Below are 144179 nucleotides of genomic sequence, written 5' to 3' on the forward strand. Positions count from 1 at the left end.
CATTGTGGGGGGAAAGCCCTCGGTGCGGAGTCCTGTCGGAGCAAGATCTTTGGAGCTCACGAGGCAGCCAAGCCGGGGTGCAGGAGATGGAACTCTCCCGGGTCACGGTCTCCTAGCCGCGGGCCCCTCCAGTCCCCGGTACTTGGCAGCCTTTCCTGGAGCTGGGGCTGGCTCAAGGAGCGCTTCGAGCGGGCGGAGCCGACACATGCAGGACCCGGAGGCCAAGGGCGTCTGGTCTCGGCAAGGCTGGGGAGGCTGCCCGGGGGAGAGGCGCTTAACTTCCTTCGCTCCCACATTCCAACCTCCCTTTCTGGTCTCCTCTGTCAACCAGTCTGCCAGCCGGACGCCGCGCAGCGTTGGGGTCGGGCGGGAGATCCGAACCGGTGAGCCGCACCACCCCTGTGTCCATGCGCCCGCCGGGGACCTGCTTCAGCCTCTAAGCCCCAAGAGGCCTGAGGCACCACACGACGCCGAGACTGGGACGCACCTCCAAAAGCCAGCAGACTGAGAACCCGCGTCCTAGCCGTCGGCGACTTGAGATGGTCAATGAGACGCAGACCGCAGGACTCCGTTTACCTGCCAGCCTCTGAGGCCCCCAGATCTTCGCTTTGGGGGAAAGTCAAGTCCGCACGAGTTTGCCCTGAAGACACGCCACGCCCCCTCCCCAGTCGGGGCCGGGCGGGGCGCCCGGGGGAAACGGCGGCCTCATCCTCGAGCGAAGCAGAAGCGGACTCTGCGCCGGGTCACTCAGCCCTTCAGTGTTCAGAACTCCTAGTGGGGCGGGGACGGCAACGAAAAAGAGGATTTGAAACCGGGAGTCAAGGCGGACGTGGGGAGCTGGCGCTGCAGGGGAGGTCGACGCGGCGGCCCCAGGAGCCGCGTGGCCTGGAGGAGCGCCCGGCGGTCATGGGCCAGCTGACCGCCGGGCGGCGGGGAGCGGGCTGAGCGCCGGGCCGATCCCCCATCTCCCGGGGGAGCTGGGCGACAGTCGGCCCGCGGCCACGGCCGTCCGGCGCGGGGCTGTCCCCGCGGCTCCTGCCATGGCCGGCCGGGGTTGCGGCTGCAGCTGCGGCCTGGGCCACCTGAACGAGGACAACGCGCGCTTCCTGCTGCTCGCCGCGCTCATCGTGCTCTACCTGCTGGGCGGTGCCGCCGTCTTCTCGGCGCTGGAGCTGGCGCACGAACGCCAGGCCAAGCAGCGCTGGGAGGAGCGCCTAGCCAACTTCAGCCGCCGCCACAACCTGAGCCGCGAAGAGCTCCGCGGCTTCCTTCGCCACTACGAGGAGGCCACCGAGGCCGGCATCCGCGTGGACAACGTCCGCCAGCGCTGGGATTTCACCGGCGCCTTCTACTTCGTGGGCACCGTCGTGTCCACCATAGGTAAGTGTGCCCCAAGGAAGGGCGGCCCGGGGGCCGGACTCGCTGGCGTTTTCCTGGCTGTGCGCTTCGAAGTGCAGGACCGCGATTCCCAGCCCTGCCTTCATCCACCTGCGCGCTCAGCCCGGCGGCACAGATGCGAGCTGTTGCCTGACCAACAGGTGGTATTGCCTCCCTGCTTCGCTGAATGAGGTCCACGGGCCAGCTGCATCAGCATCACTTAGCTTGTTACAAATGCAGACTCTCAACCCCTCCCCAAGCCTCTTGAGTCATAATCTGCGTGTTAACAAAAATCCCCAGGGGATCTGAATGAGCCTTAAGTTGGAGACGCTCAGCGCTGGGAGATTTTTCAATCTAGTTAAGGAGACAGAGCTTGAGTTCATGGAACATTAGGGAGAAAGCTTACAAATCTGGACAGGAACCTATAAAGATTTATTGAGTTAGTGCCATGCAAAAAGGCACTGATCTGCACTGGTCTGAGGGAGAGGCACGAGTTTTGAAAAGACTGTCCATGACTTCAAACTTACAGAGAGAAAATCAGATTGAATAGGAGATTGGAAGCAAGGAAGCAAAAGTGCTAATGAGGATGGAAACTGTTTCCTACCAGGAAGGAGGGGGTTGGGGTGAGGAGAAAATTCTGATTGGGATTTAGAGACTAACAGTGCTTTACGCTTTGGAGAAAAAGAGAATTGCATTGAGGGCCCAGTGAGCTCCCTGATCTAAATGAAGCAGAGGAAAGAAGGAAGGCTGGGAAGGTCTCCTGGCTGACTGGAATGGGTAGGGGGCCTTTACTGCTAGACTGAAGAGCTAGAACTTACCTAGAGGCAATTGGGAGCTGTTGAGAGTTTTTGAACAAGAGGGTCATGTGGCTGCCGTCAGTTATGCCGTTATTACCAATAGAAGGAAACAGCCTGGGAGTCTGCACCACACTCCTGAGGACTCCTTGCCTTTAAAGCATAATCCAGTGATAAGGCTGGGGGAAAATGCTATAGAAATTTTGAGGAAAGCAGAGAGCTGAGTGGAGGAAGGGGGCTTTGCAGGGCTACGCAGGAAGGGAGTGGTTCCCAGCTGCTGGAAGGCAGGGGCAGCAGCAGGGCTGGCAGGGTGCGGGGCAGATGCTCTGTGGCTGTGGCCCCTGAACTGCCAGGATTGCTTGTCAGTGAGGCAAGTGACAAGGCGAACTTCCTTGAAGCTCCCACGCAAGGTTGTTTTAGGTAGGCACTCTGCCAGAAGGAGCACAGAGTATAACAGAGCTCAGCCTCGGGCCTGATTAGTCAAGAAAGACTCCCAGGGTTGGTCTCGAAGCCCGGGGCTTCAGCTGGTGAGTAGGAGGCAAGGCAGAGAGGATGAGCGTGATTCCGGACACATGGGCTGTATCTGATGTGCTTCATGCTAAACCGCCCAGCTCAATTGTTTTACCCCATCTGATCCCAGGTCACCCTGCCCATCAGCAGGCCGTTATGACATGACACTAACTGGGTATCTGGTAAGAAAAACTCTCAGCATCCTCCTTGATGACCAGAACACGGGGCCCGGACGGGGATGGAGACAGAGTAATACGCCATGGTTCTCTCCCCCAGCCCACATTCTCCGTTGGACTCTCAGCAGAATTGCCTAAGTCCTCCATTGTGTCACCTCCCATGTCTCAGAAGACAGTTCCAGAATTTCTATGTAGGGAGAACTTGGAGGGAACATCTGAGTGGGAAGTGTTGCTGTGGACCCTCCCTTTAATCTGCTATGCTTGCATAGCTAGTACAGGGTTTTGATTTAGATTACTCATTTGGGGGTGGCTTTGGTGGGAGACTGGGGACTTAAATCCTCCCCTGCCCCCACCGCAAGCCACCCATTTGTACTTCCCATGGACACGAAAGTAGGGAGGGGCAGATTGTGTGTATAGACCGGTAAGCATCAATGCCAGAGGCACCAGGAATGTCATGGCTGGGTGGGCAACTAAGTACACGGGCTTCTGGGGCCCAGAAACAACCGTGTAGCCTGATGGAATCGAAGGAAAGCTGGACCAATAGTCTGGATTTGGAGCTATTCATCCTGCCTGTAACTCGGGCTGGTTTCTTAACATTCTGAGCCCCATCCTTCTCTTTTGAGATCTCCTCAAAGTGCCCACCCTGGTATCTGGCACATCTTAGTTGCTGAGTAAATGTTAGTTCTGTCTCCTTCCCACTCCCTGCCCCTAAGCCTGCTGCTCTTGCAGGGTTCTTGTGAGGGATAATGAGAACATATAAGTGAATCTTCTTTAAAAAGTACAAAGCACTATATAAGTATGAGTTTATTTTTACTTCCTCATTTCTAACATTTCCTTTTAACCTGTGTCATTAATTGCTGATGTAATAACAGCACTGCAACCTTTTATTGGGGTACATATTAGGCACATACTGCAATTATTATGTTAATATGTGATCCAGCTAATTGAATAAATTAATCACACTTAATTTCAATCAACACAATTCACGTGTTTTAGGTGTGATTATCCCTATTTTATAGATGAGGAAACTGAAGCTTTATGTTCTTTGTAAAATAAAGAAGAAAAAACAGTTAAACCATCTGTAATGACCTCCCCTAAAGTTAGCTGTTGTTGACATTTTGGTGCATTTCTTTCTGTCCTTTTTTCCCTGTGCGTATCCACATGTATGCATATACATACGTATTTTTCTGAATTTGGACCATATTCTATAAACCATTTACATCTTGTATTCTAATCGCAGTATTCCATGATAGAATTTTTCTTCTAAAAATGAGTTCCACTATGCTTTATTCTGCAAAGACGTTGAGGTAACAGACAAGAAAACATACAGTAAAATGTACATAAAACTTCAGAACCAGGGAAAAGAAGAACAGAAATGTGGAAAGTAACTGGATCTAGGAAATTGCTAGAGAGGAGTTTTGTCTTAGCTTAAGTTCCCTCAGAAGCAGACCCTGAGCCAAGAGTTTGAGTGCAAGCAGTGTGTTGGCAGGGGTAGGGATACAGGCAGGTGAAGGAAGAAGTGACATGAGGAAGGGAAGCCAGTCAATACAGGGTACACTATTAGGTAAAAAGCAAGTGGGCAACTGATAATTAATTCCAAGTGGAAACTTGAGAACAATGCACAGCTCATGACCCAGAATATCCCAGGCAAGGAACTGGGGTATTCATACACCCACGCCGGTAAGTAATTGGTTAAAAGCTGCTTGGATGGTGCAGGAGGCACAAAAATATAATTCCCAGGTACTTCTGGCCTGATTTTTCATGGGCAGTCCAAGAGCAGCTTTCTGACAAAGATCTAGGCCCTGGTCATTTGAAATGTACCAGACCAATGTACCCAGAAATGGGAAAGGAGATCCGAGGGGTGTGGGCTGAATCTCAACAATGACTACTCAAGTTTTGAATTTGGCTGCATGCTCATGGCAGAGCCATGACCCATATGGGAATTCTTACTAGAAAAAAGGAAGCATAAACCTTTTCCCAATACCTAATCCTCAAAAATACTTTCCTCTTGGGATTTTACATAGGAAGCATTGCATAGGACAGTGGGTGATGCTCGCAAACATGGGTGGACTTTGGAAATGTTATAGTTAGTGAAATAAGCCAGCCCAAGAAAGACATACATAATTCCACTTATATGAGGTACCTAGAATAGGCAGATTTCATAGGGGTGGAAAGTAGACTAGAGGCTATTAGGGGCTAAGGGAAGAACGGAAGGGTTATTATGTAATGGCATTTTTGTTGGGGATGATAACATTTGGGGTGTAGATGGTGGTGGTTGTACAACAATGTGGATGTATTTAATGCCATTGAATTGTACACTTGTGAATGGTTAAAATGACAAATATTATATCTATTTTACCTCAATATAGAAAAAGCAGAATATTAAAACACAACTCAGATGTTGATTCTGAATGAGGCGGGTGATCAGACTTAAGCAAGAATAGATTTGAAGTACTCAGAGGAGTAGGTTGACAGTCTGTCCTGTAAGTGCTCTTCTGTCAGTATCTTTTCTCTCAGATAGGCCTTTGTTAAGCACTTGTTTCTGTGTTTGCCTGTGTATTAATAACTCAGCTTCTGTCCACAAAGGATTTGAGATCATTTGCATATCAATATGGCCAGGGTGGGCTGCAGCCATGGGTGACCCTATAATCTCAGAGGCTTAACACAAGAGTTTACTTCTTACTCACCCAAAGCCCATTCTGGGTGAGGGGCTTCCCCAGGAGACTTGTTCTGTCTTGGGGATATTTTTCATCAACTTGTGCTCCCAGGACTGCCCAGGCATGTGATTTGGCCTGGCCAGAGTGCACATCTGTGTGGTGCTGAACTGGATGTTGTTTTCAGAACTGGTTTTGTTCCTCCTTAGGAAAAAACCTGAGTAAAAGGTCTTTGAAGTCAAATTATATTAAATTCAAAAGATAAAATATTGGGAATCACCATTTTATAGTCTAAAGCTATAACCTGACATCAAAGATGATGAACTGGCATTCAGGAAGAACAGAAACATCCCACAAATGCATTAATGGATGTCCCACATTCATGAATGTCTTACGTGTGTAAAGATTAAATCACACGTTTTACGTTTTACGAAGCATTTGCGCACAAACCTATGAGGTAGGCAGAGAAGTTACTATTACTTCCATTTTGCAGGTAAGGAAACTGAAGTACAGAGAGCATAAATATCATAGGACCATGCAGCTATAAAGTGACAAAGTCAGGATTAGAACCAGGTTTGATTTTGTTACTGTCTATTGATAAAAGAAATACATATTCATTTTTGAAGACTGGAAATACCTGGGAAGCTATAAAAGAGAAACAAAAATCACCCATAATTCTACCATCCAACAAGAATCACTGTTAATATTTTGGTGTATCATATTATATTGAACCTAAAATGTTAAGATTTTATTGAATCTTAGGTGTATCATTATTTTACGTACCATTAAGGCAGAAAAGAATGATGCCAATTAAATTCTGAGCCGCTAGCAATTGTGAAATTATCCTGATTTCAGAGAGATTAAAATGTTGGGAAAAGATACATCTTAAAATCACTGAAAAAATCATATTTTGTACCTGATTGTTTTCCATATAACCATTATGACATGAGCACATTGTTGTAATTTTGTAAAGATGAATCTCATTATAGTTAGAATTTCTTTGATTTATGTTCAAGCTGATTAATTTTAAATATTTATTAAAAATACAGTTCATCTCTGAACCACCTAGTTAATCCTTCCCCCATTTTTCTGTTGGTAGAAGGGAGATACTGTGCCAGTCGCTGTATATGTGCACTTTATATTTTAAGGATTTTAGTGCTTTGCCATATTTCTTCCTTACTTTCCATCCTTTATTGTTTTTTGTTCAATGCTTATTTAGATAAATGTTTTTAATTTCTGTGAATTTTCATACAACAATCTTCTGCTTGTGATTTCTTCCACTGTTTTTGTGCTTAGAAAATCTGTTCCTATCCGTAAGGATCCCATGACAGTGCTTGCCTCTTCTAAATTTATGTTTTATTGAGGTGACATTGGTTTATAGTATTACATAAGTTTCATGTGTATAGCATTATATTTCTTCTCCTGTAAACTCTATCGCGTGCTCACCTCCAAAATGTAGTTTCCATCTGTCCCATACAATCAACCCCTTTACCCACTTAGCCTCTGCCCTGCCTGGCCTCTTCCCTTCTGATCACCACTACTCTGTTCTCTGTATTTACATATTTGTTTTTAATTTGGTTTGTGCATTTATTTTTTGTTTGTTTGTTTTTCATATTCCACATATAAGTAAAATCAAAGAGTATTTGTCTTTCTCTGACTTATCTCATCCATGTTGTCACAAGTGGCAAGATTTCCTCTTTTTATGGCTGAGTAGTAGTCCATTTTGTGTGTGTGTGTGTGTGTGTGTATGTGTGTGTATACATACATATATATACACACACATATATATACACCCCACATTTTCTTTTTCTAGTCATCTGTTGGTGGGCACTGAGGTTGTTTCCATATCTTGGCTATTGTAAATAATGCCACAATGAACATAGGGGTGCGTGTATCTTTTTGAATTGGTGTTTTCATATTCTTTGGATAACCCCTCAGAAGTGGAAAAGGTGGATCATAAGGTAGTTCTATTCTTAAATTATTCTTAAATTTTTGAGGACTCTTCATACTGTTTTCCATCGTGGCTGCCCCAATTTACATCCCCACCAATAGTGCATGAGGGCTCCCTTTCCACCATGTCCTCGCCAATAGTTGTTATTTCTTGCCTTTTTGATAATAGCCAGAATGCCAATTTTTGTTCAGCATTTTTTTCCGCTACTCTGCACTCCCAGGCACAGCAGTAGTTGTTAAAGCACTTTAGCAAATTGTTTCACGTGAACGATGATGGGTGCGTTTTCAGATTGTAGCCAAGGAGCAGCGCCCATCATGGGGGATGAGGGAGCAGAGAGAGTGGCTGATGGGAATTGGCATGCGTTCACTCAAGGTGGGGTGACTGGACCATCTCTTTTGGGGTCTAGCTTCTAAAATTTCATGGGGAAGCTCTCAAACGATCCATTCTGAGAACCCTGGATTTGTTCAGTTGTTTGCTTCCTACTTAGAAAACTTCAGTACGTATCTTGAAACTAGAGGGATTGCAGGCTGTACCTCTTACTGTCCACTGCCCAGCAGTCTCGTGCATGTCCATGAGATGCTCATGCACGCTCTCTGCTTGTTCCATTAGAAGTTCTTGTTTATCTTATGAAACGGGGATTTCCTCTTCTTTTTTCCTAAGTTCCATCCTGTTCTCTCTTCCCTTCCATACCTTTCCCTCTGAAGGAGAGATGGGTTTGGTATGAATGTAACCCAAATAATTCTTGCGCTCCTTGGAGTTCTCAGGGTATACTGTTCCATTCAAAAAAGCATGGTCCCTTAGCCCAAAGTAATGAAAAAATAAATTCTATTTTTGCTGTGTAGCTCTAAAGAACCTTAGAGAGTCTCCAATTTATAAAAGAAAGCTACCTCTCTCCTCCTCTCCAAGTCTCTCATATCTCAGGGAAGTTTTGGAGCCTTTTATCCCTAAACCCTTCCCCAAATCCTCCCCAACTGGCACCCCTCTCAGTCTTTCTGTCCCTCCTGGTTCCCTTTCCCCCATCTCTTTTTACTCTGTATCATCACGATTGACTTAACCTCTCCAACTCCTTGGAACCTTCTCACAATCTGCCTCGTCTCTGTGGTACAGGATAGCCCTGGGAGCTGATCCAGCAAGCCACAGTCCTTTCCTCTGAGGAGGAGAGAAGGAAGGGCAGAGAATGATTTTGATCATCAGTACATTAGTGGCTTTATACCCAAGAACACACTTAGCCTGTAGAGGAGGATATTCCTGTGTTTGGACCCAGAGGCATGCGGTCCTGCCGAGGACAGTGGGGGAAACACAACTCCTCAGGAAACATCTCCATCATTATGCCACTCTCCTTTCACCCTCCAGCCTTCTGCCTCCTTCACTTCAGTTTATCTGAACTGCCAGACATTAGACCACTCTTCTGAAATGCTGCACCCTTAGCACATCCACTGTGTCTTCCTTGGGTCCAAGAGCCATCCTAGAAGCCTCATTACCTGTTCAGGGTTTATTGCTCCCATTCTCTGATCAACCCCCCAGCATCTCTTCTATTGATCACCTCTCCTTGGAAGGAGAATCCTGTGGTCAGTGAACCCAGGATGGGTCAGACCAGGAATGCAAATGAGTGGGACTTGGAGATGTAGGACATCAGAGAACAGTGGAACGTGTGCCCTGGAAAGAGTAGCCCCCAGCACAGGCATTCAGATTCTGACTGTAAACTTATATTGTCCTGGCTAGACAGGTCTGATGACAGCTTGACTCCAGAGTGTGAGTCCCCCAGTTAAAGCTTGGATCACCTGTGAGCCCCGGGCTGCTTTCCTTTTGGTAATGAGAAGGACAAGAAACTCTTCACTCTTCTTGATCAAAAGCAGCATCTTGATTTTTGCAATTCACTTAAGTACCCGTGTGTGCAGGACACTTGATCACCAAGGAGGGTGAACCTAGCATGTTAACTGTCTCATTGTGCACCCACTAATCTCTAAAAGGAGCTGGGGGCAGTTACATTCTCTTAACTCTTCCAATTCACACGACTGCACATCGGTGTTGTAATCCGTAAGTACCTACTACCCTAGTTTTTTTTTTTTCTTTGCTTTTACATTATTTCCTATACACTTTCTCAAGAATTTTATGTGTTCATATTAATGTAGAATAGTTTATTTAACCATCCATAAATTGTTGGATTTGGGGGTTATATGTGGTTTTTTTCTCTTGTGTTTAATAAAAATCATGAGATTTATTGAATGCTTACCATAGGTTAAACCCAGTACACATCTTTATATGTTTAATTCTTGTAACAACCCCATAAGGGTAGGTACTGTTAATATTCTCACGTTAGACCAGGATCCTGAGGCCCAGAGATGCCAGGCAATGTCTGAAGGTGCCCAGTGGAAGTATCTTGCAGCCTCCCTTCAGAGCTTACACTGTGAACCACCATTTCTTTGCCATTTCTTCTTTGGGGTCATTGTGGGAAGAACTGCCAGTTAAAAGAGACCAAACCTCTTTTTTCAGTGATGATGGTCCTTAGGTAACCTGGGGTAATAGAATAAGACAGAGATGGCCCAGTTAGCAGAATCTCAGGATGGTATAAGGTTTGGGTAATGTTCTGCCTACCTCCCAGGAGTTAATGTAAACAGAGCTTATACTGTCCATTGGAATATTTGATGGTCTTCTCAAAGTTGCAACCTCCCCCGACCATCACCATGACAACTAATGTGCCTGCCCCCAAGATTTTACTCTCCAGTTGGACATATTTTGATCCTAGAAGTCACTTCCTGATTCTGCCCATGAGATGAGCTCTTGGAATATTAGCACAGGCTATCTGTATCTTGAGTCCTCCCTCATATTAAGCATCTGATGAAGATCACACTGACATTGATCTTAGAGACCAGCCAGGCAAGTGACTTTCAAACCATGCTCCAAGGACTCCGGGGGTTCTTTGTGGTATCTTAAGGGCTGTCTTGAGGGCCAAGGGGATCCCTCAAGTTCTTATCTCATTATATGTATTTATTTATGTCCAAAATGTTTATCTTAGTCTGCCACCTTTTTGTTGACCATTAAATTTTTTGGAATGTAGAAAAAAATTTTATATACCCAAATACACTCATTCTGAGTGACAATTTTTTTCTATGTTTTTTTCATAAATTTAAGTTCTCTCCATGGTTGAGATAAATATTCTCATCCATTCTCTGTTTAGTTCTAACTCATCTCAATGTTAGTCAAAAAGACTGCTTTTTAAAAGGTTTTGTATGGTTGGCTATATAATTATGCTTTGATTTATTTCTAAAATTATCACATAATGATTTGAGAATGCACATATTCCAGAACTCTCTTTTTTATTTGAGTGTTTCTTTATATCCTGGCATCTGTATATAGCTGAGCTGAGTTTTTCTCTTATGTTATAGAATTTTGGAGCAGGAGGGAAAATTAACCCTCCAAACCTAGTAAACACACCCAAGATAACCTTTTAGCTGTGTGTTTTGGGGTGTTGTACACTCAGTGTTACTGATTTTATCACTTGTATACCTTTTAAAGTTATTCATAATACTTTTGTTTACCTCTTAATTCTTTATGTGCTAACATCTATTTTTAAACTTAGAGGTGATTGAATTCCTGCATGATATTAGCGAATACTTGCTGATTTTTAGATCATATCTCTAGTTGTAGTTTTGGGTAATTTTAAAAAGTGAGCCCCTTAGTGTATTATTACATTTTTATTTTTTAACCAGTTTTAGACTTTTCTCTATGTAGGGGAATTGGCACCTTTAATATTTGGTTTCATTTGTATTATCTTTTTTTATTCTGTATCTCTCTTATTTTTCTATTCACTTTTCAACTCTATACTCTGTATGACAGTAGATTGGGTATCCTTTTTGTCATTTTAAGTGCAGTCAGAATAAAACCTTAACTAAACTACCTGATAATAAAAAAATATATTTCTACCATAATTTTTCATGTTTATAAATAAAACTGAGACTCCTTTCTCTGGATCATACAGTCTTGCATCTTTGGATTCAACCCCATTTTCTCCAACCCCCTTGGCTCCCAGGTTCCTTGTTGTTGTATCTTGTTCTCTGGAAACACTTTTTAAGATTTTATTTTTGCATCTTGGAACCTGTCTTGTATCATCACATCTGTTGACTAATAACGTCACACCATCTCTATAACCTTTTCTAGTGATCTTAAGCACTTTTCTTCATTGGAACCTTCTTCCTCATTTCTGTTCTATCCTCATGCCCCTGGACCTCTGGGCTCTGGTTGATGATTTACTTACCGCCATTGCATTTCTCAAGTCTGGCTTCTGCTTTCAGACAGAAAGTAAATGCCAGATAATTAACCTTCAAGAGAATGACTTTCCTATATAGGCTGAAAATGATGCTCTGTTTAACACTGAGTGGAGAGAGAGAAGAGAAAGGCAGCATTAGCCTCTGTTGCCTGTGTCTTCTGTGCTTTGTGCTCTGCACTTTTTCTCATTTGCGACCATTTTGATTAGCACTTCAGTCTTGAGGTTGTATTGTTCCTTTCTGTTGCCTGTAGTACTGTTTCTTGGTCTCAGATGTTAAAAAGGAAAAAAATGATACGTATAGTATCAGCTACAGATTGTCTTGGGCGATTGTAGCAGAAAACCCCAATAACAACGACTGCATCATGCAGAGGTTTACTGTTCTCACACAGTAAGAGGTGCAGAGGTTTGCAGTTCAGCACTGGTGTAACAGTCCCACGAGGCCACCAGTGCCCCGGCGCTTCTGTCCTTCTGCTCTGGTGGGCTTCGATGGTGGCTCTGTCCCCTTGTGCTCACAAAATAGCTCCTGCAGTTCCAGGCATTGTGACTGCCACCCAGGCAGGAAGAAAGAGGGAAGAGAAAAGACGAAACATTCATGCCAGCTGAGTCACTGCCCTAGAAAGAGAGCTTTCTTGGAAGCTTCAGCTTCCATTTACATTTCATTGGCCTGGAACCATGTCAGATTGCCCTGCCCGCCATCTGCACGGAAGGAAGCTGTCTGCTGACCTGAACACAATTAAGCTTCCTTTACTGAGGCAGAAGAGAAGGACGATGTTGTGAGGCAACAATATTGTGTAGAAAACTAATGGTATATCCTCTGAAAAAATACTGTCTGGGAGTCTTTCCTTCCGAGGTTATTTTGGTAGGTAGCCTATGAACAGTTAATGTCTTGATTAAAGTTTTATCAATCCTGGGAATTTTTCTTCAGATTTTTTTTTTTTTTTTAGCGTAGATCAAATACTTTTTTTTCATTTATTTTTTCTTCTTTTTCTATTGAAGTATAGTCGGTTTACAATGTTGTGTTAATTTCTGGTGTACAGCGTAGTGATTCAGTTACACCTAGATGTATTCCTTTTCATATGCTTTTTCATTGTAAGCTATTACAAGGTATTGAATATAGTTCCCTGTGCTATTCAGTAGGACCTTGTTGTTTATCTATTTTATATAGAGTTGTTAGTATCTGCAAATCCCAAACTCCAAATTTTTCCCTCTACCCCCACTTTTCCCCTAGTAACCACAAGTTTGTTTTCTGTGTCAGGGAGTCTGTTTCTGTTTTGTAAATAAGTTCATGTGTGTCATTTTTTAAGATTCCACATATAAGTGATATCATATGGTAGTTTTCTTTCTTCTTCTGGCTTCATCTTCATCTTCAAGTATTTTCTTAATGTTTGTTTAGACAATCTTTGGGGGGTTTTCTGTTTGTTTATCTTGGCACCCTGATTATTCTCTACTTGGATATTCCTGTTTGGTTTCTTTTTTTTTAAAGCTACCAGGTACTTTTGCTTTGTTTTCATCTGTTTGCTTAATTCCATATTTTGGATTTGAGTCTTCCTTTATCTTTCAGCTCATTAATTCTTTTCTCTATTGTATGATAACTGCTGGCTTTACCAATTCTTTCAGAAGATATTTATTAAGGGCTGACTCTTTGTCAGGACTGGTGTAAACATTGGAAGTTCCTCTTTACTGTGTTCCTTCTGTCTTTATTATTGAATAGTTCTTGATTTATACTTATTTTTTAATATCCACAGAAGTTATTTATTTTATACCTAGAAGTTTGTACCTTTTGACCACCTTCACCCATTTCACCCACCGCCACTCCCCTCCCTTTGGCAACTACCAGTCTCTTCTCTATATTTATGAGTTCAGCAGGTTTTTTTTTTTTTTTCAAGATTCCACATATAGGTGACATCATAGATTTGTCTTTCACTGTCTGACTTATGTCACTTAGCATAATGCCCTCAAGTTCCATCCATGTTGTCACAATGGCAGGATTTCCTTCTCTTTCATGGGTGAGTAATAGTCCATTTTATATATATCCATTTTTTATATATCTTTATCCATTCATCCATCAGTGGACACTTGGGTTGTTTCCATGTCTTGGCTGTTATAAATAGTGCTGCATTGAGCGTGGGATTGCAGCCATCTTTTCAAGTTAGTGTTTTCATTTCCTTTGAATAAATAACCAGAAGTGGAATTGCTGGATCATATGGTAGTTCTATTTTTAACTTTTTGAGGAACCACCATACTGTTTTCTATAATGGCTGCATTTCCATTAAAAAAAATTCCTAAAGTAACATATGCACATTGTAATAGCTTTTCAAATCATTTCAAAGTGTTTAAAGTGAAAAGTCAAAGTCTTCCTTGATCTCCCACCCTACTCCCAGGAGGTAACCTTTGCTTTCTTACACTTACTGGTGGTTCTTTTTTTTTGTAATGGCTTTATTGAGTTATAATTCATATAACATAAAATACACATATTTAAAGTGTATAATTGAATGGGTTTTAGTATATTCACAGAGTTTTGCGACCATCACAGCAATCAGTTTTAGACATTTCATCATCCTCAAAAGGAACCTCATACCCGTTACTAATCACCTCCCCTGTCCCCTCCAGCCCTAGGAAACCACTAATCTGCTTTCTGTTTTTGTCGATTTGCTTATTCTGGCCATTTCATGTAAATGGAATCATACAATATATGGCCTTTTGTGCCTGGCTTCTTTCACTTAGCATAATGTTTTCAAGTCTTCCATATTGTAATAGTATTGATACACCACTTTTTTATTACCAAATAATATTCTATTATATGAGTGTACCACATTTTATCTATCAACTAATGATTTGGTGGACATTTAGGTTGTTTTCGCTTTTCAACTATTATGAATAACTCTACAATGATGAATACATGTACAAGTATGTTTTTACTTATCTTGTGTAAAGGCATAGATTTGGAATTGTTGGATCGTGTAGAAACTCAGTTCTCAACCTTTGGAAGAACTACCAGATCTTTTTCCAAGTAGCTGTATCATTTTACATTCCCACCAACAGTGCACGAGGGTTCCTATTTCTTCACATCCTTGCCAAGACTTTTAATACCTGTCTCTTTGATTATATTCATCCTGTGGATGTGGAGTGTATTTTATTGTGGTTTTGATTTGCACTTCTCTAGTGACAAATGATGTTGAGCATATTTTCATAGGCTTTTTAGTCATTTGTATACCTTCTTGAAAGAAATGTCTATTCAAATCCTTTGCTCATTTGTAAATTGAGTTATTTGTCTTTTTATTATTGAGTTATAAGTGTTCTTTATGTATTTTAGATTCAAGTCCCTTATCAGATATGTAATTTGCAAATATTTCTCCCCTTCCATGGGTTGTCATTTCACTTTCTTCCTGGTGTCCTTTGAAGCACAAGCATTTGATGGAGTCTAATTTATTTGTTTGTCATTGTTGCTTATGCTTTCATTGTCATATCTAAGGAACTGTTGCCTAATCCAGGGTCACAAAGATTCAGACTTACATTTTCTTCTGACAGTTTGGTAGCTTTGCTCTTACACTTAGGTTGTTGATTCATTTTGAGCCAATTTTTGTACATGGTATGAGACATGGGTCCAGCTTAATTCTTTTCTATGCAATATCCAGTTCCAGCACCATTTGTTGAAAAGACTTTTCTTTCCTTCATTGAATAGTTTTGACATGCTTGCCAAAAATCAGTTGACCATAAATGGGAGGGTTAATTTCTCAACTCTCAATTCTATTCCACTGATCTGTATGTCTGTCCTTATACACACTGCCTTGATTGCTGTAGCTTTGTAGTAAATTGTGAAATCAGAAAGTGTGAATCCTCCAACATTGTTCTTCTTTTTCAAGATTATTTTGGCTGTTATGGATCCCTTGAACTTCCATGTGAATTTTAAGATCAGCTTGTCAGTTTCTGCAAGAAGGCTTGTGTTGAATCTGTGGATCAACTTGGGGAATATTGCCATCTTAAAAATACTAAGTGTTATAATCCATGAACATGTGATGTCTTTTCATTTATTTGGATCCTTTAATTTCTTTCAACAATGTTTTGTAGTTTTCACAGCATAAGTTTTACACTTGTTTTCTTAAATTTATTCCTGAGTATATTATTCTCTTCAGTGCTATTGTAAATGAAATTGTTCTCTTAATTTTATTTTGAATTGTTTATTGCAAGTGTATAGAATACAACTGATTTTTGTATATTGATCTTGTATCCTGGGATCTCGCTGCACTTATATATTAGTTCTAATAGTTTTTTTAGTGTATTCCTTAGGATTCTCTTTATATAAGATTATGTGATTATATCATCTATGAATAGAGATAGTTTTAATTTTCTTCCCAATCCGGATGCCTTTTATTTCTTTTATTTTATGCCTGGATAGAACCTCCAGTACAATGTTGAACAGAAGTGGTGAGAGTGGACGTCCTTGCCTTATTCCTGATCTTGAGGAGAAAGTTCCAGTCTTTCACCATGAAGTATGATCTCAGTTCTAGTTTGTTTTGGTAGATGACCTTTATTGGGTTGAGGAATTTCCTTTCTATTCCTAGTTTGTTGAGTGTTTTTATCACAAAGTGTTGGATTTTTGTCAAAATTTTTTCTGCATCTGAAATGATCATATGGTTTCATCCTTTCTGCTATTGATATTAGTGTATTGCATTAATTAATTTTAAGATAGTAAACCAAGGGGGAGGGTGTAGCTCAGTGGTAGCATGCATGAGGTCCTGGGTTCAAACCCCAGCACCTCCATTAAAAAAATAAAGAAATAAGCCTAATTACCTCTCCTTTAAAAATAAGACAGTTTTTTTTTTAAGATATTAAAACAATCATGGATTCCGGGATAAATTCCACTTGGTCATGGTATATAATCCTTTCATATGTTGCATAGCATTTGGTTTGCTAGTATTTTGTTGAGGATTTTTGTATCTATGTTCAAAAGAGATATCTTTCTATTTTTTTCCTTTCTGGTGATATCTTTGTCTTGTTTTGGTGTCAGGATAATACTGGCCTATAGAGTGAGTTGATAAGCGTTCACTGATGGTTCTTACACATCTTTCTAAGGTTGTCCAGGATACACAGCTATGGTAGGGATGACCAGTAACTTAACTGTTCCTCCTATTACAGGACATGTAGGCTGTTTCTAATTATTTGCTAGCATCACAGCTCTATAAAGCATATTTTTAATTTTAATATTTAAACTTTTCATTTAAATATTTGTAGGTACTGTCAAATTTTTGAGAATTTTTAAATTTAAAATTTTCTTAACCAATTTGCAAGAATCTTGTCATTCTCACAGCTGACTTATATTGTATTCTTTCTCTTCCTCGGTACTGTGCTAAATGTTCTAGCTACATACTTTTTAATCTTATACAGTAGTACTATTATTTTCCTCATTCTATTGGTGAGAAAACTGAAGCACAAAGTGTTAAACAGTTTGCCCAAAGTCACACAACTAGTAAGTGTTGGAACTTTCGTTCAAACTTTGTTCAGCTGTGATTTAAATTTTGGAGAGGAAGTTAGCCGCTGAGACAGTCAAAATTCTACTGCAAACAGAAATAAAACCGATGGCTCTAGTTCTGTATTTATTTTTGTCATCAGTGGATTTGTATTTGATGTTAGTGATGACTATTACTTGCAGGTTACTGTTTTGAAGAGCCTGCGCTGGGCTGCCAGGCTATATAAGGAAGACATGTAGATTTTCCACGCCGAGTTTAAGCAGTCTGTTCTCCCTTCTTAATGTCTAAGAACCGCACTCAGAACCCATTTCATATCAAATATAAAATTCATTTTGATTCTGTAAGAATTTGAGTCCCTACTGTGTGCCCAACCTGATAACATGGTCCATGGACAGAGTTCAGGGGTCTGTAAATTTGGATGGGAAAAAAATCCATCTCTATGTTTACTAACCTCTAACTAAACAACCTGTAGCATTTCCTTGAGTAGAGAGTGTAGGCAACAGGGCAGGGGTAGTAGGAACGGTACCTGTAGCTTTGGCACCAGCAGAAATCACAGATACGTTCCTCTCCCTTGACAGCGTGGCACATGCCACCATGGTCATTCCCCCTCATCCTTCAAAATCATAGTAGTTATTAGACTGTTCTTGTCATCTGATGATTTAATAACAACGCACATGTACTATGTCACACACTTGTTTCACAGTTTAACAACTTTATTTTAATAAGGTTGCTTTTGTAATTCTATGTATTTTATTTCATTCATTAAAAAAACAAAACATTCTGAGGCAGACCCATAGGCTTCCCCAGATGCCAAAGGCTCCATGTCACAGAAAACAGGAATTGAGAACCAGACCAAAGTTAGGCTGATTTTGAATGAAGAGGAAAAGGGAAATTGCAACTCTTGTTACTGCTGCTCCTTCTGTGGCTGGGAAGAGCTTGAATGCACTTGTAGCTCTGTCAAAACTGACTTGAAACACTCTTGTTGCTCAATCACTGTGTATAATCTCATCTTTTCCTGATGACTCAGAAGACATTTCAGGATGTTACAGTGTCTTGAGGGTCATTGTTGTAGCATAAATTAACCACACTCCCTCAGAGCAGAGGGGAATTAAGCATTTAGAAATGTCTTGTTTACAGAGGGCACTTTTTATAGGGTCAGAGGCTCAGTTCCAAGCTGCCTCCCTGTGTCCTTACCTCTGTGTTCTCAGCTAATGACGACGTTTCTTTGAATCTTAGCCATCCCTCCTCCCCACCTCCCCTGTGGTTGCACGTACTCTGTGTTGAAAATACTGGTTTGAGAAAATATAGTACTTCTTCATGTTTAATTAATACTATTTCTAATTTCATATTTAAATTAGAAATTGCAATTTTGGCCAAAAGCAGCGTGCTTTATATGGTCCACAGATGAAGATGTGCTGGTAACTGTTTGACAACCAGCTTAAAATAGAAACAAACAAAAAACCTGATTTGTAATGTGTGCCTGTTTCTGTGATGTAAATAGTCCCCAAATGGCTGATTTCAGGCTCTGAGCATGAAGTCACTGAAGGCAAGTGTAAAGACGTACATAATCGTAATCGGCACTTATGAGCCTGTGGCAGCCGGCTCCAGGACTCTCCCGTGGACCACAGGGTGTTTGAGGAAGTTCAAATCAGTTGTCAACTTTTAAAAATGAGATTTGTAGTCAAAGTCTAGATTTCTGATTTCTCTTGGAAAATGGAAAATCTGACTATGCCAGGCCCACATTCCTACATGCCAACTACTCACTGAAGAAGAGCTATGGGTGCTTCCTTTCGGGAATCCACTGGTCCCATCCCACCTAGTCTTGAGTGTCACCTGCCATTCATCACTGTGTGTGACTTCTTTCCTGTCCCCTGGCTTAAGTGCTGAGGCTCCTCCTATCTCTGAGATGTAAGAACCAAGTCATCTTGTCACCTGGCTTTTTATTTAAAAAATTCAGAAAGAGTGGCACAGTTGGGTCCCATATGATATTACTTTTTAGAAATTGCTTCCAGTTTGATCGTGGGGCAGGCAAGTTTCTCCTGAGTGGACACATAGAGATTTTATTCCATTCTTGTTAATTTCTCTCTGGTCGTCCCAAATCAGTAGGCAAAAGAGCTTTTCTTCTTAGGCTATTTAATAAATGAGATTGAACCAGAAAAGCATGAACTTTGTGGCAGGCTCAAGGTTTTCCTATGGGAAATTAAGACCCACTGACTGGAAATGGTGAAAAGCGACAAGTTCAAAGGAAACTCAGTGGAGTAATTAAAAATGTATCAAGCCCTGTTCAGTAGGCGTTGACACAACACAGTAAAAGGCAAAGAGCATCTCTGAGGTCTCGTTGGATACCGTCCATGTTGATTTTGGATATTACCCAAGCGTCTGGGGGAAAGATCATTCTTAAACCTGGGATGCCAACCCCGCCAGAGTGATTGTACCATAAATACCTCATTACTTATGGGTATTAAGGGACCCATAAAGAGTATTAGACACTTTAATACCTTGTTCTTGGGTGGGGTGGAGTGCTTCTGCAGATGATTTAGAATATGAGGTTGAGAAAAGGGCTAAGGGAGAGTCTTGGAGTTTCCAATGCTGAGGAATGAGAAGTCGGTCAGAAAAGCAGTGGTGTTAGGAATTGCACTTTGTGTGTACTTAAACATTGGCAAGAGTGTTATTTGAGAATAAAATCAATTTCATTGTGGGAAAAAGAGCTCCATTTTTAAAATTTAAGTACAGTCAGTTACAATGTGTCAATTTCTGGTGTACAGCACAGTGTCCTAGTCATGTATATACATACATATGTTCGTTTTCATATTCTTTTCCATTAAAGGAGCTCCATTTTTAAAGAACTTTTTGTGAACATTAACCTGGTGAGATGTTTCTAATGACTCCTTTGTAAAATCGCTCTATGTTCTCAGCACCGTGGGTTTGTTTGGGAGGAGACAGGACCCAGTGCTAAATGACACCCATCCCTTCAGGCTCTTCTTTCCAGCAATTTGAATTCAATGAAGAGAGGAGAGGGTTTTTAACTGATGAATGGAGTTTATGAAACACAGATGCAGTGAAGCCACAGTTAAAAAGAAAGAAAAATACTGAGGTTTGCAGGCAGAAGATAAGGAAACGTGGAAGACAAATGTCAAAGGGAGCATTTAAAGTAGCAGGAAAACCTGCTGGTAGTTAAAGAAGGTGGGTAGGATGCAAGATACAGAAGACAAGCTTTTCAGATTTGAGCATTTTCATTTCTTTGTCTTTAAAGAAGCATTGTTATGCTCTGAGGAAGGGCAGGGAGACCAAACAGCCACCATTGGTACCCACTTTGCACCAGATGCTAAATCTCCTCTGGGTACCAAGCAGATACTCCCAATAGGTGCCCCGATTACAATAATTAAATTTGTTGAGCCTGTCAGTGCACCAGGCACTGTGCTAAGCAGTGATTTATGTAATAATCATCCTGTTTGGGTCTTAGAACAACACTCCAAGGTAGATGAAGACGTCTCCATTTCACTGATGAGCAAACTGAGACTGAGGAAACTTGCTCCTCATCCCCCAACCAGCAGAAAGAAGAAGGAGGAGCAGGTCCATCTGGTTTCAAAGCCCACGCTTTTCTAGACTGCTGTGTCGCCTTCATATGCATCACATTGTATTATGAATTAATTAATTAGTTGAGCATAATGCTTCCCCAAAATATGATTGTAGAATTGCTTTGTTCTCCCAGCACAGATGAAAAAAATTCAAAATAATATCAGCAAAGATGGAGTTAGCTCCATTTCCACTTGATTTTATTCTTCCTTGATAGCTTTTTTTTTAATGCAAGCGGTTACCATTGCCCTGATTCCTCTTTGCCACCTCTGCAGTTTCAACAAATCCAGTGAGTCAGGGAGAATGGTGGATGCATCTGATCCTATATTCCAAGGAATCACTGATCCTGCCAGTGTGCCCAGCCTATATTAGATGTGGTGTGAATACTGCTGAAGGGCTGAAGGGCGCCCATGGAGAGCGGACAGTACTGGAGTTGTCCGAGGATTCCTGTCTCCCGTTCGCTTGCAGAGAACCTTATGAGCTATCTCAGTTCTACAGGGTGAGTCCCTCCCATCCCTCCTCCCAGAAGACTTAAAGTTCTCCTTGACCATGCATGGGTGGAGATTTATACCAAATCCTCATCAATGGAACTCTGGAACACAGTCCTAAATCTTTTCTTGATACCTTGCATGCGCTTATTCTATAACTGAATTAGTGCCCGGCATTTGGAAATGCTGATTTACCAGATAATTGGATTGGCTGTATTGGGATTTGTTCTAATGGGGTTTGGTGGATGCTTCTTTCCCCTTCTGGCTTCCTTCTTTCATCACATGAATTCAGTGTTCACTCCCTGGAGAAAGGCGGGGAGTCACCCAGGCACCTCTTAGGTCTTGCTGTCCACATGAGGTCATGAGTCCCATGTCCATCTCATTCACTACTGTGTATCTGCACCTGGCATAGGCCCTCAGTAAATGTTTGTTCAGCACATGAATAAATGGCAGCCACTTTCCATGCGTTTTGACTGTGATGTCCTTGTGCCCCTCCTTCGTCGCCACTGGATGGGAACCAGGCACTCGTAGGACTCCCCAAATGACTGTTTCTTCTGATAGCCACAGTACAGTGATCCAGGTCATAGCTCTGCACAGGTGTCACTCAAATGAATTATCAGTCATGAGACAAGTAAGAAGTGACTTACCTTAATGTTCAATAAGACTGGTTCTATTTCTTGTAATCTGTGGGAGGGAACACTCGAGTGTGGAGTTCTTGCTTTACTTGCTTCCTTTTCCTGTGTCTTGATGAAATCAAGTCCCATCCCAAGTCAGCGAGGAGGCAGGACTCGGTCCAAGCACGTGTGCACCATGGCATCTTCGGGTTTATCTGTCACCTGGGGGACAATGTGCTTCATTATCAAGGATTTTTCTCTAAAATTAAGTTTTTCTCTAGAAGTGCATTTGTCCTTATTTTATTTCTAAGTTAATCATTTTGGTAGAAGCTTTTTAAGTAATTAAATATTTGTATACTGATTTTAATTGTTTATCAAGATTTGTTATAGTATCACAGTGAGAATTTAGCTTTCTAAGCCTAGAAATCACATAGGCAAAGACTGACAGATTTAACTAGTGAACACATAAAACGTCTATGTAAAACAAGATAAAACAATCAACTATAAAAAAATGTTTCTAGCTAATTAAAAGGGTTAATGTCTATTACTGATATAATGAAGTAAAACAGTGACACTCCATCCCTGGGAACAACCTAATATTCCATCAACAGGGAAATGATTAAGCACACTACAGTAACAGGAGTAATACTACCATTTATTGAGTACTTCCCGGGCATTTCACATACATGTTCGTCTCATTCAACCTTCACAGATCCATCCATAACTGGAATACCATGAAGCTATAAGAAGTATGTTTTTGACATGGAAGTTGTTCATAATATATGAAATGGAAAATATGTGATAAAACAATATGGTTCTATTTCTATAAGGAAAAAATATATACATAACCTGATAAGATAAAGAAGATATAAATCCAACAGTGTGATACAGATCACAAAACAGTGGGTGAAGTGATTATAGGATGTAATTTGTTTTCTTTATTTTCCAGTCTGTACAATGAAGAAATTACTTGAGCTCACGGTGAAAAAGAATATGAAAATGAATATATGTATATTCATGTATGACTGAAAAAATTGTGCTGTACACCAGAAATTGACACATTATAAACTGACTATAACTCAATAAAATTTTTTAAAAAAACAAAACAAAACAAAACAAAAACAACAACAAAAAGAGAAGTTATTTTAAAATGTATGCTCGTTGCAGACTCAACTGCTGTTTTGTTTTGTTTTTTAATAGATCACATGTTATCCTACCTCTTCAAGAAGTATATACTGAACATAATTTAAGCCATTTTGGATGTTTGAAGCTTGCCATTATGGGCAAGAAAATCACCCTGTTACTGAGCTGGGAAGGAATTCCATCACTGCCATCAGGGAACCACTGTGGTTAGCATTATTTGTGTTTACATTCATCTGTGACCTCTAGAGTCATCCTTTTTCTCAGATGTCCCTTTGTCCTGGGACAAGTGGCTCTTCCTAATAGAGGTGCACAGCAAAGCCTCCTAGGAAACTTAAAAAAAAAAAAAAAGTATAACTGCCTTGACCACTTGAATGGAGTTTTTGTTTCAGCAAGTCTGAGGTGGGGCCTTGCCGCTCCATTTAAAACAAACCCCAAAGCTTCCTTTTTGCTCTTGAGAGCCCGTGTTATAGTCAGCATATCTTCTGCTGCTGTCATCAGCTGCCTTATTTGTGTGAGGACCCAAGAAAGGCTTCTTTCTTCTGCCAACACATTTGGAACAGTCATTCTCAAACTGTTTCAGATGATGAGATATCTGAATTCTTCCTCCTCCTTGCAGAATACAGTGAAACAGGTGACGTTTAATTCCCTTATAAAAACTAGGAACAGTTTAATTAGCAATAAGTATGTCCATGTATTCTGTACTGTCTTATTTGCTTACAAGTATTAGAACTCATTTTGATTAGCTCAAGACTAAATGTAGAATGTATTGTAAGGATCCAGGGCGGGTAGTTCCTGGAACTGTGGGGGTCGCAAGAGCCCTAAACCAGGAGGTAGAAACCCAGCAGGAATCGTCAGCCATTTTCTCAATCTCTTGTTTTCGCTTTTCTCTTCACACCTGCTTTATTGTTCCCTCTTGCTTTTGACTTCTGCTTTCCGCTTCTCCCTACTCTTGGAGGCAAGGGCCACCCCTGACCCCCAGAATTTGTATCTCCTGAGTTGGAACAACCAGCGGTGACTCCCCTCTGTTTCTTAGTCCCGCCTCTACATTCCTTAGAGAATCTGATTGGCTGTATAAGGGTCACGTGTTTACCCCCTTGTCCAATCAGTTGAATCTTGGGGGTTGGATCAGGCTGGGTAAACATGGCTGCCAAAGCTAGGTCCTCAAGGAAGAAATAATAGGGATTGAAACCCCAAATCTTATTTTAATTTTATTTTACCTCTTAGCATAAACCCCTCTTCCTGTACACCCAGAAGCCTGGCCCAACATAACCAGCCATCTTATCAACAGCCACAGATCATGTTCTCCATCCCCGGTGGGAGAACATTCAAGGTCCTGTGAGCTACCGCAGAGGCTCCCGGTCCCCAGGTATGAGCCCCGCCACCGCTGCCATTTGTGGACCAAGCAATCAGGTTACACCCCCACAACACACCCAGGATACGAGACTGGAAGGAAAACAAGACAAAACCGCAACACAGATTCCCCTTTAGAAAGAGGAATGGGGGCTGGGACCCACCGTGGCGTCACGTTCAGTCATCACCCACTGATGTAAAGCAGATACTGCATTCTGAGCGCCAGGGAGAGAAAGATGAAACCCGGCTCTTTAAAACACAGGTATCAAAACCCACTCTGACTAGCTGAAGCAAACAAGGAGAATCCATCACAAGGATCCAGCTCACTGTCAGCATCCCAGGGCGGACTTGAGTAGATCCTGACAAGGGGATGGCTCAGTCTCCCTCTGCGCTCTCTGCATCTGCTCCACGTTTCTCTGTCTGCTTCTCTCTGACGATCCTTCATAGGCTCTGAAATATGAATCCAGAGGAACTTCACATTCCTACTGCAGGACTCTCCAAGTACCACTGGGGCTACACAGAGTTTGAGGTAGTATATGGAAAACACTGTATTTTCAAATGGGTATTTAAATGGTATTTATTCTAACTTTAATTTATTTAAATGGCACAGACACGTGCAAAACTCTCTGTGATTCTTGCTCTCATTGCTTAGGAGAAAGTTTAGAGTTTTCAAGTGCTGCAATTTATGTAACATTATTAGGTCCATGACCATGCAGGCTAAAGGGCAACATGGCCACATCATGGACCAAGCCCTTCTGGAGATGCTAAAAGCCTCATCAGGATTGCTTTGGGAATGGAATTGGTTCCATTAGGTGGCTTCTCTTGTCATCAAGAAATCCTAGAATCCTTTTCCAAATCTTTAAAAAATAATTTTATATCCATCTTTGAAATTAATAAAAATCACCTATTGTCTCACTAACCAGAGTTATGGCATCCATTTTTACTTCTTTCCAAACACTGTGTGTGTGGTTTTCACCTAGTTGAGATGAAATATTTCTCAAATATGTTAGCCCACTTTCCTGTCTCAGAAAGCAGAGTTTTTGTTTGGGATTCTGCATGGCCTCCCACACTGTTCTGAACAACTTCAGGTAGAGAAGGCATCAGAAATGGACCTCTCTCCACCTTTGTGATCCTCAATAAATAAACATCCTCAATAAATCTCTGATACACCTTGTTTCTTGTTAGTGGCCTTCTTTATCCTGAAGTTACTTATATGAGAAATCTCAGGAAAAACGATGCCCATTAGTTGGGTTTCAGGAAATTGAGCATTGATTTATCCATATGAGTTATTAGAAAGATTGTTTTTGACTTAACAGTTGGCTTTGTATGTATCATCAAGTTTTCTATTTGAGACAACTGGGGGGAAAGTGCTGATTGTTTAGGCAAGTTTTGAGGACTCTGGATGAAAGGCATGTTTATCCCAGAGCAAAGGAAAACCCTTTGTGTGATGGGAGCAGTAAGTCAACTTTTGTGAGAACCTGACCACACAGCAGAAAAGCAGAAAACGGGTGGGCATGATGTTCACAGAATTATTCAGAAGGGTTTGGAACATTTGCTTAAGGGAAAAAGTCCCAGAAGCACATCCTTTCTCCTACCAAACAAACGTACTTTTTCCTTCTAGGGGAGGCAAGCAGTACAAACAGTCCTCAAATTGTGTGTATTTGGCTTTGACATTCAGAATGGTTTCTTCTCCCCCAGCACATTTCCTTCTCTGATAGGTACATACACCTGACTGATTATGCAGCTCTGGAATTTTCTTGAGCTGCTGTTCTATTAGCACATTACCTAAGGCTCAATTTTCTCCTGCCTTTCCCTGTACAACTCAATATTAAAATTAATTTGCTTTTTCTATGTTAGGAAGTACCTTAGGGCTTGGGTAAAGTTTCTTTGGCATTAATGCTGCTTCGGTGTAAATAGTGTAGATGATCTGCCCCTGGATAAATAGGGACTGGCCACAGAAAAAAAAAGAACAAACCTAAAAAGAGCTTCACGTAGGAATCCTGATGCAAGAAAGTGAGTTCACTTTCCATCCTCAAAACTCCCTAATAGGTGCTGTGGCTGCATTTCTGTGGCTTAATTTTTTTGTCATTGGCCCAGTCTCAAACTTCAGTGATGTTTGACTCTAATGAACCCTGAACTGGAAGTAGATTCTGCATAATGAAACTGCACTTAATAAACCACTTTCTAGCTGGTACTGGTGACTCCCAGGCCATAACGCCTTTCTGCTTCCTGGAGACAAAAATTGCCTCCCTCATGGAAGACAAGGCCTAAGCAGCCCCAAGTTTATTAGGCAGGCCTCTAAGTGTGAAGCAGCAGATTGAACAAAGGAAAACAATAACTCCATCCAATTAGCAGTGGTTATTTTTGTAGCTTTGATTGGCACACGTGAAACAGTGGAATGATTTTGAAAAATATTCTGAAGATCTGCCACTTGTAAGATTGTATCTGCATCTCAGGGTTGCTATTTGACTCACTCAGATGCCTTTGCATCCTTTGCCACTCAGTGGGCTGCGGCTTAATTGATGGAGATACCCCTTGCAAGATGCTTCACTCCTCTGTACCTTGGTTTCTCCATCTGTAACGGGGGTGATCATAATAACCGCTCACTGAGTTGTGCTGAGGAGCACAGGAATGACAGCGACAAGGCATTTGGAACCATGCCCACTGTACAGTGGGCACATGATACGTATTAGTTCCAATTACATTTTCTCACTCAGGTCACTCCCAGAGAATGGGTAGGAGACTCTTTTTCTAGAATCTTTATCAGCAGTCCCAGCATGTCTCCATGCTGTCCTGGATCAGTGATCCCAGTGAGGGTGTCTTGTCCTTTGTATGGCAAAACCAGTACTGAGATGAGGGGGCGGGGTCTCATGGTCAGGAATGGCCCACTGAAGTGGGCTCCTCTGCAAATATATGGGTGCTCCATTAATTCTGATTGGAGGTGGAGATGTATGCCAGCGGTATGGTGCTTGTAACCATAGCCGCCAATGTAGAGAAAGTTCGTTGGATGCCAGACGGAGCACATAGCTCTCCATTTACTAGAATATCTTCACTTATGGATGAGAAGGCTGAGGCTTAGAGGTGTTAAGTAAAACTCCTGCATGTGCTCAAATGCCTGGTGGCCAAGGCAGGGTTCAGTCCTGGATGATTGGACTCCAGAATCCATAGTCTCAACCCTGACCTTCCAGAGACACATTGAGAACATTGTCTTCTCTCCTGCCCTGGTCCTGGTTATTGGAATCAGTGGCCTGAATAGTATATTCTCTGCTGGGTCCCCCCATGAAATTCCTCCCCTCATCTATACATCACCCTTGGGAACTGGAGCCTTTCCATGGAGCTTCGAAATCAGTATGGTGTCTTCTGTCGGATATTCACACTATGTTTCCATCTCTCTGTTGGATTGCTGTTTTCCAGTTGAATTGGAAAGCTTTAGTCAACAGCATTAGACATTAGAGTTGGAGGAATTTTGTGTTCCCTAATGCTTTGGGAATTTTAATGGCAACTTGTGTTATTTTATCCAGGAGCTTTTCCCATGAAAAATAATACAGGTATTTTTGGAGATTGAAAAATTCCTGGAAAACTAGGGCACCCTCTCCACCCCAAGGACAGAAAGGTGTCCTTTTCCCTCCCTTGGGCCAGGGAGGTCTATAAGTACAGCTCCTACCTCTGAAGACTTCACCCTTTCCTCTTCCGCTCTCCCTCGCTTGAAGGAAGCACGAATCTTATCCAGAGATTTAAGATCAGCCTCTCACCTTCCTTCAGAGCTGCCCCATCTTTGTCTCTGCACGTTCCTGGCAGGCAGGAGTCAGCTCTTTTGGCCACTTGTTGTCCTCAACTCTTTCTCTCCTGATCTTTCCCCTTTCTGATGACTCACTTCATTCCTCTGCCCAATTTTCCTTCGACATCAGTTTTTTTCGTCTTAGGGGAACCTCCTAGCCTTGTTCCTCCTCTAGGACACGGAGGAAGGAAAGCGTCTCTCAACTCGGCATGCCTTCTTTTCATGCTGTTTGGCCCCTCCCTATGTGCTTCTTGGGTGTCAGGAACTGAGTCATTTTGGGGCTTTCTCTCTATACCGTCTCCTCCCTTAAAGAGGCCTCCCTTTGTAGACACTATTTCAAATCCATTATTCTACAGGTCATTCTTGGATAAACTTCTGGAAGCCTGTCTGAAAACACAAGTTGTCTGAAGCCTGTTGTCTCTCTTGGCACAGCAAGCACCCAGCTGGCAACAAGTCACATTGCCATTGTCACAAAATGTGTTCCCGTGTTTGGGGACTCTGTGACTTGCTTGATAATTCTGGTATCTTTTAAAAAATTTCTTTGAAGCCTTTGTGTGATAATCTGAAGAATTCTGTCAGAATTGTCTCATGAGGGGGATAGCCATCCTCTGTTTCTTTCCCAGGCATTGTGTCCTCACGGGACGATCAGGTTAAGCCCAAGAGAGATGCTGCCCTATTCAGGTCTGGCAAGGAAGGTGGGAGAGTCCCGAGAAACCCCTTCCCTTGTGAGGGGTTGTCTTCTTAAACTTGGGGGTTGACTGTACTCCAGTTCTGTTTTGCTAGTAACAGACAGCAAGGTGGTGGGGTTGAGTCCAGCTGTATTCCTAAGACATTCAGTAATACCGTCTTTTGCCTACACTGGTCTCCTTTCTGTTTCTCAAATCCTCCAGGCTCCTTCCTGCATCAGGCCCCTTTGGACTGACCTTTCCTTTTGTTAGGTCTTCATGAAATAGGGTCATCATCCTTCAGTCTCACCTGGAGATGTGACCCCTTCCCTTACCACCTCTGGGGAAGTAGCCCTCCCCTCATTTATCTCCTCTCCAGCCCTTACCTGAAATGATGGGCGTTAGAGGCAAAAGATGTCACGTGATTTTCATATGCAGGATAAAGCAAGTGGTAGAACCACCGACGTTTGTGAAACGCAATCCCTTATACATTTGCGGGGACACCCTGTGTGTATAGATTAGGTACCAGCCCTGCTGTGGTCCTAGAATATTTTTTTTAAGAGTGATAGCATATTATATTAATGGGTTTAGAATCTCTGGTTTTGAGTCTTTAGCTACAAAATCCATTGCCTTCCCAATCAAGGAAGTTATTTTTTCTTCTCATTTTTCTTTTTTATTTTAAGTATGATTGATTTTTTTAAAAAAAATTTTAATCAAAGTATAGTTAATTTACAATGTGTTAGTTTCTGGTGTATAGCAAAGTGATACAGTTACACACACATATATATATATATATATATATACATTCTTTTTCATATGCTTTTCTATTAGAGCTTATTACAAGATATAGAATATAGTTCCCTGTGCTATACAATAGGATCTTGTTGTTTATCTGTTTTATTTCTTGTCACTTTTTCTCAAAGTCCCTTGAGTCTAATTTCAAACAGACAAGGACAGGCAGAAATTTGTGTCCAAAGAGAGCCAGGAACAAGGGCTTCATTTATTTTGCAATTTGTAATTTCTTTGTCTCCAAGGAAAAGATCCTAGGTTTAAAAAAATCATAATTGAGAGTCCAGCAAAGGTTTGGCACGTCTTTGTGAGGCTGCACAATGTTACAAATCATTACCCAGGGCCTTGGCAAGAGCAGGGGCAGAAAGGAGGTTTTCAGGGTAGATGAGATCTCCAGACAGCTGGGCAGGCTGGGTGGGCAGTGCTGGGGGCAGAAGGCCAGTCCTGGTAGGGGCTGGATTCTTGGGTGTCTGGTTCTACCAATGCAAGTTACCCCAATGACCTTGGGCAGTCCACTCCTCCTCCGGGTTTCAATTTGTTGTCTAAAAAAAACGAGATAGCTCAATTAGGACATTTCTTTTTTGCTCCATCATACTCAACAACTTCCTTTTTATGTCAAAAATTTTCTTATGGTACTGAAATGAAACTTCAATAAATAAAATATTCCTTTACTATCCTGAAACAAAATTTTATAAATAAAATAAGCTGTTGATTACATTTAATTTCAAAAAAGACAGTCTAGTGACTTAATTTTAACATAAAGAAAAAACCAAGGAAACTTTTATAGTAAAATAATCTGTAAATAAATAAATTCTAGGGTCTGATCTGATGACGTAGTCAGATGCTGTACCCGCAGGCCGACAGAGGTGTGCTGAACTACACACAACTGCCCTGCTGTTTGGGATGGGATTATCTGAGATGCTGTGTTAGGATTTTCCAGGGAAATGAAGCCAATAGAGAGAGAGACAGAAATAAGAGGTTTATTATAGGAATTGGCTCCTGTGGTTATGAGCCTGAGAAGTCCCATAATCTGCTGTCTGCAAGCTGGAGAACCAGGAAATCTGGTGGTTTAACTCAGTTGGAGTCCCAAGACTTGAGACCTGGGATTGAGTATTAAGTCCCTATCTGAGTCCAAAGCCTGAGATCCAGGGGCACTGATGTCCAAAGGCAGAAGATGGATGTCTCAGCTCAAGCAGATGGGACAGATTCTCCATTCTCAGCCTTTTTGTTCTGTTCAGGCCTCACCTGATTAGATGACGCGCCCCCGCCTTGGTGAGGGCAATCTTTCCGCAGTCCACTGGTTCAAGTGCTAATCTCTGTCAGAGCCGTGCTGATAGACACACCAAAAATAATGTTTTACCAGCTCTCTGCTCATCCTTTCACCCAGTCAAGTTGGCACATAAAATGAACATCACTTATGGTGAACAACTTCTGATAACACTTAAAATAAATGTTGACTCCTCCCTTAATTTATACAGCGGTTGCATTCCTAGAAATTTCAGTGTATACAGAAATGCTGCCCGCCCCCCAGATGTATGTTTATTTGTAAAACAAGAATTAGGTTCTCGGTTCAGATAAATCCAGGCAGGTTTTCTGTACCCATAAATAGCCAGTGGGATGTTTGAAATTCTGCAAGGTGCAGGATGGTTCTTTAATGTGTTGACTGTCTTATACGTTGCAGGACAACTAGCATTTCTGTCCCCTGACCACGAAGTGCCAGATCATTATGCCAGCCAAACCACCTGCCAAAAACCTATTTCCTAAATGCCCTGTGGGGACAGCACTGCCCTGTTGAGAACTCTGTCTTCAGTGAACCCAGAATGGGCTGCTAAAACTTTGATGTGCATTCATTAGCTGAAGCATCTTACTTAATGCATCTGATTCAGCTGCTCTGAGTTGGACCCAGGATTCTGCATTCCCATCAAGCTTCCAGGTGCCACCGCTGCTGCTGGGCTGGGACCACACTTTGAGTAGCAAGAACCCACAGGACTCCACAGGGCACCTTCGTGCACTGAGGGTCTGTGGATTCAGGGCATGGATCTCCAAAGTGTGGTGTCTTTGAGAACCACCTGCTATCAAATCTCCTGGGTGCTTGTCAAAAATGGACATCCCAGAGCCTCCCCGAGATGTCTTGAATCAGGATCTCCCTGCATCTGCATCTTAATAATTAATTCCCTGAGTGTGTCCTTAAAAGCAATAACATTGAAAAACCCCAAGCACATGGCTAAGCATCTCTGGATCTTGAGGGTCTTTGTGGAACAAAGCCCTGTTTATCCATTCAAGTCTCAGATGCGGCCCAAGTTGAAAAACTGTCCTGGGATATTAGATAAAGGTTAGAAAGTCAATCACTCATCTGAGGTTCTGGAACTCTTCTGTTTCTTCACTAGGTGGTGGTTTCATAGCTGCTCAAGCCATGTACGCGTGTGTACACTTTTTTCTGACTGTAGCTACATCTCACGTACCGGTAAGACCTCTCCTCGGTGGCTTTAGTAGATGTGGTCGATTAGCCCAGGGAAAGCAGGAGAGGAATTGCTGTTTACCACTCAAGCCCAAGTATCCTTTATTTCCCAGCTGTGCCCTTTTTCTGTTGGTTTCACGTATTCTGATCTGCTGGGGGAGAGGGAAGCATGGAAGACACAGTGAAATGTTTGCTTTTATTGACCTGAGACCAAGCAGAGAGCTGTTGACCTGCTCTATTTTGGTAAAGGCCATCCAGGGGCGTCTGGAGATGGGTCGAGTCTCTCTCTGGACGCGGAACGTCCCTCCTCTCCCCTGATGCAGCATCACTGCCCCAGGTGGCTCAGCCTCAGTAAAGCCACTTTCCCTCGGCACTAGCAGGTGGCTACCACGGGAGTGTTGCAGTTAAACCTTCTGACAACACTTTTACCTAAATAAGGCCTCTGATTTCCCGGCTCCACCCTGATCCCAGCAGCCCTCACAGGTGGGTCCCCATGCCATATTCCAGATGCTGAAATAGCCTCCACTCCTCCTTTGGGAGTCTAAAGAGGGGAGGCCAGACATGCAGCAGCCAGCCCACGCTGACCTTGAAAACTCCTGATTCCAAGAAATTGATTCCAAGAACTACGACTTTTCTTTGGCCAAGTCTCTTCCTTGACCCATTTCTGGTGCTTGTGTCTCTGCCCATCCTATTCTTGTCCTGCTTGGCCCTTGTGCCAATCTTCTGCAGCTGGTTGTACAGCTGGCTGCCGTCCCATTTAGCCCCAAGGGTGCCATCTACACTGGGCTAGGCAGTGCTGCCGGAGGCAGGCATTGGAAAATCAAAGCTTCTTCTTTTTTTTCTTTTTTTACTTTAATGAAGCAGGTCATTTGACCCACCACTTGTTCTTGCTCTGCTAGGCCGTGCATGTGATGTGAGTTCAGGCCCCCAGAAGAACTGGATGAACAACACAATAGATTACTTCTAGATAGTGGGGAGTTCCTGCAATACCAGTGAAGAACTGCTCACTTCTGCGATGGTGTAACTAAAAAGTACAAATTATCTGTCTTTATCCAAGTTATCAGTAAATGTTATTAGTAGAAATATCCAATGCAGAAAGAAACTGGCAACAGTTAACACTGCATATAATAAAATGTCACCAGTGAGAAACTCATGAACCCAAACTTATTGGTAAGTTTGAAAAGTGCAACAATTGAACGGGGAAAAATTAGATACGATAGAAAAAAACCCCCACACAAATAAAACATGCATATTTAAAACTGATTTTCCCCCCAATGACGTTTTTCACAGAAATAGAACAAACAATCCTAAAATTTATATGGAACTACAGAAGACCCTCAATAGCCAAAGCAATCTCGAGGAAGATTATATATAATATTATACAAATATTGAACCATTATGTTGTACAGCTAAAAATAATGTATGTCAGTTATACCTCAACTTTTTAAATAAAAATAAAATTGATTTTTTAATCAGAAGAAGAATCGAAATAATCTTGGCACAAACTGGATATGCAAACTTTGACTCAGGAAATTGCAGCTGGTTGAAATGTGGTCAACAAAGAAGACTCAGATTATCAGAAGTCATGGACAGCATTCAGACAGATAAAAGTTAATTGAAGAACAACATATTTTGGATAATATTTTTAGAAAAAAATCCTGTTGAAAAGAAAAATTTAAATGGGAAAAACGTGGTAATAGTTTAACTGCACAGAATGGAAAAATTGTTGAGGGGTTGAGGGGTTAATGTGTTTCATGATGGAATTCACTGAGGAAAATACTTTCTCAATGAAATTTCCTCAGTGTTGGTAAAATTTAGATTAAAATCTACGTATTCCTAAAGACAATGAAAAACCTATTTGAAGGCAAAGCACCGACTGGGTCAAACGGAGTCTTCAAAAATGGTGGGGTCTAAATGAGACATGAAGACTAAACGTCATTTTAGACTGGATCCTGGGACAAAAAAAAAAAAAGGATGTTGGTGGAAAAAATAGTGAAACCCAAATGAAGTGTGGGGTTCAGTGAATAGTAATATACTAGTATCGGTTCTTTAGTTTTGTCTCACAGTAATATAAGATGTTAGTATTAGGGAAAACTAGGTAAGGGGCACAGAAACTTTCTGTGTTATCTTTGCAACTTTTCTGTAAGTCTACAATTACTCCCCAAATATGGTGGGGTCAAAACAGCCTGGACCAGAGGGAAAAACAACCCTAAACTCCCATTGCAGCTCTCCCACGAGCAGTGTGGCTCACTCCCCAGTGGAGTCCTGTGGTCGCCACAGTGATTTATTTCTAGGGAATTGTACCTGAAACCACGCCTGCCCTCAGCATCCGTGAGTACATGGCTAGCCTCTGGCCTCTCCCCATACCTCTCTCCTCAGGTTCTAGACAGCTTTCTACTGCTCATCCTGGAACCGGCTCCCACGGACCTCCCGGTGTGCAGACTCGGTGCTCCAACTTGGCCGCACGTTGAGCCATCTGGGGAGCTTTAACAATTCCAGGTGCCGGTTTGCCACCCCCAGAGATTCTGATTTAAGTGGTCTGGGGCATGGCCTGGGCTTCTAGATTTTGAAAAACCTCCTCAGATAACTCTAGTTGCAGCCAACTTTGAGAACCAGTGGTGTTGCCTCACTCAATCCTGTTGGTCCTTGAAAAGCCTGGCGGAGCCCTGCCTTAACTACAGCAGCCCTTCTCTATCCTCAGGACCGCGGGGGTGTTCCATCCAGCACAGGTGCCTTGTGTGCATAAATTGCACCCATTCAGCTTTCACATATGTCAGTTAGCACCCTGCGGGCAGGAGTTCTGCTGTATATTTCTGTGTGTCTCCACCACCAGGATGTGTGCGCTCTTGATCCTCAGGGTACTCTCGCGAGTCATCCTGAGAGTGAGGAATCAATTGCTGGTTTCTCTTCTGGAGGCAGATGGCCATGACCATCCTGAGAGACTTCATTGTCGGGTGAGCAACAGCCCCATGAGTCGCAGCCCCACAGGGCCCTTTTCCTCTACTGCTAGGTGGCCCTTATCTTTGATGCAGTTGCTGCTGCTCCTCTGATCACCTGCTCAGAGCAGAGACTTTCCGGCGCCCTCCGAGTGTGGCCTGGGCAGAACCTACTCTCTTGTTTGTGCTTAAAGCTGGCGTCAGATCAAAATCACTGTCACACTCTGGTGTCAGGTGGAACTGTGCCTTTGAAATATTGGATCTGGGCTGGGTTGAGGTCCCGTTTCAACCCCTGAATGTCAATATTCCCAAACACAGGGAGGAGTTGTGGGCTTTTTTGTTTGTTTACAATTTTTTTTAAATAATAGCAGTTGATGGACTCTCCCCTAGACCTACTGACTCTGATTCCCTGAAGGGTGACAGCTGGAAATCTGAGTTTTACTAAGTTCCTCAGATGATGCTGGGGGAGCCAGCCCACTGCAGCTGGTTCTTGGGCTCCACTGGGAACTGCATCTCCCCCAAAGCATCAAGGGACTGGTTTGGAACCCAGGGTTCCTAGTGAATATCTCCTGGAATTTACAAAGGTATCATGCCCAAGCCCCAAGCTTGAAGAGTTAGCTTCAGAAGGTTCCAGGTGGTGAACATTTATTTGAGTGCTTTATAAACTCCCCCAGTGATTCAAAGGTGCAGTCCTAATCTGATGCCATGATCAGCAGACTTTTTATATAAAGGGCCAGTGCGTAAATATTTCAGGCTTGCAGTCCATATGTTCTCTGGTACGACGGCCCAACTTCGCCAATGTGGTGTGAAGGCCGGGACGTTACACAAACAATTGTGCACATGCGTGGTTGTGTTCTAGTAACACTTTATTACAAAAAACAGGGAACAGGCTGATTTAGCTCGTGGGCCCTAGTTTGTCCACCCCTGATAGAACCACCTGGGGAGCTTCAAAATGATCTTCTCCCCCAGGGCCAATTAAATCAGATTCTCCGCGGGTGGTGCCCAGGCATTGGTATTTATGAAACCCTCTTCAGGTGAGCTTTCAATCAGCCGGGACTAAGATCTGCAGCTGTAATGCACTGTCACTGCACAAATCATTCTAGCAGTGTCGCCCTGATACAATGATTAGTCTGCTGCCTGAGATTTTTTTATTTGTTTCTTTGTATGCTTGTTTCCCTACTTTTTAAAATTTATTTAAATGGAAGGATTCCAAGCATACGGTTCTATGCTGGCCTGTCCCCCCACCAAAATGTTTTAATGAGACATGACATACATGCAGTCAGGTACATGAATCCGAGGGGCACGGCTTGATGAGTTTTTGCATTTATCGATAAGGCTCTTCTTCGCTTATGTTGTATCCATGTAACCACCACTCAAATCAAAGTATGAGACACTCAGAGCAGCCCTGTTCCCCTTCCCAGCCAGTAGCCTCCTGATGTTTTTTGAAGCCTGCTTTTTAATCTCTATTCTCTTGAAATAGATGTCACTAAGTCACCACGTATTTGGAACTTGCCTTGCCCAGAGATCTTGGCTTTACAGGTGCAAAAGAAAGCATGGGTATGCCTGGCATTCTCTATGCATGTTTCAGTGCCGTGCACACAGCCCTTGGAAGACAAGTTCCACCAGCCCTGATCACCCATGTTCATCAGGGGACAGTGGGGCTTTATGGCAGCAAGCAGGCTGGGTCAGCTCACCACACTTCCATGGATTCTGCTGGAAAGGTAACAACAAGCCCACGTGGGTGTAGACAGCTGTTTCAGCACCGCCGGCAGCACGAGCTTCATGTTCACATACGTTTCCTTGCCCTTCAAGTCCCAGGGAGGCCACAGACAGCAGGCCCAGGTGACTGCGGCTCAGCCACGGGCCTGTCTCCTGACTGAGGAACGCTCGGCGCAGGAGATCGCCAGTCTTATGAGACTGCGGGTGAACGTGCTCACTGTTTCTCCCACAGGGAAACATTAACTTTATTTATTTTTTTAATCGTGATGAAATTCACATGGCAGAAAATTAGGCATTTGAAACCGTACAATTCAGTGGCCTTGAGTATGTTCAAAATGTCACGCCACCACCACTTGTGTCTAGTTCTGAAATATTTTCACCACCCTAAGAGAGAACTCCATGCCTATGAAGAGTCACCCCCAGTCTGCCCATCCTCTCGGCCCCTGGCAACCACCAATATGCTCTGTGGATTTTTCTACCCAGGACATTTCATATAGACTCACTCAGACAATATTGTGACATCTGGTCTGGCTTCTTTCATTTAATGTCGTATTTTCGAGATTCATCCATGTTGTGCTTCATAGTTGATGGACATTTGGGTTGTTGGTTAGTATACATAGTGTGGCTATGAGCATTCGTGTGTAAGTATTTGAGTACTTGTTTTCAATTTTTCAAGTGTAAATCTAGGCGTGGAATTGCTGGGTTGTACGATAATTCTGTGCTTAACTTTATGGATAGCCTCCGTACTGTCTTCCACAGCAGCTGCAACATTTCCTATCCCACCAGAAATGTACAAGGGTTCCAGTTCGTCCATAGCCTCACCAGCCCTTGTTATTTTTCATTTTGTTATGGCCATCCTAGTAGGTATGAACTGGTACCTCGCTGCAGTTTTAACTTGTGCTTCCCTAATAACTGTCGAACATCTTTTCATGTGCTTAATGGCAACTTGTATATCTTTATAGAAATGTCTGTTCAAGTCCTCTACCAATTTTTAATTGCTTTGCCTTTTTGTTGTTGAGTTGTAAGAGTCCTTTATGTATTCTGGATGCAAGACCCTAATCACTGGACCCTTATCATATATATGATTTGCAAATATTTTCTCCCACTTTGCAAGTTGTCTTATGATAATGTCCTCTGATATACCAAATTTTTAATTCGGATGGAGTTCAATATATCTATTTTTTTTTCTTGTGATTTTGGTGTCATACCTAAGACACTATGGCCAAATCCTAGAATGTAGGCAAGTCTGTTCCATGCCTCAGAGCAGTTTTGGAAACATCCTTGAGCACAGATGCTAATACCCTTTGCTCAGAAGATAAGCAGAAACACTGGAATTATCTCACAATAGGCCAACATGCAAAGGCTAAGATGAGAAACAGAGATGGAGAAAGGGCCTTCATACCAGCTTAGGGGCTGGGCCTCCCAGACTGAAAGACTGCTTTCTCTTGGTCTGGTCATATGAGCCAGTCTTCTTTTTCAGTTTAAACTGGCTTGAATTGAGAATCTGTTTCTTACAAGTGACTGAGTCCTGAGCAACATGGTGATGAACAATGGTCATCTTCTGTTCTCTTAAGTTTTCATAAACTCAGTAACAGCAACCAGCTCATAACTGGTGTCAGAGAGGCAGCAAAAATAACCTCCCAACAAACTCCCCTCGCCAGCTCAGTGCCAGACCTGAACTCCCGCCTTTAGGTAAAATGCTTTATAGGACACTGCCTGTCCCAGATGCCCTTCTTACCTAGCCAGGTGGGTTTGGTCACCCCAAGACACCCCTAGATACTGCCCCTTGGTGAGTATTCTCTGTGTCCCTCTGCAGTGGGGCCCTGCCCCCGGCTGTGCTTCCATGCTGAGTTATCTGAGGATCCCCAGAGAAGTCCTATGGAACGTGCCCGTCTGAGCTGGGTGGTCAACCTTGAACTAGGAAGTGGCATCAGCCCTTTGTTTCTATATCCCAAGGCCTAGACATTGATGAGAATACAGTGCTCAATAAGTGTTCATTTTTAAGAAGAATCGCTAATAATAATCATTAGTTTTGTCTCATGCTGATTCATCCAATCCTCACAATAGCCTTAGGAGATGGAGTTCCTCTTTTACATCTGGAGAAACTTGAGGCCTAAGGATATTAGGTTTCCTGTCCTACGTCACAGAGGTCGTAAATGCTAGCGCTGAGATACAAGCCTAACCAGATGGCTCAGTGTCCACACCCTTTTCACAGCCGCCCAAATGGGTGATGGAGTCTGCCTTTTCTTGGCAATGTCCTATCTTCTTTCTTTATTCTGTTTCATTCCTTCTGTTTTTTTTTTTTAATTAAGTGTTGGTATATGTTTTCTTTTTTTTTAAACATTTTTTTATTGATTTATAATCATTTTATAATGTGTCAAATTCCAGTGTTCAGCACAATTTTTCAGTCATACATGGACATATACACACTCATTGTCACATTTTTTTCTCTGTGAGCTACCATAAGATTTTGTGTATATTTCCCTGTGCTATACTATAATCTTGTTTATCTATTCTACAATTTTGAAATCCCAGTCTATCCCTTCCCACCCTCCGCCCCCCTGGCAACCACAAGTCTGTATTCTATGTCTATGAGTCTATTTCTGTCCTGTATTTATGCATTTTTTTGTTTTTGTTTTTATTTTTTAGATTCCACATATGAGCGATCTCATATGGTATTTTTCGTTCTCTTTCTGGCTTACTTCACTTAGAATGACATTCTCCAGGAGCATCCATGTTGCTGCAAATGGTGTTATGTTGTTGGTTTTTATGGCTGAGTAGTATTCCATTGTATAAGTATACCACTTCTTCTTTATCCAGTCACTTGTTGATGGACATTTAGGCTGTTTCCATGTTTTGGCTATTGTAAATAGTGCTGCTATGAACATTGGGGTGCAGGTGTCATCCTGAAGTAGGGTTCCTTCTGGATATAAGCCCAGGAATGGTATTCCTGGGTCACATGGTAAGTCTATTCCTAGACATTATCTGACATACATCTCAAAAATTTTCTCTTAGAAGAAATAAAAGCAAGAATAAACAAATGGGACCTAATGAAACTTACAAGGTTCTGCACAGCAAAGGAAACCATAAGTAAAACAAAAAGACAACCTAAGGAATGGGAGAAAATTTTTGCAAGTGAAACCGACAAAGGCTTGATCTCCAGAATATATAAGCAGCACATATGACTCAATAAGAAAAAAATAAACAACCCAATCCAAAAACAGGCAGAAGACCTAAACAAGCAATTTTCCAAGGAAGACATACAAATGATCAATAGGCATATGAAAAAATGCTCAATATCACTAATTATCAGAGAAATGCAAATCAAAACTACAATGAGGTATCACCTCACACCAGTCAGAATGGCCGTCATTCAAAAGTCCACAAATGACAAATGCTGGAGAGGCTGTGGAGAAAGGGAAACCCTCCTACACTGCTGGTGGGAATGCAGTTTGGTGCAGCCACTGTGGAAAACAGTGTGGAGATTCCTCAGAAGACTTGGTATATGTTTTCTGAGTCAATCAAGAATGCATTGTCTTCCTGCTGTGTGCTCAGAGCCCCCATGCTGGGGATACTTAGACCCTTGGTTTCCATTCTGTTCATCCTTCAAATGGGTGTATGTGCTGTATGTGTGTGCTCACACCACTCCAATGAAGGTAGCCAACTAGTCCCTTCAAAGAGTTTACTTTGAATTTTATCTACTTCCTGCTTTTATATATATATAAAATAATCACTATATATGTATATATTACACTTACAAAAGTAGTCCCATAACAAGCTGTGAATGTGGGTCACTGGAGTCTTGCTTTGTTTTTATGATGGTGGAATTTGCAATATCTGTCTCTAGCCCTGTGGCAGCTTCCAGTCGGAACTTAACTTTTGGGTCCATTAAGAGGTCTCTTCTTACCACCAAACACCACATTTTGGCAACCAGAGTGTGAGGTTCTTGGGCCTGATTAACCGCAGACAATTACCTCTGGCTGGGCAGTGGAGGGAGGAAATGAGTGAGCTGGTGAATAGAGAAGTCTGAGTATTTTTCCCTTGATGTTATGTTGAGATGCTGTGCTGCTGGCTCTGAAGATGGAGGCCGGGGCCATGAGCCAGGGAACGCAAGGAATGCAGCTCTAGACGCCGAAAAAGACGGAGAACTCTTCTCCCCTCATATCCTGTAGAAGGAACCAGCCCTGCCCATACCTTCACTTTAGCTCAGTGAAAACTGTTTTAGACTTCTCACCTCCAGACCTATCAGCGAATAAAGTTGTGTTGTTTTTGAGCTACTAAGTTTGTGCTGATCTGTTACAGCAGCTGAAGGAACCTAATACCTAGTTCAGCTTTCCTCCTAGTAAGCAAAGAATTGGAAACCATGACCACCGTGTCCTCATTCCAGCCCATGGGAAGGGGACCAGGGAAAAGGAGGATGCATATAATTCGGAAGTTGCCATATCAGTCACATCGCAAGGAAACAGAGAAGGGTAGCTTTTTCCTAAGTTGCCATGTGCTAGCTCTTCTAGGAGATTCTATTACTGTAGAGAAGGGGAGGATGAATTCAGAAGGAAAGCAGTGTCTGGCTCAGAGTTTCTGAGGAGGAATGATGGTGGCATTATCCATTTGGAGAAGTGGACTGATGGAGAGAGATGTGGAGTCCTTCAGCAACAGGACATGAAGGGTCGGTGTGGTGTGAGGGGAGGGGGGTCGGTGAGTCAGCACCTGGATTTCTGGCTCTGGGAACTGAGTGGGTGGCTGTGTTGCTCACTGCAGAGGTAGGGACCACTATGAAGAACACACTGCAATGTGTAAAAATAATATACGTGCCTTATCAGAATTGCAGGTTTATGTAAATGTTGACTTTCATCGACAGGTTTCTGTTAACTTAATTAAGGGGAATGTTGTGTTACTGAGATAGGAGAGAAGTTGCTGAAGCAGCACTTGGCAGCTTCCTCCCTTTGCCTCTCTTGAAGCACTGGGACTTCCTTAGGATGCGTTTTACACCCACATCAGGAAAATGTTCTGGGAGGGACGTCATCATGCCAGAGCCATGACATTAGCTAAATGGCATTCGATCATTTGTTTGCATTGTAATGAGACAGCTGAATCCTCAAGCAAAATGGATGGCCTAGGTCCTATTTCTGTTGTTTCCTTTTTTTTTTTTTTTAAATTTTTTACCTTTTTACAAAATTGAAGTATAGTCAGTTACCATGTGTCAATTTCTGGTGTATCTGTTGTTTCTTGTTGTTGTTTTAGATTAACTCTATTTTTTTTGTTTTCCTTCTTGATAAATGTAGTATATTCTCATTATAGAAAAATGTCAGAAACTCCAGAGAAGTAGAAGCAAGGAGGGAAACGACACATAATTCCACCAACTAAGGGCCCCTCTTTATTAGCACCTTGTTGGATTTCCTTTCAACCTTATCCCTATGCATTTTTAACTTATGTCTTCTGCATCTTTTTCTTAAGTAAGCACCATAAGTTTTTTTCACAACTTTGATAGCTTCATAATAATCTATGTTGAGCAGTACTAGATTACATTTTATTTATCTTCTCTTACTGTGCATTTAGATTGTTGCTGATTGTTCCCTGTGTCATATAATGCTGTGAGTACTAACAAATAAGTTATTTCTGTATTTAGCATCTGTTCCTCAGAACTGAGTAACAGAGTGAAATTTCTGGATAATAGGATGTGAATTATGACATTACTTTCCAAAAGGGCTGTACCTATCTATATTTTAAGGATCCTATGTGAAAATGTGGGGTCTTATTTAGAATGTAATATTCACAAACTGGGCCAAGGCACCCAGTAAACAGCAAAATGAAGGAGAAGCTATAAATTAGGAGAGACCAACATTAGAACTAATTTTAAAAATCATGGCAGAGCTAATAGAAGAAAAAATTTGCAAGGAATTGCTCCATGAGTCTCTAGTCATTCTTTTAATACATACCCAGTAAGCCCTCTCATCAAAATCAAAATCACACAGGCTGAGGAAGGATCTTGGTAGATTTTCCATCACACGTTATCTCAGCGGCCTCATGAGGAAGACATGAAGTTTGGTGACTTAGCCCAGGTCACATAGCCAACTAGTTGAGGGGCTAGGACATAAACCCAAGCTTGTGTCTGCTCTGGTTGGATTTATTCAGCTACTGCTATACTCAAAATGCGTGACAAGCATCAGGAGAAGCAGGTGTAAAGACCAGGTCCACCCCAAGGAGCTTGTACTTATTAAGGGAGATCAGAGGCACCAGATGCTTAAAAGCTGTATTTTCTGCTCGGGCTGCTATAACAAAGCACCACAAACTGGGTGGCTTAAATAGATATTTATTTTCGTACAGATCTGGAGACTTGAAGTCTAAGATCAAGGTGTCGGCAGGGTTGATTTCTTCTGGGGCCTCTTTTCCTGGCTTGTAGGTAGCTGTGTCCTCACGTGGTCACCCCTCTGTGAGTGTCTGTGTCCTAATCTCTTCTCATAGGAACACCAGTCATACTAGATTAGAGCCCCACCCTAATGACCTCATCTTAACTTAATTGCCTTTTTAAAGACCCTGTATCCAAATATGGTCATCTTCTGAGATTCTGGGGGTTAGGCCTTCAACATACAGATTTGGGGGGGACAATTCATTCCATAACAAAAGGTTATAGAATCCAAATATTTGCAAGTCCTCGCTTGTGCAATTTGGCTAATCCTAAACCAGTGGCTCTCAACTCCAACTGCACTTTAGAATCACCTGGGGAGTTTTTTTTTTTTTCTCAAACAGATAGCAGTGGCCCCAGAGAGTCTCTCTTGACTGGTCTGTGGAGCACTTGGCAAAGATGTTTTTTAAAAGCTGCTTGCTGATTGGAATGTGTACCGGGAACCATGTGGAACTGAAATTCCAAAGAGACACCTGAGCTGTTTTCATTATCCGAAGTTGTCCTGCTTTCTGTCCAGCCAACACCCAGCTTTTCACGTAGAATAGCTTCTAATCAGCAAAATGTCAGAGCAATGGCTCAGTTTCAAGCCTCTGCTTCATGCACACTTAGCTGTCTCTTTAGTAGGTGGTCATTCGTTGAAGGCCTGTGACACATGAGACAATATGCTGATGTGAGACACTGAGTAATGGCCCCCATGGGTGTTCATGCCCTAATCTCTGGAACCTCGAATTGGGAGATTATTCTGGGTTATCTGTATGAGCTCAGTATAATCACATGAGTTCTTAAGAGCAGAGAACCTTTCCCAGCAAACGTCAGAAAAATATGACATAAGAAGAACACAGAACATAAGGAGAGGCTTGAAGTGTGAGAGGGACTCCATCCACCACTGCTGCCTTTAAGGTGGAGAAAGGGGGACACCAGCCAGGGAATGCAGATGGCCTCAGTGACCTGGGAACCTGGGCAGCTGGGAGCGGCCTTCAGCTCGCAGCCAGCAAGGCAACGGGCCCTCAGTTCTACAACCTCAAGTCGTTGAATTCTATCAGCAACCTGAACGAGCAAGGAAAACATTCTCCCCTAGCAGCTCCAGAAAGGGATGTAAGGAATTCAGCCTTGCAGACCCTTGGTTTTAGCTTGGTGAGACCCAAGTCGTACTTCTGACCTCTAAAACTGTGAGACAATAAGTTCGCATTATTCAAAGCCACCGAATATGTGGTAGCTTGTTACAGCAGCAATAGAAAACTAATACAGCTTAAAGGTGAAAAATAAGACAATTAATAGCACACTCTTACTGCTGTTAGCAACTGAAATTTGCAAAATTCATAAAAGGAGAAATAAATCAAGTTTTTAATAACTCAAGTCTAAGACCCAAGAAATTGTTGAATTCGAGGGCCCTGGGTATATTAGGTGGTGTATAGAGGCCCAAACTCTGCACTTTGTTTTAAGTGTAAACATAACTTTTATAGGCACTGGGAAACTAAAAAATTTGTGTGACTCACTTTGTGATATCTGCTTTACTACAGGGGTCTGAAACCAAACCCAGTATATCTCCGAGGTATGCCTGTATAAATTTATCAAGTCAACACAGTGTGTACCTTAAACTTATACAATGTTATATGTCCAGTATATCTCAGTAATAAATAAATAAATAAAATAAAACAGAAAGAATCAATGCCCTCTACCTAAACAGATACTGGGGAAAAAGATTGCACAGCTGGCCCCTGTCACTGGCTGGTACCAAAGGGACAGGCAACATCCATGGCATGTGTGTGTGTGGCCAGAGAGCCCTAGAGGCTCACTTCAGCATAATGTGGGGCACAGCCAAGTGATTTTCCTTTATTTCTTCCAGTTACATTGAGATACAGTTGACATAAAGCACTGTGTAAGTTTAAGGTGTATGGCATAATGGTTTAACTTAACATCATGAAATGATTACCGCTGTAACTTTAGTGAACATCCATCATCTTACGTAGACACAAAATTAATGAAAGAGAAAAATATTTTTTTCCTTGTGATAAAAACTTCTCTTAACAACTTTTATATGTAGCATACAGCAGTGTTAACTCTATGCATCAGGTTGTACATTACATCCCCAGTATTTATCTTCTAACTGGAAGTTTGTACTTTTGATTACCTTCATCTTCCCCTAGTGCCTAACTCTGGTAACCACAAATCTGATCTCTTTTTCTGTGAGTTTGTTTGTTTTTGAAGTATAATTGACCTACAACACTGTGTTAGTACACATATAGTGATTCCACATTTCTGTACATTTCAAAATGATAAGTCCATGGAGGGAGGGTATAGTTCAGAGGTAGAGGGTGTGTTTAGCATGCATGAAGTCTTGGCTTCAATCTCCAGTACCTCTATTAAAAAAAATAGATGTCACCATACGAAGATATTACATAATGGTTGGCTGTATTCTCTACGTTGTGTATCTCATACACGTGACTCATTTATTTTCTAACTAGAAGCTTGAACCTCTTAATCTCCCTCACCTATTTCTTTCCTCCTCCACCTCCCTCCCCTCTGGCAACCATCTGTTTGTTCTCTGTATCTATGACTCTCTTTCATAAGTTTGTTCATTTGTTTTCTTTTTTAAATTCCACACGTAAGTGAAATCGTACAGTATTTGTCTTTTTGGTCTGACTTATTTCACTTAGCACATTGCCCTCTAGGGCCATCCATATTGTCACAAATGACAAGATTTCATTCTTTTTATGGCTGAGTAGTATTCCATTGCATATGTGTACCATGTCTTCTTTATCCATTCATCCATTGATGGACACTTATGTTGCTACCATGTCCTGACTATTGTAAATAACACTGCAGTGAACATAGAGATGCATATATCTTTTCAAATTAGTGTTTTTGTTATCTTTGGATGTACACCCAGCAGTGGAATTGCTGGATCATGTGGTAGTTCTGTTTTTAGCTTTCTGAGGAACTTCTGTACTGTTTTCCATAGCGGCCGTGCCAATTTACATTCCCACTGACAGTATACAAGGGTTCTCTTTTCTCCACATCCTTTCTAACTACTTGTTATATCTTGTCTTTTTGAGAAAAGTCATTCTAACAGGTGTGACGTGATACCTCATTGTGGTTTTAATTTGCATTTCCCTGATGATTAGGGGTATTTAGCATCTTTTCATGTGCCTATTGGCGGTCTGTATGTCTTCTTTGGAAAAATGTCTGTACAGGTCATCTGCCTATTCTTCAATCAGTTGTTTGTTTTTTTGATGTCAAGTTGTAGGAATTCTTTGTATATTTTGGATATTAAGCTTTCATTGGATGTATCATTTGCAAATATCTTTTCCCATTCAGCAGGCAGCCTTTTAGTTTTGTGGATTGTTTCCTTCACTATGCAAAAACTTTTTAGTTTGATGCAGTCCCGTTTGTTTATTTTTGCTTTTGTTTCCCTTGCCTTAGAAGACATATCCAAAAAAATATTGCCGAGACTGATGTCAAAGAGCATACTGCCTGTGTTTTCTTCTGGAGGTTTTATGATTTCAGGTCCTACATTTTAGTCTTTGATCCATTTTGAGTTGATTTTTGTATATGGTGTGAGAAAGTATTCCAGTCTGATTCTTTTGCAAATAGCTGTCCAGTTTTCCCAACACCGTGTGTTGAAGAGGCTGTCTTTTCCCCATTGCATATTCTTGCCTCCTTTATCATAGATTAATTACCCAAAGAAGTGCAGGTTCATTTCCAGCTCTCTAGTCTGTTCCATTGATCTATGTGTTTCTGTGTGTGTGTGTGTGCAAGTACCATGCTGTTTCGATTACTGTCACTTTGTTGTAGCATAGTTTGAAATCGGAGAGTATGATACCACCAATTTTGTTCTTCTTTCTTGAGACTGTTTTGGCTTTTCAAGATCTTTTGTGTTTCCATACGAATTTTTGAATTATTTTTTCCAGTTCTACGAAAAATGCGATTGGTATTTTGATAGGGATTGCATTGAATCTGTAGATTGCCTTGCATAGTATGGCCATTTTAACATATTAATCCTTCCAGTCCATGAACACAGGATAGCTTTCCATTTATTTGTAACATTTTCATTTTTCTTCATCAGTATTTTATAGTTTTCAGAGTATAGGTCTTTCACCTTCTTACTTAAGTTTATTCCTAGGTATTTTATTTCTTTTGATGCCACTTTAAATGTGTTTGTTTTCTTGCTTTCTCTTTCTGATAGTTCATTTCTAGTGTATAGAAAAGCAACAGATTTTTGTATGTTAATCTTGTATCTTGGAACTTTTACTAAGTTTATTTATTTGTTATAATAGTTTTTTGGTGGGGATTTTAGGATTTTCTATGTGTAGTATCATATCATCTGCAAATAGTGATAGTTTTACTTCTTCCTTTTCAATTTGGATTTTTTAATTTCTTTTTCTTGTCTAATTGCTGTGGCTAGGACTTTCAATATTATGTTGAATAAAAGTGGTGAGGGCAGGCATCTTTGTCTTGTTCTTGATCTTAGAGGGAATGCTTTCAGCTTTTCACCATTGAGTGTGATGTTACCTGTGGGCTTGTCATATACATCGTTTGAGGTATGTTCCCTCTATACCCACTTTGTTGAGAGTTTTTATCATAAATGGATGTTGAATTTTGTTGAAAGCTTTTTCTGCATCTACTGAGATGATCATGTGATTTTTATTCTTCAGTTTGTTGATGTGGTATATTACATTGATTAATTTGAGGATATTGAACAATTCTTGCATCTTAGGGATAAATCCCACTTGATCATGGTGTATGATCCTTTTAATGTATTGTTGAATTCAGTTTGCTAATATTTTTTTGAGGGTTTTTGCATCTATGACCATCAGTGATATTGGGCTATAATTTTTTGTGTGTGTGATATCTTTGGTTTTATATCAGGGTGCTGCCAGCCTCATAGAACGAGTTCAGAAGTATTCCTTCCTCTGAAAGTTTTTGAAATAGTTTGAGAGGGATAGATTTTAACTCTTCTTCAAAAGTTTGGTAGGATTCATCACCAAAGCTGTCTAGTCCTGGACTTTTGCTTGTTTGGAGTTTTTTTTTTAAATTACTGATTCAATTTCATTACTGGTGATGGATCTGTTCATATTTGCTATTTCTTCCTGATTCACTCTTGGGAGAGTGTACATTTCTAGGAATTTGTCCATTTCTTCTAGGTTTTCCATTTTATTGGCATAAATTTTTCCTAGTAATCTCTTATGATCCTTTGTATTTCTGTGGTGTCAGTTGTAACTTTTCATTTCTGATTTTATTGATTTTGGTCCTCTCCTTTTTTTCTTGGTGAGTCTGGCTAAAGGTCTATCAATTTTGTTTATGTTTTCAAAGAACCAGCTCTTAGCTTCATTGGTCTTTTCTATTGTTTCTTTAGTCTCTATTTCATTTATTTCTGTTCTTATCTTTATTATTTATTTTCTTTTAGTATCTTTGAGTTTTGTTTGTTCTTTTTCTATTCTATACCTGTTCCTTTAGATATAAAGTTAGGTTGTTTATTTGAGATTTTTCTTGTTTCCTGAGGTAGGCTTCTATCAGGCTTCTATAAACTTCCCTCTATGCTGCGTCCTGTAGATTTTGGATTGTTTTGTTTTCATTTTCATTTGTTTCCAGGTACTTTTTATTTCTTCTTTGATTTCTTCAGTAACCCATTGGTTGTATAGTAGCATATTGTTTAGTAGCCGTGTGTTTGTGTTTTTTACAGTTTTTTTCTTATAGTTGATTTCTAGCCTCATAGTGTGGTGGTAGGAAAAGATACTTGATATGATTTCAATTTTCTTAAATTTACCAAGCCTATTTTGTGATCCAGCATGTGATCTACCCTGGAGAATATTCCATGCGTGCTTGAAAAGAATGTGTTTTCTACTGATTTTGAAGAGAATGTTCTATATATACATGTCTATTAAGTCCATCTGGTTTAACCCATCAATTAAGGCAAGTGTTTCCTTATTGATTTTCTATCTAGATGATCTGTCCATTGACATAAGTGGGGTATTAAAATCCCCTACTATTATTGTGTTGCTGTTAATTTCTCCCTTTATGTCTGTTAATATTTGCTTTATGTATTTATTGCTCCTATGTTGGGTGTATATATATTTACAATGGTGATATTTTCTTTTAAATTAATTGCCTAAATCTCTGTTTTAATTTCTATGTATTTGGTAGGTTGATTATATTTGCCAATTTTGGAGGAGTGGTCTTATGTAGGAGATGTCCTGTGAGGTCCAGCAGCCACTCCCCTCTGGTCACCAGAGCTAAATGCTTTAGGGGTGCCTTCTATGTGGGCTGTGAGTGCCCTTCTGTTGTGGTTGGCTGATTACTGTGGACAAACTGGTAGGTAGAGGCTGGACCCCACTCTGGTGGGTTGCTAGGCCCTGCCTAGTGTGGTAGGCAGGGCCAGGTCCTGTCTTGGCTAGCTGCATGGCCTGGGGAGTTCTGGTCCTGGGGCCAGCTCACTGGTAAGTAAGGCCAGATAATGAGGTGGCTGGCTGTGGAGTTCTGGGGTGGGTCCCAGGGCTAGTGTTGTCTCACTTGTGGGAGGAGCAGGTCTTGCAGTGGCAGGTCTTGGGTTATTGGATAATAACTGAAATACAAAGTCAATATCCATGCATCCATACTAAAGTATTATGTAATTATATATTATATGATCATATATAATAATATAAGTCAATGATTCAGTAAGTGAATGGGAAAACAGAGGCAAATCTCCCATGAAGAAGAAATCCAAATAATTTGTGTACTTGCTTTGCCCTCAAGGAGGTGAATGGAGCATAATCCCCACTCCTTGTGTGTGTGTGTGCGCACACAGTGACCCCCATCTGAGAACGCAGGATGGAGAAGTCTGGGTGGGAGTGGGGACAGCTCTATAGTGGAGAAACCTGGCAAACTCTCCTTCATCCAGGTGATGAAGGTTTTCGCATCATCTGTGATAAGTCATGTGGATACTGAGTTCCCAAGACAAGATGTGATCTGCCACCCCAAGGGTGTGATATTAGACATATCACCCCAGTCTCATCATAAGACAGCATCAGGGAAGTCCCAACTGAGGGACAGCCTAGAAGACACCTAACTGGTACTCCTCAAAATTCTCTAAGTCACCCATGAGAATGTCTGAGAAAATGTCATAGACCTATGGAGACAGGATGGCACCTATGGAGACATGATGACTAAGTGTAACCTGGGGTGCTGGATGGGATCCTGCAACAGTAAAAAAAGACACTGTATAAAAACAAAGCAAATCTGAATAAAGAATGGACTTGAATAATGATGCATCAATATTGGTTCCTTAACTGGTTCTTATACTGTATTCATAGAAGCTGGTAATAATAGGGGGAAATGGATGTAGGGTGTATGTGAACTCTTGGTACTATCTGGACAGGTTTTCTGTGACTCTAAAACTATTCTAAAATAAAATTTTATTTTTTAAGTGAAAAAATCTTGCACACCTTACAAATATTTCTTCCATAGTACCACATATATTCTGTCGAGTAAGAAGAGCCTTTCTACATTTTTCTGAACGGGAAAAGGAGCATTACGTGTGTGGATCCGGGCACAGCCCCCTGAGCAGTTCTATTTGGGGAAGGGACATTTATTCCTCAGGTAGTTTAAAAGTAAAAGCACTCACCATACTTTATTATGTTTTTGTACACTGCTTTCTCTGCTTCACATACAACTCACTCATCATAGTATATTAAAGCTATTTGATGTTCCAAGAGTATGTTTCATGGAACAGAGTACATTCTGTGACCATTCTGAGTATACTTTGGGGAAATAAGGAAAATATGTATCATAGAAAACAGATGGAGCTTTGGCACTTGTCTGAGTTGAAGGCAAACCTGGCTTGACCGTGGGCCTCTGGGAACACACCTCTAGCCTGTGTCATTTGGAAGAAATTTCCACATTGGGACAGGGAGGCAATTGTAAATCTGTCTGCCCATAGGGAAAAAAATGGGTGCATTACCCTCTAGTCCATCAGAGGAGGAACAGGAAGCATGTATCTCATCTTAAACTATGGACTCAGTGGTACAAGAATTTAAGTACTTTGAGAGGTGGTTAAGTTCTCTGTCTTCAAATGAAACTTGTTTATTCATTCAGGGAAAGACTGACAATTCTCCAAGTAGCAGTTTATCTCCAGTCCCAGGGAAGAGTCAATTGGTGGTTTGAAAAAGTTCTTTTAAATAGTTAGAGCACCTGTAAGCATTTAGTTGTTGACGGTTCAAGGGGCAGACCTCCTAGACCAGCTGTTCTTAATTCCTCTACTCACTGCCTTTCAGCTCATCCTTTGTCACTGACTTCTCACTGCTCGGCACATCAGAAGCTCAAGTGTTCAGTGAATGAATGACTCAGACAAGGCTAGTGGCAGAGAAAGAGCCAACACACAGCACGTTACCATCCTGGAGACGGAGGTTGACAAGGAGGAGGGATGTGTGTGCCCACCTTCTTCATCCTCTGTGGGCTCCTCTGAAGGTAGCAGTCCTTCCAATGTGGTTCCCCTTTGGAGACTTTCTCATCCTTTCTCTTAGCAGAATGCTTTTCCTAAGCATAGTTCTCCTAATCAAACAAGAATAGTGTGTTACTTGGCAGAATTCATCCCCTTCTCCCCCCACCTTTTTAAGTTAGTGTTTGATACATACAGAACACGTATAATACAAACGTAACTTACAAATTCTCCTAATAAGGTGGACACTCACAAACCCACCACTCACCACTCACCGGGACTGTTACCTACACTGTTGCATTTCCCCACCTGTCCCCACTTCCCCTCCCCAAGAAGCGACCATTACCCCAAATTGTGTGGTTATCATTCCCCCAGTTTTCAAAAATTTATACTTTCATCACATGACTATGTAGCCCTAAGCAACATATGGTTTTATTTTTGGCTTTGAGGTTTACAAAAAATGTGTCATACTGATTATAGTTAACTATAACTTTCTCCTTAATCTCAATATTATGTTCCTTAGATTCTTCCATATTATGTAGACCTTCTACCAGTAGTTCATTTATTTTGGGGTCTATGTAGTTTGCTGTCATATGAATATTCCAGTTTACTTCTCCATTCTCCTGACTTGGGGCATTTGAGTTTTTCCAGGTTTTGTGCCATTACAGTCAGTGGCACAGTGACCATTCTTGGTGGATGTCTCCTGATGCATGTTCATATGAGCATTCACTAGTGCAGTAGTTCTCAAGCATGAGCGTACTTCAGAATTCCCTGGAAGACTTGTTAAAACAGATTTCTGGTCCCTGTGCCCAGAGTTTCTGATTCAGTAGGTCTAGGGTGGCGCCAGAGATTTTGCATTTCTAGTAAGTTTTCAAGTGCTGCTCCTGCTGCTGGTCTGGGACCGCACTTTGGGAACCGCCGTCCTAGGGTAAACAGCCAGGGGTGGGATGGCTGGGTTGCGGGCGGTGTACCTGTTATAAGGTAATGCCTCATTGTTTTCCTATGTAGTTGTATCATTTTTGTTCTTATCACAGTATAGAAAAGTTCCATGGAGTCATGTTTTCTCTAATCCTTGGTTTTATTCATGTCCTTTCTCTACATTCAATGTGACTGGTACTGTAGGAAGGGAAAGGACTTATACACTGAGACAAGTATGTTTTACACTTTTTAAAATTGAAGTATAGTTGATTTACAATATTGTGTTAGTTTCAGGTGTATAGCAAAGTGATTCAGTTATACATGTATTTTCAGCGTATTTTCCATTGTAGGATATTACAAGATATTGACTGTTATTCCCTGTGTTATGCAGTAAATCTTTGTTGCTGATTTGTTTTATGTATAGTAGGATACATTTGTTAATCCCATACTCCTATTTTATCCCTCCCCAACTCCCTTTCTTTGATAACCATAAGTTTGTTTTCTATGTCTGTGAGTCTGTTCCTGTTTTGTAAATTAGTTCATTTGTGTCATTTTTTTATATTCCACATTTAAGTGATATCATGTGATGTTGTCTTTCTCTGTCTGATTTGCTTCACTTAGTATGATAATCTCTAGGCCCATCTATGTTGTTGTAAATGGCAATATTTCCTTCTTTTTTATGGCTGAGTAATATTCCATTATATATGTATACCACAGTCTCTTTATCCATTCATTTATTAATGGACACTTAGGTTGCTTCCATGTCTTGGCTATCGTGTTTTACACTTTAAAAAAAGAATACAGAGAGCTTTACACAGTTTGTGTTTCATTGGGTTTAACAAGCAAAAGAATGGACTCTAACAGGTTTGCCAAGGAAAGTAGACAGTGAACAATTCATATAACTTTAACAGAACGCCTTTATGAGAATCAGAGGGAGCTGGATGGCTTAGTCATTTAGGTTCTTTTCAAGCAGCCATAACAAAACTGGAGAAGGTCCTCACACGATAGCTGAAATGATCACAGTCATTTTTGTTTAGTCTCCCATCAGGGTACATACAGTATTGTGGTTTAATCAAAAGGCACTTCATTTTGAGAAGATGAAGACTCAGGAGGGATGTGATTGAAATGTCATGATATTGTGACAGCTCAGATGATCATGGACTGATGTATCATGTGCCAGAACTGGAAGAAGATAGAAGAGGACATTTTTAACACAAATAAGAGGAGACAGGAGATTGCCCCGTGCAGGACATTGAATGATTAACTTGCCCACAAGGGGGCAAAACAGAATATGGTAGAAAGAGTATTAGCTTTCATATACCAGACATGAGTTTGAATTTTAGCTCCTCTAGCCAAGCTCTGGTGTCAGAACAGGTCCAGAGTCCTTGGTCTATCCTGAGCCTCAGTTTCTTCCTCTATAAATCAGAATCAATCCGTGTGCCTCACAGGGCTGTGGAGGTTTACATGAGGTAACAGGAAGTGCCTGGCACATGGTAGGGCCCTCTCCTCTTTTTCAAACAGGTTTTATAAGAACAGTAACTATTGCCATTTTTACATTAGTTTGCTGTTTGCAAATCCCTTTCATATGTCTAATTCCCATAGCACCCAAGAGGATGCTGTGTCCATCATCCTCATTCTGTGCTCATCCACCTTGCCTGCCTCATCTCTGAGGCATTCACCTCTGTAATTACATTCTGCCTTGCTCACCATGCACCGTTCTCAACTTTGAACAGCTGTGCACATGTGCCCTCCTCTCTCCTTCTCTCTCTCGCTCTCTCATCTGAATGTACATATGGATGATGGAGTCATTACAGACGGGACAGATATTTAACCTGATCTCCTTGGCTCAGCAAACAAGCACCAGGATGAGGAAAGCTAACATTGAATACTTCCTCTGCGCCAGACACTTGGCAGGCTTCATCTCATCTAAACTTCATCAAAACCTCTACATCTGGGGTAGATTCAGTTATTAGTCTCATTTGATACATGTCAGAATAGCCACAGACCTCAAAAACATTATGCTAAGCGAACAAAGCCAGTCACAAAAGACCACATATTATATGATTTAATTTATCTGAAATGTTCAGAAAAGGGCAGATCTATCGAGAAAGAAAATAGATTAGTGGTTGCCAGGAGCTCAGGAGATGGACGGAAGTGGGGAATGACTGCCAGTGGGTTTGAGGTTTCTTTATAGGATGACAAAAATGTCCCAAAGTTGATATGGAGTTGGCTGACAACTCTGTAAACAGCCTACATTTTTAAATGAACTGTACACTTTAGGTGAGTTGTATGGTATGTGAATTAAATCTCAGTAAAACTGGTTTTTTAAAAATCTTACTTAAAATAAAAGCAGAACAGTCACAGAGCCATTAGGGAACAGTTAGAGCAGTTAGGCAAGATTATAAATGCCAGCAAATAACAGAGCAGGTTGAGTTCAGGGTTCACACTTGATACTTCTGGGTTCCTCTCTCCCCATTTATCTGCCTGACAAACTCCAGCTGCTCCTTCGAGACTCAGCTCAACTCTACCTCTTTTGCAAGTGTTCCTGCATTTCCAGGCAGCCTCAGGTGCTCCCTCTCCCGGGCCCTCACTGTCCTGAAACACCTCCTCTAGAGCACTTTTCACAGTGTCCTACAAGGCGGGCAACCTGTGTGGTTCCTCAGTATAAACACATATGCGTCTAGAAAGGAGAGATTGGGTCCTTTCTGCTGCATGAGCCCAGGCTCTTGTCGGGCACTGTTTACGTGTGTCCAGTCCTGATGCTGTGGCTGAAATCAAGGGGTGAGGGCCATTCCCTTCCACAAAGCATCCTTTGGCACCGGCATCAAGGAAAACTGAGTGAAAGGACCCCACGTGGGATACTTTTGTGTGCGGTTGGGTTTGATGAGCTTGACTGATGCCTTCTTCACACTAATGAGACCCAGGGGGCCAGTTAATCTCCTTGCAGGTCACTGAGCGTCGCTTTCTTTTCTGTGATTGCAAATTGAACCCTTACCCCAGGCAGCCTTCTTGTAGAGCCCGTGCAGTTGATAAGATAGGTGACTAAGTGAGAATGTGTGTGACTGAGGAACAATACACTATTGCCTCGAAAAAAAAATCCGCAAACTCATGTCCAGGTGGTGGGAATAAACACTATTCCTTATCCACAGAACTGACACTTCCTAGTTTCTGACCTCCATCTTTCTTCCCATGATAGATTTTGGAACATAGCCTTGGAAGATTCATCAGAACCCAGCTGAAATGGAAGGGAATTTTAAGAAAAATTCAATTTCTCCATAAGAGCCAAAGTGTGTGAAATGTTGACATTTGTAGACAGACAGACAGACACACACACACACACACACACACACACACACAAGACCGAAGGGAAACACATCAAGATGTTACCAATAAAGCAGCTCACATTAACTAGTTCTCACGTTGTGCTGAGTTTTTGACGCAGTGAACTCATTCAGTCCTCACCTCTTGTGCTATCATGTCCCCCATTTGGCTGAGGGGAAATCTGAACTGTGAGAGACGTGTTAACCCCCATTTCTGCGTGGCAGGACTGTGAGGGGCTTTTAATGGCTCTTCCGGTTTTTCGATATGTTCTGAATATTCTACAACGAATATGTGTTATTAGGAATGAACTAAATGTTATTTTTTTAAAAAAACAAACCAAACTGGTTCAAAACTGTAGAATAGATAAGCAAGATTATATTGTATAGCACAGGGAAATATACACAAAATGTTATGGTAGCTCACAGAGAAAAAAATGTGACAATGAGTGTGTATATGTCAATGTATGACTGAAAAATTGTGCTGAACACTGGAATTTGACACAACATTGTAAAATGATTATAAATCAATAAAAAATGTTAAAAAAAAAAAACAAAACAAAACAAAAACAAAAAACGCAGCAATTGCTGAGGAGAAAATTCCTTCCCAGATGCCGGGCTGCCCTGCCATGGGTGGGGCTCAAGGTGGCCTATTAATTGCACACGGGACTGATCTGAGGGTTTCTGCCCTGGCCACAAGGCTGACTAGAGCATTTCTTTCAAAGTCATCTGTGAGAACCTGGCATTTCACATTGCTGGATCACGGAGGAATGGGGCCCAGTGGCTCCTTTGGAGGGACTTTGATCTCCATGCAGTGACCTAGGCCTTCTAACAAAAACATGCACGTCTGTGCCTAATCCTTCAACTGGGACTCAATCAAAAAGAAAACAAAGATAAGGATAAAGTGGGTTTCATGAAAGAAAATCCTCCGTGGGCTTGATGACTTCTTGGCAAAGGACGGACGGGAAATGTGCTGCGGGCCAGCATCTCCGCGGCCGCTGGGGCCGGCCTCGCCTGCCCAGGCATGTGGTCAACATTTGTCTCCCTGAGAACCAAGGGAAGGGAGGGGCTGACTTTCACCGACAGCTCGCACTGCTTCGAGGCTGATAAAGGGCGCCACTTACGTGATCTTTCCAGATTTTCAAAACATAAAGATGTGGAGGTTCCATTGTTTTCATTTGATGATCACTGCCCGGTGTCAGGTCTAAGAAGACCTTTCCTACCTTCATTGCCACACGCGGATGGATGACTTCCACCAGCGCGCAGAAGCGCATGGGGGCGAAGACGGACGGCGGCGGCGCCGGTAGGTTGTGGCTCCCAGCGCCACGTGTGGACGTGGGAAGTGTCTGACCTTGTGGGGAGGTCGGGGGGCAGCTGGCTTGCCTGTCAGCAATCGATGGTGAAGATGGCCTCTTCAAGAAAAGGGAGCTTCTTCATTCCGTGTTGAAGTTTTTACTTCTCATGGGGCTTAGGGGCGTGGCGATGTTCCTGGAGGGTTAAAGAAGTTTCCCAAAGTGCCTGCAGAGACTTATCACGGGGAAGGGTCCACATTCCTGGAACCGTGGGGGATGCGGATAAGCTGCTTTCTTTCCCGGAAATAAGCACAGGCCTCCAGGGGTCATCACTCACTGGGCCTGAAGGGAACCCTTTGGGGGTGCCGCAGGCCGGCCGCTGCCCACACACGCCCCCTGCTGGACCTGCGCACCAGGCCTGAGTCAGCCAAGGCCAGGGCAGCGGTGGCGTGGACAGAAAAGCCAAATGGTGCCAGCAGACTGAAACACGTTACCCCAGAGGGAAGGTGACGGTCATGAAAAGTGACCAGAATGTGGAATGAGAGTCGATGGGATGGGGCCAGGCAGACGGCTGAAGGTCAAGGAAGTCGGCGCACATTGGGTGTGTGCCCTCCCTATCGCTGACCTGAGCAGCTCCTCCTTTCCTGCAAAACAGAGTAGATGGAGTCATGGTCCCTGATCTGTTTTGCAGGTCTCCCATTATGCCCATCACAGAGCTTTGCTTCTGTTCTTGTGGTTCCCATGCATCGGGTCACTTCTAAGTGGGAACAGGAAGCTGGACATAGGTGGCTGCTGGGTGAAGTGGGGCATCTGGGGACAGGGAACGTGGAGACTCCTTACCAAGTCCTGAACCCAGAAGGGAGTAGCCTTTAACAAGGACCTTGTAGAAAGCAGAACATAAACTTCTCCCTTAGAGCAGGGACGCAAGCTTACTAATAAATTATAGTTCTTTTTTTTTAATTTTCATAAAACCTGAATTATCTAAGGTTTTCCTGAAAATGAAAGAGTCAATACCAGTGGTGGTCACTATAATAAAAACAGCACACAGCATCATGTAATAAAATGGTCCTTATGCTGCTGTCTCTCCAGCTACATTTTTTGAGTTATTTGAGGGTGGGACTCCTTCACCTCCATCCTCAGAGTCTAGCGGGAATAGATGTTCAGTGAAGGCTCCAGGATGGGCTGGGGGTCAGACTGGAGAGAGAGAGACGGTCCTCCAGTCTCTGCTCCCCTCCAGGGTGAACTGAGGGTGACTTTAGACCCAGTTGGCTTTTATCCAACTTGGGATGATGAAAGGCCACCACCAGGTAGGTTTTTAAAGTTATAAGACTACTTTCATTGGTACCTTTGTGTGTATTTCTCTGGCTCAGACAGACAAAGAAAAATGAAGACTGAAGCAAGAGTCACACAGTAGCACACCAGGCAGGGAAAGTGATTCCTAAGACCAGTTACCCACACATCACCAGGCCACTCAGTGAGTGTTTCTGATTCGTATTTCTTTTCCTGTTTGTACTTATTTAAAAAGAGCCAAAGTAAACACCCCCAAAACACAGCAGACCTTCTTCTGCCTTCGTGGCCTTTGGTTTCCTTTCTGCTTACTGCACTGGGTCACCGGCTACTTAATTCCACTTGCATTTTCCTGCCAGTAACAAAGTATACACTCGATGATGTGACATTTTTCCCCTGACTTTGCTGCACTGTGGCCAGTGATCCTATTCTTAATATGACACATCAGGAACCAAGGCAAGAAAACTATTAATTGTGAAGTTATTCCTAAAAATGGAGGAAATAAATGAGCTGTAAAAATATGAACCATGTAATTGACTCAGCTGCGTGTTTACCACATTAGAACTGCAAGTGCCAGAATTCATTTTCCCACCCAGTGGCTTGGCACATTGGTAATGAGCTGCTTACACACATGATTGTGCTTTTAAAAAGCCTGTAGTTTCTTATAATTAGAGATCGATTTCAGTGTTAGCCTGGCAAGCAGTTTAACTGGTAGTGTGAAGTCAGGATGGGTTCTGCCTCCAAGGAGCTGCTGTCACCGTGGTAGAGCAGAGAGATGTTCCCAGCCTGATTATTTAGCATTTCGCAGCATCTCCTTCTCTGACCTGAGTCATCTGGGGTCATTTCCTTGATAACTGGCACCCATAATGGGAAGTAAAATTAAAAAATTTTTAATTGAAGTATGTACTGTGTTAGTTGCAAGTGTACAGAATGATCCAGTTGTATATATATATTTTTTCCATTATAAGTTACTACAATACTGAATATAGTTCCCTGTGCTATATAGTAAATCCTTATTGCTTATCTACTTTATGTGTAGGAGTTTGTGTCTGTTAATCCCATGCTCCTAATTTATCCCTCCTCTCCTACCTCTCCCCCTTGGTAGCCATAAATTTGTTTTCTATGTCTATGAGTCTGTTTCTGTTTTGTATACAGATTCATTTGTATTACTTTTTAGGTTCTACACGTAAGTGATATAATATTTGTCTTTCTCTGTCTGACTTACTTCACTAAATATAATATTCTCTGGGTCCATCCATGTCACTGCAAATGGCAATATTTCATTATTTTTTATGGCTGAATAATATTCCACTGTGTGTATATATACTTCTATATACACACACCACGTCTTCTTAAGCCTATCATCTGTTGATCACTTAGGTTGTTTTTATGTTTTGGTAAGTAGTGATGCTATGAACATTGGGGTGCATGTGTATTTTTGAAAAAAATTGTTTATATTTACTTACTTGTAAAAGAATCTGATATTCCAAGCAGTTAATTTGACTTTTTATTTACAGTTTTTTAGTCCAATGTATTTTTTCCAAAATAGAAATATTTTTTCCTTTATTATTTCTCAATATATTTATTATGAATGTGATGATAGGCTTGTTTTTAAAAAATTAGACAGTTCAGAAATATATCAACTGTAAAGTCCTATTGTGAATCATACTCATTGAAATAACTACTACCTACTGTTCTATCTATCTATACATACATAATTCATTTTGATTTTCTGGTGGGATCATGTACCTATTGAATTATGTATTTTTTCTTTTCACAAAGTGCTAATGTCTTACAGTTGATAAAATGTGGCAATGTGCTCTGCGTGTCTAGCCCAGCACCTGGCGCACAGTTAGGGCCTGGTAACTAGGGAGATTTACTAAAGTGACATCTGGGGTTGTCTTTGGCTTTCAGATCTCCGTTTTCTATATCCCATGGATAATTGGGAGCTCATATAAAATACCAGAGAACCAAGGCTTACATGAAGGAAGCTAAAAATACAGCCTGTGGGGCTTGACCTGGTATCTCTAAGATGACTGCTCAAAGATGCTATGTACAGCTGTGCGATGTGTGCACTGCATAAGAGGAGTTGAGTGGAGAGCTAAAACCCAGCCTGCATGCACTCCACACCCTGCACGCAGCGGGTGTATCTGCCCTGAGGGGAACCTCTTTCTTATTTTCGCACAAATTCCCACATCAACTAAGTTGCACCCCTTTGGTACATGTAAGAGGTTGCTTCTTAGCGGGTAATTTGCTGTTATGTTGTAGGACATAGCACAGCATTACCCTGAAGAAGATGGTTTGGAACATAGAGCTCCCCTCAATGGGATGCTGCTAACTCCAGCAGGCCTCCCAGAGTGCACTGGGTAATATCTGCATGATGGACTTGCACAGGCAGCCGGGTGTTATACTCGGAGGACCAGGGCTCCTGGACTCTAGACATGCCCTGGAAGAAGGGGAAGTGGGTAGGGAGGGGGAGGAAGAAGCATGTCCAAGCAGGCAGTGTTTAGAAGGCCACAGTGTGATTCCAGACAAGGTCCAACAAGGCCTAAAGAACTGGTTCCATTAATCACACGGTGTGGCTCAGAGGACACTGGAAAGATAAAACCACATGGGATGGTAGTACAGACATCTGCTTGGCCCTGGAGAGAACTCAGAGCAAGCCAGTGAGGTCCACTGTCTCATGGAGCCTTCATTCTGTTATAACAGGTACCTAAGGACATGATCTGAGATGAGGCAAGTGCTGTAAAAAATAAATAAATAAATAAAGCAGACTGAGATGACAGCATGCAGCTGGGCAGAGAGACGGGCTATTTTTCAGGGGAACAAGGGCCTGGGAGGCACCACTGAAGTTGAGACCTGAAGTCAGTGGTGTGAGTGAAGAGCTGGGGAGGGGCACTCCAGGCAGAAAGCGTAGCAGGTACCAAGGTCCTGTGGCAGTCCAGTGTGGCCAAAGCACAGTGAGCTAGGGGGACTGAATAACAAAATGAGTTTGGAGATGAGGTGAGATTTAGAGCATGAGGGGTCCTGGAAGCCATGGTGAGGAGCTGGCGCTGTGTCCTTTTGTGCAGTGGGAGGCCACTGAAGGATTTTAAGCAAGGGGTTGACAAGATCAGAGTTCTGTTTTTAAGCGATTGCTCTTATAATGAAAAATTAACGTTTAACTCTGGGTGCTGGGAGGAACTGGTGTTGTAGGTTGGCAGGAACAGAAGCAGAAATGTCTTTTAGGAACATCTGTAGTGGTCCAGGCGAGCCATGAGGTCTTTAACTGTGGCTGGCTGTGCAGATGGGGAGTAGTCAGATTTGGGACACCAGAAATTCAAGACCCATGGTCTCAGGGAGCCAGGGAGGCTATCATGAGAGCGACAAGGGCAGTGAAGGTCAAGATGGGCCCCCTGAACTTGGGGTGTGAGGTTCGAGGGTGGTTATGATAACACCCCAGAGCCTTTGAGCCATCACATGGGGCTGCTGAATAAGAGCTAGATTCTCCCAGTGCCTGGTCTCACCTACAGAATAAAAGACTTGAGAAAATTGTTTATTTCTTCTGTGCTTGAAGACCTACCCCCGCTAAGAACATTCTGGTTCTTGAAGTCCCATTAAGAAGCAATAAACTTAAACATTTTAAACATACCATAGGACAAAGCAGCCATTTAGATCTGGGGAAGTGGAGCCAAGGATTGGTGCCATTAATTGTTAAACGCTGGTGCAGGGTTGGGACCATGAGTCATCCCTCCCATCCCAAGCCCCTGTCTCCAAAGAAATAAATCTCGTACTAAAACTGGACAAGCACAGAAATAAATTGAAACCCTTTGAAAATCCCACGGGATCCCCTGTAAGATCCTGATGCACCCTCTGAATTATCTGAGGAAGATGAATCATGTCCAGCAGAGTTTGAAGGTTAAGGATATTGGAAAGAAGCTGAAGATAAATGTGCCAGTGACTTTTGTAGGTTTTAGGTACCTTGGTGAGAAATAAAACAGCAAAGGTTCATTCTCTCCCCAGGGCGGTGAATTTTTTATGATCATTCCTCTGGCCATTTTTGGCAGAGCTCTGACACATCCTGGGGAGTAAGTAAGTAACGACAACTTAAAAGCAGCATGTGGTGGAGGCGCTGAACCTCCCGCAGCTCTCAGCCACGTGCCGCTTACTTTAGGGGAAGACATATTTTTCTCAGCAGACCAATTGACTCGCCTACCAAGAGTGAATGAGAAGAAAGACTTCACTCCACCACCCACCATCCCTCTCCCCAGATGGAGATCCTTCTGCACATCTTAGCTTCTCCAGTTTGAAACCAAGAGAGTTGGCCCCTGCTACGAGCCCACCGAGGACACTCCCTCTCAGTTCTTGCCTCTCCTCCAGGAAAGGACTCTAAGATTGTCCACATTCCCAGGAGCATTTTCCCCAAAGCGAACACATACAGGGGCATGGCATCACTTTAAGGCTTAATAGCATAACCAGAGAGCTATTTGCTTTCAACCATAGATTTTGTCTTTTGCAACTTTATTTAAATATAATTGACATACAGTAATCTGCATGTACTTAAGGTGTACCGTTTGATGAGTTTTGACGTATGTGTGCATCCAGGAAACCAGCTAAACAATTAAGATAATGAACATACCCACCATTCCCAAAAGTTTCCTTATGCCCCTTTGTAATCTATCCCTCCCGTCCCCATCCCCAGGGAATACTATTACTCTCTGCCACTGTGAATTAGTTTGCATTTTCAAGAATTGAATATAATTGGAATTATACAGTATGTGCTTTTTTTTTTGAACTGGCTTCCTTCACTCAGCAAAGTCATTTTGAGATTTATCTATATTGTTGCTGTATCAATAATTTGTTCCTTGTTATTGGCTGTGCAATATTTCTAGCATCATTTGTTTTGATTTTAAAAACGTTTTCAGTTCTCAATTGAATTGCCTAGGCACCTTTGTAAAAAATATCAATTGACCGTGTGTGTGTGTTTGTGTATGTGTGTGGTGTGGCTCTTCCTATACTTTCTATTGAGTTTCATTGACCTATTGATCTATCTTTACACTAATACCTCATTGTCTAGATTACTGTAACTATATAACATAACATGTCTTGAAACCAAGTAGTATATGTTTTTGACATGTTCTTTTTTAGAGTTGTTTTGGGCTATTTCAGGTTGTTTGCGTTTCTATATAAATTTTAAAATTAACCTGTCAGTTCCTACCAAAAAAATATTGCTGGCATTTGATTAGGATTGCCTTGAGTCTACAGACCAATTTGGGGAGAACTGACATCTTAACAATATCAAGTCTTCTGATCCATAAACCTGGCATCTCCATTTATTTAGGTCTTCTTTAATTTCTCTCACTAATGTTTTGTAGTTTTCAGTGTACAGGTCTTGCACATCTTTTGTCAAATTTCCCTAAGTGCTTTATATTCTTTATGCTATTGTGAATGGTATTTTAATTCAATCTTTTAATTGTTCTTAGCTGGTATATGGAAATGCAGTTGTTCTATTTGTATCCTGCAGTTTTGCTAAACATATGTTAGTTCTTAATTTTTGCTTTTAGATTCAGTTGGATTTTTTTTAATATAGCGGATCATGTCTCCTGTAAATGAAGACTTCTTACTTTCCTTCTGAGCACTGTTTTAAATGCATCCATAATCTTTAATTTTTCATATTTTGATTTTCATGCCATTCAAAATACTGTCCAATTTCTACTTACTTCTCTGACCCATGGGTTATTTTAAACTATATTGTTTAATTTTAAAATAATTGCGGATTTTGTGCCTATCTTTCTTATTATTTTCTAATTTAAACCCATTGTGGTCCTCAACATAGTTTTAATTATTTGAATGCTTTAAAATTTATTGAGTTTTGTTTCATGGCCAAGAATATTATCTCTATCTATCTTGGTAAAAATTCCATTGCACTTGAAAAGAATGTGTATTCTGCCCTTGCTGGGTTGTGGTGTTTTGTTTTGTTTTGTTTTGTTTTTAATGGAAGTGCTAGGGATTGAACCCAGGACCTCACTCATGCTATAATCACATGCTCCACCGCTGAGCTATACCCCCACCTCCTGATGGTGTTTTCTGCGTTACTTAGTTCTAGGTGGTCAACAGTGTTGTTTGAGTCTTCCATTTCCTTATTGATTTTTCTATATATTGTTCTGTCATTAATTGTGAGACTTGCATTGAGATCTTCAATGATAATCATGGATTTGTTTATTTCTACTTACAGTTCTAGCAGTTTTTGCTTCATGTATTTTGAAGCATTGTTATTAGTTGCATACACATTTAAGGGTTTTATGTCCTCTCCATGAATTGGTCCCTTTATCCATGGTAGAAGATCTCCTTAGAAATGATCCTTTCTCCTCTGGTACTATTCCTTGCTCTAACCCATGCTTTATCTTTAAGAATATAAACACTCCATCTTTCTTTTGCTTAGTGTTATTGTGGGTTATCTTTCCATCCTTTTACTTCTAACCTCTCTGTATCTTTATATTTAAAGTGGCTCTCTTGTAGACAGCTTATAGTTGGATCTTGCTTTTTCCTCCCCCCAATATGAAAACTAGGGCTAATTAAGTGTGTAAACATTTACATTTAATGTGATTATTAGCATGGCTGGATTTGAATCTACTATTTTACAGTTTTTCCTATTTGTTCCATCTATTTTTCTCATTTCTTGCCTTCTTGTGGAGTAACTGAGTATTTTTTATTATTCCACTTCATCTTCTCTGCTGGCTTATTAGCTAAACCTCTCTGATGTGTTATTTTAATGGTTTTTGCATCTATATTCGTAAGTGATATTGTCCAGTAATTTTCTTTTTTTGTGATATCTTTCTCTGGTTTTGGTATCAGGGTGATGGTGGCCTCATAGAATTAGTTTGGAAGTGTTCCTTCCTCTGCAATTTCTTGGAATAGTTTCAGAAGGATAGGTAACTCTTCTCTACATGTTTGGTAGAATTCACCTGTGGAACCGTCTGGTCCTGGAATTTTGTTTGTTGAGAGTTTTTAAATTACTGATTCAATTTCAGTCCTGGTAATTGATTTATTCATATTTTCTATTTCTTCCTGATTCAGTCTTGGCAAATTGTATTTTTCTAAGAAATTGTCCATTTCTTCTTGGTTGTCATTTTTGTTGGCGTATAGTTGCTCACAGTAGCCTCTTATGATCCCTTGTATTCCTGTGGAGTCGGTTGTGACTTCTTTTTCATTTCTGCTTTTATTGATTTGGGCCCTTTCCCTTGTTTTCTTGATGAGTCTGACTAAATGTTTATCAATTTTGTTTATCTTTTCAAAGAACGAGCTTTTAATTTCATTGATCATTTCTATTTTTTTTAGTCTCTATTTCATTTATTTCTTCTCTAATCTTTATTATTTCTTGCCTTCTACTAACTCTAGGATTTGTTTCTTCTTCTTTCTCTAGTTGCTTTAGGTATAAGGTTAGGTTGTTTATTTCAGATTATTGTTTCCTAAGGTAGGTTTGTATCGCTGTAAACTTTCCTCTTAGAACTGCTCTTGCTGTGTCCCAGAGGTTTTGGATCGTCATGTTTTTGTTTTCATTTGTCTCTAAGTGTTTTTTAGATTTCCTCTTTGATTTCTTCAGTGATCCATTGGTTGTTTAGTAGCATATTGTTTAACCTCCACATGGTTGTGGTTTTGCAGGTTTTTTTCTCTTGTCGTTGATTTCTAACCTCATAGCACTGGGGTTGGAAAAGATCCTTGATATGATTTTAGTTTTCTCAAATTTACCAAGGCTTGCTTTGTGGGCCAGCATGTGATCTATTCTGGAGAATGTTCCACATACACTTGAGAAGAATGTGTATTCTGCTGCTTTAGGATGGAATACTCTATAGATATCAATTAAGTCTACCTGTTCTAATGCGTCATTTAAGGCCTGTATTTCTTTATTGATTTTCTGTCTGGATGATCTGTCCATTGATACAAAGTGGGGCATTATTATTATTGTGTTATTGTCAATTTCTTTTTATGTCTGTCTTATATATTGAGGTGTTCCTATGCTGGATGCATATATATTTACAATTATTACATCTTCTTCTTGGGTTGATCCTTTGAGCATTATGTAGTGTCCTTCTTCGTCTCTTGTAACAGTCTTTAAAATCTGTTTTGTCTGATGTAAGTATTGCTACTCCAGCTTTCTTTTGGTTTCTATTTGCATGAAATATCTATTTCCATTCCCTCACTTTCCCTCTCTAGCTCTGAAGTGGGTCTCTTGTAGGCAGCATAAATATGGGTCTTGTTTTTGTATCCATTCAGCCAGTCTATATCTTTTGGTTGGAGTGTTTAACCCATTTACATTTAAGGTAATTATTGATACATATGTTCTTATTGCCATTTTGTTAATTGTTTTGGATTTGTAGGTCTTTTTTTTTCTCTTTTCTCTTTCTGTCCTCTTGTCTTATGGTTTGATGACTATAGAGTTACATTTGGATTCCTTTTGTTTTGCTTTGTTTTGTTTTTTGTATTATAGATTTTTGGTTTGGGTCACCATGAAGTTTTGGTGTAGAAGTCTGTATATGTACATGATTGTTTAATTTCAAATGCATTTTAGATACCCTGCATTTGTACTCTCCTCTTTTCATGATGATTGGTTTTGATATCATATTTTACATCTAATTGTTTTGTGTATCCTTTAACTGCTTATTGTGGATACAGATGATTTTACTACTTTTGTCTTTCAACTTCCTTAATTGTGTGTGGATGATTTCCTGTCTTTACTGTATGTTTCCCTTTACTGATGAGCTTTCCCGTTTTGTAATTTTCTTGTTTTTAGTTGTGGCCTTTTCTTTTCTACCTAGAAAAGTTCCTTTAGCATTTGTTGTAAAACTGGTTTGGTGGTTCTGAATTCTTTTAGCTTTTGCCTATCTGTGAAGTTTTTTATTTCTCTATCAAATTTGAACAAGAGCCTTCCTGAGTGGAGTATTGTTGGTTGTAGGTTTTTCCGTGTCATCACTTTAAATATATCGTACCACTCCCTTCTAGCCTGTAGAGTCTCTGCTGAAAATCAGCTGATGACCCTATGGGAGTTCCCTTGTATGTTATTTGTTGCTTTTCTCTTGCTGATTTTAATATTTTCTCTGTATCTTTAATTTTTGTCAATTTGATTCTATGTGCCTTGATGTGTTCCTCTATGGGTTAATCCTGTATGGGACTCTGTGCTTCCTGGACTTGGGTGACTGTTTCCCTTCCCGAGTTAGGCAAGTTTTCAACTACTATCTCTTCAGATATTTTCCCAAGCCCTTTCTTTCTCTCTTCTCCTTCTGGGACCCCTATAATGCAAATATTAGTGTGCTTGATGTTCTCCCAGAGGTCTCTTAAACTGTCTCCATTTCTCTTCATTCTTTTTTCTTTTTTTTTTTCTGTTCTGTGGTAGTGATTTACATGGCTCTATCTTCTAGATCACTGATCTGTTCTTTTCCCTCATTCAGTCTACTCTTCATTCCTTTTAGTGTATTATTCATTTCAGTTATTGTATTCTTCAGCTCTGTTTTGTTGTTCTTTATATTTTCTGACTCATTGCTAAAAATTTCTCATTTCTTGCTCTGTGCATCTATTCTCCCGAATTCTCTCATTATCTTTATGACCATTATTCTGAACTCTTTCTTGGGTAGATTGCCTGTCTCCAGATCACTTAGTTCTTCTTCTGGGATTTTATCTTTTTCCTTTCTCAGAAACGTATTCCTCTGCTGCCTCATTTTATCTAAATTTCTATTTGTATTTTTATGTATGTGGTAGATTAGTTATGTTTCTCAACCTTGGAGAAATGAGCCTCTGTAGGAGACACCCTATGCATCCCAGCAGTGCACTTCTTTTTTGTCACTTGAGGGCTAAGGGCCAGCTGATTGCAGGGTAGAGCCTGGCCTGCATTTGTGGACTCGTTTTACAGGCTTCAGGATCTTTCCTGCTTCTGGTGTTTGCCCCCTGGTGGATGAGGCTGGCCTAGAGGCTTGTACAGGCTCCTATTAAGTGAAGCAAGTCATACAGAGAAAGACAAATATCATATGATATCACTTATATGTGGAATCTAAAAACAATGATACAAATGAACTTATTTACAAGCCAGAAATAGACTTACAGACTTAAAAAACAAACTGTGGTTACCAAAGGGTAAAGGGGTGTGGGGGAGGGATAAATTAGGAGTTTGGGATTAAGAGATACACACTACTATATATAAAATAGATGAACAACAAGGACCTATTGTATAGCACAGGAAATTATATTCAATAGCTTGTAATAACCCACAATGGAAAAGAATCTGAAAAAGAATATATATATGTATATCTGGATCACTTTGCTGTACACCTGAAACTGATACAACATTGTAAATGAACTATATACTTCAATAAAAAAATTTTTAATATTAAAAAACCCAATTAACAAATGGGCAGAAGTTCTGAATAGACATTTTTCCAAAGAAGATAAACAGATGGCCACCAGACATGTGAAAAGAAGTTCAATATTGCTAATCATCAGAGAAATGCAAATCAAAACTACAATAAAATACTGTCTCACACTTTTTGGCTATCATCAAAAAGTCTACAAATAACAAATGTTGGCAAGGCTGTGGAGAAAAGGGAACCCCTGTACACTGTTGGTGGGAATCAGCCACTATGGAAAACAGTATGGAGTTTCCTCAGAAAACTAGAATAGAACTACCGTATGACCCAGCAAGTCCACTCCTGGGTATATATCCAAAGAAAATGAAAATACTAACTTAAAAGATACATGCACCCCTCCTTGTTCATAGCAGCATTATTTGCAATAGCCAAGAAATGGAACCAACATAAATGTCCATCAACAGATGACTGGATAAAGAAGATGCGATATATATACATGCAGTGGAATATTTCTTGGCCTTTAAAAAGAATGAAGTTTTGCCATTTGCAGCAACTTGGATGGACCTGGAGGGTACTATGCTTAGTGAAATAAATCAGACAGAGAAAGACAAATACTGTATGATATAACTTACATGTAGAATATAAAAAATAAAGCAAAATAATGAATATAACAAAAAGAAACAGACTCACAGATATAGAGAACAAACCAGTGGTTACCAGTGGGAAGGAGGGGGCGGGGGCAAGATAGGAGTAGGGGATTAAGAGGTACAAACGACTATGTATGAAATAAATTAGCTGCAGAGAATATATTGTACAGCACAGGGAACATAGCCAATATTTTATAATAGCTTTAGAGTATAATCTTTATAAGTATTAATTACTATGTTATACACCTGAAACTAATATAATATTGCAAATCAACTATGCTGCAATAAAAGCAATTGCTAAGAAAACAAACTTATAAATATATATATGGTAAAGGGAAAGACTCCATTCACATCATCTACAAAAGCTGTGGAACAGAATTCAGTGTGACAAGATTTGTGATGGATTCATATGAGGAAATTACAAAATTCTACTAAGGCTTATTTTTTAAAGTGTTCTATAAATGGGTAAAGATACATTGTGTTCCTGGTGGAAAACTCAATTTAGTAAGGATGTCATTTCTCTACAAATGAATTTCTACACATAAGGCAACTCCAGTTAAAATCCAGGTATCTTTTCTGGAATTTAACAAAAGGTTTTCAAATCTCATCAGGAAAATTGAACATGAAATAAACTGGGCATTTTTTAATAGAAAAAGGAGGGGGGAGGAGGGGGAGCAGGTAGGAAGAAGAGAGAAGAGTCTTCATGGATGTTTAAAAAGGAGAACTGTTTGAGTTTTGGATACCAGTCCCAGCAAAGACAGATTAATGGAACAAACTACATAATCCAGAAACAAATGTAAGAACGTTGCCTCTGATAAAAATGACTTTTCAAGAGAGTGGAGAAAGAATGGACTGTTTAAAAACAATGCTGGAGAGCCTACACATGTGTCAAAATTGTGTAGAACTTAACACATACACACATAAGTATAAGTTAAGCAGGCGGCATGTAAATACAACACATTGAATCTTATCAGTGTCAACACCCTGTTCATGATATTATACTGTAGTTTTGTGAAATATTAGCATTGGGGAAAACTGGGGAAAGTATAAACACACTCTATTATTTCTTATGGTTGCTTATCAATTAGCAATTATCTCAATAAAAATTTCAATTAAAAAGAGTGCTGAGAAAAGCAAACTAGTACTTTTAAAATGTTACATCCTTACAGTTAAAGAAGAATTAATTATCAAGTTGTTTTAAAATTAAAACTGTAAATGAATACCAGTATATTCTTGGGATAAGGAAGGATTTTTCTCTCTGTGACTCCTAAAGCCAAAAGCCACAAAAGAAGATTGATGGAAACTGGTGGATTTTCCTACATAAAATTTAAAGTTCAGCCTAAAAAAATAAAACATATTTGTAAAAATAGAAGACAGACATAAATTGGGGAAAATATTTCAACATAGGTGAAAAATGACAAGTTCATTTCTTAAAAAATCTATGAAGATCTCTCACAAATCACTAAAAATAAAATAAAATAAAATAAACGTCCTAATTTGGAAAATCAACTAGACATGAATATGAATTCACAAGAGAAGAGAAACCCAAGGTCAACAAACATGTGAGAAATGTCGACAATGAAGGAGAAGCTGATGGAGAAAGAAAGTATAAATTCTGGAAGAAATATTGCTGAAGGAATCTGAGAGGTGATGTCTTCCTTACTGAGAGCGGTTAGCTCAGTGTCCGGCACGTAGTACACGCTCAGTAGACGTTTGTTGAGTGGGTGAGTAAGTGGAGAGGAGAACACAGGCGACCTATCGAGGAGGAGGATTACTTCAGATGAACGTGGGACAGAAGAGAAAGGCAGAGCTGTAGCATCATTCGAAGGAAGAAATGGGCGAATTAGGTAGACTTTGATCATAGAGCCTGTTTCACCAGTAAAACCAGAAATGATGTGAGCAGAAGAAAATCACTTTGTGTCTATTCCTGAAAGCCTCCGGTGAGAGCACACTCAGACAGGAGAGTCCCTGAGATAAGCTTTAGGGTTTAAACCGTTCTCTTCAAGGCCCTGTGTCTGGAGCAGCCGCTTGCTCCTCTTCCCACCCCAAAGCAGTGGGTGACAATGACTTTGCCCTTTTCCATCGCCATGTTTTTGCCACTGAATCTGAACCTGCTCAGCAGAAATGGTGTGACTGACAAGAAGCAAAGCAGATTCAGGGTGAACTTGAATTCTGGTTTGCACCAGGCACCTCAGGCTTGTTCTCTGATTTTTAAGTTCACGTTTCCATTCTTTGAAGTAACTTACCAATGACCCTCACATTTGGGTTAATAGCCCAGGGTTCACAGGAACGGTGTTTGTTCCCTCGGTGGAAAAATCAATTCTAATGAACCAGCCCTTTCTTTCCCCATGACTAGCTAAAACACCGTTTTGTTACAGTATTTTCAAGCAGTTCCTCTGGCAGCTCAGTTAATGTACCGATCGCATTTGTGCCACAAGCGTCATGGTGCTTTCTGAAATGGGTTCTTGCTGGCTTAAGGCAAAAGAAAGTTATAATTGCTTTCTGGAACTAATAATATCAAAATTAAATGTTTTAGGAAAAGGCCCCAACAGAGCCCCCCTCCAAAAAGCAGTTTATTACAGAGCAGTGATTCATTTAGATCCAGCCCAGAAGGTGCCTCTAAAAAGAATGAGGTTTGAGTCTCTAAAGACACTTTTAAAGAAATAGAAGGAACAGAGGGAGGGTGGAAGGGAGGGAGAAAAGGAAGGAAAGAAAAACTTGATTTCCTGTAGAGAGCTTTAATTCCCTAGGGCTACTTTTCATAGCAAACATGAGGATGTTTGCCAGAAGTTTCTAGAAAATTCTAGGTAGTGCAGAGTAGGTGTTGGTACAGTAATAACACACTGTCTTAGCTCGGGCTGCTATAATGAGCACCATGGCCTGGGAGACTAATTAACAACAGAAATTTCTTCCTCTCGGTTCTGGAGGCTGGAATTCCAAGATCAGGGCACCAGCTTGGTTGGGTTCTGGGTGACAGCCCTCCTGTGGGTCTCAGGCTGCCGGCTTCTCCTTGTATCCTCACATGGTGGAGAGCAGAGAGGAGAAACTAGCTGCTCTCTGGTGACTCTTATAAGGGCACTAATCCCATCACCAGGGCCTTCCCCTCATGTCCTCATCTAATCCTATTTGTTTCCCAAAGGTCCCACCCCTAATACATCACATTGAGGGGTTTCAACGTAAGTATTTGGGGAGGACATATTCAGTCCATAACACGTAGGACATTTTATGAGCTTATAGGGAAGCAGTACAGACTGGGGAAGAACATACATCATGATATTATAAGTAACACATTTATTTCTTAGGTCTTAGGTGATCCTTCATTCAGCTTGCCTGGGCGGTGCTTCCTTCATTCTTGTTACATCACACATCTAAGTAAAACCCTAAAAAGTGAGAGGAACACCGATATTCTCTAGGTTTTTGGCTTTCACGCTAGATTTCTGGAAGTCCTAGGGTCCCAAAAGGAGCTAAGAGGCTGCTGCTGTGGGGCGGGGGAGGGGGTTGAGAAGGTGGGCTGGGAGCCACCCCAGGTCAAGCAGGGTACGTGGGTGATAATACTGTTGTATACACCAACTACTAGGGGAACCTTACATCCATCAGCCGCAAGAAATTCAAAAAGGCAGGTAGATTTGTTTGTGCTTTATCCATATATCCATTCAAATAAACACATCATTTTTATAATTCCTCCCAATGTCTTGGAGCCAGATCCTCTCAGTCACGTTGAAGAACAGGCACCTCTCATCAGTCACCCTCTGTGTTGTGCTAACACTCTGCTTAATGGAACCGTTTCTTCATAGTCGGGGGGAGGGCAGTTTTGTTCGCAAGACAACGTAATTATAGGTTCTTGCTTTTAAGGTGTAGTTTCATGACTGAAGAGTTAAGAAGCCCTGGAAGTGGGACACCCACTTGAGATAAGTGAATCAAATGGCTTCCCGCCTTGAAAATGAGGGTAAAGTTAGAAACAATGACGGCGTTTATTCTGTCACACTAGCTAAATGTTTGTGCGGAGGAAAGGAGCTTGAGAACGCATAAAACACAGAGCTAATGCCCCCGACTCAGTGTCTCTCTCAGGAAAATGAAATTTGTAAAATTCCTCTTTGGGAGCTGACGTATTCTGGTTCCCACGAGGCCAATTTTGTTACCTTTGGAGTACAAAACACTGTGTCTTCAAGGAACGCAAATGATTTACAGAATCCTTTTTTTGGTCACACCCCAGTTTTCTGTTTTTATAGTCAGGATATCAGCCATTTATTTTTGCCTTGTGAACTGCATCTTGCTGAAGAGTTTAGAAACGTCCCTTAGTTCAGTTCCCTGGAAAATAGTTGAATCTTTACTGCATGTGATATCACAGTCTTTTGTCAAAGAGGCTTTGCTGATACCAAAATGTGGGAGGAGTCATTACCCTAAAAATAGCGAATTCTAAAAATATTCTTAACTTCAGGAAGGACTCATAACTTCTGAGTCCACAAGAATAACTGGCGGAGCAATAGCTCAGGTGTGCAGTGAAAGTACCTTCAGCCTCCTTGGTGCCTTACAAAATGCTTTAAGTGGGCTGTGGCATCTTTGTAGTTGAGACATGTTATAGGTAGACACTTCCTTCAGGTAGACTTACCTGCCTGGCTTGCAGAAGGGTCGTGGATACCCAAGGTGAGTTCTCCCCAGATTCCTGGGCTGATTGAATATACAGAATGAGCCCAGATTCATGCCCTGCACTCTCGAATCATGGGATGTTAGAGTGTGAAGGTCCTCAGAGTTTATCTGGGCCCCCCGACCCTCACTTTACCAAAGGGACAATCAGAATAAGTTGTGGCCATCGCACACTTAGGCTGTTAATAGTCTGGACTAGAACCCAGGCCTCTAACTAGCTTGCTAAGTGACTTGGAGCAAGTTTCTTAACCTCTAAGTACTTCAGATTTCTCATGTAAGTGAGGAAATGATATTCCTACTTCAGTTGGCATGAGGAGTGAAGGAGTGATTTTGTGCACAGCGCCGAGCACGGTGCCCGGCTCAGAGGGAGTGCCCCGTGCGTATAAACCATTATCATTAGCATCATTCTCTTGACGACACCGTCCTGCCTGCCTCAAGGAGCTGGAATAAACCGCCAAAGACCCAGAGAGGTTCAACACTCGGGCAGGATTCATGAACCAGCAGGTCGTAGAATGAAGGAGGAAGTTCCTAAAATCAATCTATTTCCAGTGTTTTTCTCACCACTAGATGATGCAGTTGTCAATTTTCTAAAAGCAGAAAGTTGTCACCAGTCCTCCCTTGGTCTGTTAAGTCACTGAGCAGTCCTGTCTCAGATGGAAAACTTTAGAACAGTGATTCTCCAGCTCTAGTGTGGTCACTGATCTCAGGCAGAGAACTGCGTCCTGCCCAGAGATGCTGATCAGTAGGTAGGGCTCAGGGCTCTGCAGCTTACAGGCCCCTCAGGTGGTTCTGGTACCACAGTCAAGAAGCACTGCTTAGAACATGCAGCCCAGGCCTTTCCTTCCGTGAGGTGGGCCACCGCGCCGGCAGGTGCTCAGCAGATGCCTGTGTAGAAAGCTTATTCAGAACCAGTGTCCACACTCCCCACCCTCCCTCACACTCCTGCACCTCCCTCCTCCCACCCCGCAATAATCCAAAACCTCATTTTACAAAACCAAACTGTGAACAGCACCCACCCGAAGATGGATTGGTTGGGAAGTACCACTTCCTTCTCTCCATTTGCTTAGTCACCACAGATGATGTAGGAGGTAGAAAGTCCCTGAATACTTTGGAAGTCATTTCAGTCCAGAGGAAGGGGAGTGGCTGTCATCATACCTGCAGCTGGCGTGGCCCCAGAGCTATCCCAGGACTGCTGAAGACAGCTCAAGACAGATGGTATAACGTACCATCTGAAGTGTTTTCTGCATCATATATTAATATACAAAAGAAACAGTGAAAAAAAAAATAACAGTGTTGCCTTTGCCTCTTGGACCCTGGAGGGATCAGTCCTTCACTAGGTTTTGGTGGGGAAATTTGGGAGCCCTAATTGAGAATCTTCCCAGGCAGACATGACTTTTGTTTCCAACCTTCCTGCCCTCTGTGCTCTGACCCCAGTGTGTTTTCCTGAGTGGGGTCTGTAGTCCTTTCATCAGAATTACAATGGGTGTTGGTTTAAATGTAAGTTTTCTGGCCCCATGCAACCTCCTGAATCAGAATCTGGGGGTGAGGCCTGGAAATCCCCAGTTTTTAAGAAGCTCCTCAGTAAATTTTCATGTGTACTCGTGTTCAAGACTTCTGCGCCAGGCGACAGTTTCATCTGATTCACTTCTCAGTTAATTTTCATCTTGTAAATAGGGATGTGAGCACATCTTCCATCCTTCCTGAAGCTTGATAGAAGTTTTCCACCCGTCTTTTATGTCGTCTGCAGGTGACTCAGGAAAGGAGCTGATTTGGTAAACAGCCTGATACAGGCTGTGTTGTTTCTAGTACTTGATCTCCTGGACCAGACTTGATGCTCCTGGAAGGCAGAAAGCATCTTCTAATTACCCTCACCCCACCCATGCTCTTAGCACAGTGTTCAGAAGCTAATAAATACTGAAATGTTGCCTTATTTGATTGTCATATCAACACTTGCCTGCCGGTGGTTCTCTCCTCAACATCTAGAACTGATCCGAGAAGAAGTAAATTTTGATTATGAACACTTAACCCCCATATTTTAAACCTCTGTCTTCAAGCATTTTCTTTAGAAGATTCATAAAACTTTATCCATGCTTTTGAGTGTCTGGGAAGCACAGACGACCTCTCCACCCCCTCACGTACTGTGCACGCCTCTCCTCCCTCACCTCCCTCACCTCCTTGTACGCGTGTCCTAGGTACTCACTTGTCCCAGTTTCTTATCACCCTAAGTTTCTTTTAAGGGACCCTCATCACCACTCTGACACTCCCAAAAGTGTTTTTTTTTTAATTACTAGCGTGCTGCACTTTCTTTCTCTGAAGGGACAGGGTCCAATCTCCTAAACATTTAATATAAGTTGCTAAGACAAGGTTTTACCCATCTGCACATCCAGTAGATAGCAATTCACTTACCTGTCCCTCCAGCTCATTTCCAAATATGCAGGGAAGAGGCAGGACTTGGACGCCAGGACCTGGATAGACTTGAAGGGCCTGCCAAGTCGCGCCCTGGGCGGCTCTTCCCCTGCAGGACTGAGGCTCTGCTGAGCAGTCCTGATTTATTATGTACATGGGAGCCACACGGCACAATGCTGGACCAGGAAGGAGAGCTCACAGAGGCCAGAGAAGCCAGCGTCACATCCCATTGTTCCTTCTTGGTAATTTTCCAGTGGTTGGGCGTGAAGAACAACAACTTCATACTGTATACACAGGGAACTATATTCAATATCTTGTAGTAACTTATGTTTAAAAAGAATATGAAAACAAATATATGTATGTTTCTATATGACTGAAGTATTGTGCTGTACACTAGAAATCGAGACATTGTAAACTGACTATGCTTCAATAAAAATATTTTTTTTAAAAAGGAGGAATGAATAGATGGAGCACAAGGGGTTTTTAGGGCAATGAAATTACTCTGTATGATGCTATAGGTGGTGGCTACATGTCATTATGCATTTGCCAAAGCCCATAGAATGTACAACATCAAGAGTGAGCCCTGATGTAAACTATGGACTTTGGTTGATGATAATGTGCCATGTTGGTTCATCGATTGTACCAAATATGCCGCACTGATGAGGGGTGTTGAGGGTAGGGGACTATATATGTGTGGGTGGGGAGGACTATGTGAGAACTCTCTGTATTTTCTGCTCAATTCTGTTGTGAACCTGAAACTGCTCTAAAAGAATAAAGTCTATTGAAAAAAAAAGTAACGAAAGATATAAAACATAAAGAAAACATTAAGAAAAATTACATCATGCATAGAATCACCACCCTGAAATAACCTGATTAAGAATTTTGTCTCCCTTTATTTTGTTTTCTCTGTGTACACTTGTGGCAGACACTGCCAGGTCCATCTCTTCCTTGGGGGCGCTGGTAAACCCTGATCAGTCTAAGAAGAAATCCATTCCTCTCGCAGATAACAGGTTTGAGAAGTGGGCACGTGACTTGGTGCAGCTTAATGATATCCAAGGGGAATTTTGTGGGGGACTTCTGGGAAGGATTCTCTGCTTTGATAAAGATGGAAGGCAGGAACACAACAGGTTCTGGCTCTGGACATCGATGCGTGAGGAGGTAATTCCTGAAGCTGCTGGCCTGGGGGCTAGCCAACGTGTTGATGGAGCCAGAGCCAGAAGGGTGAAATAGATTGTGTTCCAAAGCCAGCGCCTCAACCATCCCCAGAACTACGCTGTCTCCAGACCTCATGCTCTATGAGATAATATATCCCTTTCATGCTTCAGCCACCCCTGTATACGATTCGCTGTTACAGCCGAAAGCATCTTAACTGCTACTATATACATGTATGTGTGTAGATATATATATCTGCTTAAATGTGTTTTGTAAAGTTTATTCCTTCATCCAACAAATATTTAATGAGGACGTTGCATGTACCAGGCTTGAGTCACTCTGCACAAGCTCTGCTTCTTTCTCTACTCATTAACAGCTCTTTGGATACGTAATTTTAATGGCTTTGTTTTAATGGCTACTTTTATTCAGTCATCGCCCTATTATCTGACATTTAGGTTGCTGAGAATATTCATTATTAAAAGTAAAGACTTTTAAAAGGGTGAATGTCAGTGTGCAGAATTAGTCATACTTCTGATAATTGGGGGGATATATTACTAAAAACAAACAAAAAAAAAAAACAGAAAAAGATATCTTTTTAAGATGTCTGATACATATTCCCAAATTTCTTTCTAAACAGTTTATGCTGATTTGTATGTCCCAAGGCGATGTTTGAGGTTTGCTGTTGTATCTGAGGGCACTCTCCTAATACACAGGGTTTTTTTCCCAAATGTTTCTAGAAAAAAATTGTGATTGAATTCTACAAAACACATTTGGCCAACAAATCTATGGCATAAAAAAAATGGGAAGGGAGACTGTTAACAAATGAAAGAGACTTAAAAGATACATGGCATGAACCTTTTTAGGATCCTGATTCATACAGATGATCTGTAAAATATATATATATTTAAAAGATTTGGACTGCATATTGTTTGGTGTTAAGGAGTCAGTATTAATTTTGTCAGGTGTGATAACGGTATAGTGGTTATGTTAGGAAGATAAAATCCTCAGCTACAGATGCATCATTAATGGATGAAATGGCATGCTGTCTGGGATTTACTTTAAAATACTCAACAAATTAAGGGGATGGGATGGGATAGGAGAAACGTGATTGGCAAAATGTTGACAATTGCTGAAACTGGGAAATGAGTTTACTGTAGTATTCTCTCTACTTTTGTGTATGTTTGAAAAATATAATGCAAAGCTTTTCCATTTTTACCTTGATTTCTAAAAAGAATATGTAGTTGCACCCCATTGTTCATAGCAGCATTATTTACAATCGCCAAGATAGGGGAGCAACCTAAGTGTCCGTCAATGGATGGTTGAATAAAGAAGACGTATATATAAAGAAGACGTATGTATGTATATATACATACATACACACACACACAATGGAATATTACTCAGCCATAAGAGTGAAATGTTGCCATTTGTAGCAACATAGATGGACTTAGAGGGCATTATCTTAAGTAAAATAAGTCAGACAGAAAAAGACAAATATTGTATGATCATTACTTTTATGTGGAACCTAAAAATACAACAAACTAGTGAACAGAACAAAAAAGAAGCAGATTCACAGATACAGAGAACAAACTGGGGGTTACCAGTGGGGACAGAGAAGGGGAGAGGGGCAATATAGGGGTTGGGGATTAAGAGGTACAAACTACTATGTATAAAATAAATAAGCTACAAGGATGTATTGTACAACATGGGGAATATAGCAAATATTTTATAATAACTATAAATGGAATATTACCTTTAAAAATTATGAATTACTATATTGTACATCTGTAATTTGTGTAATATTCATCAACTGTATTTCAAATTAAAAATAAATGAAGAATATATAGTTGGCAGCATGTGCCTGGGGGACGGCAGGCCTGCTTTCCTCTCTTCGTGGTCCAAGTGACGGGCGCTATTGGGGTTGACTGGGACCCTGGCAGTGCCTGGTTGCTTCATTCCTGGTCCCAAGGACACCAGGGAGCCTGGTTTGGTCCCAGGAGCCACCTTAGGGTTTACAGGAACATTAGAACAGTTCTGAAATGGTTCAAGGGAGCTAGACCAAAGAAGACTACCAGGCAAGGTCCCTTTGTCTCCAGGTCAAACTCATGCGTCCTTGGTCCCCAGTCAGCTAACTCAACTGCTCCCAGGCTCAGGAGTTGGACACAATCAGATGACCTCAGGCTTGAGGCCCAGGGAATAAATTGTATATTGAAATGCACCACCTGTGACAGTCGGTTTCATTTGTGTGCCTGTGAAATACAGGGAAACTGGCTGCATGGGGTGTAATGGGTTTTAAAAACTGATTTAATGACTTCATTTATTGGAAGAGGCACATTCAGAAATATGTGTTTTAATAAGTGAAGATTGTAGAGTTTCAGCTTCTGATGTCAGCCAATCCTCTGATTTTGGTACCAGATTTGGCAGCTGCTGCAGTGTGTGTGTCTGTATAAAGCATGGAACATAGACGCTTGGTAAATTCCCCTCCCTCAATTCTTCTTACAAGGTGTACACCTGACAGTGGCTTTCACTCACTTAGTGTCGTCAGGTAGCGAGATCACAGGCCTGGGAGACAGGACTAGGTTCTAATTCTGGCTTTACACCTTTAGGCAAATCACTTAGCTTCCGTAGTCTTCTTTTTCTTATCTGTCAAAAGAGACTAAAGACCACTAATTAATACCCCTCCCCAGCACAGGTAGAGGGCAAGCCTTTGATAATGCCTCCATGAAGGAGGACCCTGATTCTTCTGATTCCCAGTCCAAGGCATCCATAATGCTCAGTATTATGAGGCTCAGAGAAGTGGAGAATTTCTATGAAAAAGCCTCCATTATCGCTGACATACTTTAAAGCTCCGAGAGTAGTAATAGGCATGGAAACACCTCTAACTGCAAACATTAGGAAGCTGTCTCCCTTTGCTTCTCGGAACACCACCACGTGTGCCATCTCCTGTTGTTATTGCTGATTGAAAAAATGGCACTGATCAAGCAAATCCAGTAGGGGATCAGCAGTCACGAATTATCCTTTCTTTCATCAGATGGAGTGTTTCAAAACCAAACCAAAAAGATAGAATCTACAGGTTTTTAAGTCCCTGGAACCTGTGGCAAAATCACTAGAAGTCTTATTCATTGGGAAAAAATCAGCTCATCAAGTTTGTCAGCTGGTGTCAGCAGCGCACCTGTATGTGCCTCAGTCATGCATCCCAAGTGAGGCTGCCTTTGGGACCCTGAGGCCAGGATAACTCCATCGTGCCTTTACTTTGACACCTTGACTCACTACTCCTTGTTTTGTAGACAGCAGTCCATCCTGGATGCTGGGCTCCTGGAGGCCAAGGATCTAGTCCACCTCATCACTGTATGGCCCAGACACCTAGTGCTGGTCCCTGAACTTAACAGATGCTCAATAAATCATTACTCTTACCTTTGGTTGAGAGCTACTTATTACTCCTGCTTCTCTGCACTCCAACAGGAAAATCATTAAGTTCCTTCTGGGATCGGAAAGGGAGATTTTGTAAAAGAAAGCATTTGCCTACTTGAATCTTGTGTTACACAAGGAAGTCCTCCTCTGACTGTTGGCAAGTGCCTCTCCTCACCCCTCCACATATACATCTGTTTTGTTTTTTTTTTTTTTAACATTCCCCTTTTATTTCAGATTTTAAAGTACAGGCACCAGGACCAACAATCTCCAGCTGCCCAAACACCAAATAATTAGACTTCCAAAATCTCTTGATGTCGATACCACGTGAAAAGCAATCGAGCTGCCCTATGTTTGCCACTCACGACAGATGCCTTTTTCTGTATTCACCTGCTATGATTTCTGGTCCTTCCCCATTCTCGTGACTTCTGGAATGTTGTCAGGTCAATAAATGGTCCAGATAAATGTTTCTCCTTTTTCCTGCCTGTTACCTCAATTCTGCTTCCAGTGAAGAGAGCCCCGAATACTCTGCTGGCCTTACAGCTTTGGAGCAAGGATCCTGGCTTTCATTTTTATATCTTCTTAGTGCATAAACATTCACAAGTTCTACTGGTTTCAAGAATTCACTGAGCCAGAGGAGGTGCCCCTGTACCCTTAGCTAATCAGGAACTAATCATTTGATACCTCGGTTACTCCTCCGTATTCTTTGGATTGGGTAGAAATAGTCACAGCTCTCAGCTCAGTCATTAAACTCAGTAAGTTTTTTTTTTTTAATTCTCCACTACTTCAACCACCTCATTTCAATTTGAGCTTAGGGATAAGAATTAAAGATACTAACAAGAGAAAAGACAGCAAAGAGTATCTACTTACATCATGATGAAGTTATCTAATAAATGAAACCTCCACTGCCAAGGGTCACTGAGATCCTGTAATTTTCAAAAGAAAAGTTTCCAGTAAAGAGAGGATGGTCTGACCTTCTACCATTAAGGGATATGACTGTAACTCCTAGTGGAGTTTTTCCCTGGCCGTCCCTCCTTTCTTACCAAATCATTCTGTCCATTCCACTCCATCCCATCCAGCTAAAAAGCAAAATTCAGTATCTTCCTCTAGCCTCTTGTCTAGATGCTGTTAATTTCCTACCCTAATGTAGTAGACCCTTGTATGCTGAGGAAAGAAAATCGAATTTAATTGGAAAACTGAATGGTAACACAGTGTGCACATCCTGGTGTTTGGGAAAGGTGGCCCTTTGGCTCCAGCTGAGGGAGCAGGAGGTCATAATCCCAGAAGCTTGCAAATTCCAAGGTCTGATCTGACCACTTCCCAGGGTGCGCTGAGAGTAACAAAGGAAAGTGCTGGCTTGATGACAAGCAGGGTGTTATCAGGAGAGAGGATAATGAGTGAATCCTAGAGATCCCAAGGTTGGGGCCCCAGTTAGGAAACTGAACTTGATAATAAAGAGAAAAAAGAAACAAGGAGGTTTGGCTTGAATGAAAAAACTGAACCCAGGGAGGCATGAGGAGCACTTATTTTTTTTTGAATGGCGTTTATTTTCAGAGGGACTCGGACGTCCATCCCCGCAAACAGATCAGATTTCTCATGTTTACTAAGTGATTTGCTTAGGAGGAATTCACATCCATCAGGGTGGGCTGAAGCTTCGTGACCCTTGTGAGAAGTCCTGAGTGTATCACTGCTTTTTTTCCATTTTTCATTTTTCTTAGTGACATCCATTGCCTACAATTGGTATTCTTAGCAACACGTCTGTGTGCAGGGGCAGAAAGGTCAAGAAGGTCCAAACTAAATAGCAAGAGACAAAGGCAAGAGAGGCATTTAATATTTTATCAAACAGCACCTCAAATTTCACCCCCAAAGCATGAGTATTTTGTTTAAAAGACGGGAAAATCATGAGCAAATTGTTCATTTCTGCATATGCTGGAATGTGCTGTTTCTCTGCCCGAAATACCACCACCACCACCACCACAACCACATGCGCATGCACATGCGCGCGCGCACACACACACACACACACACACACCCTCCTTGCCTTGTCTGCCTGACTTCTCTTTGCCTTCAGGTCTCCCTGTTTTGTCCTCCTAGCCCCCAAGTCTGAGATGGGTTTCCCTCTTAGCAGCTCCCATAGGACCCTGTACTTCCTCCAGCATGACACTTATCACAAAATACAGTAATCCCCTCACCAGATGACATGCTCCATGAAGGCCAGGACCAGATCTGTCTTTTGGCACAATTCTGAATGGCAGCCAGTAAGTGTTCACAGAATAAAGGAATCCCTATGAGTCTCTATAGGACTTTTCTTTGTATGAGCCTTTGTTTAGTTCTCTGAACAACGTCTGTTAATTATGGTTGTTCAGGTCGTCTGCTGTGCAAGGACATCTAGCAGAATTGGGAAAGGAGGCCGAAAGCCAGCCCGCACTCTCATCAGCGAGCCGTTTCCACTGGCTGCATCCGCCTGGAGGAGGAGGTGCCCTTTTCTGACGTGCACGTGGCACCGTGTGGGCTTTCAGCGGCCCATTTCTGAGCAGCACTCAGTGTCTTCAACAGGAAGTGAGGAGTCTCCCCCTCGTTCCTAGGAAGGCTAAGACAGAGTGCTTTTATGAAACGATTTCTTACTACCCTTGGCCAGCCATCAAAGCCAACTCTGAAGCCATTCACGGCAAAGACCTCCCTCACTCTCCTCTGATTTTTGTCTCCTGCAGGGTTTGGGATGACGACGCCAGTGACAGTGGGCGGAAAAATCTTTCTGATCTTCTACGGCCTCATCGGGTGCTCCAGCACCATCTTGTTCTTCAACCTCTTCCTGGAGCGCCTCATCACCGTCATCGCCTATGTCATGAAATCGTGCCGCCAGCGGCAGCTGCGGAGACGAGGGGCGCTGCCCCAGGAGAAGACCCCGGGGAAGGGAGAGGTGGACAGCTTGGCGGGCTGGAAGCCCTCCGTCTACTACGTCATGCTGATCCTGTGCGTGGCCTCCCTCCTCATCTCGTGCGGCGCGTCCGCCATGTACACCTCCATGGAAGGCTGGAGCTACTTCGATGCGCTCTACTTCTGCTTCGTGGCTTTCAGCACCATCGGCTTCGGGGACCTCGTCAGCAGCCAGAACGCCCAGTACGATAGCCAAGGCCTCTACCGCTTCGCCAACTTCGTCTTCATCCTCATGGGCGTCTGCTGCATCTACTCCTTGTTCAATGTCATCTCCATCCTCATCAAACAGTCCATGAACTGGATGCTGAGGAAGATGGATGGCAGGTGCTGCCCACGATGCCAAAGAAGACTCTTGCAGTCACGGAGGAACGTGGTGATGCCAGGCAGTGTCCAAAACCAGTGCAACATCTCCATAGAAACGGATGGCATCATAGACAGTGACACAGATGGGCGGCGTCTCTCGGGGGAGATGATCTCCATGAAGGACTTCTTGGCAGCCAACAAGGTCTCACTAGCCATCCTGCAGAAGCAGCTGTCTGAGTCGGCCAACGGCTGCCCCCACCAGACCAGCACGCTGTCTCTGGACAATGAATTCTCAGGGGGGGTAGGAGCCTTTGCGATAATGAATAACCGGCTGGCAGAGACAAGTGGGGACAGGTAGAGGCAAGGAGAGAGTGGATGATGAGGGACTGTCACCCAGCTCAGCTCTGTGCCCTGGCTGGGTTCATTCTGGAGCTGTTCCTTCTAGCCTCGAGCTCAGCTTTAGGAATCTCGGCATCTTGTCTCCAATGAACAGCCACTTTCCAGGGCTCTGCAGCCCTGATGCCTTTCTCCTCCTTAGCTTTATTCTTGAAGTCTAAATTCAGTCTTTTGAAAGTGAACCACTAAACTGACTAGACTTCAATACAAATATATACACACACACACACACAAAGCTGAGCTGCAAAGGCAGTCTAAGACCTCACGTTGTTTCTTTGCTCATCTTGCTCCAGGGTTTTAACTGCCTAAGAGAGGGAGGGCTTCCTTAAGCCTTGATTTCCTGCTGCTCTGTTTGTCATTTGGAAATAAAAATCCCGAAGCTCCTAATTTCCCCCTGGAATTCTGAACAGCTGAATTCACTGCTTCTCTTAGTCCCTTCAAAACAGGGGGGTAAATGTTTGAGAACACGACTGGGCTTTCTTTTTGCTGGGCTTCCTTCAGAGCAGAGTCATCTGTGGTGCTGTGGCTAGGGAGACCGTCTGTTCTCCTGATACCTGCGTCTGTTTTTGTTTTTCCTTTCTTTGATTTTTAAGCTCTTAATGCCTGACTAAGGTACCTGTGGGACCTCAGTGTGGTAAGAAAATGAAATTCAGCTTCAGTTCTTTAAAGAATGGCAGGGTGGTGGGGAGACTCACCCTTGTCACTAAAGAATATAGCATCACGTGTTCCCTTTGGTCACAGAGACCATTACATTTTTACCAGGGTTTGCAGCCCATTGCAAAGATGATGACTGACTATTTATTAGAACTGAAAATTAAATAAATCCTTTTATTAACAAAGATTACATGAGTGCTCATTAAGGACATTGAGGGGAGGGTGCCTAATTGAAGAGGCATTTACTGCACTCAGAGGAAAAGGAAATAGGAATTAACCTTTAGGGATGTGAGCAGCATCTTGGATTCTTGGCTGGAGGAACGTTCTTGGCCAGATAATGAAACTTGGCTTCTCTTTTCTAATCCGTTTCTGTTCTGCTTCATGGGATTATAACAAGTCTAATCACATAACCTCCCAAGCAGTTAAAACGTCCGTGCTGGGAACAAGGGCTGTGGTCTTCTTCATCTATGCAGGGGAGAAGATTCTATAAGATAAGATTAGTGTACACACGGCACTTTCAGGAATGATGAGAAAAACCCTGCCCGGTGAAACTGAACTGTTAAGCAGGAAACATCCAGTTGGGAGGACCCTTAGGAACCATCCCATCCAACCCCCTTGTTCTTGACACAAGGAAACAGAGGCACGAAGGGATTGCGCCTCATCTGATCGCTCAGGGCTGCTGGGGTACAGCTAGGAGAGGCACCCACGTCTCCTGGTGATGTCTGGGCTCTCCACCCATGCTCAGAAACCCCTCAACAAACAGCTCCCTCTCCAGGCTGCACTGACTTTTCTTCCAGCTGGCAGACCCAAGTATTTTCTTTAAGATATGAGCAGTGCCCTACAGCCCAGGTGTGGTAAGCAGCAATGCTGGGCTTTGAACTTAGGGCTGTGCGGCTCCAAAGTCAGAGATCTTCAGCCATTACCTTGTAACACTCTTAAAGGGCAGCAGCTTGGAGCTACTGCAAAATCCTTGTTAGGAACCTCCAGTCACAAACCGAGCTCCCCAGGGGCTCTGCCCTGACTAGGCAGTGTGGGGATGTTGGGAGGAGTTGGGTCCCCATCCCTAGGGGATTTCTGGATCTCCCGGTTCCTGGGACAGGGACTGGCACTCAGCAGGTCCTTACTTCTCCAACCTGGGTCACTAGTGACCCTGGAGGTGTGCCAGGAGGCCAAGGAGCATCAATAAAAGCAAGGCTTATCTTCCTAGAGGGTCAGTTTTACTCAATGATTTTTGCAGAGACATGTTATGTCAAAATATATGGCTCTACTTAAGTGAGATCGAAAATTGGCATAAACTTTTAAGATAAACACAAACACCTTTTTGAGCTTGTGATGAGTTTCCTGAATCCTCTCAGAGTCTCAGAGAATGAGTTTGCTCCCTCTGGGTTGGAGATTCCCTGGTGGAAATATTTGCGAACCAGCGTAAGGAGAGAAACGTGCGACGCATTTAGGATGGGTGGGAGTAATGTGCAAAAAAATTGCAAAACTGGGAATCCTTATTTAGTTAAGTCTCTTTATAGTTACCCTGAGGCATGAATCAGTCAACAGGGGGATTTCTAGATAGTCATATTGAAGCCGCAGCTCAAAACCTGGAATCCACAAATCCCCTAATACTGTTACGTGTGTACACATGAGTGTGAGAGGAAACACACACGAGCATATGTGTGCATTTCCCTGGGTAATGAGCGTCATAGTTTTCGTCATGTTTCCAAAGGGGTCCTCACGTCTTCACTGGAGTAAGAACGTTTACTGCTATTTTCTCTTGTCACCTTTGTCCCCACTCGGCATGTCTCTCACCTTCCTGACCAGTTCTTTCTATTCTGTCCTCTCTGAACTGTCACCATGTGGCCTCCCCATCCAAAATCATGTTCTGCTCCCCTGCCAGCTTACTGGCCAAGAAGAGAGTGACCGTTTGTAGAAAGCCTTGAGGTTGACCCAGGTTTCTCTGTTTAGAAACTAAGAGACTCCTTGGAGTGATAAAGGGACCCACTGGCTCAGCGTCATGAAGCATTTGGGCTTCATCTGTGGCTGGGCTGACAGCTGGCTGTCTTATGTTCTCTGTGACACTACGAAGGTGAACTGGCCTTTGATGCAGGGGCCTCAAAGCCAAGACACAAGGGTTTCTCACGTGACCATCATCCCACATGCTTGCATAAGTTTTACCATATCTCCATACTACCTGAAACGGTATCTTAATAGTTTAATCAACTCAGTTTTTAATTCGTTTTGTTTTAAAAAATAAACTTTGTCTCAATACCTAAACGGAAGACTAGTATCACTTACCATAAATAGAAAAAAGTCATTGCAAAAGTCAATAAAATAAAGATAAAATTCTATTATCAAATTCTAGCCAGATCCCTCTATCCTAGGAAAGGCTCTGATCCTGAAATCTTTTCTTTTTTGATTAAAAAGGGAAATTGGCAAGGGGAGGTGTTAAAGACCCAGTGGCCCCAAACAGAGATGTTCTTCATGATGTGGCCAAAAGGACTAGAAGAGAATTGGAAAGGGAATAACTTCCTCACTGTGTGATTCAATGTTAATTCATTCCAAGCCTGAGGGCTCCCAAAATCATCTCATGTTCCACCCAAATCATTGGTGCATATCCCACATCGGGGGCTACATAAAGGTGACAAAGTGCAGCACAGTTTCTGAGGTCATGCCAACCCCCTGATGAAGAACAGTTCTTAGGTTTGAACACCAGCCTTGATAGTTCTTATGTGAGAGAGGGTGGGCAAGTCTCTCAACCTCACTGTGCCCCAGTCCCTCTGAACCAGTGATGTGGGAGTGATAACGTCACATCAAATGAGGTGATGCTCAGGGCAGGGCTCTGTGGTCTCTAAGGAGCTGTGCAGGCAGTGGGCACTTGTGGTCCTCGGGCTGTGGGAGTGGAGGTTGAGGGACATTTCCTCCAACAGTGAAGGATTTCATTCTGTTCTTGCACCTGACACCCAGCACTTGCCGCGCTGCTTCATTAATGGTTCTCAGTTATTAAATGGCATCGCTCTCAGTCCCGGTTTTATATTAAAACCAAAAGACCCCAGTGCCTTTATTTCTGTTCCACTGAGTCCTTTCATTTCAGTATTAGCTGAGCCAAATGAAGGGTGCGACATAGTAAAATGTTACAGGAAACCTGTCATAATATCTTGTATATTGTGCTAGAATTTTATAGTTTTTAAGGCTTATCTATTCACAGGTGGAATATTTTGGCCTGCCTTAGCCATGTTGTGAAGTAGGCAGGGCACTTATCTTCAAACTGCCTTTAATCTCTTCTGAAATAATACAGATAAATAACCACATTTTACATAAACATTAACTGGGGTTGAGACTGGAGTAGATTAGAGAATAAGTGTTAAAAGCACACAGACTGGGTTCTGAATTTTGTCTTTGTCACATTCTGGCTACATGAACATGGGAAAGTTACTTAATGTTTCGGAGCCTAGTTTCCTTCATCAGTAATTGGGAACAGCAGAGCAACCCGCTGGCCCCAGACAGGAGGAAAGGCAGATTTCTGCGGAGGGAGAGGACCCGCAAGTGCTCACTTAGCTGGGGTAGAAGAGTTTAGCCAGAATAATTGGTGAACTGGTGAATGGTGAGTGTGGCTGGTGGGATGTATGAAGCCCCTGAGGGCCACAGAAATTGGGGGAGCCCACGCCCTCTTACAGGCCTTTACACCATGAACCCCACTGAGCACTCAGAAAAGACCAGAAAAAGTGCCAAGAAAGTGTCCATTGTGGTGCAAACCTGGGGGACGGGAATGACAGCCACGTGGGGGGAGAAACTCCACCAGGAGCCTTCTCTCCTGTCCCCGCTGTGGGGCTAAAGCCTTAATGGGGGGCAGGGGTAGGCAACAAAGTCTGCTTTCCTTAGGACAGAGTGAAAACTCACCGCAGCCGGGGAAGGGAATAGCAAAAAAGTCCCTGCTTCTGGGAGAGAGACAGGAATATGTGCTGCAACAAGAGGCACAGCCAGGGGACGGGCAGGAGGACTGAGAAGAGCGTACCCCTGACGCCCAAGGGCACAGCGCCTCCCTGAAACTAAGCCTGAATCCAAGCAACAGAAACACTCCCAACATCCTCCCAACCAAGCTAACGAGCTTCAGATAGCAGGTATCAGCAGCATCCTGCTAAGAAGATCCAGTGTCCAAAATGAGACCCTCTCTGAGAAGGGTGCAGGGAGAAGACTGGAAGTTCAAGATCAAACAGACCTTGCTCTGGCAAACCAAGTTACATCTGAAACACAAGGCATTGCTCCAGGAATGTGAGGCCTGGGGTGCCCTGAGTGTAACCACAGCAACCATGAATCTCAACTCCAGCCCAACTCCTTTCTAGATTAATTCAAACATCCACACTAAGCGTTTATCAGTAGGAAATACATGCTCATCCCCAGGCATAAAAACTCTAATAAACAGTCTCACAGACATAGAAAACAAACTTACAGTTATCAAAGGGGAAAGTGGGGGAGGGATTAATTAGGAGACAACCAAAAAGGGCCTACTGTATAAAACAGGAAACTATATTCAATATCTTATAATAACCTATAATGGAAAGGATGCTGAAAAAAATAGATTTATATATAGATGTATAATTAAATTTCTTTGCTGTACACCTGAATCATTGTATGTAAATCAACTACAGTTCAATTTTTAAAGTGAAAAAAAAACTTCTGTCTTAATCTCCACTAATATACACAAGATATCCAGCTTTCAGCAACAACAGTAAAAGTACGAGGCAGGCAAAAAAATAAAAAAAGAAAACATCTCCCAGAGAAAAAGCAGTCATCAGAACCAGACTCAGATTTGAAACAGATGCTGGAAATATCTGGCAGGGAATTTAAAGTAACTATCATTAGAATGTTAAAGATTCAAGAGGAGTAAGTGGACATCAGGCAAGATGGGATGGGTAATTTCAGTAGGGAGATGGAAACTACAAGACAGAATCAAGTAGAAATGCTAGAAATAAAAAAAAAATGATAGAAACAGAGATGAATATTGCCTTCACCCACCAGCTGACAAAACCAAGAAGAGAATCCATGAACTTTAAGATGGGCCAATAGAAACTGCTCAAAGTAAAACACAAAGGGATGAAAGCGTGAAGAAAAAAAAAAAAAAAGGCCATGACATCCAAGAGCTTTGGGACAATATCAGGTGGGCTGGCTCATGAGTAATTGGCATCCCAGGAGAAAAGAATGAGAACAGAACAGAAGAAATATTTGAAGAAATAATAGCTGACAAGATCCAAGAAGCTCATAGAACACCTAACAAGTTTTATGTATAAACATATACACACACACACACACACACACACACACACACACACACCCACACACCCCACATACACCTAGGCATATCATGTTCAAATTGCAGAAAACAAAAGACAAAAAAACCTTGAAGATAGCTGGGAAAAAAGAACATTATATTCACAAGAACAAGATAAGAATTATAACAGATCTCTCCTCAGAAACCATGCATGCTATAAGACAATAGTATGATATCTTTAAAGTGCTGAAATTTGAAAGAGAACTCCTGTCACTCCAGAATTCTATATCCATCAAAAATCTTTCTAAAGGGAAGGAGAAATAAATACTTTCTCAAGCAAAAACTTAGCAAATTCATTGCCAGCAAACGTACCCTTCAAGAAATGTTTTTTAAAAAGATCTTTAACATTTTAAAACAATGGGAGAGAAGGAACAACTCTTCCAAACAAAAGAATTCTAATTAATAAGTGTAGAAGACATTAGGGAAATAGCGAATTACCATTAGAACACCAAAGTAAAGACAAGACCCACTGATGGTTGCTAAAATTAATGATGTAAAAGTTTAAGCAGAACCAGGATATTTGCAGTCCCAAAGACTCTCCACCAACCACCAGACAATTTAGTCATTACGAAAAGAGAAAGAGTAACTTTACAGTGGAGAATTCTGGCAGACACCACGTTAATCAGGTGAGTGGAATTAACGTCACCAGCGGTACATAACCCACCTTGTGAGCCACCTGAAATGATGCAGTTGCATCTGAGGCATCCTTTGCAATAATTTCAATCTAATCATGAGAAAGCATTAGATAGACCCAAACTGAGGGGCATTCTACCAAATCACTGACAAGTCATCTCAAGCCTGTGAAAGACAAGCCAGATGAACTCACAGATTGGAGGAGACCGAGGAAGAATGACAAAAATACATTCAGTGGATCCTGGAATATAAAATAGATGCTAGTGGACAAACTGGGGGGACATTCAATAAATCCTATAGTCTATAGAATAGTATTATACCAAGGTTAGATTCTCAGTTTTGATGATTGTTTTATGGTTATGTAAGACGTTAAATGAAGAGAAGTTGGATAAAAGATATATAGGAACTCTGCACTATTTTTACAACTTGACTATAAGTCTGAAATTATCTCAAAGGAAAAAGCTAAAAAGAAAACAAACCCAAGACTTTCTCGAGTTTGTGCACAGCCAGCCACAGCTCGGCTGGGCTGTGACTTGAGCCCAGGACACCTGTGATTCCGATTCAATTCTCATGTCCTAAGCAGGTGTGGGCCATCTGGGGAGTGTGGTCCCCGGATTGGCAGTGGCAACAGCACCTGGGAACCTGGAAATGCACATTCTCAGGCCCCAAACCTGACTTAAAGAGTCAGAAACTCTGAAGGGAGGGCCCGGCAGTGTGTATTTTAAGGAGTTTTTCAGACCGTTTTTTGCAATAAAGAATGTTTTCCAGAGCATGAGTTATAAAGGACAGGGAAGACGTCACCCTCTGGGGCCCAGCCAGCATCCCTGTCAGGCTGTATTGCTATTGCCACATCCCAACGCCTCCCAGAAATGAATTTCTTCTGCATCTCAGAGCCATTTCTAATCATCTTGAACTTCCCAGACACCAGAATAACTACTCTGGGAACTATGCTCCCTGTAAGTTATTAGATGAAGGTTAATGATTTAGCGGGCTGCATTTATGCCAAAGATGGTGATTTTTTGTTTGTTTGTCCTCAAGGGATTTTTGAAAAAGTATCACTCCACAGTTGTCCTTAGGTAGAAGATTTCTGTGCATTCCTAGGGCATTTGCTAACTGAATTTTGCTTAGTCTTCCCAGCTGCGGGCCTCAGAATTGAAGTCGTTACAGAATCCCCTGCCAGGGGGCAGGGCAGGGGCATCCAATATGGAACACCTTCCTCAAAATCACCATAATCACTTAGGGAGATTTTTTTAACGCAAATTTTCAGGAACTTTCCCCAGACCTTTTCAATCAGAACCTCCATGGGTGGGGCCAAGGAATCTGCATTTTTAATATGCATCCACCCTCCACATAAAAATCAGTCCTTCAAAATATTGACATTTGAGAACCACTCCTGTGTGGGCTGAGATGGAGGGAAGACAGGGCATAGCCTTGAAGAGGATGCAGGACCTGCCTCAGATTTGGTAAGAAGGATTCATGGACACTTGAGATTGTAAATTACAGCATCGCTTTGTGCAGCCAGTGTGGTTGGGCTTCAGGGAAAATGCCCTGGACAGCGCACTCTCGCTCAGGGGTCTGGGTCTCAGCTCTGGGAGGGGTGAGCGCTCCTCTAAGTGTCTAAGGTCCCCTCAGCCACTCTCCCTCTGCTCCACGGGTGGGTGGTGGCTGCTTTCTGCGGTTGCTGTGTCTGTACCCTAGATTCCTCCTTCCCCCTCTGAGTAGTTAACATCCTTCACCAGGTAACCATTCTTTCTGTTAAATTTTCCCTGTTCAAACTGCCAGTGTGGTTTCCATCTCCCAGTGGACTCTGACTAAATCAGAGAGAAATCCCTGAGGAGAGGGCTCCTCTCCTCTTCCTCATTCAGCCAAATTGTGGAAGCTACTGTCTGTATTTCCAACTCCAGTCTTTCTCCTTCCACCGGACATTCTCTCCTCTCACTGTGCATTCGAATTCTTTGAAAGCTTAGAAAGTATATGATGCCCCATTCCTGTCTCCAGAAATTGGTCTGGGCTGATTCCTGGTCATGAGAATTATTTAGTAGCTTCCATAGTTGGTACAAGAGAGATTTGCATAAAGTACTAAATTTATGCTGGATAACTTACTATATAAATTCTGTGTTTCTATGTATTTTTTATTTTCCCTGAGCTATATTTCGTAAGATTTGTTTTGAAGTTTTTAGCCTGGCTCAGGAGAGAGGTGGTTTTTTGTCCTCATTCGGCCTCGAGAGAAGAGCGTGAGCAGGCGATGCAGACTGTCCATCCCTGGTCTCCTGCAGGGAGGCCACACAACATGCTCTTCGTTGTTGGATCCGTGTGTCAAAACATAATTTTCAAAAAATTAAAATCCTAATTCTCATGCAAATACATAGTGAGAAAAAAAATAGATTTCTTTTTTTAATAGAAGATTTCTTTGACTCAGTGACCAAACAAAAAGGAAACAAAAAAAGAGGGATGACAAACTTGGTTCAAAAGGCAATAGGAGATACATAATACATATGCATATACACACACAGTGAGAGAAAGGATGCTGGAATAAGACTGCTAAATTAGATACAAAATGGGTTAAGTTAACAGATTTATACAGAACACTCCACAAAACAGCAGCAGAACACATATTTTTCTCCAGTGCACATGGAACCATCTCCAGGATACACCAGATGTTAGGCCGCAAAACAAGTCTTAATAGAAAGACTGAAATCATGTGGATTATCTTTTCTAATCACATGGAATGAAACTAGAAATCAATAGCAGAAGGAAAACTGGAAAATTTACACATATGTGGAAATTAAATAACTCTTCTACAACCAGTAAGTAAGAGAAGAAATCATAAGGGAAATCAGAAAATATCTTGAGAAAAATGAAAATAAAGTCACAACATACCAAAACCTATGGAATGCAGCAGAATCAGTGCTAAGAGGAAAATGTATAGCTATAAATAATTACATTAAAAAGAAGAAAGATCTCCAATCCATAACCTGACTTTACACCTTAAGGAATTAGAAAATGGACAAAGTAAACCCAAAGCTATCAGAAAGAAGGAAATAATAAAGTAGAGGTAAATAAAATAGATAATACAACAACAGAAACAATAAACAAAACCAAGAAATAGTTCTTTAAAACAATAAACAAATTTGACAAATGTTTAGCTAGACTGACTAAGAAAAAATAAGAGAAGACTCAAATAACCAAAATAAAAATAAAATTGGTGACATTACTACTGATTTTATAGAAACAAGATTATAAGAGAATACTATGAGCACTTGTATACTGACACATTGGATAACCTGGGTGAAATGTAGAAATGTCTAGAAACAGACAATCTACCAAGACTGAATCACAAAGAAATAGGAAATCTGAATATACCTTTAAAGAGATTGAATCCGTAGTCAAAAACCTCTCAACAAAGAAAAACCCTGGACCAGATGTCTCCACTGGTGGATTCTACTGAACTTTTAAAATAATGCCAATTCCTCTCAAACTCTTCCCAAAAAATGAAGAAGGGGAAACACTTTCTACATTCTATGAGGCTGCATTACCCTGATACCAAAGCCAGACAAGAACATGACAAGAAAAGAAAGGCTAATATCCCTTATGAACATTAATGTGAAAATCCTCAAAAAAAAAAAAAAAAAAACAAACCTACCAAACTGAATTCAACAACATACTGAAAGGGTTATATACTATGACCAAGCGAGAGTTATTCCTGGAATGCAAAGATGAGTCAACATATGAAAATCAATCAATGTACTACACCACATTGACAGAATGAAGAGGGGAAAACACATGATCACCTCAACTGATGCAGAAAAAGTATTTGACAAACTCCAACACCCTTTCATGATAAAATAAAAACACTCAGCAAACTCGGGATAGAAGGAAACTACCTCAACATAATAAAGACCAAATATTAAAAACCCTCAGGTAGGCTCCTACTCAGTGGTGAAGACTAAATGCTTTTCCTCTAAACTCAGGAACGAGACAAGAATGCCCACTTAAGCCACTTCTAGTCAACATAGTAGTGGCAGTTGTAGCCGGAGCAGTCGAACAGGGGGAAGAATCTATGAGTGAAACAGCTAATTAAAAAAGAGGAAAGGGCAGGAAGGAAGGACGGATGGATGGAAGGAAGGAAGAGGAAGGAAAAGAATTATTTCAACCTCAATATTTTTCATTGTTTAACTTTACATGGCTCTTCTGAGAAATATCCCTTGAAAAGAACAAAATTATTGGACTTATTTGAAGTCTAATAATTTCTTGTCAGTTATTTCTCCTATAAAATTCAAGTAAAATTACATGTAATTAGTTTTTTAAATGTCGTATTATAGATTCATCCCATTTTTGCGATAGCTTTTCTTTCTATAGCCGTCTCTTCATCCATTGGTCCATCTATTTATCGATCCATATTCTGATGCCTAAAAAAATGTCTGAAATTTTGTTCAGACATAAATCTGGAAACAAATATACTAAGATGCTAATAGTGATTAATTGAGTTATAATATGGCTGACTTTTAATTGCTTCTTTGTTATCTATTATTTTTAAATCAAGAATTAAATTAAAAATATAAAATAGAATGAGTTCAGTGATATGTAATGAAAAAATCAGACAGATGCCTGATTGTTGGCAAGTTTGTTAATTTCTCTGAATTTCAGCTTCTCTGTCAGTGAAATAGAGTAATTATGCTAACTTTACAGCTTAAAAGATTTAATGTCTGTAAAATGACCAGAGTTCCTGGCTCCCAATAAGCTGTTTAAGGAATGAACTTTGACTCTGTTCTTGACATATTGCTGTCTCCCTCCTTTCTTAAGAGTCGTCCTGACAGCTCTTTTCCAGCTCCCGCGGTGCCTTTTGGACCAGCTGCTCTGCTCTGCGTCTCCTAGTTGGTGCTCCTAAAATAGACATCAGAATGGGTTTTAAATTATTGATTAAATATGAGTTAATAAAGGTGAAAGAGAGTCTAAGCAAGGATGGCTGGCTTTCCTATAGGCTTATGGCATTTTAGGGCCTGATCTGTATGTGGCAGTGTTCATTCAGTCATCCACTCATTTAGCAAACATCGATTGAGTATCTGCCACCTGCCAGGTGCTGCCCTGCCATCAGAGGTCGGATGATGAATAAGGCACAGTCCAGTCTTAAGAGATGCACAGACTTCAGACTTTACTCCACAGTAAAGAACTTGTCGAAAGATTGGTGTCTGATGCTTAGATGGGTACCAGTGTGGATTTCCCTGCCCCTGAATACCTATATAAGATCGGTTCAAAGCTCTCCTCCATCATCCCCAATTCTAGGGGAATTCTAGGGGAGCCATTGCTCTGGTGGTCATCTCTGGCTCTGAGATTCTTAATAGTCTAACTGGTGTTTTTTCTAAATAGATCCTTAAATGCCTTCCTGTGTGAACACACATGTGCTTCCTGTTGTGTGCGCCCCCACAAGTACACAGCCACCATTCTTCTGGCTTCTCCCTCCCTTTTCTCCTTTGTGATGGTTAATTTTATATGTCAGCTTGACTGGGCCACTAGCTGCCCAGATATCTGGTTACACTTCATTTCTGGGTGTGTCTGGAGGGTGTTTCTGGGAGAGCTGAGCATTTGAATCCACAGGCTGAGTAAAGCTGATGGCCCTTCCCAGTGTGAGTGGGCACCAGCCCACCTGTCAAGGGCCCCAGTAGAACCAAAAGGTTGAGGAAGGGTAGATTTGCTCTCTGCCTAACTGCGTGAGCTGGGACACCCATCTTCTCCTGCCCTTGGAGCTCCTAGTTATCAGGTCTCCGAACTATACCACCAGCTTTCCTGGGCCTCCAGCCTGCAGGTGGAGGATCACGAGACTTCTCAGCCTCTGTAATAGCATGACCAGTTCTTCACAATGAATCTCTGTATCTGTATCTCTGTATCTTTATCTTTTTATCTATCACCCATCTATCTCCTATTGGTTCTTCTTCTCTGGAGCGCCCTGACTAACACACCCTCGTGCTTCCCCTTCTCATCCTTCCCTGGATTATTCTGGGGAACTAGCCATTCTTCTCACCATTTATAAAGAATTATAATAGCTCCTTTTCTTCGCTGTCCTTCCCTTTTGAATTGTACCCCTTCAATGTGAAAAGGGCCTATTGTTGAATCTAATAAATATCTCTAACTAGCTTTACAAAGGAGAAGAATTATTTTAACTTCTTGCTGGGAACGATGCCATTATAGAGTGTAATCTAAGATCCTTCTCTGACATGAGGCTGTTGGGGGCGGGAATAACCAGTAGCAATTGTCTGTTTGTTTTTGATTCAAAACAGTTCCTATTTCATATGTTTTACTTTCTTCTTGGATTAGTGGCAGCGGGGGCTGGAGGATTGAATCATAACATGGTTTGAAACCCCATGTGTGAAGCAGACAGACAGCTTCTGGTCGAAAGTTTCAAGGATCTAGTCTCTGTGCTGCGAATGTGAAGACAATTGTTCTTCATCTACAGAAATTGCCTCTTACTCAGAGGCTTTCAGAGAAAAATTTAAGAAACATTCCCCTAATCAGTTCCATTTTCAAAGTCTTACTTAAAAGGACCTTTAATTAGAACCTCCGATTGTTCCATGAATAGACGGTATAATGGATCAGCCAGAGGAAGTGGATGCCACTCACCAGACAGTCAAGTTATCTGATAAGCTTCTGAGTCTACATCATAGTGACAGGCTCATTGCAGGGCAGTTCCCATGGTCGCTTTGAGTCCAATCATTTGGTTGCGTTTCAGCCACTGAGCAACTTATGGCTGCTGCTCCTAAGTAGATGAAGAGATTGACTTGCAGATGTTACAACCTTTTCACCTCTGGACTCCCCACCATCTTACTCAACTTAACCCCTGTGATCCCTCACTTCTCCCATTCTCTTAATTTCCTGATCCTCACTTCAAAAGCCCATGTCTGGTGCCTCCCGTGACCTGACCTGCGCCGATTTGGTCATTTATAATTCTTATGTTTTCTGAGCTAGATGATGGCTCAGAAACTCAGAGAGGAAAGAGAGTTAGCTACCTTCCCCCTCCAGACCTTGCTGCCAGGAAATAATGAAAGCAAGTCTTAGACCAAATTTCACCCTGCATATAGACACTTGTTAAATAACCATTTATTAGCACGCAGGTCCCAAACCAGTTCATGCAGCCTGTTTCGGGAGCTTGGTGAAGTCCCAGCGCCTGTCCTGCTTCTCTGATTACACTCCACATGAAACGTTCATCAGGACAGAAGCACCAACAGCCAGCATCACAACCAGACCTCTCGGTCCTGCATTAGACATGGGACCATTTGGAGACCTGGCTGAGGAGCTGGGCTCAATCATTACCCCTTTCCTTTCTGCACACTTGATCTCTTCTCTGGCTCCCTCTGTGAGGACAGCTAGCACTTACGGAGTTCTTGCTCTGTCCCAGGCACCGTGCTGAGTGCCTTGTGTACGTTATTTTATGCAGTCCCCGTAATCACCGAATGACCTAAAAAGAATCATGATCCTTGTTTTACAACTAAGAAAGTGGAGCCCAGAGGAGGGACTTGTCCAAGGTTATAGAAATTAAAGGTGCCCAAAGTTACAGGAAGGAAGAGGGAGGTCTGGCTGATGCCGAAGCTGTAACCACATAACCACGCACTGCGTTTAACCACTGCACTGGGCTCGAGTCACTCCCAGGGAAACAAACAAATAAGTAAAGAAGACACAAGAGAGGAAAAAATCCCTTTGATTTGCCAGCTGATCTCGCTCCTTCCCTTCAGAGCCACGCTTCCCCAAGCAAGAGGTGAAGCTGCCGCTTCCTCTTCTCGATCCGTCTCCCCTCCCACTGCGGCAGTCAGGCTGTGCCCCCGCCACACACGAGATATGATCACCAGCAGCCTCCATGTTACCAAATCCACTGGATGCTTCAGCCCAGACCTTACCGCCCCCTGGCCTGTCTGACTCTGTGGTCCGTGGCCTCCCTGAAATGGTGTCCTCACTAGCCTGGCTGCTGCTTTTGCTCCTGGTTCCCTGGGCGCCCCTCTTCCAGGTCCCCTCCTCCTTGTCCATCCTGGAAACACTCTCCAGCGTTTGTGCTCACCCACCCCCGTGGCTTTTACTCCTGCCCTGTGGAACTTTGCTTAGACATCCCCCGATGTCACTCACTTGTCCTGCTGGTTGTAGAGAAAAAGACAAAGCAAGTTCCAGCATGTGTAAGGGATGCTTTCTTTACAGATGTTTGTATCCCCGTTATATTTGTAAATACTTCAGTGTGAGAAATGTGGTGGGGGAGGCTGCTGCCCCTACAAGACAATCCAAACCTGTAACAACTGCTCCCGCTTGTCCTAATTAGCATAAGCAATGACAGAGCAGCCTCTGGTTGGTGGAATGACAGCTGAAGTATCAGGACCCACCACATGATTAAGCATGAACACTGGTGAGCCCTTACGATGAGGAAACCTCTGGCAGTCTGATCTGACCACAGCCCTTGCCTGTGAGCCACGTTGTCGCTTAGAGCTTTCATGCATGGTGTAGGTGTGAGTCCCTGAGATGGAGAGAGACAGCTTTTCTGAAATTCCAACCACTTGTGAGACAATCTGGACAGTTTACTGATAAATGTCTGTGTGCTTGGCAGAATCTGGAGTGGGACTTGCTTTCATTGTCACACACACCTGGTGGTGGTCGTGGGGGTCCAGACACAGCTCCTTCCCACCTGCAAACACTAGAAGCTGCCCAGAGTTGTCAACAGAACCTGACGTGCGATGGATTGCAAGACAAGCCTTTGGTTGACAACACTGCCTTTGGATAGGATAGAATCTAAGGTCATAAAAAAAAAATGTCCTCTTAATGGATGTTTTTATTGTAAAATTTTATTTTTTAAATAAATTTTGTATTTTGGAATAATTTTAGATTTACAGAAAAGTTGCAAATATAGCACAGAGTTTCCATATGCCCCTCACCCAGCTTCCCCGAATGTTAACAGCTTACGTAACTGAGGTACAGTTGTCAAAACCAGAAAATTAACACTTAGACATTGCTATAAATGCAACTGTTCTCTGATTTCACGAGTCTTCCCACTGATGCTCTTTTTCTGTCTCAGAATCCCATCCAGGGTCCCACACTGCAAGTGACTGTTGGGTCTCCTGAGTCTCCTCTGGTCTGTGACAGCCTCCCAGTCTTTCCTTGCTTTGCTTTTCATGACCTTGACTGTTTTGAGGAGTACTAGTCAGGTGTTTTGCAGACTGTTCCCCAGTTTGCTTTTGTCTGGTGCTCTCTCACATTGAGACTGGGCTTATGGGTTTAGGGGGTGCGTCGATGTCCAAGGTGACCCCACAACACCCACTGAAGCCCCCTCCACTGAGTAGGTTCCCCAGAGTGCCCTGTAGGGGCCCTAGACTGGGAAGGGAGCCTGAGAGATTGGGAGACAGTGCCTCAGAATTACGTGATGGGGTGGCACCCTGAAGAGCTGTGTCTATTTTGTGGCCAGTGGAAGATCCAGAGCCAGAGGAAGGAAATGATTGTTGGTGAAGGGGATAAGTACACCTGAGGCTGAAGGAGGGAGTGCAGTACAGCTGTGTTTATTGTAAGTAGATGGGCCAAACATAAAGCTGTGTCTCCTGTCCAAAAACGAAGGAAGGAAGGAAAGAAGGGAGGGAGGGAGGGAGGAAGAGGAAGGAAAGAGAAAGAAAGAACCTGAATATAATCCATCCCAGATTATATTTGTCTTTGCACCAATGCAGTCATAAAATATCATTTTAATAGGATTTTTAAAGGGACCACTGTAGTCTCACCACAGTGCTGCTCCAAGTGCTGGCAAGTGAAATTTCACTCTTAGTTATTTCTGGATTGAATGCAGGTCCCTGAGGAACAGGGTTCCAAGGACATTAACTTGGGGTGAATGTTATCCGCCAGTGTTTCCAATAAGAGGGGAAAGGTACAGCCAGAGAGCTCTTGGTACCCACAGGGCAGGGACAGTGTTAAAGGGGCAAGAAAGAAGTGGTTGAAGCAGAGTCCTCAATATTGCTAAGGGCTGGACTTGACCTTGAGAATGCTATCCATTAGCTCTACTAGGGACTGAATCCTCATTCCACACTAATTGATTAGCAGAAATAAATGGACTAATAGGCTAACAGGTTACATCAGTTTAAAACCAGAAATGAAGTTAAATACACAGAGCCCCAGTCCCTGGAGGAAGAGGCAAGATTATCATGAAGCCAGACATGCCCCACCTTCAGGGAGCTCACCGCCTAGGGAGGAAGATGCAGAAGTAAACAAATAATTGCAAATTAGCAACACTAGAGGGACAATGGGAGTACAGAAAAGGAAACGCTATGCCTCAGAGTCAAGGATGACTTTATGAAGAGATTACATTTAGAATGGGTCTTGACAGATGTGTAGGAGTTCACCAAATGAAGGATCAATGTGAGATGGGGAAAAAGCATGGGTGTTGGAGTCAAGCAGATCAACGTTCCAATCCCAGCTCCATTCTTTACTGTTCATATGACGAGAGACCAGTTATTTAGTCTCTCTGAGACTCAGTTCTCTTGTCATCTATAAGATACCTACCTTGAGGAGTTCTTGGGAGAATTAGAAACAATAATGTACATATAGTATCTAAGTGCTGCCTGGCACTCAGCAGACTTTTAATCAATAGGAGTCACCAAGAGAAGAAGACGCACTAGAAGCTGAGGGTGTGTATAAAGGCATGTCGAGGGACGAGTCACATAGAGGTTGGGGAGAGATTGTGTTGGAAAGCTGTTGGGGTCCAGAGACCCTGGGTTTTAATTTCTTCAAGTCCTTGACTTATGAGTTCCATGACCCTAGGCTAACAAGTTAGCTTCTTTGCAACTGTTAAGATGGGGATAATAACAGCACGACCTCCTAGGGCTGTCGTGATGATGCAATGAGTTAATGCAGGTAATACTGCCCAGCACGAAGTGAGCCATCAGTAAATGGCAGCTGTTATTTCTGTTGTCATCATTGCTCTTTTTGTCATGTTTGGGAAGAGGAAATGAGAGAATGGAGCTAAGAACCAACAGCCCATATCTGGCCCTCCACCAACCTTGACAGTATTTTTTGATAGGTTTATCTCTTCATTCTATCTCCCCACTCCCACTGGATCGTGCACTCCCATGAGGGTGGGCTTGTGGTCTCATCCACTGCTTTGGGCCCAGTTTCCAGCAGAGTGCCTGGCACATAGTATGTGCTCCATATGTATGTGAGATGGGTGGATGGGTGGATGGATGGATAGATGGATGGGTATATGGATGGATGGATGGATGGATGGATGGGTAGATGGTTGCTTGCTTGATTTGGGAATAGCACAAAGCCCATTACAGGGGAGACTCAGAGCAGGACAGTGACTACAGCTCAGCTCCACTTGCAGTTAATCTCCAGAAATGTTTCCAGAAGTGGCCCTGGGAGAATGGAGCAGGAAGAAGGCAGATGGGTGCCCTTGTGGGTGGGTGGGAGAAGTGGGCATAGACAGAGTGCACCCCAGCTCCTGAACACAAGTGCAGGGTCAGCTGGACCTTCAAGGGGATCCTTGCAAGCCCCCAGCCGCTGGCCCTCAGGAGCCTGAAAGCCCCACCAGACAGTGCTGATGGGGGCCTGACCTGGATCCGCAAGGAGGGCTGTGGAGGTAGGTGCCTCTCCACCTGCTCAAATTCTGACCATCCTTTGCCATCTTTTTCTAAGTATCAGGAGACCCAAATTCAAGTCCAGACTTCCCACCACCCTCTCATTAGAATGAACTGGTGTTGTTTTGACTAAACACACTTTCATGGGTTGCGAAAAGTATTAACTATACTTTCCTTTACCTCATCGCCTCTGATAATACTAATGATAATATAACTTACAGTTGTCTGGGTCTTGTAAGATGATAAGGCACTCATTACCTTCCTGATCCTCACATCAACCCCATGAAGTGTGCAGAGGAGGGGAGAACCTGTGACCATGTGTAATCAATAATACAGCAACAACAGTAGCAACTGGCACTTTTTCAGCTCTTGCTATGTTCCAGGCACTGATTTATACAACTGACTTGTTTAATAGAGAGTAATTGCTCATCACTGGGGCTCTGGAATCAGAATCTGCTTTGGAGTCCCAGGAGTTCTGCTTCCCAGCTGTGCAGTCTTGGGCAACTTACTTAACCTCTTTGTGTAAGTTTCCCAAAGCTGCTATGACCGATCACCACAAACTGGGTGGTTTAAAACAAGAGAAATTTATTGTCTCACAGTTCTGGAGGCTAGAAGTCTTTTCGTAAGGACACCAGTCATACTGGAATAAGGGCCCACACTACTCCAATATTTACTCCAGTATTAATCCACCCAACTTAACGAATTACATCTGCAATGACCCTATGTCAAATAACCAAACAAGGTCACATTCTGAGGTTCCTGGAGAGATGTAAATTTGGGGGAGGGGTCACTTTCCAACCCAGCCACCCTCTAAGCCTTTTCTTTTCCATCCATGAAATGGTGCTGTTGGTAGATTCTACATTATGGGATTGTTACACAGATCAGGTTATGGCTGGAGAGCTCTTAGCAGGGCTTGGCATATTGAAGGTGCTCATCAAATGGAAGCTGTTGTCATCACTGTCACCATCGTTGTCCCCACTTTACAGTTGAGAAAATGAGGCCCAGACAACTAAAATTGGTTGTCATCCTATAAACAGCTGAGCCAGGTCCTCTAATTCCTGAGCCAGTGTGCCGTGCACACAGTAGATGCTCAGTAAATGCTGCATGACCACAACCTGAAACCCAGTGGGTGTATCCCAGCCATGGAGCCCCGAGATCACGTGGGGCTGGAAGGAGCGGAGGCTGGAGGGCCCGGAAGCCAAGCTCTCTGATTGTCAGGGCATTCTCCTCCACCCCACAAGCTGGCTCCCAGCCCTCAGCTGTCTTTGAAACCAGCTCTTAATTCCACCGCTCTCTGCCTAGCTTGGAGGGCCGACACACCTGGGTAATGAGGTTTACTGTTAATATTGCAAATTGGATTCCATAAATTAGTCAGTCCGCTGCTGGCAATCCTCCTGGCAGCTGGCTCTCAGCTGCTCGAATACCACAGGGGTGTGCTAGCGGCGTTTCCCCAAGGACTTTGCTCTGCCAGCAAGGCTTTGTTGAGACAGAGAAAGCCAAGTTTTGACATTTGGCGAACACTCTTGTTAACAAATTGTATCTAATCTTACCTCCCTGAGGGCTTCCCCAGGCACACAACTGATTTCTGCCTGGCGTTGGGGGAAGCCAATGGGAATGAATGGGCATTCACTGGTGGGCGGCTCTGCTGGCAGGAAGCAGACAGGTTCAGGTAGAGCCTGGCCAACTGTGATGGAGGCAGACGTCAGCTCAGATGTCGGGCTGCTGGGCTCCTGTCCCAGGACTCAAACATGCCCCCATGATCTCAGTTCCATCTTCTGGGAAGTTCCCTGCATTTCCCCCATACATAGGCTGCTGAGTGAGGCTCAGGTCCCAGGACACAGACACAAAACCGATACGGTCTCTGCTTTAGGGCCTTCCAGGCTCAGAAAGTGGATGAGACAAGCATCACCTCCCTAATTAAGTCAATCAATGAAAAGGCCCAAAGGAGGAGGCAGGGGCACAACCTTTGGGGGGATCAGAAAAAACTTTATTGACAGGTGGCATTGGAGTGGGTCTTGAAGGTTGAATAGGAGTTTAATGGTCAGTGGCAGAGTTAGAAGTCTGAGTAAAGGCAGGGAGGTGGGAATCCCAGGGCATGTGTGAGAAACAAGAACTGGTCCAATTTGGCTGAAAAGTAGGAAATTATGGAAGAAACAACGAGAGAGGTGATAAATCATCATCATCATCATCCCCATCATTATTATCCTTCCCTCTGAGGAGTCAATCCAGAAATCTACAAGCACTAAGAAATGCCTGCAAGCTTGTCAGAGTCCTGATTTTGCAATGTGGTGGATGATCCAGAAGGCATAGCAATTGCTTCCCAGTGGTCCCAGTAGCGCTGTGGGACCACTAGAACATCCACAGGGGTGAAGCACCCAGTAGCCCAGCCCCCAGAGCAGGCTTTCCACCTGTCTCGTTCCATTCCATCCTCACTGCACCTGAGAATGCAAGGATTATAAGCCCACTTCACAGACAGGAAAAGTGAGGCCCAGAGTTTCGAAGTAGAGAACAATGTACTTAGGATTTCACAGTGTGAAGTGCTACAAAAATTCGAATAAAGGGAGGCAGATTTTTTTCCAATTACCTTACAGTGATTTCAAGGTTGTTAAAAATAATTTGATGCATGTTTTCATTGAGGTGCTGGGGATAATAGTCACATTTTAGAAAGATTCGCCCTGATTAAAAAGTCCAGTCCAGTCCAAAGCATCCTCCATCCCCCCAACTCAGAGCCAATTCATGGCTCAATACCGTACAATGGGAAGGGGGTGGAAACTTTCCTCTCAGGTCCCCCTCCCCTACCAACTCTGCCGCCTCTGAGCCCCCCAGGGTCAGGGCATGGGGAGGAGAGAGATGCTACAAAAAGTCTTGTACTGAACCTGTGTTTCTGAATGGAGTGTGTTGCGTTTTATTATTTTTTAAATTGAGATAGAATTGACATACAACATATTAGTTTCAGTACAACATAATGATTCTATATGTGTATATACTGGAAAATGATCACCACAAGAAGTCTAGTTAATATCCTTCACCACACACAGTCAGTTTTTTCTTATGATGAGAACTTTTAAGATCTTCTCTCTTAGAAACTTTCAAGTATATGATATAATATTATTAACAATAATCACCATACTGTACATTATATTCCCAGGACTTACTTATTTTATAGCTGGAGGTTTGTACTTTTTAACCCCCTCCAGCCATTTCATATCCCCTCTCACCCCTCCCTCGGGCAACAAATCTGTTCTCCGTATCTATGAATTGGGGGCAGAGGGGGTGTTGTTTTAAGGTTCCATACATAAGTGACATAATATGGTATTTGTCTTTCCCTGTCTGACTTGTTTCTTTCCATCCATATTGTTGCAAATAGCAAGATTTCATTCTTTTTTATGGTTGCATAATATTCCATTGTATATAGATGCCACATTTTCTTTATCATCTGAGGGGGTGTTCATCCTTCAATGGATACCTCGGTTGCTTCCAAATCTTGGCTATTGTAAATAATGTTTCGGTGAACAGGGGGATGCAGATCTCTTTTCGAGTTAGAGTTTTCATTTTCTTTGGATAAATACCCAGAAGTAGAATTGCTGGATCATATGGTAGTTCTAGTTTTAATTTTTTTGAGAGAGCACGATACTATTTCCCACAGTGGCTGCACCAAATCACATTCCCATCAACAGTGCACAAAGGTTTCCTTTTCTCCACAACCTCACCAATACTTGTTACTTCTTGTCTTTTTTCATAATAGCCATTCTGACAGGTGTGAGGTGATAGTTCATTGTGGTTTTGATTTACATTTTCCTGATGATTAGTGATATTGAGCATCTTTTCATGTGCCCGTTGGCCATTTGTATGCTTTTTTGGAAGAATGTCTATTCAGATCCTCTGCCCACTTTAAATTGGATTGTTTGGGTTTTTGTTTTTGTTTTTGTTTTTGTTTTGCTATTAAGTTATATATATTTTTTATATATTCTGGATATTAGCCTTTCACCAGATAAATGGTTGGCAGAAATTTTCTCCCACTCCATAAGTTGCCTTTTCATTTTGTTGATGGTTTCCTCTGCTGTGCAGAAGATTTTTAGGTTGATGTAATCCTTTCACTTGTTTATTTTTCTTTCATTGCCTTTGCTTTTGGTGTCAAATCCAAAAAGTCACCACCAAGACCAGTGCCAAGGAGCTTATTGCCTATGATTTCTTCTAGGAGTTCTCGGTCTCAGGTCTTACATTCAAGTCATTAATCCATTTTGAGTTAAATTTTGTGTATTGTGTAAGACACTGGTTGAGTTTCATTCTTTTGCATATAGTGATCCAGTTTTCCCAACACCATTTATTGAAGAAACTGCCCTTTCTCCATTGTATATTCTTGGCTCCTTTATTGTAAATTAATTGATCATACATGCATGGGTTTTTTCCTGGGTTCTCTGTTCTGTTCCATTGCTACATGTGTCTGTATTTATGCCAGTACCATACTGTTTTGAATACTATAGCTTTGTAATGTAGTTTGAAACCAGGAAGCATGAGAGTTCCAGCTTTGTTCTTTCTCAAGGTTGCTATGGCTGTTTGGGGTCTTTTGTGGTTCCAGCATCTGCTGCATTTTTGAAGGGCCATTCTTCATTGCATTGGACTGTTTCATGCATCACAAGATGTCCAGCATCCCTGCCCACTAAATGTCAGGGCAACTCCTCCTCCCAACCATTATGACACACACACACAAAAACACCCTCTCATGCTTACACATGCTACCTCAGGGAGAGAGATTCTCTTATTTTAAGAACCAAGTCTCAACCAGGGCTATTTGCCACGCTCTTTTAGTTGACGCTCGCTGGTCAAAAGGCCAGCTCTTTCATGAAGCCAATTTGGGGTTTTGTCGAGGGTCTCTGTGGGGACCTCCACCCTGCCCTGCGCCCTGACCTTGGCTTCAGATTCTCCAGCTGACCTCTCGTGATCCCCAGCTCTTGCCCCTGGGGGCCTGCAGCACAGACTCTCTCGCTGCTGGGGTTCCCTCACACGGAAAGATGGCCCCTTGGTTGGGATTCACTGAAGGCTGGAGCCATCTACCTTCTGCGGCACCCACTTGTCCCATGATAAGCAAAAATCAGGCTGCCACTCTTTCCAGTTGCCACAGCAAGCTGCCCCTGTCACCCTCCCACGTGAGCCCCTAACTGCAGGCATACAGGTCAAGTTCCCATCAAAATTACTTTCTCACATGCTGCAGCCTGGTGCCCACACATGTCTGCAACTTGGCAAACCTGCCACCAGGGAACAGGCACCAGCCCCCTTTCTGACAGAGAGTCCTGGTCTCTAGGGTGATTCTGCTGGGCTTCTGCTTGCCTGGATTGAGACGGGGGCAGTGAAAACCCAAAGCTTCCATGCATGCCCTCCTCTCTGCAGTTCCTTTAAAGGGGCCATGATGGTGGAGTTGACAGGACCCAGCCCTGCAGGGCTGGACCTGGCCCCGCTCTTAGCACTCACTGTGTGCTGCTCTCAGTTTTAGGGTTTCCCCTAACTTGTGAAACAGCCACAAATATCTTCTTCCACCACACCCCTCTTGCAAAAGAATTGAGAGTAAATGAGACAACTGGGCTCCCGGAATATGTATAGTAAGTGTTATGTGCTAAGCTCCACACTGAAGGCTTCCTATGCATGATCTCATTTAAAACCTAATTTTACAGAGAAGGAAACTGAGGGTCAAAGAGGTCAAATGACTTGCCCAAGGCCACCCAGCTGGGTGGAGGTCGAGGAGCTGAGCTGTGAACTGAGGTGGTCCGGGGAAAGCCACGCTCTGAACTCCTGCTCTGATTAAGGTGAGGCTCCGGGCAGATCCGTACTGCTGGCAGCTTGGACCACAAAGCCTGTGGACGGGGTCAGAGGGGTCTTCATTACATGAATGCTTGTTATCCCAGTGGCCACCAGTCCCAGGCTGCAGGAAGCAATGCTGCCATTTTACAAATAAGCTCAGCCTTTATAAAACCCGGCCCCCCTAGTCACCCCTCCCCATGCAGCCTCTTCCCAGCATATCTGGTCGATAGCTTTGTCCTTGGTCTCTTGCTCATGTCTCATTGTGAGATGTTGCTATCCAGATGCAAAAATAGAACCTCGAATCTTGCCAACGATGCTGGACTTGTGATGCTTAAGAGTCGTATCTCAAGCAAAAGCCTGGTCCAGAGAGGATGTAGTGAGGACAGACCAGTTAACACCCCAGGATGACAGCTTCTACAAGGGGGCTGGGGGATACACAGAAAGAGAAACAGCTGAACTTCAAGAGTCCAGGGAAGCCATCAAACATTTGCTAGGACGACCTCCCTGGTGGTGCCGTGAAAAATCAATTGGGATGTGAAAGATTTAGTATCACACTATCATTTAAGCTGGTCACAGAAACTTTTCTAAGAAGCCACCTCCAAACGATCAATGTCTCATTCATTCATGGTCCAGTTTTAGAATTTATGTGGGATGCCATTACACCCTAAATATCCTCACAGATTCTGTTCATAATTATGAGTTCTATTTTTTCAAAATTGAGCCTCAGCCACATTTTTCTTTCTCCTCTCTATTCCATTTGAATGCTTGCTGTAAGAGACTGATAGGATGGCAAAGGAGAGAGAAGACAGGCTAGGGAGAAGTCAAAGGGGGGACGACAGAGTGTAGGCGGTGGCTTGAATGAGGGACAAAGGAGCTCTCACATTCACACTTCGGTGGTGCCGCTGACAGAAGCCATGACGTTGGGACAGGCAGCTGTGGGGATGTGACCGAGCTTGGTGGGTGTGACACAGACGTGACTGGGGAGGCCTCAGCCATGCTGTGTACCAGAAGTGCTGCTAGGGACCCAGAGATGAAAAAGAACTTACTGCTCACAATCTATGGGGAGAAAAAGACACATAAACTCTTAGAGATAATTACTTTATAATGAGATTTTAAAAAACACTAATAATGAGTCTTTAAGGGAATTATGGGCTTTTTAAATTTTTTAAAATTTTTTGGGGGGAGGTAATTAAGTTTATTTATTTATGTGAATGGAGATACTGGGGCTTGAACCCAGGACCTTGCTCATGTTATGTGCACGTGCACTGTACCACCAAGCTACAGTCTTCCCCAGGGAATTATGTTGTTATAGATCAAAATGTGTCCCCCTCGCAGAAAGATATGTTTGAGTCCTAACTCCCAAGACCTCAGAATGAGGCCTTATTTGGAAATAGCATCATTGCAGGTGTAATTAAGTTAAGATGAGGTCATACTGGAGTCGGGGGTGGGGGTGTCCCTAGTCCACTAGTGGGGAAGAGAAGGTCTAGAAGAAACCAAAATGCCCAGGAAGGGCCTGGATATTTAAGACTAAATCTCAGGACTGAAAAAGAGATAGAAGAGACTCTTCTTTTGAAAGTGGTGGCATGAGGAATTTGGGGATTACCTCCTACAGAAAGCATGTATAAAACTGGACAAAGTTATCAAAATGATCATGGCAGGACACTGGACAATGATCTGACGCAGACAACAACTAGAGAAGTGCCTCCTCAAAAAGCACAGCACCTTCACGGAGAAGGAAGATGAGTTTGAGGAACTCTTTCTTTCCCCTCCTTTTTTTAATTGAAGTATAGTTGATGTATAATGTGTAAATTAAAGGTGTACAATATAGTGATTCACAATCTTTAAAGGTTATTCTCCGTTTAGAGTTATTATAAAATGTTGGCTACATTCCCCGTGTTGTACAGTACATCCTTGTAGCTTATTTTACAAATAGTAGTTTACAGCTGTTAGTCCCCTACCCCTATGTTGCCCGTCCTCCTTCCCTCTCCCCACTGGTAACCACTAGTTTGTTTCCTGTATCTGTGAGTCTGCTTCTTTTGTATTATAGTCACTAGCATATTTTTTAGATTCCGCATATAAGCAATATCATACAGTATTTAATCTTTCTCTGTCTGACTTACTTTATTTACTGTAATGCCCTCCAAGTCCATCCTTGTTGCTACAAATGGCAAAATGCCATCCTTTTTATGGCTGAATAGTATTCCAGTGTGTGTCTGTGTGTGTGTGTGTATGTGTAGATAGATATAGATTTATACCAAATCTTCTTAATCCATTCATTTGTTGATGGACACTTAGGTTGCTTCCATGTCTTGGCAGTTGTAAGTAATTGTAAGTGCATTTCCCAGTCCACACCCAGGTTGGGACTCACTGGTTTGAAGTGTCTGAACAAAACCTCTGTGGGCCACTTAAAAACACCCCCAGGGATCAGGCTGTAAAAACAGAAACCTTGAGTAGACACGTCAGCAGCTGCATATCCCAAGAGACAGAGACGGTGCAGTGAGTTAATTACCTAAAAACAAAAACAAACCCCCAAACCCTCAGAAGAACAAAACAGAACCCAGAAATGCTACAATGATACCACATATTATCCACGATGTTCAGTTTCAATACAAAATGATTAGGACAGTATGACCTCTGCTCAGGAGAGAAGTAGTCAGTTCTGAGTGGGAATGCGGGATTTTGCAGAACAAGACTCCAGAGTACCCTTGATAACATATTCAGATAATTAAAGGAAAATGTGTTCATAATGAGTCAACAATAGAGAATATTGACAGATAAATGCAAACTGTTAAAAAAAAAGGAAATTCTAGAACTAAAAGTATAATGTCTGAACAAAAAACTGACTAGGTGGGGGTCAATGGGCAGAAGAATCAGTGTGTTAAAGAAGAATGGAAATCATCCAGGAGACGGGGGGAAAAGGGAGGAAGGAAAACGAACAGAGCCTCTGAAATCTAGGACAGTATCAAGTGTAACAACATACAAGTAATTGCAGTCCCAGAAGGAAAGGAAAAAATGAGGCAAAAAAATGTTTTTGAAAAATAAATGGCTAATAACACCTCCAAGCAGGTGAAAAATATCAACTTACAGGTCCAAAAAGCTCCATGAACTCCAGGTGAGATGAACACAGCGTAGGAGAGAAGATGGGAGGAGGTGGGGGCTGCCCTCACAGAGGTGCCGGCTGAAGTCCTGGGATGCTCCTCGGGGAGGGTTTGGAGAAAGCAGTCAGCGGGCCAGGGAGTGGCTGTAATTAGAGGGGATGCCAGAGGGGCACGAGGAGGGGCAGTCAGAGGGCTGAGAGGCCAGTCCAGACGGGGGATGTGTCAGGGAAGCAAGAGAATTCTCAAGGAGGCCAGTGGTGTCGTGTGCACAGAGCGGTGTGGAATTAAGGACAAGGGACCCCAGGGCCACTGGATGTGGCTCTCCCATCTCCAGGGCATATCTCATCAACGCCCTCATCCTCTCCTGCTGGGAGGGCAGCCTGGTGCAGTGATTTGCACAAGGGCGATTTGGCAACATGCCAAACATTTTAAAAAAGCTAACTTTGACCCACTCTTTCTACTCCTGGGAATTTATCCTGCAGAAATTACTAAGTGTGGGCACACAGATTTCTGCACATTCATTGCAATAATAATGACAGCTGACTTGTGTTAATTGGTCACCAGGTGCTGAGTGCTCTGTGTGCGTTATCTTACCTCAATGAGGCAAGTGCTGCTTTTATACCCATTTTACAGATAAGGAAACTGAAGCATAAAGAAAGTGAGTAACTTAAGAAAGGCACACAATATGTGGGAAAGCTCAGTTCTTTCTGACACAGAGCCTCTGCTTTCAAATGTGAAAGCAGCATAAACGTTGAAAAATACAGGCTTGGTACAAATTGTGTTCTAGCCAACAACCAAAGTATAACTTTATTGCCTCTTTACCACAAGAAGTCAGCTCCATGAGTGTGAGGACTTCCTCTGACTTGTTCCTCAATGCCTAAAACCGTCCCTGGCACACAGTAGATGTTCAATAAATATGAGTTTATTTCATATTTGTTTGTAAGATAAATTCATAAAATGAGTGAAGGAATTAGCCTATATAATGGAATATTATAGGTTATTAAAAGTCATTTTTCAGAGTGGTTAATGACATGAAGGAAATAGTTATGATAAACAATTGTGAAAATATTTTAAGTAAAAAAGGAGAAACGTTAACACTAGATATGTAGCATAGTCCCAACTTTGCTTAATTATTTATTATACTTAGAAAAAAATTGCTTAAGGAAACACATCACACCCCATAATGAACATATGTCACTTCCAGAGGTAGAAAAAAAATGTTCTGAGCAGGGTCGGGAGAATGAAAGTAGTGGACAGTAACACCACAGGATCGAAGGTTCAGGAGAAATTAACTCAAGGGGCATGAAGAGTGGTTCCAGCAGTCCTGCTGCGAAAAGCAGAGAAATCAGACAGGAACAGAAAGGGCAGCCAGGCCAGCTGAGGCTTTTTCTAAGTGATGAAATCCCAAACCTGTCAGAAGTCACCAGGGAAAGAAGCAGGAGAAGCCCAATTTGAAAGCCCTGGAGGAAAGTAGAAGCAGTTTCAGTTCAAAGGTCTGTGTTTAGCCAGACATGGTATGGAACCACAGAACTGCTCCCAGCTGAGCAGACACCCCATTCCTTCAACCAATAAATGGTTAGGGAAGCCCCACCAAGTGCCTGGGGCAGGGATGCAGTGATACAGTGGTACAGGGCTGTGCCGGAGAGGTGGCACCCGGAAGACAGTGTCCAAGAATTGTCAACCTTTGTTTCCAGTAATAGTCATCTAACTCTTGTGGGATACGTGCTCAAAGAAGAGAGTGGTGAGGAGCTATGACTGGGGTAGGGATCAGATCTGAGGGCCCTGGAGATGTCCAGGGGTGGATGGCCCTGTGAAAGAGGAAAAACTTTTCCTCTACCCTCTTAGGTTCAGTGATTGGGAGCATGTGGATTAAACTGACAAGAAACTTATTAACAGGAGAAAAAGGTGCTAACAAAAGATGTAGGTAGCTCAATAAATGCTTGGAATTAGAGGCTTATGTACCTAATTTAGTTAGTGGAAGGGAATGGGGAGAAAAGGCTTCTATGGAAGAACAAGTAGGTTTCTTTAGAAAAGACAAATGTATTTTAGGAGTACAAATGAGACTGTGAGAGAGTTTGTGATGATGTTTGTCTATGCAGGTTTGAGCAGGTTTTCTGTCTTCTTTGGGGCCATAAAACTGCCCCAGAGGGAGGATTTATGGCAGGTTTACTCTTGGTCTCTCTCCTGGAAGAAGACTCACCCAAAGAGGAAATTCACAGCAGCCTCATTTCCCAAAAGTTGCTGCTTTTAGTCGGACATGGGAAGTGCCGAGGTTTCTTTCTGTATCTGTTGGATCTCAAATGCTTTCAGCTTATAACACTCTTTGTACCAACTCTAGGTTCTGAGTGGGTCCCCAAAGTATCTAAGCTGAGGCCTGAACATCAAGTAGGAGGAAGCCAGCAGACGTGTCCCCAAGCAGGGGCCCCGGGGCTGGCTGAGGCCCTGAACAGCAGGCGGGGAAATGTAGGACGTGAGAACTTTAGGCTGCACCCCATCCCTAAACCCCTCCAGACTTTCACGAGCCCAAGTGGTCATGAAATAAAGGCTGGGGGCCAGGGCGGCGAAGGTAGACCTGACTGCCCATCAGGTCTCCAGCAGCCCATTTTCATGTCTCCGAGCCCCAATTTCTCATCTGCAAATTGGGGGTGATAAACTCAAAGCATTGTTGTGGGGTCTTCTGAGCCCATATCTAAGAAGGTAGCCAGTGGGCGCTGGGTAAGAGGAAGTGGAATCTGAAGTATTTAGCTTTAGTTTAAAAGGCGCCCAAGGGGAGCAGAAGTGAGGAGGAGAGGATGAGCCAAGAGCGAAGGGGAATTTCTCATCTGACCACTACGCAGTGTTTGGTTGTGTGGCTCCCTCTGCTGGTGAGTGTCTTAACTGCAGGCACCTATCAGCCACCGGGAAAACCGGCCACCATTCATTCCTCCTTGGGTCACCGACCTTAGGAGACACACTGACAGTAACTAGCAGCCTGAGTGCTAATGCTGAGGTTTGTTTTCAGTGGCAGGTGATTAAACTTCAAGTCATTTTACCCAAACCCATCATTTTAAAAACTTTAAGAAATATACATAGTGCTTACTATGTGCTAGGCACTGTTCTAAGCACTTTGAAAATGTCACCTAGTTCATTATTCTAAGTAGTTCTGTGGGTAGGGCCTGCAGTGCACCCATTTTACAGAAAGGGACATTGATGCCTGGGGTCACACACTAACATGAACTGTGAGTGGCAAGCGGTGGGTAAGACCCAGGGAGCCTGGCTTCAGAATCTGTGTTCCTAACCATTACATTACACCACCCCTTTTTTATTTTTTTATTTTTTTTACTATGACAGCTTTATTGAGGTATAATTCATAACGATACAACTTACCCACTTACTGTGTACAATTCAATGGTTCACTGGTTTTCATATATAGTCACAGATATGTACAACCATCACAACAATAAATTTAAAACATTTTCATTACCCCCAGTAGAACCCCCCTACCCATTAGCAGTCAATCCCCACCCCCCTCTCCCATTTCCGATAAACCATCAATCTACTTTCAGTCTCTATTGATTTAGCTCTGCTGGACATTTTCATATGAATGGAAGCACATGTGGTCTTTGTGACCAGCTTCTTTCACTTATAATTTGTTCAAGGTTCATTCATGTTATATGTATCAGGACTTCAATTCCTTTATGTCTGAATAATAGTCCATTGTGTGGATAATACCACGTCCATTCATCAGTGGATACTTGGGTTGTTTACACTTTTTTGGTGATTATGAATGTTGATGAAAACCTAATTAACAGTCGATCTAAAAGTAAACTCTAATTCAAAAAGATAATGCACTCCAATGTTCATAGCAGCACTATTTGCAATAGCCAAGACATGGAAGCAACCTAAATTGTCCATCGACAGATGACTGGATAAAGAAGTTGTGGTATATTTGTACAATGGAATACTACTCAGCCATAAAAAAAAGAATAAAATAATGCCATTTGCAGCAACATGGATGGACGTAGAGATTATCATACTAACTGAAGTAAGTCAGGCAGAGAAAGATAAATATCATATGACATCACTTATATGTGGAATCTTTAAAAAATGATACAAATGAACTTATTTACAAAACAAAAAGAGACTTACAGACATAGAAAACAATCTAATGGTTACCAAAGGGGAAAGGGTGGAGGAGGGATAAGTTAGGAGTTTGGAGTTAGCAGATACAAACTACTATATATAGAATAAGGAAACAACAAGGTCCTACTGTCCAGCACAGGGAACTATATTCAGTAGCTTGTAATAACCTATAATGAAAAAGAACATATATATATATATATATAACTGAATCACTATGCTGTACACCAGAAACTAACACAACATTGTAAATCAAATATACTTCAATTTTTAAAAAAATAGTTAATCTAAGAAAGAAAGAGAATTTTATTTGAGCCAGCCTGAGGATTATAACCCTGGAGGCAGTCTTTCAGAAAGCTCTGAGGACTGCTCCACCTGTTAGAAGTCAAAGCACAATTTTGTTTTCAAGACAAAGGATTATACATCAAAGTAGCATATCGACAGTTTTCATGGTCCAGATCTGCACGTACAAGGCGTGTAGTGCGTCATCGTGACCCCTTACAGGATTGGGAAAGGAATGTTATCTCCTAAGGAGTGACCTTGCTGGTGCCAGGAAAAAACTGCTTTTTTCAGTCAAGCAGACATTCCTGTCTTCTGAGGGGATCTGGTTAATGTATAATATAGGGGCACAATGTACACTAAAGAAGGAAAGTGGTCCAAACAGGCAGAGAGAGAATTTTAGGTTTAAAATTTTTCTTGTCCTGCTTTAAAAATAATTTTATTTCATCAGAATAATGCTGCTGTAAACAGTGATGCACAAGTCCTGTGTAGACGTATGACTTCATCCCTCTCGGGTACATACGTAGGAGTGAACTGCTAGGTCACAGGGCAGCTCTGTTCCATCTTTTGAGGGGCTGTCAGACTTCTATATTTTTAAGTTTTTTTTAAGGTAAAGATGCTGTGTAAGGCCCATTTGAGGGAAGGGACTCTCCCCAGGTCACACAGCAAGGTGAAGAAAAGGCTAGAACCTGACCCCAAGTCTCTGCTCCCCCCAGTGCCCCTCCACCACACCACACAGTCCCTTGCGCGGGTGACCTCACCCGTTTGATCAGCAAGTCCTGAGCTGCCAGCATTTGCCACATTCGGCCCCTCCCTCTGCCTGCTTCTCTCCACCTGTGACCGCCTCCTCCTTCCCTTGTCACGGAACTGCCTTCCACACCGAGGTCTAGATGATGTGTCAACCCTTCCCAAGGGCTTCTGTCTGACACTAGGAATCAAGTCTTTAAAGGGAAAAGCGGTCACTTTAATGGTTGAAGTTCATGGCTGATGCAAAAAGAGTCAGGTTCCAGGCTCTGATCGACACAAACAGGTTTTCAAGTACAAAGATGCCTGGCAGGAAGACACTGAGAGTCCTGGCAAATGCAGGATGTCTCACTGCGTGGGATGTCCCTGACCCCCAAATCCCAGTCCCATTCCTCCTCATCACAAGGACCAAAAGCTGCCCCACAGCTTTCCTAAGTGTCCCATCAGGATGGCACCGTCCCTGGGAACCCAACTCTAAACACCCACTGCTCCTCCAAATCCACCTCCAGCCTTCCACACCTGCTCCCCCACCGGCCTGGGCAGAAGCTTCTTTCTTAGTCCAGGTGGACTCTACAAGATCTATTTTCTAGGTCCTGAGATCTTTCCTTGCCCCTTGAAGCTGGCTTCTGAAACTGCCTTCTGAAGCAGGGGCTCTTCTTTCTCTGCTTTGTGCCAACTTCTCCATCCCTTTCCTGGAGCAGTGGGTCCAGGACAGCCTAGCAGAAAGGGGGAGGGCAAAAGGGAAAAGGCGATGTAGGAAACTGGGACACAAAACAGCCAGTGGTTTGTATTTTCACCACCACACCCAAAGGAGACCAACGCCAGCAAGAACAAAGGCAGCCAGTTCTGAGACAGGTGTTCTCAGGTACCTCCAAGCGGCCCGCGTCACCGAGAAGGAAATTCTGAAGGAAAGGCACCTTTGGCATCCTTGAGGCCCTAGTGCCTAGCAGTGTCTGAGGGGCTCTGAGAATGTGGGGCTGGAGGAAGGGAGAAGGCAGAGGGTAGGAGAGAAAGGTCAAGGGGCCCAGAGGGAAGAGGAGAGGTGGGTAGAGAAGCCAACAGGGGTGCTGGTGGTGTCCAGCCTTAGCTGCTGCTCTCCGGTCCTCTCTTCTGCAGGCCACTGTGGCCTCCAAACTTCTTTGATGGCTCACTCATCAGTAAAAATGTAACTTAAAAAGGTTGAGCATAAAATCCCATTTGTGGATTTGTTTATTTATTTTTGTAAACAAATTGCATAAATGTAGTTATCACATAAACAATATGATGAATCAAAAAGGTCTTCAATGGGGGCCCGCAGCCTGGCAGGGAATCTACTTCTTGTTCCTCAGTTGCCCTGTGTTCTCCGTTCTAGAGGCTGACCCTGCAGTCACCAAAGTTCTTCCCCCATCTAACGGAAGAAGGCCGCTCCCTCACCCACCCCGATGTCACTGAGGCAAACCTTGGCAGGGGGTCTCACACATAAATGATTGAAAACATGGGTCTGAAAAAGCTCCTTTAATGACTGAAGTCGAGGCACCATGAACCGAGGGGGCTTCCTATTTTCCCGTGGTATACCTATGTGAGGTTTATTTATTATTTATACATAACTATACAGGTTTATCCAACGTTTGAGAGGAGGTACCACAGCCCATGTTGGGGTGCTCTGAATTCATCGGGAGAAGTGGCAAAGTGGGGGTGATGACAAGTTCCATTTGAGGACCTGTACTCTTTCATAAAATGCATCCCTCTTGACCGAGCGTCTCTGGCAAGTAAAGCAAACAAGCCTTGGTTAGAGATATGGAAGCTGAAAACAGCTCTTTAAAATGTGTCTAGAGCTAATCTCAATACTTGCTCTTACGACGAAACAAAACTTAGAACAGCTGAAGAAATATTGTTTGTGATGCTCCTTTCAGTGTAATTAGAATGTTTTCTGGGGCTACTCAATATTTCAAGATGATTTACACAGAACAAAAACCCACAGATCAAATGTTAACATAATTTCCTTCAGATTCAGCATGTTATTCTATGAAGTTGTTAAAACCTACTCATCCAGTCATGTGAAATATTTATTCCAATTATAGTCAATTCTCATCTTATTTTATCTTTGAAAATGCTTTATATTTTCTACTTCCCATTTTTCAAAATTAGAAATGCCAGGAAAATTTAAAAATTCACATGTATACATAGTTATCAAAGGAATGACATACATTTTATTATAATCCATCCTTCACAGATCACTTATATTTTTAGCTATGTTCCATTGCATTATTGAAAATTAATTAATGAGAAACAAAGTTTAATTTTGTTTCATAATGTAAAATGGACATATTATTTCAATTTTATCTAACTTCACCTTACAAGGGGCATTCTGTCATTTATTCCTCAGCAGTTTTTAAAATAATGTTCCTTGAATTATATATCAAGAGTTTCATGTAATTGAAAAATGAAGTCTTTTTTTTCTCACAAGGAATAAATCTGATGTGGCTGAATGACTTGAAGTTGGGCACTATTTGCCAGTGATACATTTTTCATAAATTTCATACACTAAATGCTGCTCCACAGTTTTGACAAAATCTATTTAAAGAGGTTATATGGTTTTAAAAAATCTTGTGAAAAATATTACAATATTTCCAAAGGTATAATGAAATTAATTATATTAAAATTTCCCCGACCCTTTTTGACACTTTTGGTTTTAACAAGGGGCTTCTGAGTGAAGGGGTGACAAGGATAATGGATACTCTTTTGATATGTCGTGGTAAAGCCTTTTGGGTGCATTTCCCAGAAACTGAAAAGTGAATGACTTTCATGACTGAGTAACAAATTTTTCTTGTACATCTAATGTTTTCTAAGTCTTTGCAGTTTTTCCCAGGCCCTTTCCATATTCTTGGACAGCAATGCCATAGAAATGAATATCACTTCCACCAGACTCATAGGCAAGCAAAGATTTTTATTAAAAGAGATGGCTTGTGCACAAGGGAGAAGGCAGGGGGGAAAAGTGCCAGCTCCCAGAGTAGAAGGGGCAAGTTGCTTTTATAACAAAAGTGAGGGTTGTCTCATGATCTCTGATAATTTGCAGAAATCGTCAGACTTCTTTGATCAGCAGCAGGTGGCTCCTTGGTGGCTCTCAGGAATAAAGAGTGAGTCTGTGAGGGGAAGGGAGTGCATGAGGATTTTCTGCAAGAAAGCACCAGAACAGATAAGGTTAAAATCTATAGTTGAGCTTCTTGTCTTGTGGCAACTAGATATACTTTGTTCTTTAGCTTCTAAAGCCTGGTTTGCTCAAGGTTGGTCACCAGTTCTTTTCCAAAATGGTGGCACTCCTCTCCCTGTCTCACAACCACATGGAAAAAAGACTTAAGTTATCGTTAATAACAGATTTTGCTGATGGATCACTTCGTGATGTGTGGTATATGACACAGAAGGATTTAAAGAATTGAGTGACATTTTAATGACTAAATTCTTTCCTTTACCATTTAGATGAACAAGAGTTCTCAGCCCAAATATCTATAAAAGTAACAAATAAGAATAGAATTGAAGCCGAACGCTGCCTCATTCTAACCATGTCATATTCATCCACGGACAGATGAAATGAGGGGAGATGTGTCTGTCAGCTCATTACGAAATGCATTTCCAGTAAAAGTTTGCTTTTTAATTCCTAAAAATTAATTTATCACATATATACCAATCACATCTTTATTGACTCAGCTGTTTTAGCACTTAGGTTGTTTCCATATCTTGGCTATTGTAAATAAAGCCACAATGAACTTGAGGGTGCAGACATCTTTTCAAATCAGGGTTTTCAAATTCTTTGGATAAATACCCAGAGGTGGGGTAGCTGGATCACGTGGTAGTTCTCGTCTTAGTTTTTTGAGGACTCTCCATACTGTCTTTCATCGTGGCTGCACCAATTTACATTCTCACCAGCAGAGCAGGTTTCCTCACATCCCCACCAACACTTACTTGTTATCTTTTGCATAATAGCCGTACTGACAGGTGTGAGGTGAAATCTCATTTTAGTTTACTTGGTTGGTTGTTTTTTTCTTGTCAAGTTGTATGAGTTCTTTGTAATATTTTGGATATTAATCCTTTATCAGATATATCATGGGGAGAAAAAAATTTTCAATGCTAAGGAAGAACCCATGTATATAACTTTCAAATGGATGATGTTAGGTATCACACTTATCAAGCTGATTAGATTCCACTGGAGAGATAGTAAAATGTCAAGACGTTCAATGTGCTGACAAATATGTCCTTCACAGCTATTTAAACTTACGATGAAATTTATATGCCAGCTAAGAATGTCACAGAATACATGGTTTTGCAAAGTATTTTTTAAGGACACAGTAGGGAAATGTGTTTGAAGATCCCTAGATCAACAGGTTACACATTTTGTGAGAGATATGTGACCATCTGATATAGGCACAGAATGAGGAAGCCAGGAGCAATTTGTGTATTAAAAATACTACAGCTGATCATTGTAGCCCATGCTTAGAGTTCTAGGCACTTCAGTCCTCAAACAAGGACTCTGTGAGGGAGGAACTCTGAAGGCCCCTATTTCACAGATGGTACAACTGAGGCACAAAGGGACTTAAATAGCTAAACAAGACCACACAGCTCCTTAGTGAGAAGGCCAGAAAGGAGACCTAAAGTAGAGGCCCACACTCTTAACTACTGTGCTGATCGCCTATTTAGTTGCTTTTTTTAAAATAAAAGAATTAGTATCTTGTGAAGAGACATTCCGACACACTGGTTTCTCCCGATACGCTGATGGCTGTCAGCTGGATAGAGACTAATGCAAGGGTGGGTGAAATGAACATGTTTGCTATGTGTTCTTAATGCACGTCCTCCAGAATAACTTAAGTTTTGACGATTAGCCTATGTTCTTTGAGTGTGACGCCATCTCAGGAACACTGCACTTCTTCAGGTTGCACACAGGTGGCCTAGATGTTTTGTGCAACTCTGGAATTGCTCTCAGCATTCATGAAGGGAGAGCTGTCTGGCCCTAACCTATCAGATCACTTCATGGAGCATGTAGATGCCAGATTTGTTAGTGGAGGTTGGCAGTGTCAAGACTTTCTATTACCATATTTTAGTGATGATCAAATGGAAAGACTCATTTCCTGTTGTGTGTTAGTATTTCAAAATTAAAATGCCTAAATTAATCTGGAGCAGAGAGGGGCAAGGGGATCAGACAAATCCATCCCTCCAGTTTAGCAAGATGCAGCACTTTGAGCACCTCTTATGGAAGTTTCCAGAGGCCAAAAGGATGCTTGCCATCTTTCTGATGTCCTAATGGATGTTATATATGACGAAACTTACAAACCAGGTGCAAGATGAGGACTTTTAAGACGACATTTGCCATAATCACAAGTCATAAGAAAAAACAAACACACATAGATTTAGATGACTCATGAGACAAAAGAAAAACTCTCAGATGAGCAGGCTAATTCCAGAGACCAAATGTGAACTTAAATGCTGGTGCAGCTTCGCAGTTCCAAATGCCATTCCAGAGCAGTAAGTAAAGTTCTGTTTGATTTTTGTAAATTTAAATGTTTTATATTTTCACAATTGTCTTAATTCTTTGACAGTCCAAGAGTTGTTGACAATAACGTAATTGTGATTTAAAACTTTTTTCAAGTGAAATATTTTTAACGCTCACGTCTCGCGTATTAGTGTATCCTTGCCCCTCCCGCTCGCACAAGCCTTTGGAACGCGACTTCGTCCTTGCGGGATTTGGTTCCTATCGGCTTCCGTAGCGTCCTCCACAACTCCCGCCCCTGACGGGCCGCCGTAGCTGTGCACTTCCGGCAGCGGGGCTCGAGCAGCCGAAGCAAGATGGTGAGTGACTAAGGGTTTCACGGCTGTGGTAGTTGTGCGACTGAGTCGAGGTGATTCGAGGCGAGAGGACAATGCGGCTGCCCGAGGCACTTGGTCCGCCCGCTCCCCTACCGGCTAGCCCGGTTTTCTTGCGGGGACGGAGGCTCGTGGAGACGGTGTTCAGGTCCACCGCGGGCCGGGGCCGACCAGCGGGCCTTTCCCCGCGGCCCCGGGGCCGGAACTCTGCGCGGAGGGTCCCGCAGGCGGACCACGGAGGGGGCGGAGTGGGTCAGGTCGCCCGGCTTTGCTCCTCCGCCGGCCGGGGCTCTGCTGACCCGCGCAGGGAGTTTTAGCGGGAGCTTCCTGGAGTAACTGGGACGAGTGCTTTCGGAGCCGCCCGGGTGGAGGGATGTGCGACTAGAGCAGAGAGAAGGATTTGGTCCAGCTGAGGAGGGAAGAGTGGAGTCGTGGGAGACCGCCCGGACTGGAGGCTTTTGAAGGAGGCCTTAAGACGGACGCTGTTGTAATAGTTGGAACTCGGAGGGGAAGGTCCCCTGGGGTATTAGTAACAATAAAAACAGCTAGCATTTATTCGTTAGTTCGTAAATTGATGCTGCACTTTCCCAAGGAGGGAGGTCCAGGCTCTGCACTAGGCACTGAGGATACAGAGGGTGAGCATGACTGACCCGGTCACTGTCGTCGTGGAGCTTACATTCTCAAGAAGGCAGACAAAAATAAATAAATAAATAAAGGAATGTGTGATATATTGGGGCGGGATAGAGATGAGTTGGTGGCCCTTGCTTAGGGCTGTTATGTAGAAAGGGATAGGGTGGGGAGGGGTGGCTGTTTTACATAGGGTATCAGCGAGTCCCAATGAGGTGGTGTGATTGGAGCAGAGATGTAAATAAAGTGAGAGAGTAGCTGTGCAGTTATCTGAGGGAAACTGGTCCAGGCAAAAGGAACAAGTGCAAAGGGCCTGAGATGGGAATGTGTTTAGCCTTTATCATGAACCCAACCACATAGTCTTATAGGTCTAGAAGGACTTTGGGATAGCCACATTTTAAGCGTGATAAGTATCTGGCAGGTACTTTCCCAATATTTGCTCATTATTATTCTCTACAATCCTTTGAGGCAATTATTATTACCCTCAGTTTACCAAAGAGGAAACTGAGACAGGGTGAGCGGCTGTGCTAGAACACAAATCCTGTTGGCCTTTGCTGTGATGTACTAGGTGTCCATGCAGTAGAGAAACACACCAATATTGGTGTCTAGTGGACTTGAGTGTGATTCCTGGCTACCTCTCTGACCAGCTTTGTGACAGTAGGCAAGTCACTTAACTTCTCTGAGCCTTGGTTTTCTTATCTGTAAACTAAGGGTAATGGTAGTACCAGCCTCATAGTGTCTGTAAGAATAAAATGAGATGATACCCCGAGAATGTTTAGGACACTCCTTGGCATATAGTATAGTGCATGTACGTTTTAAAACGTTATTTGAGACTGAGAAACACCATGTAAAATGTCCCAGACATGAAGTTTGGGACCCACTCAGAAGAATGTCCTCTGGTGGGACCAGACTTGCAGGATCGTAAGGAAGGTCGATGAATCTGGGAAAGGTTAGTTGCAGCCAGTTTGGCAAGGACCAGGCATACCTGAAGAGTTTGGACATTACCATAAATCCTGGGGAGCAGTTGAAGGTTTTTGAGGAGATTTACAGGATCGGCTCTTTGTTTTAGAAGGTAATAGAGCTGGATTGGTGAGGGACTAAACTACATCTGGAAATCTCAGTTGGGAGACTAGAGCCCATATGAGAATTAATGGCCTGGACAGAAACAGAGGTGGGGATGGACAAGAGAGAGAGCGAAGAATCAAACCAGAGTGGATTTGTTTCACAGCCCAGACTTTGTAACCAGACAGAGAAAGTCCTGACCCTTACATTTCTTATTCACCAGTAATGCAGTATTGATGAGTAGGTACTAGGAGTCATGCAAATATTAAATGTTTTACACTCATTACCTCATTTTCAGCAACAGATGGGAGTTAATGTCATCCCCACTTTCCAGTTAAGGACACCAAGGCTCCCGGAGGTGACCTAACTTACCTGAAGTCACACAGCCTATTAGTAATGGAGTGATGGAATTCAAACCTGGGTGCATCTAATCCCATAGCCCATGTTCTTAGGCTGTTGCAGTTCCTCATCTAGAAAGTAGGAATAACGAGCCCTCCCTTGAGGACTGTCCGGAATCAATGTGAGAGTGAAGATAAACATGCCTAGTACAGACTTAGGCACATAGTAAACACACTGCAAACATGAGCCGCCCTAGCCAACATCACGTTTACTTAGGGGTATAAGTAATTGTTAAAGGCTTATAATTTGGACAGCTCATTGCAGTGAAATTAATCCTATTTCCCAAAATTTCTCAGAGCCCTTAATTACTGTCTTTATTCTAATTATGAAGTTTTAAGAATCCTGCATGTGGGGAAGTATATTTGATCTTAACTTTTTTTGTGTAGACATGATAGGGTGGTTTTGTCTTGATAATGAAGCTGGCAGTGTATTAATTGAGGTGACCTTGTGGAAGTGGTTTGAGGGGACTGAGAGAGCCCCTCTAACCAAGTAAATTCACTATTACTCATTTAAAATGCCATCATTTTTGAGACATTGCTCTGTGTAAAACATTGTCCTGAAACTGAGGATCTGTTTTAAAATGAGAAACCCCACTTAGCTTGCCAATACACTAAGTTCTTGGTAGCTTAGGGTAATTCAGCTTTTTAGATTGGGAAGATGGAGCTGCTGGAGCGCCCCAGGCTTTAGGGATGGGAGGTATATAAGATGCCGTTGAAAGGAAAGTCTCCTGGGTCTTAGTGAGACCCTAGAAAGGAGTAAATGATTGATAAATGCTTGTTGAATAAGTAAAATGATGTAGCTTTCATGGCCTAGTTTCATGAAATATATTCTTGGTGGCCTCAGTCAGGTAGTTTTATATAGAGTGTCAGGCCAAATACCTTCCCCTCAAGAAGGGGTGGTCTTAGAGTTTTAGCCTCGTTGTGACGTGTTAGTTATATGTTTTTTAAAAGAATTGTCTTTGATGGAATCTACTGCTAGATGCACCATTGATGTACCAGCTTTTCAGAAAAAAAAAATTCTGCCACGCTAAGTGTACACCTTGACTGCAAGGTACATCCTGAGTTCATAAATGTTAAAATAAGGGGGAAGTCTTGGTGTCATAGAATCACAGGAAAATAAGAAGGTTTTAAGTGATCATATTCTGACTTTATACCTCTGTTTTAATTTTTCTTTAGGGTCAAAGTCAGAGTGGTGGTCATGGTCCTGGAGGTGGCAAGAAGGATGACAAGGTAAATAAGCCAGATATGTCTGTGATATGAGCAAATTGTGGAAGATGTCGTATCTCAGCTGAGAAGTTCTTTGGGGAATCCAAGAATTTTAAAATGTAAAATAAGTGATCTGTGTTTATTTAACCAGCCTGGCCTACAGATACAATACCCTTTTCATGTTTTACAAAAGATTATTGATTGTCAAGTAGATATTTATGAATTAACAATTTTTAAACATGTAGAAGTAGTAACATTACAGAAGTGTTAAATTGCCTGTGATTTTAGTGCCTAATATCCTTAGATGTGAAGAACTGTGTCAGATGATTTCAACACAGACTTTTGGCGTATAACTGAATTCTGACCTCTGTTCCTTACTGAATAATCTATCAGTGTGTAATGTAAAAAGAAAGACATTTACATTCACACATTCAATTAAAATTCCAGGAATGTTAAAACGGGTTTTTTTTTGTTTTTTTTTTTTTAAGGACAGTTTTTAACAACAATCTAAGGGATAAGAAAAAGTCTAATAAGGGCTAAGTCACCTGGAAATAGATGATGGTCCTACAGAAATGTTTGTGTTTTAATATCTGTGATTTTTTTTCCCCTGCTATTCTAAAAACTCAAGGATAAGAAAAAGAAGTATGAACCACCTGTGCCAACCAGAGTGGGGAAAAAGAAGAAGAAAACAAAGGGACCAGACGCTGCCAGCAAACTGCCCCTGGGTAATGACATGGCTCTGCTTCCTAGGGAACCCATCTCTGTGTAGCTTAGAGGTCTGAATGTGGACACAGGAAATAGGGGGTGGTCGAAGCTCTAGGTCTGTGACTTTGTGCAGCATTCCTCTGGGTTGCAATAACAGCAATGTTTTGGTTTTAACAGTATACACACAGTATACAACTGTTTCTCACTTTAAGAAACTTATAACTTCTTTAACCAGCTCCTCTAGTGTATTAGAGCACAGGTTTAGATTAGAAAACTCAGGTTGCACTTGATTAACTTAGAGACACACTAATTTCATGGAGAAGTGGAATGCCACTGTATTGGAATCACAGCATGCAATGCCTGAACATAAATTTTTTCAGTAGCTTCCTACTGAGTATAGAATAAAATCCAGACCAGGTGACTTGACCCAGCCCAGCTCTCCATCCTCAGCTTCTGCCACTCCTCTTGCTTGTCGTTCACACTGCCCTGCCTTGTGCTCTTTGAATTTTCAGCACATCAGGGCCTTTTCTTCCCTCTGCTTGAAAGTGCTCTTCCCCTAGTTCTCCCTGTGGCTGCTTCCTCCTCATCCCTTCAGGATTCAGCTCAAATACCTCCCCCACCCTCATCTGCCATCTAAACAAGTGTCTTCTTGCTTAGTTGAGATAAACTAATTTATTAAATATTGCTTGGTTAATAATAGAGTCAGGCAGTAGAAAATGTGTCTGTGATCTACCATAATGAATTGATACAGTGTTGATAAAGAATAGATCATAAGGTCACCAGAAGAAAACAGAAAGTTCAAAAACACAGTCAAGTTACAGATAATTAACATATACAGATAAATAATACATGATTTTTGTTCTGTAGGAAGATGATGGATTATTTAATATAAATGGCTGGCATTTTTTGTTATTGAGAGAAAATGAAATTATACCCCTTGCTTTTTGCCAGATAGATTAATAGATATACATATGCAAATAAGTAAATAAATGAAAATCCAGGAATATATTTTAACTTTAGGGGAGGAGGTACCTTTTGAAGAAGCCAAGAAACCTAGAAACCACAAAAGAAAAGATAGTATGTAAATTTGTATGTAAATTTTGAAATTTCTAAAGAAACAACACAAGAGTGTGGGAAAAAAATGTTTGCATATATGTTAATATCCCTAATATTCACAATCTTCCTATAAATGGATGCATGTGTTACAGCTCGGTGCAACAGCGTATACTGACTGAACAGCGTGTGTAGCTGTTTTTATTAGCACCTGTGGGGAATAATAAACCAAAGAAACTATCTTTTGGGCCAGTGAGTTTGTCCTTTATAGACAGCCTGTGTCATTTGTGTTATCTGTCTGGTCATGGACCGCATCCACATGGTTACATATTTGCAGAACCCCTTTTCCCTTTGCATTTAGGCATCTGCTTACTTAGGGTCACCAAACTGAATTTTTCAGAGTCTGGCCAACTAAAATAAGCTTATTTTAAATCTTAACTTTTATTTCCTTAAGGATGAATTAAGTGCAAACCACAGGCTCCAAATATAATAAAACTTTACTTTTTATTTACAGTGACACCTCACACTCAGTGCCGGTTAAAATTATTGAAGTTAGAGAGAATTAAAGACTATCTTCTCATGGAGGAAGAATTCATTAGAAATCAGGAACAAATGAAGCCTTTAGAGGAAAAGCAAGAGGTAAATTGAGAAATTATTGTAACTTTGATTTTCACAAATTGAATTCTACTTAGTTAAAATTGCCAATGTATAAATGAAATTCAAGTAGTTGAACTTTTCAGGCTTTAATGAATCATTATTTAGCTGCCTTTTAACAGCACCAACTGCTAGCTCAAGTGGTAGAGTGCATGCTTAGCATGCACAAGGTCCTGGCTTTGATCCCCAGCACCTCCTCTAAAAATTAAGTAAATCTAATTACTACTCCCCCAAAAAATAGTTTAAAAAATTAAAATTTATTTAAAGGATGTATTAAATAAATAAACACACCACCTGCTTTGTGAATCTAGTGAACTCAGCATCGTCTTTGTGGGTCTAATCCACTTTTCCCTCTCGGCATACTCTTACATAGGAGGAAAGATCAAAGGTAGATGACCTGAGAGGGACTCCAATGTCAGTGGGAACTTTGGAAGAGATCATTGATGACAATCATGCCATCGTGTCTACATCTGTGGGCTCAGAACACTATGTCAGCATTCTTTCATTTGTAGACAAGGATCTGCTGGAACCGGGCTGCTCGGTCCTGCTCAATCACAAGGTAAGTTGATAGTCTAAGAAAGCCCACAGGAGTGCTTTCTCCTTCCTCTTAAATCTGTCTGCCCATCCTGTGAACTCCTGAAGGTAGAGGAAATTCTCTGATTGCCGTCCCATTGTTGTAAGTGCATTGTGTGAACCTCGTGTCCCTGTGTTAAAGCTTAGTGTCCTGTTAGGTGCATGCCGTGATAGGGGTGCTGATGGACGACACGGATCCCTTGGTCACAGTGATGAAGGTGGAAAAGGCCCCCCAGGAGACCTATGCTGATATTGGGGGGTTGGACAACCAAATCCAGGAAATTAAGGTATGCCTGAGAACTGACTCCGGGGTTTCAGACCTTTGGTTTCTTACTGCTGTCTCATTTAGGGTGCTTGGAATTGTTTGGTAGTATCTGTGTGAACATGTTTCCAATTATGCTGACTTTCACTGTGGCTTTCCAGAAAGCCCCAGTGAGGTATGGGGTAGCTGAGTGGCACACACTTGCACAGGGAGGTCTAGAGCGTAATCCCAGCCCTCTGCAGCTCCTTCCCTCTGTAGGGAGGCCACTCAGAGCTATCACAGAGCTCCACCGGTGACCTCTCAGCTGGGAAGTAGCCATTGTGTCCCTCGGTGGTGGCAACAACAGAAGATCTTGCCAGCTCCTGCCTGTAGTTTAATTAAAAAGGGGGAATTCTAGCTTTCTTAAGTTCCTTTTGCTCAGGAAAGGCTTAAGTGTTGCTCAAGGCTGACTTGTGCTGAGAAGTGAAAGGGAGATTGGGTGCTATTAGGAAGAGGGGTGGGTACTGGGAGCTCAGGTGGGACAGAGGTCGTCCTCTGCAGTATGTCCTTGCTGGTGGAAGTCAAGCACATTGTCTCTAACAAGGATAATTGAAATTTTAACTTTTTGTTGAAAGTGAGATATACTCTTGATGCCGGCTAATGAGTCTGATAATTTCAGTAAGAAAACCTTTCATTTTTACCAAGTGTTTTATTTTCTGTAGGAATCTGTGGAGCTTCCTCTCACTCATCCGGAATACTATGAAGAGATGGGTATAAAGCCCCCTAAGGGGGTCATTCTCTACGGTCCACCTGGCACAGGTATGTATGCTCCGTGTTGGTCACTTTCCAGGCACTCAGCTCATCATTAGCTGCTTATAGGTACTTAGCAGTCGAGTGAGGACGCCACAGTTCCTTAGTTTAAAAGTGTGCCCTAAGCAGCATTTTGGACTTTTTTGAATAAGCAACTCCTCTGGAAACATACCTATTACATGAAAGAATATCTGTATATAGAAGTACCTAAGAAACTGAACTATCTTAGACTTGAAATTATAGATGTCACAGAGTTAATGTGTTAAGAAAAAAATAGGGATTACAACAAAAAATAAACACCAGTAGTGTCCCCCCAAATGCCTGCTCAATGTGAATGCATTTCCAGTTCCCAAGCACTCCTCTTCTGTACTCAAATATGCCAGATTTAAATGTTGTAAAACATAATACTTGTAAATATTTTTAAGAGTAACATGAGTCTGTTGAAAATAGTTTATAAGAAAAAATGAAAACAGGGTGCTCAACCTTGGCTGTACACTGGGATCACCTTGGGAGCATTATCAAATACTGATGCCTGTTTCCTATTTTGGAGAACATAATGCTTTTCATACAGGGATCCACTCATTTTTGACGTCTTTTTAAGGTGGTAATGAGAGTTTTAAAGTTAAAACAGCACTTGAGGTTTTTTTCCCATTTTCTTTTTCAATCTAAAATAGGTAAAACCTTACTAGCCAAAGCAGTAGCAAACCAAACCTCAGCCACTTTCTTGAGAGTGGTTGGCTCTGAACTTATTCAGAAGTACCTGGGTGATGGGCCCAAACTCGTTCGGGAATTGTTTCGAGTTGCTGAAGAACATGCACCATCCATCGTGTTTATTGATGAAATTGATGCCATTGGGACCAAAAGGTAGGCATTCTCTCGCCTCTCTTGCGTCGTTTAGAGGTAAAACCCGTGTGGTTCTTCTGAGAACGATCGGCCATTGGCACTCCCTGTCCAGCTTGCGTGTTGGTTTGCCGCAGTCCCTACTGTGTAGCTCTCTGTGGATGCTTTAGGCTGTGCTCTTCCAGGTGTCAGGTAACAACCGGCCCGCAGCTCATTGGTCAGTCCGTAACCACGCCGCCTCGAGCACCGTTTTGAGTCAGGCACCATCTAGACTCTGAGAACCAGTCCTGAGCATGAGTCTCTGCCCTTAAGGATCTCAAATGTGGAGACAGAATGTCAGATATAAAAACTGCTGCAAAGGAAGTAATATGATACGTGATTTGGGCCTTGGGAGGGTGTGCTGATGTTTTACTAGAAAAACTGAGGATGTGACATATGGGTTGAGACAGAGGTGTGTTTTGTAATTCCCCTCTGACGGGAGATCAGTTGGGTTTTCACTTCTCCTTATCGTCTTTTCCAAAGGTATGACTCAAATTCTGGTGGTGAGAGAGAAATTCAGCGAACAATGCTGGAATTGTTGAACCAGCTGGATGGGTTTGATTCAAGGGGAGACGTGAAAGTCATCATGGCCACAAACCGAATAGAGACTTTGGACCCAGCACTTATCAGACCAGGTCACATTTGCTTTTGTTTCACTGTGGAGAATAATTGTGCTTATATGTGTTTATATTTCTAAGAGCACTTTGGGAGGAATATAAATAATACACATAAAAGCAGACACCACACTGAAACTTAAAATAACAAAACTGTCCGTTTGAGATAATGGATAAGAGCGAGCGTGATATAGTCTGTGTAGCTTGACCATTTTAATTCAAATCTTATGTCAGATTCTTTCCTTTCCCATAACAAATGTTCCCTTTTTAGTCTCAAATTTTTTTAAAAGAAATAATCCATATGGCAGCTCAGTTTTTACATTCAGGTAGTACCAAAAGAAACAAGAACTAATGTGCTTACTCTTGTTTATAATGTTTTTTAGCACAATTGATCTGTCCTTTCGCACTAACTGTGCCATTTAGGAACCTCTCATTTGCTTCTGAAGAACCAGAGCAGAGAGGATTTTTTTTTAATGGGATAAATTTGAACCTCCTTCCACAAGACACTATGTGACTGAGACCACACATGAGGTGGCTCAGGCTTCCCCCTGAACCTGGGCCGAGCCTGGGGCTGCCCAGGGGTGTGACTGAAAACCTTTCATGTGTGCAGGCCGCATTGACCGGAAGATCGAGTTCCCCCTGCCTGATGAGAAGACGAAGAAGCGCATCTTCCAGATCCACACGAGCAGGATGACGCTGGCCGACGACGTGACCCTGGATGACTTGATCATGGCGAAAGATGACCTCTCTGGTGCTGACATCAAAGTGAGAACCTGGGCTGGATTGTACCTCTCAGTTTTATCACATATGTGTATGATGTTTCTTCCCAGATGACCAGAGTTAAAAGCAAGGCCTGGCAACACTGAATACGGATACAACCTGCTTTCTGTGGGAGGACCTGAGTTCTCATCAGGCTTGATGCCAGGGCGAGGCAGGGGCGGCCATGCAGGCCTTTTCATGCTGGTGCCTGCACTGAACTGCGTATCATTAGCGTCAGTAGATCTAGGCTAGTGTCTTTGTTGGAGAGTAAAATCTCTCTCTTTAAAATCTAAATTATTTTAAAATTTTGCACTTTTTATTTAAAAAACTTTCAAGCCTTCAGGAAAGTTGCATCAATAGCAAACACCCAAATACTTATCACCTCAATTTACCAAATATTATCATTTTACCTGTTTGTTTTCTCTGTATGCACAAAACACTTCTTTTCTGCTGAACCATTTGAAATAAATATCCTAAGGGCCATAACCAGATAGAAACTTCAGTGCCACGATTGTGTTCTTATCACTTCTTGTCACACAGGGTTCTTTTTACTTTTGACAAGTAATTATTAAGAAAATGAGTATCTTAGAACAAATACTGTATTGAAACCTGTATTTAACCTAGAACACATGTTCTCTTATGACATAAGTAAACGACATTGATGTATAGTCTAAATTTCTGGACATTATCTATTTCTTAGGGAGATTACTTCCATTAACAAAAGCGGAGCTTTGCGAACTTACCGACTGACCTGCCACACAGCTGGTCGTAACATGAGCAATACTAGAACCCAGAGCCTCGGTTCCTGGGCCAGTCCTCTTCCTTAGTCAATTACTGCTAGTTTAAGCAATGTCAGGTCCTTTGAGAAAATAATTAGAATGCTTAAAACATATTTAAAAAATCTAATCTTTCCCACATGGTTTGAGAAAGTGTTTAGTCTGGGTAGCCTACACTTTATTTCAAAATAGCTCTAAATTGTTAGAATAAAAATAAATATTTCACTTTCTGAACATGCTGTTCTTTCTCACAGGCAATCTGTACAGAAGCTGGTCTGATGGCCTTGAGAGAACGTAGAATGAAAGTAACAAATGAAGACTTCAAAAAATCTAAAGAAAATGTTCTTTATAAAAAACAAGAAGGCACCCCTGAGGGGCTCTATCTCTAGGGACCACAGCTGCCTTTAGGGAAATGGCAGGAGTGTCCTGACCCCTGGGAGGGATGAGGCTGGGGAAGCCGCCCAGGGGAGCTGATGTTCCAGTTGCTCGTCTTCAGTGAAACATCCGTGTACCTTTCTGAGCGTGGCGGGGGGGGGGGGGGTGCCCATCGGGCTGCCTTCGTCTGTTGGTCGCGTGCAGTGTCCTCGTCCCAATAAAGCCTGCTTTTTCTCAACACCGAGTCCTGTTTCTGGACCGTCCGCGCCTGCGGCTCAGCAGCAGGCGGGTGGATCCGGGCATCAGGGAAGCTGCCCGCTGCTCACAGGGACGGCAAGCTTCAGCACCTGTTTGTCCCCACGTCACGCCCCCAGACTGGTGGTTGCTGTTCAACAGCAGCTGATGGGAAAGAAAGGATCACAGCCGAATAGCCAGCGATCCTAGTCGTTTAAGCAGCAAAGGCCGAGTTCACATGGCAGGGGCTTCAGAAGGAAAGCAAGCATTCACTTTTGGAAGTTTATGGAGTATGTGAGTTCTCAGCACACTGGGGGCAGGAAAGAGGTACTGGTGTTGCTAGGAGACCGGGGGTTTCTAAAAGGAGTCTCAGGTCAGGGTTGCAGAATCTCATAGCAGCCCCAACATCCCTTGTTACCAGGTTGAGAAGCCTCATCCCTCCCGAGAGCGTGAAGATGTGTCAGAGCTTCCCCTTGCCTTTCTGTTTCCAGCTCTTCTCTCTCCTTTCTGGGCAGTTCAGTCTTACAGCCAGGAAGTGGGGCAGACCAAGGTAAGCCTCGCGGCGGCTGGCGGGCAGCTTCCCTGGGGGCTCTCAGCTGCTCTCTAGAAAGTGCTCAGCTGTGCTGTCCTCCCCTTCTTTACCCAACCCGCGTCCATCAGTTTCTAGCCAAAACTTAGTTCCACAACACTGGCTCTTCCGGGACGAGGTGCCAAAGAAACGTGCTTTCAATGGTTCTAGACAGCATGATTTCTTTTTTTAAAAAAGCCAAGAGAGAAACTGTCCATTTTTTTTTAAAGCAGGACCTCAGGGAAGTTAGTTTCTCTCAGTCAAATGTTACAGCCTTGGAATCAGAACGAGTACACGGCCGGCCTGGGCCTCCACATCTTAAGCTGAGCTGACGCGCACGCTGAACGCGTACCTTTGGCACGTCGCACAGGCAGGGCTGGATCTGCTGGGAAGGGGCTGGCTCCGTCCTCCACTCGGCCATGGTGGCTGCTGGCGAGCTCCCCTGCAGCAGAGTCCTTACTTGGGGCAGTGCTTCCCACACTGTGATGTACACACAAGTCCCCTGAAAGGAGTCCCGTTAGAGCACTGGTTCTGACTCAGGGCCAGGGTGTGGCCTGAGAGTCTGCATTTCTAACAGGCCCCCAGGTGATGCTAGCTGCTGGGTCCATGGTTGGAGGCATCACAGAGCAGGGCTTAGGGAAAAATGAGAACTCTGAACACATCTGATACAGGTGAGAACACCAAGTTCTAAGTGACTCCCCACTGCTCTGGTCTGAGGATACGGCCTGGTGGAGAAGATCCTAGTACTGAGTTAACCGGACCTTTCTTACCTCAACTGCGAGAGCAGCAAGGATGCCTATCAGGAACGTATATTCACCCGGGCAGGGCTGGCACTGGCCGCGCAGGGCAACAGCGGACCGAACAAGAACTCGTACACCGGCCACGCTAGGCTCAGTTACCGCCTGACACGATCCTCATCTATGCACATATGTACACATACTCACATATATGATATGTAAGACAGCAGCTTTCGTGTCACTTGCACATGCAAAAAAAGTGCAAGAGGTGAGAGACTGATAACCCAGACACAAATTACCAAGAAACAAACGTCAAAGGCAGAGGTCTCAGCACACACGCTCAAAGGTATGTGTCACCGTCTCCTGGTTCCTCCTGGCTCGGACAGGACAGGTGCCAAGGTCTCGGAGACACGCTCCCCACGCCCCTCCAGGTCTCTAGTCCTCAAGTAGAAGCTCCAGCTCCTCCAGCAGCAGGCGCACCCGGAGCTCCTTCTCCGTCATCAGGTCCAGGATCTCCTGCATCTCATCGGGGAAGTACTCCACGGCGTCCATGTACAGCACCTGGGGCAGGAGAGCCTAGTCAGCTGGCCACATACGTCCTGTGAGCCTGCCTGCCTGCCGCCCCTCCACACCCCACACTACCCTTCGCTGCCCTAACTCGGCAGGACCTCGACGTGGTTCAGGAAGGACTCAAAAGCAGAGGGAAAGGGAATAAACTCAAAGTGGGGCCAGAAGTTGTTGGCAGACACTGCAATCACAATCATCTGATTTCTGAACATCTCCTGACCCAGGCTCGGCAAGGCAGAGTTGGGACATGGATCCTGACACATTCAGCATCTGGCTGAGCTTTGGGCAAACGCTGGGAACCAGCAGCCTGAAGTGACGCTCCCATGAAATGCCAGCTCCAGTGCAGGGGAAGGACTCAAGTGCCCCTCAGGCTCCAAAGGGGATACTTTCACTATGACCAGGCCTGGGAGGTGCTCTGTCCCCTGACACTGGCTGGATGAGGCTTAGCAGGAAGGTCCCTGGGAATCTGAAGAGACCATGGTCTTTAGAACTTACCTTTGCCCAGGGACAGTTCTGAAGTGCTTTGTAGAACACACCTTTGCTTCTTTCTTTATTTCCTAAGGAAACCTGAGGCAAGGGGAAAAAAATTCAAAAATGATGAAACAGAGTCAAGGCCCCTCCTGCACTGTTTCTTGCAGGGCAACGCCACGGTGGCTGCTGGGTGGGGTGGGTCCCTGTCCCACAGGGTCACTGCTGTGTCCCAAAGGGCCTGGAGCTGCTCCTGAACACCTCTGACTCGTCACCTCCTCCTTTACTGTGGCCAGCCCATCTCGCATCACTAAGAGTGCCTAGAACGAGGCCTCAAGCATGAGATAAAGGTGATGACTTTACACAGAGAAAATTTTTGCTTCAACACTTGCCATTTTCTGAAAACTATCTTAGAGAAATGAGATAACCAGGATTACTGAAGCAGTAACCTTATCAAAAGCAAATTTGCAGTCAGGAATTTCCATCAGAGTGGGCAGATACTCAGCACGTTTTTTCTCTAAGCACATTCTTATACTAAGGTATAAAATCCTTAGTCTCAATTCACAGGTGCTCTTTCCACGCCTGCTGTGGAAGCAGGAGCAGCATGTGGTCTCCCCTTAACCAACCACCTCGGGGCCTCTCCCGAGTCCCAGGAAGGGATGTATCACTTGACTGCTCCCCCAGGGAGACAGCCCGCCCGGGCAGCTCCCCAGGCAGGTGTCTGAGGCTGCGACTGGAGCTCATGGAGCTGAAGTCTGTTTCCGGGCTTTCTGTCCACCCACCTCCCCCAGACTTCCCGTTCCCACGGGAAAGCTTTCCAGTGGAGGCCAGCTCTGCCCACCAGGCTGTGTCGGGACCGGACCGGTAAAGGCTGTTGACCGATCCCCTAGAAATGACATCGAGGGACTCTATCTACCAAGGATGGCCTCACCTCCTTCTCAGCTCTTTCCGGTTAACTCCCACAGACACGGAGACAACCTGTGATACCCTTCAGGTGAGCATCGGGCCTTCCCCTCTTGCTCCAAGTGCCGCCCACCAAGCCAGCCACGCGGTCTGGGGGGATTCCTGCTTCCCCCCCGGCATAGGCCCCGGCCCTTCCGAGGCTGGACCTCTGAATTTACACCCAAGAAGCCAGTGTGAGCTGTCCTTCCTTCACACACCAAAACGCTTCAGTGCTAACTATCCTAAAACACTAAGTAAACTTCAGGCTTATTTCCTTGTTTTTGAAAGAAGAAAAACTGTATTACTGTGTTAGTGAGTATTTGTGAGACTCACAGATAATCCTGGAACCCAACACATCCAGGTACGTAAGCTGGCTGTCCTCAAATGAGAACTGCTCTCTGCTGTTTCCTTAATCAGTCGGCCAGCGGAAAATGCCTTTGCTGTACCAGGTGTGAGAGGGTTAAACGCCAGGTGAAAGACTGGTGGTGATGCTTCTCCCATTCAGGATTCAGATTCTAGGACATGGCTTCACATGCACGTTCCCTCTCACCAGAGCAGAGGTTCCAACAGGAAGAAAAGTTCCTGAAAGCTACCCTCTCCATGCCCTCCTTCCTCACCTCCTGAATTTTCTCATCTTAACCAGCCATGGCTTCCTGTAACATTCCCTAGTCAGGCTGGACGGTAACTGGTAGGTGACCCCACGCCCCTGACCCTGTGGGTCACGGCTGGGTGAGCATGTCTCCCTCCTCAGGCAGAGTATCTCTGGGCACCAACCAGGTTCCTGCTCAGAAGTGAAGACGCAGCTAACAAGCTGCTCCCAGGGCTGCTGGGCTCGGTCCCCAAGGAGCCTCAAATTCTGCCCACAACGTCCCCAGAGAGAAGTGGAGCCAAGACTTCACACCAAGGCCACCCTTTGGTCAGGAGCCAAGTCGTCCACATGGGGATGAAAATGAGGCGAGGCTCTGGAAAGCCCTGGCGCTGCGGGTCCTCCACCTGCCGGGGCCTGAGCTGGTCCTCAACCCTGTCCCGGGCCAGGCGGGCCGGGGGTAAGAGCAGCAGCTGCCCGTCCTCAGTAACAGAACAAGTGCCCGAGCTCCCCAGCTAGGCAAGCTGTGTAGGGGGCTCAGCAGTCTCTGGTTTTGGCATTTCTGTACCTTCTTATCTGATACTTGCCGCCTCCACATGGGGGAAGCAACATCTCTGACAAAATGAGAGGGCTGAAGGTCTTTGGGCTTTTGCAAAATTGGATTCTTTTTTCTTATCTGAGTACAAAAGATTCTGAGCAACTGTCGGTTTATACAGTTTTTTTTTTAAAGTAATTTGACAGAAACTGATATCCAACCCTCCCTAAATTAAAAAAAAATACATTTCTATACTACTTCATCCGAGTACTCCTAAGAGGAGACAGACTCTCTCGCTAGAGGTTTATTTATTCACCACTTGAAAGGTAACTGAAGAGGATTCTTTTCCCTCCCACCAGCTCTTGTAAATGGTGGCCTTTCAATATATCCCAACGTCTACCAGCTGTCCACAGACTGGAAGGAGAAATTATACTTGAGGATAAAGTAAAATCTAATGAGTACCAATTTAGAAATGCCACTGCTCCCTTTCTCTTTATTAAGACTTCTTTCATTAGGCTCATGAATTCAGCTAACTGGTCTACATACTTAAACTTCTTTATTATGTGGGTACACAGAACAGCGTATTTGAAAGTCAACCGCGGTTTGTCCAGTTCCTTTTTTCTCCCATATTCTCCATGGCCAAAAATAGGTTTTAATTCCCACAATCATTTCTGCAGGAGGAAAAAGCAAGCAAGCAAATGCACCTGCGTGTATGACCCACGCACGTCCACACGCCCGCGCACACGGACGGCATGGACGCACAGCCCAACAAGCCCCGCGCCCTCCCCCGGGGCCCCGGCTCCCTGCTCCTGCCCTCACCTGGCACTTGCAGCCTACTCCTCACACTTGGGCCCTAATTTGATTTTTTCACTGTGTTTATGAAAGCATTAGGACCCCATCCAGATGCTTCAGGAGCTGCTTGGGGAAGTCACTGGCCTAATTAATTCCTGGTCCAATGCTAATCTTTCCAAAAAGATAAAACTCCTTAAGGGTCCCTGTCTTTTTTTTTCAAGTCAAGAAGAATTTTTCTGTCCATAATCCAACCAGACTTGGCTCATGGCAGAAAAATACTGCAACTCTGCACCTCACCCTATTCTCCTCTACCTAAAAAAGCCTGGAGAAGTTACACAGGCAAACCTGCAAGCTCTCCCTTGTGTTGACTTTAAAGGTCTTCCAGTGGCCTAGGAAGACTCACAGGGAATTAGCCCTGGAACCGCTAGGGCGCATCTACGTGCTCCTGCGGTGGAGGGGCCTGGACAGAAGTGCGGCTCGGCTGGACCCCAGCTCCCCTGCGCTGCCCCCGCACCACGTTCCCTTAACGGGCAGGGCCCCATGCAGGCCACACGTGCACACGGACACCACACCAGCGTCTGGACCTCTGAAGGTTTCCATTTCACACAAAGAAGTCAAGATACAAAAATCTCCGCTTTTGAGTCTAAGAATAAACATTAAAAACACAGAAACTCTGGTGGCAAGTCATCCTGATGCTGACCTCTGCCTGTTTGTCCTGGGTATGCCTATGAGCTGCCGCCCCGAGATCCTGCCTCCCCTGCTCCTCAGAGGTCAGGGGACGCACCCAGATGAATTCTGGACACTAAGAGGATGGGAGAGGCCCAGCCGCTCCTAACCCCTAACTCACTCTGTCCCTTTACACCTAACTCTGCCACGTGGAAGTTGACTCTGTCAATTGGAAATGCTCAGATACTCTGATCAACTTCTGAGAATTTATCCTATGGAAATAATCAGAGATAAACATACATAATGTTTACGTATAAGGAAGGTCACTCCTGGCTTCTGAGAGGTAAAATGTTCAATGGAGGTCACCTGGATATGATTTAAGAGCCTTGAGCTAAACAACATTCAAGTGGCCTGGAAGATTGTGTTTCTAAAAAAGCACGCAACCTGGCAGTGGACGTGTTATAGTAAATGAGGCCCTGCCCAGTGCCAGGCCTTCACCAAAGGCAAAGCCAATTCAGACTCCGTGAAGCCCAGGGACCACCTGTCAGCCTGCACAACACATTAACAAAATTAAACAGCATCTCATCATACTCAACTACTGTGGCACTCAGATGTAAAAACAAAGCTGCTCTGGAAATGTCTATTTTAAAACCACATTCTAGACTGACCTAGATCAATCTTGTCTCTTACAACAAAAGAGAATCAGAACCTAGAAATTTCTATGAGCAAAATGGCAACAAACTCAGAGAAACCTCAAGACACGCCACTGCACCGACAGCCTGGGCCTCACTCCTCACTATCATTCTACCAAAGCCCCCAGCAGAAAAGGCAGCTCGTGAGCCCTTCCGAGTCCGGAGAGACCCGACGTCATTCCGCCAGGGCTCCCACAGGGTTAACCAAGGCCGAGAGGTGGGCGGAGGCGGCGAGCCCTCCCAGCCGTCCCGTGCCACGGTCCTGGACACCTGCACTTCCTCACTCATGAAGGAAGAAGTAGAGCTCTGCATGAAAACAAAAACCCTAAATCTTTTCTCACCAAAAAATTCAAATACATCCTCCACAGTAAGGGGCACCGGCTGCCGCTGTCACTCCGCAACGCGTTGTCAAACAGGGCTCTGATCCGATGTGTCAGGCCGGTCTCTGGGATGGTGGCGTGGACCTCCCTGCCGTCCACCCTGCAAGACAAGGACTCCTGTAATTCTGAGACACCTTCTCACAACCACACCACAGTAGACAGAGATCTGTTAGAGGCAGCAAATGTCAGGGAAACTGGGTCCGAGCACGGGAGGTCATGCTGTCCCGCAGGTCTGTGGGCACCGGGGCTGTGGGGTACAGGTGCAGTGTGGCTCCTTCCATGCTGAGTCTGCCTAGAAGCCATGCACAAACTCCTTGCTTCTCTGTTTTCTAAGGAAAGCCTACCCTTTCATTAGCAGAATACAAATTGTACTGGATGGGAAGGAAAGATCTTTCAATTGAAAGTAGAGCGAATAAAGTCCCAATGGAAGAAATAAAAAAGAAGCAAACTGACATACTATTCGGAGGCAATTCTGAACAGTCAATTTATAAGGCCAGAGTGAGGCAACAACAGAGATTCTGGAAGGAACAGTGATGCCAGAGCTAGTATGTTCCCAAGCCTATCACTTAGCTTCAGATATAAAACACAGTATCAACAGATGATATTTAAAACGTGACACTGTCATCATCAGCAGTCACAATTACTAATTATTTTACATGACCTGTGAGCCCAGCACTCACTCCTCGGAGCAACGTTCTGAAGTAGATTCTTTAATTGGTCCCATTTTACGGAAGGGAACCTATTAGAAACTTGAAGTGACTTTCCCAAGATCACACAGCTGGTAAGTGGAAGAGTTGGGATTTGAATCCAGATTCCAACTCCAGAGCCTGTGCCCTTATCCACCAGGCTTTTACTACAGCCTCTCAGACGCCTGAAGGCCTGGCAGTCACCATGCGTGCACCGTAAGCAACGCTCAGGACCCCAAGAGTGTGGCCTAGGAAGCCAGCCACAGGAGCCACCGGTGAAAGCTGCTGCTACTTGCAAGTCTTCTTCCTCTCCTGACTTTTTACTCTACAACATGGAGAACCCCCACGGCAGGTGTTGCAGGTCCTGGCCTGCATTCATGTCCGTGTTCCTGAGGACTAGCAGTGTGGGGGAAACACAGCAAGGTCTGTGCACAAGATGATCTGTAGTTACCTCTGCACAGTTTCCACCAGCCTCTTCCTCATTTTCTCAGCTTCAATGGCAAACAACCATGGCTCCAAGGGTTTGGCAGACCTGGTGACAGCATCAAAGAACCGTCTGGTCTTACTGGCGCTGTGGGACTTACTCTGAATCCGTATATATGCCCTCCAAAGAACCGGGTTGCCGGGATACAACTTTAAAGCCTCCGAGAGAGCCTCTCGCAGAGGAGCCAGCGGGTAGACGCTGATCTTCATGTGGAATCTGAGCAGGCTCGTGTGCATCAGGGTGACGGCCTCGAGGACCTGGCTCAGGCTCCGGGGCCTGGCACTGCCCTCCAGGCTGGAGCCCTCCGGGGAAACAGAGCCCTTCAGTTTTGCAAATACTTGCTCATATATCCGCACAGCAGCATCGATCCCTATGGTCAAATACTGGAAGAGCATGAAGCATTTAACCAAGCTAATCAGGCGGTTAAAGGACTCGGTAGGGGCTGGATCGGAGACACAGCTCTCACCCAAACAGTCCTGCAGCGCGTGTTCATAAGCCTTCCGGGCTTTCAAAATGTGAACGCCCAAGACCTGGCCGGTGCAGGGCCCGCAGGGCCCGTTCTCGGCCAGTCTGGTCAGTATGTGAACAGCCCGCGCTGTGGCAGCCCCTCCCGCGTCTGGCAGCAGCTCCACCTCCAGCTCAGCGTACAGGAGGCTGAGCTCACAGAGCTCGTGATCCCTCAGTCCCCTGCTCCCCGCTATGCTGAGGGCCGAATCAAATACTTTTCTGGCGTCCTCTGTGTTGCCGAGCAACCACTCCAGATGCGCGTACTGCTTCCAGAGGCAAAAACTGTTGCGGTTGTCTGGCTCCTTGAGGAGATTCTTGGCTAGTTTTTTGCAGTTCTTTCCTTGTGACTTTAATCTCTTCTTGTTTTTGGTGTGCAGACACCAAATCACCTAAAGGAAGAAAGGAAAGAATGACTCCAGGTGCTCTGAGATATTAAAGCAATCCCTCTGCACTGCCAGCTGCAGAAAGCCATCCAAGGCGTCTTCCTTCATCACATTCGGGAAACACTTAGGTAACCTGAGAGACAAATCAGGATTTTTTCAAGGCCACGGGTGCCCCAAAATGAACACACCCAGGTTTCCATCTGAAACCCATATAAACAAGGCTTACATACTCCAATGCTCTTCTCCAAAGAGAAGTGACCACCAAATTTTATCAGACACTATTTTTATAACACTGCCTGGTGTGTGCAATCTGCAGTTAGTGTCAGAATTTGGGGTGTTCAAATTCAGTACTAACTGGTGGCCAGCAGAGGGCAGAAGAGTCAATCCTAAATGAAATTCTAACAGATAATAGATATAAAGAGCAGGGTAAGTAGCTTATTTTATCTATTTTAATAAGCCCCTAAATCCTCTAACCCTGCTTAAGCTTAAGCTTAAGCTTGGTTCTTAACACAAACTGCTCACATGACCACAGACATCTGGTAATAACAAATCAACACAATACACAGCTCCCGTCACTGACGCGCTGGACTCTCTCCTGTTCTCCTCTTCTCTACGGCCCCTCAGAAGGGCAGCCACACACCCAGTGCCTTCAGGGGTCCCAGAAGGAGGAGAGGCTGTGGCCCAGTGCCCTGAGGAGCCTGGCCATCCCACTGACAAACAGCGTCAAGGAAATGAAGTCCCCACTTGGGGAAGGAGGAGGCTGGAGTTACCTTTGCGATCTCATACCGTAACCAGGAGAAGCAGAGCTGAGACCGCTCCTGGCCTGAAAACAAAGGCATCACAAGGTGGAAGATGTTGCGGATGAATTCCTCGCCTTCTCGACCATGACCCCTGGTCCAGCGCCGGCATCCCAACTGGTCCGTGCAGCCGACACAGCCGATGCCGGAAAATGAAAGGTTGAGAAAAGTCAAGGGCTTTTCATCATAAAATCCATTATCGAAGATGCTGTTCTCATCCATGGCCAGATAGAGGCAGGAGGCTGGAGGGCTGAAGCCGGAAGGCACACCCAAGAACTGCAGAAAGGCCGCAATCAGCTGAAACTGAAGATCCCGGCTGGAAAGTCGGATCAGAGACTGTCCGATATCATCAAACAACACCTGCAATTTTGAAGTCAAACTCAAGTGACCAAATGCAGCAAGCGAACAAAAAGCCTTCACAATTTTTTCCACAATTTTTTTTTTTGGATGTACTAATGAGTCAACGTTAGAGGCCTCCTAAGGCCAGCCGAGAGCAGGGAGCCCCGCAGTGCCCCTCCGCATCCTCACACATCCTGGGAACTCTCCGAGGGCAGGAGGCAAGACCAAAGCGAAAACTTTCAAGGTGTCCTAATGGAGTCACAGAAAATGCAGAATCACATTCACTTCTGAGAACATAATGGCTTTCATAGTTACTTTGGTAGGTTACAGTAGTGAAAATTTTTATTTTAAGATAGAAGAACTTTACTATTTTGTGATTTCTTTGTACAAAATTGCTTCAGGAAATGACAAATATGCTCAAAAATACATAAACAGCAGCAAGGTAAGACGGAAACTACAG

At 42.9% G+C, this 144179-nt stretch overlaps 3 protein-coding genes and 1 non-coding gene across 5 annotated transcripts in view; 2 read left to right on the forward strand and 2 right to left on the reverse strand.

The window, feature by feature from the left end:
- Positions 1-1019: 1019 nt before the first annotated feature.
- KCNK13 (potassium two pore domain channel subfamily K member 13) lies at positions 1020-87511 on the forward strand. Of its 2 annotated transcripts, XM_032482500.1 has the most exons (3): positions 1320-1380; positions 51369-51561; positions 83649-87511. In XM_032482500.1, the coding sequence occupies exons 2-3, from the start codon at positions 51429-51431 to the stop codon at positions 84533-84535; spliced, it is 1020 nt and encodes a 339-aa protein (XP_032338391.1). In that variant the 5' UTR covers positions 1320-1380; positions 51369-51428; the 3' UTR covers positions 84536-87511. The 2 variants fall into 2 exon arrangements, with proteins under 2 accessions (XP_006187992.3, XP_032338391.1); XM_006187930.3 differs by lacking the exon at positions 51369-51561 and having other exon boundaries at positions 1020-1380; positions 83649-87510.
- Positions 81185-81318, reverse strand: LOC116664592. The gene has a single exon (XR_004321113.1). It is a non-coding gene; the product is annotated as a U11 spliceosomal RNA (small nuclear RNA).
- A 35009-nt stretch (positions 87512-122520) lies between the features above and the next one.
- PSMC1 (proteasome 26S subunit, ATPase 1) lies at positions 122521-133594 on the forward strand. The gene is made up of 11 exons (XM_032482499.1): positions 122521-122609; positions 125888-125941; positions 126546-126642; positions 128190-128314; positions 128703-128888; positions 129061-129189; positions 129866-129962; positions 130628-130817; positions 131316-131467; positions 132057-132211; positions 133236-133594. Exons 1-11 carry the CDS (start codon positions 122607-122609, stop codon positions 133368-133370), a joined length of 1323 nt encoding a protein of 440 aa, XP_032338390.1. The 5' UTR covers positions 122521-122606; the 3' UTR covers positions 133371-133594.
- Positions 133313-144179, reverse strand: part of NRDE2 (NRDE-2, necessary for RNA interference, domain containing) — a 26414-nt gene continuing 15547 nt past the window's right edge. The window contains exons 4-8 of the mRNA XM_032482901.1: positions 143354-143740; positions 141661-142589; positions 140485-140623; positions 135958-136029; positions 133313-135456 (exon numbers count right to left, since the gene is read on the reverse strand). Of these exons, the coding sequence (XP_032338792.1) occupies positions 135331-135456; positions 135958-136029; positions 140485-140623; positions 141661-142589; positions 143354-143740 (1653 nt within the window). The 3' untranslated portion in view covers positions 133313-135330. The remainder of the gene's footprint in view (positions 135457-135957; positions 136030-140484; positions 140624-141660; positions 142590-143353; positions 143741-144179) is intronic.

Source organism: Camelus ferus, chromosome 6 (genome assembly GCF_009834535.1).
Source record: "Camelus ferus isolate YT-003-E chromosome 6, BCGSAC_Cfer_1.0, whole genome shotgun sequence".
Classification (NCBI taxonomy): domain Eukaryota; kingdom Metazoa; phylum Chordata; class Mammalia; order Artiodactyla; family Camelidae; genus Camelus; species Camelus ferus.

Excerpts from the sequence above, each read along its gene's own strand:
- KCNK13 (XM_006187930.3), top strand. The coding sequence starts at position 1,041 with ATGGCCGGCCGGGGTTGCGGCTGCAGCTGCGGCCTGGGCCACCTGAAC. Across the intron at positions 1,381-83,648 it reads CACCGTCGTGTCCACCATAG|GGTTTGGGATGACGACGCCA; the intron begins GTAAGTGTGCCC and ends TGTCTCCTGCAG.
- PSMC1 (XM_032482499.1), top strand. Across the intron at positions 125,942-126,545 it reads GTGGCAAGAAGGATGACAAG|GATAAGAAAAAGAAGTATGA; the intron begins GTAAATAAGCCA and ends TAAAAACTCAAG. Across the intron at positions 126,643-128,189 it reads TGCCAGCAAACTGCCCCTGG|TGACACCTCACACTCAGTGC; the intron begins GTAATGACATGG and ends TTTTATTTACAG.